This window comes from Marmota monax, unplaced genomic scaffold (genome assembly GCF_021218885.2).
Source record: "Marmota monax isolate L192 unplaced genomic scaffold, Marmota_monax_Labrador192_F-V1.1 WCK01_AAM20220418_F8-fsc00021, whole genome shotgun sequence".
NCBI lineage: Eukaryota > Metazoa > Chordata > Mammalia > Rodentia > Sciuridae > Marmota > Marmota monax.
In genome coordinates, this window is record NW_026695228.1 from 18,111,477 (window position 1) to 18,244,467 (window position 132,991).

The 132,991-nt window shown below is 46.7% G+C and overlaps 6 protein-coding genes and 1 long non-coding RNA gene across 12 annotated transcripts; 2 read left to right on the forward strand and 5 right to left on the reverse strand.

Annotated features, from left to right (window-relative positions):
* Positions 1–1,341: 1,341 nt before the first annotated feature.
* Positions 1,342–23,879, forward strand: Fam240a (family with sequence similarity 240 member A). The gene is made up of 3 exons (XM_046437349.2): positions 1,342–1,491; positions 8,908–9,056; positions 23,120–23,879. The coding sequence occupies exons 2-3, from the start codon at positions 8,911–8,913 to the stop codon at positions 23,208–23,210; spliced, it is 237 nt and encodes a 78-aa protein (XP_046293305.1). The 5' UTR covers positions 1,342–1,491; positions 8,908–8,910; the 3' UTR covers positions 23,211–23,879.
* Positions 9,429–11,904, reverse strand: LOC131423906 (uncharacterized). Its single transcript, XR_009226047.1, has 2 exons — positions 11,022–11,904; positions 9,429–10,673 (listed from the first exon to the last, which is right to left on the reverse strand). It is a non-coding gene; the product is annotated as an uncharacterized LOC131423906 (long non-coding RNA).
* A 16,845-nt stretch (positions 23,880–40,724) lies between the features above and the next one.
* On the reverse strand, positions 40,725–60,545 carry Als2cl (ALS2 C-terminal like). Of its 6 annotated transcripts, none has more exons than XM_046436844.2 (27): positions 60,358–60,545; positions 59,812–60,048; positions 56,895–57,023; positions 55,860–56,058; positions 55,477–55,542; positions 54,866–55,031; positions 54,242–54,373; positions 53,492–53,611; positions 52,076–52,134; positions 51,878–51,944; positions 51,435–51,631; positions 50,283–50,348; positions 49,805–49,903; positions 49,545–49,706; positions 48,747–48,858; positions 47,882–47,959; positions 46,964–47,094; positions 45,668–45,841; positions 45,465–45,561; positions 45,084–45,241; positions 44,494–44,559; positions 44,005–44,178; positions 42,955–42,997; positions 42,225–42,286; positions 41,968–42,117; positions 41,576–41,672; positions 40,725–41,214 (listed from the first exon to the last, which is right to left on the reverse strand). In XM_046436844.2, exons 3-27 carry the CDS (start codon positions 56,995–56,997, stop codon positions 41,134–41,136), a joined length of 2,859 nt encoding a protein of 952 aa, XP_046292800.1. In that variant the 5' UTR covers positions 56,998–57,023; positions 59,812–60,048; positions 60,358–60,545; the 3' UTR covers positions 40,725–41,133. The 6 variants fall into 6 exon arrangements, with proteins under 6 accessions (XP_046292800.1, XP_046292799.1, XP_046292797.1 ...); XM_046436843.2 differs by having other exon boundaries at positions 59,812–60,061; XM_046436841.2 differs by having other exon boundaries at positions 59,812–60,545.
* A 5,574-nt stretch (positions 60,546–66,119) lies between these two features.
* Positions 66,120–75,491, forward strand: Tmie (transmembrane inner ear). Its single transcript, XM_046437195.2, has 4 exons — positions 66,120–66,557; positions 70,467–70,584; positions 73,828–73,977; positions 74,271–75,491. The coding sequence occupies exons 1-4, from the start codon at positions 66,459–66,461 to the stop codon at positions 74,369–74,371; spliced, it is 468 nt and encodes a 155-aa protein (XP_046293151.1). The 5' UTR covers positions 66,120–66,458; the 3' UTR covers positions 74,372–75,491.
* A 1,295-nt stretch (positions 75,492–76,786) lies between these two features.
* Positions 76,787–81,266, reverse strand: Prss50 (serine protease 50). Its single transcript, XM_046436605.1, has 6 exons — positions 81,164–81,266; positions 80,926–81,087; positions 79,413–79,575; positions 78,153–78,433; positions 77,462–77,628; positions 76,787–77,023 (listed from the first exon to the last, which is right to left on the reverse strand). The coding sequence occupies exons 1-6, from the start codon at positions 81,264–81,266 to the stop codon at positions 76,787–76,789; spliced, it is 1,113 nt and encodes a 370-aa protein (XP_046292561.1).
* A 1,925-nt stretch (positions 81,267–83,191) lies between these two features.
* On the reverse strand, positions 83,192–98,788 carry LOC124087599 (putative serine protease 46). Its single transcript, XM_046436549.1, has 5 exons — positions 98,704–98,788; positions 94,987–95,164; positions 94,623–94,882; positions 93,645–93,808; positions 83,192–83,455 (listed from the first exon to the last, which is right to left on the reverse strand). Exons 1-5 carry the CDS (start codon positions 98,786–98,788, stop codon positions 83,192–83,194), a joined length of 951 nt encoding a protein of 316 aa, XP_046292505.1.
* A 4,671-nt stretch (positions 98,789–103,459) lies between these two features.
* LOC124087632 (putative serine protease 45) lies at positions 103,460–110,927 on the reverse strand. The gene is made up of 6 exons (XM_046436606.2): positions 110,843–110,927; positions 109,019–109,045; positions 106,030–106,186; positions 105,255–105,529; positions 104,163–104,326; positions 103,460–103,872 (listed from the first exon to the last, which is right to left on the reverse strand). The coding sequence occupies exons 1-6, from the start codon at positions 110,925–110,927 to the stop codon at positions 103,639–103,641; spliced, it is 942 nt and encodes a 313-aa protein (XP_046292562.1). The 3' UTR covers positions 103,460–103,638.
* Between the last annotated feature and the right edge of the window lie 22,064 nt (positions 110,928–132,991).

Consider the following 132,991-nt stretch of genomic DNA (forward strand, 5'->3'; position numbering starts at 1 on the left):
ACACACACACACATACACACACACACACACACAATCAATCAATCAAAAAGATTTCCTAGAGTTTGGTGTCAGTCTAACAATAACACCAACACCAACACTTCAAGCTAATCTTCTGCCTATTAAATCCTCAGTATGCTGTGGATTTTTAAAAAGAGAAAATAAATATTTAAAATCTTAACTGGGCACCGTGGTACATGCCTACAGTCCCAGCCACTCGAGAGGCTGAGGCTAGGAGGATCACTTAAGCCCAGGAGCTGGAGACCAGCCTGGCAACATAGGAGGACCCCATCTCAAAAACAAATAAAAAGTTGTGGCTCAGTGGTGGAGCGCTTGCCTAGCATGTGTGAGGCACTGAGTTTGATTTTGAGCACCACATATAAATAAATGAATAAAAGGCCCATCAACATCTAAAAATAATTTTAAAAAACAACAAGAAATAAAAAACAAAAACCTCACGATCTTACATTAGAAATGTTTTACTGCCATTTTATCATATTCTCTCTGTTTGTATATAACATGTTATTAGCAGAAAAACATTAAGTCAAAATGGATTTGGGGGGAACAATGGGGACAGAACCTAGAGCCTCGAGCATGCTAAGCATTCACTCTACCACTGAGCAATACCCCATCCCATGGGGATACTCTTCACCTCCAGTGATATCAGTGTCACCCTTGGCATGGATTCTGTGACTCTTGGAACCTGTCATAAGAATGCCCATCAGAGTGCAAAAGGGTTTGATTACAACTTGACCCATGTCTACTCTCAGGAGCAGAGACTACCCCACATGTTCCATTCAAGAATACAGCTTGGGGGCTGGGATTGTAACCCAGTGGTAGAGCACATGCCTAGCACATGTGAGGCACTGGGTTCAATCCTCAGCTCCACATAAAATAAAGGTATTGTGTTCACCTATAACTAAAAAAAAAAAAAATTAAAGAATACAGCATGTTCACTGAAAGGGTGTGAAGGGCACTTTGGATGGAGAAGCCCTTCTTGGTTTGATGCCTTTTGCTGGAAACCAGTCTGTCACCACCCAGCTCTATCCATGGATTAACAGCTCCAAAGAACAACACGCTTCTCTAAGTCATCCTGCAAGGTGACCCCAAAGTGTGACTTATCACATCAACCAGGGCTCCTTAGCCTCCAAAGTTGGAGGGCAGCTTTGCCTGCTGCTCTAAGGATTCCTGCTCACACATAATCCTGAGCATGCTCTAAACTTGAGCTCTGCCTCTGGCCAAGTCATGGCCCCCCGCAGAGCCTGCCAGACCCGAGGCTTGCCTGTCCTGGGGTGGGCAGTGGGAGCAGGGATGGGGACTATTTTCCACCTGGAAGGAGATCTCTGTGATTCTGCTACTAATTCGGGCCTGTAACCTTGACCGGCTTGGGCGTTCCTGTAACTCTCCACGCCTGGTATAAAAGGTGGAGACCCTGAGGTTTCAGGACCCCTGTGAGCCCCGGAGCTGAGGAGACAGAGCAGATTCATCTCAAAGGTAAAGCTGTGGAACCTGAGTGTGCCTGGGATGAGGTGCATTTTACATTTCTACAGGGAAGAGAAATGGACCTACTCCTTGTAAACCTGGCTTTTTTCAGCTGCTGGGATTCATCTTTCCCTTTGAAACGCCTTCCTTGTGTCTTCTTGGGAATGACTTAGAAATCTTAATAAGGTTTTTCCATATTTAACTTACACAATTAAATGATGCATTCAAAACAACTTAAACTTCTAGAAAGCCAGAAGTGAGTACCAGCATTCACATGAGACTCAGATAAGATGAGATATGGTAAACAAAAACAGAACATTTTGACTGAGAGATGCCAAAACCAGAGAAGGGACCCCCTCCCAAATGCTCCCATGGAGCCATTCCTCGGCCTTCTCCCAAGACCAGTGCATGGGAGGGTGCACTTCAGGTTTGGTCTTAATAACTCTGAAGCTGAACTTCCTAAACTGTAACAATCACATGAATCATCTGGGGATCAGGCTGAAATGCTTTGTGTGTGTGTGTGTGTGTTGCCTTGAGCATCCAGGCAAGCCCTCTAGCTACATCCCAACCCAAAATGCATATTTTTATTCAGACTTTGAGCTTGGTAAATTCCACACTCCTACCTACTCCTGGGTGATCCTGTTGCTGCTGGTTCATGGGACAGTAAGTAATAAGGTTTGGTAGTTTTCGATGACAGTAAATCATCTTTGATACTTCAGTGACTGAATCTCATTGAATTGGTAAAAAGTCAAAATAAATACATTTGACTAAAAGCTTTTTCTGTTCTACGTTTTAAATTTTTTTGTTTTTATATCAACACATAGTTTTTAAAAATGGCCTGTGTGTCCTCATTTCAGTGGATTTTAACACACATGCAGTTTGTGGGCTTAACTACAAGCTCAATCAGAATACAGAATGGTTGATTTCCTCATCTCCCCTGCCCCAGGCTGCATGCCAGTATTCCACCACTGAGTCACATCCCAGCCCCAATACTGTGTTTAAAGGTCAGTTTCTGAATGCTCCTTGCTACCACATGTTAAGTTTTTGTGTCTTTATTTCATATCCTGCATCCTTGCTAAATTAGCTCACTAGCTCCAGGAAAGTTTTGTATGGTTTGTTCAGTGTGCACTTGAATCCAAATTGTGCTTTCATTGGGTGAGCATTCTGTACATCACACTTGGCTCTAGGTAGTTAATGGTGGTTTTGGGTTTTGTTTTTTCCAGTATGGGGAATTGAACCCAAGGCACTTTACCACTGAGCCACATCCCCAGCACCCCTCCCCCTTTTTTTCATGTTTTATGTAGATACAGGGTCTCCCTGAGTTGCTTAGGGATTCACTAAGTTGCTGAGGCTGGCTTTGAACTCATGATCTTCCTGCCTCAGCCTCCCAAGCAGCTGGGATTAAAGCGCCACAATGCCCAGCTGTTCAGTTTTTTTGTTTTGTTTTTTTAATCTGTGATTTCCCCTCGACTATGTTCTCTCTAATAGCTCTTTTGATTATCAAGAGAGGAGAAAAGAAGTCTCCAACAGTAACTGTGTATTTGTATTTCTCCTTCCAGTTCCATTCATTTTTGTTCATGCATTTTGAAGGTTGAGCTGTTTTCAATGCTTGGGGTTTTTTTTCCCTCAATTTTCAGGAGTTTGACTATGATATGTCTGGATATGGATTTTCTTTCTACTGATTCTATTTGGAATTGGCTCAACTTGTTGACTCTACAGATCAATGATTTTTGTTTTTTTGCCAAATTTGGGAAGTTTTGACTATTATTTCTTCAAACATAAGTTCCTACACCCCTCGATCCTTCTCCTTTCCAATTTTCTGCACGCCCCTTTTTCAGTCCTTTGGCTGGGACTCTGGTGACCCAGTTCCAGCGTGTGCTTGCTGTGGCCGCCACACTCACTTGGGACCCTTGAAGCTTCTAAGGTGAGGAGAGTCGGGAGGTTCGCTGTCCTCTGTTAGGACGCAGCGCCCCCTAGCGGAGAGCAAGTGTTTCTGCCCTCAGGCTTTGGTCTGCGGATCTGACTCGTATTCGATTTTTTTCACTGTTGCAACAAATGATTTCCCCCATTCTCTAAGCATTAAAAGTCTACTCTCCCCAGAACCAGACAGCTGCTTGAAGCTCCCTTTGCCCACGTTCCATTTCTGGGTTCGGGTTGCCTTGAGTCTTTTTAAAAAATATCTTATTTTTAAAATTTTTATTGGTGCATTACAGTTAGACAGAATAGCTCAATTGTTCCATATTCATACATGCACATGATATAATTTGGTTAATTTAATTCCAAATTATCTTCCCTTTCCCTTCCTTCCTCCCTCTCCCCACCTCTGTTCCCCTTCCTCTACTGCTCTCCCTTCTATTTGCATGTGACCCCTCCCCATTTTATTTATTTTTTATTGATAGCTTCCACATAGAGAAAACACACGACCCTTGACCTTCTCAGTTTGGCTTATTTTGCTTAACATAATGATCTTAAGTTCCTTCCATTTTCCAGCAAATAACATCATTTCATTCTTCTTTATGGCTGAATAAAATTCCATGTGTATATATTCCATATTTTCTTTATCTATGTTGACAGACACTTAGGCTGGTTTTGTAGTTTGGCTATTGTGAATTGTGCTGCTGTAAACTTGGGTATTCATGTCTGACTATTAAAACCAAGGAGTGGAATAGCTGGGTCATAAGGTGGTTCCATTCCCAATATTTTGAGGAACCTCCATACTGATTTCCAGAGTGTTCTAATTTAAAATCCCACCAACAATGCATAAGTGTGCCTTTCCTCCATATTATCATCAGCACTTACTATTTATTTTTGAAAATATTTTTTAGTCATTAAAGGGACCTTTATTTTATTTATTTATATGCGGTGCTGAGAATCAAACCCAGTGCTTCATCCATGGTAGGCAATTGCTCTACCACTGCACTACAACCCCATCCCTTACTATTTATATTCTTTTTTTTTTTTTTTTTTTGCACCAGGGATTGAATTCAGGGGCATTCAACCACTGAGCCACATCCCAGCCCTATTTTGTATTTTATTTAGAGACAGGGTCTCACTGAGTTGCTTAGCACCTCACTTTTGCTGAGGCTGGCTTTGAACTCATGATCCTCTTGCCTCAGCCTTCGGAGCCATTGAGATTACAGTCATGTTCCACTGGGCTAGGCCCTTACTATTTATATTCTTGATGCTATCATCAAATTTCATCATCCACTGGAGTGAGATGAAATTTCAGTGTAGTTTTTTGTCGTTGTTGTTTGTTTTTTTTGGAGGGGTACCAGGGATTGAACTCAGGGGCACTCAACCACTGAGCCACATCCCCAGCCCAATTTTGTATTTTATTAGAGACAGGGTCTCACTGAGTTGCTTAGCGCCTTGCTATTGCTGAAGCTGGCTTTGAACTTCAGAACCTCCTGCCTCAGTCTCCCCAGCCGGCTGGGATTACAGGCATGGGCTACCACGCCCAGGCTTCAGGGTAGTTTTGATAGTTTTGATTCATGTTCCCCTGAGTGCTAAGGACATTGACAATATTTTCATGTATTTGTTGGCCATTTTGAGTATTGTCTGTTTAGTTCATTAGCCTGTTTATTGATCAGGGTACCAGGTTGCCTTGAGACTCAGCTAGGGATAACAGAGAAAAAAAAATGGAAAGCTCAGCATCACTCAATAGTGATTAAGACTCTGATCCTCTTCCCCAGTCCACCTCCTACTGTCCCTATTAGTGCCCTCACAGGGCTGCAGCATGTGCTCTGTGCAGACTTGGGAGCTGCCGTGTGTTTTCCTTACACCTAACCCAGAAATGGAACTCTTCCCTTCAACTTAAGTTATGATCATAAAGAAAAATTCAAAAAGTGATTAAACTTTTAAACTTTTTTTAAAATCCTGAAAAATAGTCAGGCACAAGCCTGTAATCCCAGTGACTCAGGAGGCTGATGCAAGAGGATCCTGAGTTCAAGGCCAGCCTCAGCAACTTAATGAGGTCCTAAGCAACTAACGAGACCCTGTCTCAAAATAAAAAATAAAAAAAGGGCTGAGGATGCGACTCAATGGTTAAGCGCCCCTGGGTTCAATCCCCAGTGCCAAAAAAATAAATAAATAAAAATTGGGGAAAATAATCACAAAATAGTTGCTTTCATGAGGTGCTGTCTATGCATGGAGCACGTTGGCAGCTATGCACCTTTTGCTGGTCTCAAAGGAGCCACTCTGGCCAAAAAGTCTGAGAATGATCAGTGTAAGCCAAAACTCTTAAAAAAAAATATCCAATTCCTTAATTTGACTTTAATGCTCTATGTAACCTTAGACTTGAGAAATTAAACTGCTGGCACAGCATTGGGCCTCAAGAGGGACAAACGTTCCTTTGTCTTGTTTGGATCACTAAACTTTAGTGGGACCCTGTGCGTCATAGATGCCTCACAGATGGTCAAAGTCCAACAAGTTTTGTTGAGCTGAATTAATGTGACTGTGTAATCATTAATTGATTTTGGGACATGAAGTTCATAATTGTCATTGAGGTTAACGCTGATTCTCCTGATATAGCTGCCGTCTGGTAGATGGTGTTCTTGGCTAAAGAGGTCCAAGGGGTTAGAACTATTTATCTAGGATAATCCCCCGTTTCCAAAGGGCTTTCCAATGACAGTCTCCTCATCACTTCTGCAAGGTGGAGCAGTGGTCCCCATCCTAGAGACCCTTCTCACAGAAACACACGTTCCCTGTGGAGGAATGAATGGGCTGAACCCTCATGAGGAGATGCTGACAGAATCTCCCAGGACGTGAGATAGAGTCGGGGATCTTGGATGAATCTCTAGTCCAAAGACAGAAGAATTTTTTTTTCTACCTTTATGGAGGCATAGTTTAAGGGTAATAAAACTCCCTCTTTTTAAGTGCACAGTCTGAGAATTTTTAGAGAAGGCAGACATGTATGTAATCATCATTAAAAACAAGATCCAGGACATGTCCATCACCTTAAGAAGTGCCCCAGGCCGCACTGTGGTCAGTCTCTTCCCCCATCCCTACCCTAAATGAGCCCATGTCTGCTTCTGTGTCTGGCCCAGCAGGTCCCTCAGGCCTCGCCCAGGCCATTCCGGCTCCTGGTTACTCTACTCCCTTGGTCCACTTGTCCTTCCCCTAAAAAGTCCTGAAACCTCTCAGACCAAGTCAGGGACTTTCCTCATCCTCCCAGGCCCCAGCAGCTGTCCCACGAAGTTCCAGTGCCTGTGACAAGTCTGTATCCACTTCGTTCTCCATTATACCTGAAGTCACTGGAGGGGAGACCCTGCCTACTCCCAGAGTCAGCCCTTGAGGATGCGGAGGAGAGGGGCTCTAGATATCTTTAGTGTTTTCTTTCTGCCTTCTTTTTTTATGATTTTCCAAAAGTGAATTTCTAAAGTTGGCATTACTTTTGTTTCCTGGAAGCTATAAAATTGATAACAGCAGCTGCTACAGTTCTGCTCATAATGAGGACTATGGGGGAGAGGAGAAAGGAAGACAAGGTATTTGTCTAAAAATGAAATGTGCATTTTCTTGGACAAGATCTCACTTATTTTCACCATCGTGTCACCAGAATTTTGTAGCAAAACAACTGGTTAGGTGGTAACGTGACCTAGTAGAGGGAGGTAGAGAGGGATGTCAATCTTCAGCCCAGGGAGAACCCTGCTATTCCTTGGAAAGACACACTTCTTCCTTCTTCTACACATGGGACACATCCCAATGTCCTGGCATAGCGGGGCTCACCTTGTAAAGGACACAGGGATAAAAGCTCTTACCAAATGCTCTTTCTGGGCATGGACCCGTGGCAGGATTGTTAAACCTAGATTTCTGCCCTGTCATCTAAGGATTACTAAGTGGTGACCAACAGGCCAGGGATAGAGATAAATGACTCTTGGTCACGTACCCAAGAAGATGAACACTCACTATTATGGATGAATAGGGAAAATTCTTGCTAATTTGCGGCGTCAGTGTTTTCAATTCACTTTGGCTGGTGATGTCCCTAAGCCAGACAATGGTCTGAGATAATCAAAGGGCCAGGACCAAGTTCTTTAATCATAGGTTGAGCAACCCTGATTTAAAATCCCAGCTCCAAAATGCTCCAAAATCCAAACCTTTTTGAGTGCTTCCAGGATACCACAAGTGGAAGATTCCATACCTTGAAATTTTGTTTCATGCACAAATTTATTTAAAATATTATATAAAATTACCTTCAAGCTATGTGTATAAAGTATATATGAAACATAAGTGAACATCACATTTTGACTCGGGTCTTAGTCCCCCAAATATTCTATTATATATTTGTAAAGATTCCCAAATCCACCCCCCCAAAAAAAAATCCCAAATCCAAAACACTTCTGGTTCCAAACATTTTGGATGAGGGATAGTCAACCCCTCTATTTATTCAGAATTTTACAAATTGCAAACTTTTCACATTTGTGATCAAATATGAATTTGAGAGAAATTTTAAAGATGAGTAATTTGGTGCCCAAAGAATTTTTGTAATGAGTACAAGGTACAAGGTCAGTGGGGACACAGGACTGGAGTAGCCATCTGGCTTCAAACCCATCTCTTCTCCTCCCCTGTTCCACTGTCCTGGTCACTCAGAAAACCATGCTTCACCACTGAGCTGCATTCCCAGGTCTTTTATCTTATTTATTTATTTATCTATTTATTTACTTTTGAGACCAGGCTTGCCAAGATGCCAAGGCCGACCTTGAACTTGCAACCTTCCTGCCTCAGCCCCTTGAATCATTGGTATTACATGCATGCACCACCATGCCTGGCTTCAGTCCCTGGTTTTTGATCTGTCTGCTGAACTCACTGAGTCCTGGTACTTGGGCAAAGTTTCTTCATGTCGAATAGAGAGCATTTTGATCATTTGACATATATAATTCCACATGCAAGCACTAGCACGTGTACAAATGGTCACACGTGTGTGCATGCAGGTGCAGCTCAAAGCAGCTTGCTCTGGGTGTGTTAGACATTGGGGTCCCTGTTATAAAGGGCTTGAAAACTTTCAAATGTATATACTTTCATGCAGTTTCTGTAATTCCTCAAATGTCCCCCATCGTGAGGAAGGTCCCACCCATCTCACCAGAATGCTGCCATGGCTGAGGGGGTCCAAGGTGCACAAATTAGTGGTACACACACCTGCCAGTAAACAGCTGAGGAATGATTCTTCCTGAAGGAGGAAGGAAGGACAGGGGGTTTGCCAATGACCGTTCCTGGCCCACCTGTTCAGGTATGGGCCACCTTCCACTTGCATCAACGTCTCAGGTATCCTGACAACAAGAACTGGGAGTGGTGAGCTGAGCCTTATCATAGAGGTCCTGTGGCTGGCCAGGGTCTCCCTGGTGGAAATAGTGGGTCTGAATTATCACGGACTCTGTACCCAGGAGAGCCGAGGGCTCCTGTTTTACAGGGTTTGGCTGCTCTTTTCTTTTCCAGGGGATGAACAATCAGTACGCCCGCCGCCGGGAGGTCTTCTGCGGGAACACCTGCCACGATCTCAAGCGCTTTTGGGAAAGAGAGATTGGCAAACAAACCTACTACAGGGAGTCGGAGGAATATCGTCTGGGAAGGAGCGCACTGAGAAAGTAGGTGGCCTGGTTGTCTTTTTTCTTTTTGGTACAAGGGAGTGAATCCAGGGGTGCTTAACCACTCAGCCACATCCCCAGCCCTATTTTTTTTTGTATTTTATTTAGAGACAGAGTCTCACTGAGTTGCCTAGGGCTTCACTAAGTTGCTGAGATTGGCTTTGAACTCCTGATCCTCCTGCCTCAGCCTCCCGATCGGCTGGGATTACAGGCGAATGCCACCACACCTGACTGTTTGTCTATTTTTTAAAAATTAATTTGTCTTTCTTAAAATAGGCTTTCTTTTTAGATCAATTTTACACTCTCAGCCAAATTAAGCAAAAAATACTGCCGCAGTCTGGCTGGGCACACAATCACGAGCCACCACACAGCTTGTAGATTCAAACAGCAACTCTTTATTCCCGAACTCACACCAGCCGTCTACAATCACGTTCTGGGGAAATCCACGTTCTCTTCCCAAATCCACGTTCTCTGCCCAAATCCACCTCCACTGGGCTTCTATCTCCAAAATATACTGTCTGAATCCCGTGAGAACTCAAGGGGAACTCAGGCAGCAGGATACGCCCTATTCCCAGCAGGAATAATCTTAAACCTTAAACCTGGAACCTAAACTGGGAACGCCCTAAACAAGATTATCTTAAAACCGGGAACACCCTAATCTGCCTTGGTCCTTGAGCAAGGTTAAGTACATTCAATGTCACTGCAACATGTCAGCAACATGGGGTACGCTGGCAAGGAAATTGTCATACCTACTTGGCTAATGGCTCCCAGCATCTCCCCCCTTCTGATTAATTAAACAACAAGCAATGTGGCTTAAGGACCGTGCCTGGTAGGTTGTCCAATTCAACATATGGTTCTTACCCGTCATCGGAAAACTGACCTTTAGGCGTCAGCCTCCTGTCTTAGGTTGATACCACTGCAATTGAATCATACCCGTCACTGACTACCGGTCCAGCATACAGCCATACTTGTGGATAGGTCTATGCACCAGTGGGGGGGTGAGGTTCTTTGCCTCACCTCTGTTGGCCCCCAAATTTGGCCTTGGTGCCAGTGGGGGAGTGAGGTTAATGTGGCTTATGGACCGTGCCTGGTAGGTTGTCCAATTCAACATATGGTTCTTACCCGTCATCGGAAAACTGACCTTTAGGCGTCAGCCTCCTGTCTTAGGTTGATACCACTGCAATTGGATCATACCCGTCACTGACTACCGGTCCAGCATAAGCCATTGGCCCCCAAATTTTAGACCATCACTAGCAGAAGGGAGGAGGATACAGAAATGCCACGACACCAAGCCAATTGACGGCTCCTTGGGAAAAATTGCATCACTGGTGACACCATCAGCAAAGATATGTCAGCACTACCACAATTAACATGGGGTGCGCTGGCAAGGAAATAAAAATTGCATCACTAGTGACACCATCAAACGATAGTTACATAGTCCAGGCAAGTTCTGCAAGCAGTTCAAAGCAGAGGAATCTATCAATATGTCCATTTCCTCCCAAAATCCGTTTCCTCCCAAAGTAAGTTGACTCTTTGATTGAGCATTACTTGTTGAGTTCTTCACCAGCACTGAGATGGAGATAGGAATTCTGGCAATGATGCTAAAGAGACATTATCCTGAAAAGAATTATTAAATATAATGAAAAGGAAAGGTGAAAGTAAACAAACAGATCTGTTAACCTACTTTAAAAACAATCCTTAACAGCTTTTTACCTAATTTAAATTAGTAAACAAACATCTGTTAACCACCTTTAAAAACAATCCTTAACAGCTGTTTACATAATTTAAATTAAACGATTTAAATCACGTGAATAAAAAAATAATAATAATTCGGATCCATTTTTTCATGAGCGCTCCTCATACAAGAAATATGGACATACGCACATACAGACATACAACACAAAACACAAGAGTGTACACAAACGTACAACACATAAGAAAATAGTAAAGGCCTTGTAGCTTTACCTGGGTGAAATCTCCATTGCAATGTTTAAAAACTCCACAGTCAAAAAATAAAACTGATCAGAAAAACATTAACCTAGGTTTGTATGAGCTCAAAAAATAAAAATAGAACCTTATGATGTGGAAAAATGCAATAATAAAATAGCTATTGAAAAAAGCATCCTGGTTAATCACTGTCGCAGATGTAAGAATGGCCAAGCTGGAGTTCTGGATATCAGCTGTTATGGATTTGAGTCAAATCATCTTCTTTTCGATCTGTAGAAACTGTTTTAGTTAATCTCTCTGGAATCCAAATGGGCTGCTGTTCTCCCTGTGGAAAAACACAAACAGACCCCCGACTCCAGACAATCACTGGGTCAGGACCTTTCCATTGTCCTGTTAGAATATCTTTCCAAAGTACTTTAGGCTTATGTACATTTTTTGGATACATATGTCTTTCCGCAGCACTAAGTCCTTATGAATCCAAATTTTAAAAGTTTAGAGTAAAAAGGGTTATTTTAAGTTTATCTATGGGGGATATATACCCCTTTCCAATTCCCTCTTTTTGCTTTAATAAGTATGTCTGTATCTAATAGTTGTCTTAGCTTTTTGCATTTTCTATCTGTGTAATACCTTACTTGACATTTTCAACCATTTTTTATCTTGTTTCTATCTTCTAGTTTTTTTTTTTTTTTTTCCTAAGGTTTGTATTTTTACCCTTAGTTGCTTATTTTCTCTCCTAGTTTTCTTGTTTCCTATTTTGTGGGTTTAAAATTCTTGTCTTTCTACATCTTTTTAATCTTCCTATATCTTTTTTATCTTTCTACATCTTCTCTCTTTTTTTTTACCTTTCTGTACTTCTGTTTTTAAAGTTTTTCACTTTAAATTTTTAATCTTCTTTATCTAAATATCTTTTCTTATTATCTTCCCATTTTTTTTAAAGTAATGCCTTTAAGATTAACTAGGCTTCGAATGATGCAATAAAGCAATCTTTTTTCCGCCATGAAGGTATCTCAACCACCTTCAATTTAACCTTTTAAAGCCTTTTAATTATCATCTATACTGTACTTTTAAATGTACTTTTTCACCACCTACAACTTCACTCTTTTAAACGAGGCTTAGATTCTGTTTAAATCGCTTTAATGTTAGTTTACATGGCTGCCCTTCAACCAAAGGCTTTTTTTTTTAACTCCATTGAGAAGCTTTGTCTCAATCTGCCATGTACAAATACCTTTTTCTTCTTTCTTCCTTTCTCAAGCTTTTAAATTAAGTCTAGTTTCCTCAAAATCTTTTTAAATGGCATTTTACAACTTTTTACTTTACCACACAGATTATATCATCTAGAATCATTTCTTTTTCCTTTAACCTTTTATATTAAAATATATTCCCACATCTTGAATCTTTTTATATCTCTTTTTTAACTGTTAACCCTTTTTATAAATTTACATTCTGAAACAACTCTTATAAAATTTCTGATTTAGACAAATTACTCCACTTTAATAAGATGAAAGACTTTCATGTTTTTTATGATACTATAATACTATAATTGAAACCCAACTGAAACTTCTTATACTCTTTGTATATAAATTACACATGATAGAATCTTAACACTTAGTAACCTTGTTTTAGCAAAGACACAGACCAAAGCAATATTAAACATTTTTTCCATTCACCAATTTATGAAAACACACATGCTTAAATATATTACCTTATGTAACTTAATAAGTAAAGAGTGGTTGATGTTTCAACATTTTAGCTTTGTAAATTAATCAGATGTCTGTAAAAACCAAGATCTTAGACAAATGTAGTAAACAGAACTAGTCATCTCTTTCTTGAAGAAAAATCCTTCTACAGGATACCATGATGGTCCCATTGATATACTTAATAACTTGTCTTTAAAAAGCCATTTGCTACATTTTTGTATTTTATCAACATATGCCTTAACTGTTCTTGGTCTTACTGGGGTGCCTCCTTTCTCTAACAATTTCTCTTCCTCGGAGGCGAACAACTTCAAACCTTGAGTCAACCATTTTCCCCAGTTTGCCTGAGAAAGTTCTAGGAACAGGCAACTTGAAATAAAAACAAAATAAATCAAAACAATAGCATATTGTTTTTTGAATTGGTCACCCATTCTTTCTCTCTTCCTCAAGGGTGAGAAATTTCACTTACCTCTAAGCTTTAGAAGTTCCCCGTACAAGCCGCCAAATGCCGCAGTCTGGCTGGGCACACAATCACGAGCCACCACACAGCTTGTAGATTCAAACAGCAACTCTTTATTCCCGAACTCACACCAGCCGTCTACAATCACGTTCTGGGGAAATCCACGTTCTCTTCCCAAATCCACGTTCTCTGCCCAAATCCACCTCCACTGGGCTTCTATCTCCAAAATATACTGTCTGAATCCCGTGAGAACTCAAGGGGAACTCAGGCAGCAGGATACGCCCTATTCCCAGCAGGAATAATCTTAAACCTTAAACCTGGAACCTAAACTGGGAACGCCCTAAACAAGATTATCTTAAAACCGGGAACACCCTAATCTGCCTTGGTCCTTGAGCAAGGTTAAGTACATTCAATGTCACTGCAACATGTCAGCAACATGGGGTACGCTGGCAAGGAAATTGTCATACCTACTTGGCTAATGGCTCCCAGCAAAATACAAAGGGTTTCCATGTAGCCCTTGCTGCCCCCAACACACAACTGCCCTACTATCAACATCTGCAGCATCTGCAAGGGACCACCCGAGTGACAATCTTCAACTCTTCGTTGACTCCTCATTATCACCATATTAGTTTGTAAAAGCAAAAATCGATTTCTCCAGAATGCCAGATGGGCATTCCAGAGAATGTAATTATTTACGTTTTCCATACATGTGGTCCTTTGATACTGAAAATTAAAGAAACTCTCTCCTTTGTCGCTATTACACTGTGGGAACTGAGATGACACATGTGTCTATGAAAAACAGTCCCACAAAGGAAATGGAGCCTGATTCCCACTTATCCGAGTGGTGACACTGGAGGGTGCAGTTCCTAGAATACGGCTGGCAGGGGCTAGGGGTCCCCTGTGACATGCAGACCAGGGCAGATCACCGTGAATCTGCAGGCTCACTGCCCTCAGGCATGTTATGGGAAGCCCCCCAGGCTGCAGAGGGGAACCGGGTTCTCTGTCTCCTCAAAGGGAAACAGCTCCACCAACTGTATTTGCTGAGGCTCTTGCTTGCTGGTAGTATAGGTGGTGGGACCTTGTGCTGTCCATGTGGCCGGGCCCTTGGCTGCACAGTTGCTAGGCTGGGAACATGCACAAATTCACGTGTTAACCTCACTGTTGCTCTCCAGCCCCAGCCCTCCAGAGGAATCCGCTTTCTCCTCCGAGACACCTGCTCAGCCTTAACCCCTGACACCATCCTATCTGCTCTAGTGCAGGTCAGGGCATCTCACCCCTAGACTCTTGGAGAAACTGAGTTGGTGTCAATCATTCCTCCATCTCTGTCATCTTTCCCCCAGGCCAGGCCACTCAGTGAGGCTTCAATGAGTCCTACAGCTTGAGTGTGCCCTCAAATGAAGTGAGACTGGCCAGAGGACAATGCAGAAACCAAAGGCTCAAACTTGGGGTGAACAAAATTGGCAGTTTGTTACAGCATTAAAAATAATGCAGCAGTCGGGCACCATGGCACATGCCTATAATCCCAGCGACTCAGGAGGCTGAGGCAGAAGGATCATGAGTTCAAAGCCAGCCTCAGCAACTTAGCGAAGCACCTAGCAACTTAGTGAGACTCTGACTCTAAATAAATTACAAAACAGGTCTGAGGGTGGCCCAGTGGTTAAGCACCCCTGGGTTCAATCCCTGGTACCAAAAAGAAAACAAAAACAAAAATAATGCAGCATCTCTCTATGCATGTAAGAAATAACTGTAAGGTAATTGTATGTGACAGAAAACTAACCTATTTATCCTCCACTCTTCCAATTTGAATCCTGTAGCTTGGCTCCACAGGGGTCCCAGTTCCACCTCCACTCTATGTTGTCCCTTCTCAAAATGGCAAGATAGTCCCAGATCATTAGGCTTTGGGAGGCTCCACCATGAAAAGGTTCATAAGGGACAGAGCATGGGGCTGGTCTAGGTCAGGGCTCAGGGGTGTTAATTCTCCTCTCTCCACTGCACTCCCGCTTAATCCAGGGTCAAATCTAGCAGCAGCAGGACGTGAAAAGATGACATCCTTGGAGGAGAAAATCACAACGAAAGTGAAAAGAGCGAGTGAGGGCGAGAGCAGGCGCAGAACAGGGGTTAAGAGCAAGACCCTCTGCAGCAGGCTGCCTGGGTCACCCCCAAGGTCTCTACCAGATCTCCCTGTGTCCCTGTTTCCTCGCTTTTTTTTTTTTTTTTTTTTTGGTACTGGGGATTGAACTCAGGGGCACTCAACCACTGAGCCACATCCCCAGCCCTATTTTGTATTTTATTTAGAGACAGAGTCTCACTGAGTTGCTTAGGGCCTCGTCATTGCTGAGGTTGGCTTGGAACTCCCACTCCTCCTGCCTCAGCCTCCCGAGCTGCTGGGATTACAGGCGTGCACCACCGCGCCCGGCTCCTCACTGTTTTTCATAGAGAAACAGACACTAGTAGTGGAGGAACGCTGAGGAGTTACTTTCTTTTATTACTGTGGGGTAAAGGAGTGTGCCCTGGAGCTTCCTTCCTTAGTAGATGAAGCATTCCAGCTACTCACATGCACAGGTGTAGCGCACGAACAGTCCCCATTTTGGAACTGGTCTGGGAGTCAACACAGATGCCACCAATGCAGAATCTGAGTGTTCCTTTCTGCAGTTCCAGAAAGGAACTGGTTCTGTCATCCTCGAGGTACAGCTGCTTGTAGAGCTGGCACGCAGACGTGTAGGCTTGCTGGAATTGCCAGCCTGTACTCCGAAATCTGGCTCTTCAGGTACCTAGCAATGTACCCACCACCTGACCTCTTTCAGGCTAAGGAGAACTGGGCAAAGAGAGAGGAATGGAGAAGAGCATCCTAGGCTGAAGACATGGCATGTGAAAATGACCTGAGGCAGTGAAGGAATTTGCTACATAAGTGGAACAGAAAAACAGTCATTTTGATAATTTTCTCTGTATTCCCCAAAGTCTCTGCTGCAATGCTGAACATATAGTATATGCTCAAGAATTATGTGATTGATTGGATTCAAGAGAACTACAAAATCATCTCTCTTATGGGTCTTTGCTGCTTACTCTGTGCCCAGGACTCTTTACCCCAACCTTGACCTTCCCTGTAGGACTGGAAACTAGGCTACCACCCCCATCAGTTTTCCCTCAGCTGACCACTCCTCCTAGGTGATCCTTGATCCCTTTGTCCTGTGTCCTCTGGCTAGGTTCTGTCAACAGGAGGTGAGAGGACGGGAGGGAAATTCCACCCATTTCCTCCCAATGTCCTTCCTGCTCTGGGTCCTGTTTCCTGGAGGTGACTTCATCCTTTCTGTAACACAGCTCCTGCCAGAGGCCCTACCTCCATGGCTCCAGGCTCCAGGCTCCAGAGCATAAATGAGAAAGGATTGAGAAATAAATGATTAATACTTGGCAACATCTAGTGAACATAAATCACATATAAACCATGATCAAAGTCTGCTAACATCAAAATAGAGATAAAATAAGATGGTTGTCCATCATATCACCCATGAACTAGTCTTGCCAAAAAGAAGGAGGAGGAGGAGGAGGAGGAGGAGGAGAACCTGTATCTAACCAAGCCTCTAGTTCTACCACCAACTGACAGGATATGCAGGAGATGAGTGATTCTGATCACCACAGGTATACAGTCAACAAGATCCAGCCTCTGCAAGCTCTAAAGAACAATTTGATTTCAGAACAATTGGCAGGGAAGGGGAAGAAGGATGTGGAGAACCAACATATTAAAAGAAACTTAACAGATAGAGCAACAACCAGGAATATATGTTCTTTATTTGGATCTTGATGGAACCAACCAAACTGTTAAAAATTGTAAGAAGCTGGGCTCAGTGGCACATGCCTATAATCTCAACGGCTGGGGAGGCTGAGGCAGGAAGATCAGAAGTTCAAAGCCAGCTTCAGCAATGGGAGGCACTGAGCAACTCAGTGAGACTCTGTCTCTAAATAAAATACAAAATAGGGCTGGGGATGTGGCTCAGTGGTTGAGTGCCCCTGAGTTCAATCCCAAGTACCAAAAAATAAATGAAAATAAAATTATAATATAATCAAGGGTTTCAACTGACTTGATACTTAATGAAATCAAGTACTTCTGATTAATTTTGCAAGAGTGATGATGGCAAGGTAGTTTCCTTTTTAAAGAGTTCTTGTAAGGACAAACTACTGAATATAATTACCATACCAAATTATTTACAGCATGTGTGTGTGTGTGTGTTTGTGTGTACACGCGCACATGTGCAGATGAGTATTTCTTGCTGAGTTATTTCCAGATGAAATTAAATGATGTCTGGGTTTGTGTTTAAAATGCAGGGTAAGGAAGATATGGGAAATAAGATCATCCATGAGCTATTAAAGCTGGGAGTGGGAGTGGGGGTGGATACAAAGGAATTCACTATTACTAGCCTCTACTTTTTTATGTGCTTGAAATATTGTGTAATAAAGGATAGTTTAAAAATGTTATCTTGGGGGAAAAAGAGTACCATTTCCCTTCCTCCTCACTACCTCTGTACAATCCAAGTTCCATCCATTTCTTCTTCATATATTTTAAAGCTATATTATGAGGTATATGAGGTTTAGAATGGTAATATCTTTTTGCTGAAGCAAACCTTTTCATTAGGCAATGAGTCTCTTTATCTCTGACAATGTTCTTTTGTTCAAAAGCTTTTTTACCAACTATTAATATTATCACATTTACTTTATTTTTATGAATATTTTCCTTACATATTTTTTTTTTGGTACCAGAACTTGAACCCAGGGGCATTTAACCCCTGAACAATATCCCCATCTCTTTTAATTTCTCTCTCTTTCTCTCTCTCTCTCTTTCTTTTGTCAGGGTTTTGCTAAGTTGCTTAGGGCCTTCCTAAGTTGCTGAGGCTGGCCTCGAACTTGCCATCCTAGTCAAATTTATCCCTCCTGAGTCGCTGGGATGACCGACTTGCGCCACCAGCTCTACCTGTTTTAAACAGCATGTACTTGCATTTGAGTTTTTCCAATTGGACATTTTTAGACATTAATTGCCAGATTTAGTCCTTTTATATTTATTTTAAATGATGTTTTTACCATCTTAAGAGTATTTAGTTTCATTTTCTTCTTTCTCTATTTTTTATTCTTATTTTTTCCTTCAATATCCGTATCTCCCTAACAAGATGAGAACTATTCCAGAATTTTTTTTTCTCTTATGTTTATTATTTTATCTTTTCTATTTTCTTTGAGTTTATTCTTCTACAAAGAAGCTCCCAATTTTTATCAAGTCTGGTTTATCCAAAACATTTTTTTTCTTTAATGGATTTTGTTTCGGGGGTTGTATCTAAGAAGTCTTTTCCTATCTTAAGGTCACAAAGATTATCTTCTATGTTGTATTTCTAGAATATTTAAGGTTGTTAAGTCTTACATTTGGGTTAATAATTCATTTTGATTTTTTCCCCATTGCTGGAGCTCAAATCCAGGCCTTGCAAGCACTCTACCCCTGAGCTACATCCAGCCCCTTGACTTTTTAATATAACATGAGGTGTGGATTGAAGTTCACTTTTTGCATATGGATATCCAGTGGTTCCAACATCATTCATTGAAAAAATTATCCTTTCTCCACTGCATTTTCCTTGCTCGTTTGTTGAAAATCAATTACTCAAGTACATATGGGTCTATTTTTGATCATTTGTGTGACCATTGTGTTAATTATTTGAATTTACAATAATAGTCAGGTAATATAAATCTTAACACTTTTTCTTTTTAAAGTTGTTTTTGCTATTCTAGGTTCTTTGCACATCCATATTAATTTTAGAAGGAGCCTGTCAATTTCTATTATTTAAATAAATCTGCTAGGTTTAATTTGGATGGAGTTGAACCTATAGATCAACTTGAGAAAAATTGATGTTTTAATAATATATAGTTTTTGAGAGATGAACATGATATATTTTTCCCTTTATTCTGGTCTACTGTAATTGGTTTACAGTTTTCAGAATAAAGATCTTATACATCTTTTGTCAAATTTGTCCCTATTTCATATTTTTGTCATTATTTGATTTACTAAAATTTCAATTTTTGATCATTTCTTTGAATGGTAGGCTATTTAGAGTTGTGTTCTTTATTTTCAAATATTAGGGGATTTTCCAGATAGCTTTCTCTTACTGATTCTAACTTAATTATTGTGGTCAAAGAACATACATTGTATGAATTGAATTATTTTAACTTTATTAAGACTTGTTATATGGCCCAGAATATTTTATACTCATAAATATTCCACGTCCATTTGAAGAGAAAATGTCTGTTCTGCTGCTATTGGGTTCTGTTCTATAAATGTCAATCATGTCAAGTTGGTTGATAACAGTGTTTGAATGTTCTGTATCCTTATTGGGTTCTTTGCTATTTTTTTATTGACTGTTGAAACATGAATATTCAAATTTCTGACTATAATTGTGGATGGGCCTATTCTTGAAGTTCTGTCACATTTTGCTTCATTTATTTTGAATCCCTGTTATTGGGCACTCTCGCCCATGACCAACGCAGATAAGACGACTGGGTTTAAAAGAGTTGGCTGCAACATTAAACTAAGAAAGTGGAGAAAAATCATGCAACACAGACATAAGTTTTTCAGATGGAGGGAGAGATGGCTCTGTGGCCTTAGGGGTCAGCTTCCATACTGGAAAGAACACTGGAAATAAAGAGTGTGAGCCCAGAATCCCTTTATTTTATAGCGGGGAGCATCAGAGGGTGATATGGTTTTAAGGGTGGAGTCTTGCTTCATAATGTCTGGTGGGCAGCAGATTGATTGACATCTTGGTGAGTCACACCCATCTCAGGTGCTGTGCGGGATCTTAGGTAGAGCTGGAGGGGGAGGCATACCTACATCATGCCATCAATCCCTTGACAGGGAGTTCGCAGTGCCAGGCCTGTCCCCTCCAGAGGCTACTATGTGCAACACAATCCACACACAGCCCATGGACGACTCATGACAGGGTACATAAAAGTTGAGGACATTTATGTTCTCTTGGCAAATTAACCCCTTTATTAGGAAACAAACTTCTCTCTAGTATTATTCTTTGCTTAAAATCTACTCTGTCTGATATTAATATAACCACTACAGATTTCTTGCATTAGGGTTGACATGATATTTTTCCATCCTTTATCTTAAAACTTACCAGTCTTTAAAGTGGATGTCTTTTTTTCAAGTATGATTCATTTTTATTTTATTTTTATTTGTTCTAATTAGTTCTACATGATAGCAGAATGCATTTCAATTTGTTGTACACAAATGGAGCACAACTTTTCATTTCTCCAGTTGTACATGATGTAGAGTCGCACCACATGTGCAGTCACATATGTACCTAGGGTACATTACCTAGGGTAATGATGTTCATCTCATTCCACCATCGTTCCTGCCCCCATGTCCCCTCCCCTTCCCTCTCTCCCCTTTGCCCAATCAAAGTTCCTCCATTCACACCCTCCATCCCCTATGGATCTGCATCCACTTATCAGAGAGAACATTCGGCCTTTGGTTTTTTGGGATTGGCTAACTTCATTTAGCATGATATTCTCCAAGTCCATCCATTTACCTGTAAATGCCATAATTCTATTCTCTTTTAATGCTGAGTAATATTCCATTGTGTATATGTACCATGGTTTTTTTATCCATTCATCTGTTGAAGGGCATCTAGGTTGGTTTCACAGTTTAGCTATTGTGAACTGAGCTGCTATGAACATTGTTGTGGCGGTGTCACTATAGTATGCTGATTTTAAGTCCTTTGGGTAAAGACAGAGGAGTGGGATAGCTGGGTCAAATGGTGGTTCCATTCCAAATTTTCTGGGGAATCTCCATAGTGCTTTCCATAGTGGTTGCACCAATTTGCAGTACCACCAGCAATGTATGAGTGTACCTTTTTCTCCACATCCTTGCCAACATTATTATTGCTTGAATTCCTTGATAATTGTCATTCTGACTGGAGTAAGATGAAATCTTAGGGTAGTTTTGGTTTGCATTTCTCTAATTACTAGAGAAGTTGAACATTTAAAGTGGGTTTCTTGTAGGCAACACAGATTTGGATATGACTTTTTTAATATCCAATTTGGCAATCTTTACATTTTAATTGGATTGCTTACACCATTAACATTAATTGGAATGATTTGGTTTAAATCTACCATCTTGCTATTTATCTTCTATTTTATTTCTCTCATCTGTTCTTTATCTCGTCTCTCTCTCTTTAGGCCTTCTTTTGAATTAACTGGATACTTTTTGTGATTTTATTTTTGCAACGCCCCCCCCCCCCCCACACACACACACAGGGTCTCACTATGCTGCCAAGCTGGTTTTAAATACCTGTGTGGACAGCCATTCTCACATGTGACCTGGCAACTCTTGGTTTGGGTCTGAGGCGTTCTGGCTGTGTCGGAGCTTTCCCGGTCCTCTCCTGATGAGAGAACCCGTGCGTGTGGGGGTGTGAGTGACCACTGACCTCGGGGGCCAATCACTGACCCTGAGCTTGGAGTTCGGCCCCCCTCAACCTTCATTGGATGGAATTCTCCCCTGAATTTCTTGTTCCCCAATAAAAGGCCACTCCCTGGCGTGCTCCCTCTCTCTCTCCTGCTAGCCCTGAGTAATCCTTGCTGCCCTACCGGGCGGTTCGAGGTAGGAACCAGAGAGGGGAGCTGTCTCGGACCTGGTCATAGAAAAAGGTAACTGAGTCTGTGTGTTTTATTTCGATCTCGCTAGCTAACTTTTATGCCAAGAACCTCATTAATGAAACCAGTGCGCTGGCCACATGGTGGATACCTGGTTCAAGTGGTCCTCTGACCTCAGCCTCCCAAGTGCTGTACAACAGAGGTGTGCCACCACACCCAGCTAATCTGTTAAGCTTTTTAGTTATAGCTATTTGTTATTTTGGTGGTTGCTTTAGCATTTACAGTATCTACCTTTCCCTTATCATGTCTACCTTCAGGAGATACTTCATCGGGCCCCAGGTAGTATATAAAACCTTACTCTGGAAAATTCCCATTTCTCCCCTCCTGGTCTTTGGGCTATTGTACAAAGTACAGTTTTGCCTTCATAAATATTATAAGCCCCACATTACATCACTAACAGTTTTTTCTCAACAGTCAATGAGCTTTTCAAGAGATTTAAACAGTAAGGAAAGGGTCATTGGCCTGTCCCAGGGAGCTGCTTTTCAGGTGCGCATCGTTCCACTGTGTAGCCCCAGATTTCTGTTTGGTGGCATTTTCCTTCTGTTTGAAGGACCTTCCTTTCCTTCTGTCCAAAGGACTTCACTGCATGACCACCGTGGCATGTAGACAGTCTACTACTGAAGTTGTCTTCAGTGGTATGGCCTCACTCAGTTGCCAGGACTTGGCCTTAAACTTTTGATCCTCCTTCCCCAGCCTCCCAAGTCGCTGGGATTACAGGTGTGTGCCACCACACCGGGCTCTCAGTCTGTTTTTGAAGAATAGCTTTGCTGTGCCAAGAATTCTAGATGGACAGAGCTTCTTGCTCCTGTACGTTGTATTTTCAAAGGAAAATTTCAGAGGATCTAGATTAAAATCCTGGGAACAGAAAGTCCGTTCACTTTCACTTGTGTACTAGATGTATCCAAGCACATATTTAATTAAATCTTCAGGTCTGAGTTCATGGCGGTGGTGCACACCTGTCATCCCAGCAACTCGGGAGGCTGAGGCAGGAGGATGGCAAGTTCAAGGCCAGTCTCAGCAACTCAGTAAGGCCCTAAACGACTTAGCAAGATCCTGTCTCAAAAGATAAAAAGGACTGGGGAGGTAGTTCAGTGGTAAAGTGCCTCTAGGTTCAAACCCGAGGGCCTAAATAAATAAATAACTCTGCAGGTCCTCTGCATGCCCTTTGAACTCCCAACCACACACACCATTGCAGGGGGTACAGGGAAGGCAGCAACCCCCGATCGACAGCCATGGAGATGAATGCCGGGCTGTGTGTGTTTTGTTTCTATTTTCAGGCTTAGAGAAGAATGGAAGCAGAGGCTGGAAACAAAGCTAAGGCTACGGAACAATCCAGACGAGACTGAAAGGCGGGCAAATGTTGGCTGAGAGCTTCCTGCTCCACTGACCACAGAGGACACAAAGCACTGAGGTCACGCTGCTGGAAGTCAACTCAAATCCCCAAGTCCCTTTGCCTTGCGGTTGGATCCCTGCAAAGGGGGTTCCCTGCCAATCCTCTCCCAATGCGCATGCGCCTCATTTGCCGAGTCAGTCTTCTTCGTGTCGGGGGCAAGTTTTTATTCCAAGTGGCTCTGAAGATGAGCTTATTTATAATCAAGGCTCCAGGCAGCATTCTTAACTTTTACATAATTATCTTCTAATTTTTTAAAAAGCCCCACCTATTTCAACTTCTTAGCATCCCAGAAGGGGTTCCCAACCTTCATGGTCAGAGTATAAACATGGTCCAGGGGCTGGGGAGATAGCTCAGTTGGTAGAGTGCTTGCCTCACAAACCAAAAATAAATAAATGAATAATAAATAGAAATGGCACAGGAGTTTCACTCCACCATCCCGCCTAGGAAACAATTATTTCAGGTAATCCTTTCTCTTGTTCTCTTTCGATGCAAAGAGAAATCGCACCTCTCTGCAGAAATAAAGATAATTTCAATAGTCATAAATAAGGTTTGAAAATACATTGATCTTTGTATGAATTTGTTTTCAAAAAAATTGTCTCTCAATACTATCAGGATCCTTTTAATACAATTCAGTGTCTTGGTGTCCCCAGTGTATGCATTTCATCCACGGCTTTAATTAAATGCATGTGTTTGCAGTGGTGAGCTCTCTATCAGCTCAGACAAACAAATGTGTAGCCATCCCAATAGAGGGCGTACCACACAGCTTCTGGACTGTCACTCCCTAGCCATCTCTCAGGTCTAGAAGCATCAGTGCCAATGGCAGCTGGGTCTGGGAAACAATCTCTACCAAAGGGAAGGGGACAGAGAGAGGCATGGTGGGCACTTCTGGATATTGCCAGTTGTGAGTGGTCCCTCAGGCTTTATGAACACAGGGGCAATGTGACTAGTGCTACCAGGAGCTCCTCTGGTTTGCTTCACATAGAAATTCCAACTTAATCCTCACCGAAACACATACGCAAGCATTGTTATCATTACACATTTTTTTAGTAGGTGATTATAACGATGCTTTAAAAAGTTTTGTAAGATAACCACAGAATGAATTAGTGAAAGAGCCGGGATTCAAAGTCAATTCTAACTACAAAGCCAGTTCCCATCAAATCATGATACCACCCATAAGTCCTTGTTTCAAAAGATTTGTGCTCAGCAGTAGTGTTTTCTCATTAAATATAAAAAAATCTACATGTGCTGGGTGAGGTGGCCCACACCTATAGTCCCAGCAGCTCGGAAGGCTGAGACAGGAGGATTGTGAGTTGAAAGCCAGCCTCAGCAACTTAGTGAGGCCCTAAGCAACTCAGCGAGACTCTGTCTCTAAACAAAATATAACAAAGGGCTGGGGATGTGGCTCAGTGGTTAAAAGTACATGGGTTCAACCCCCAGTACCCCCAAAAAAAATCTACATGCAAGATACATGTTTATACACTGAGAACATATTAATTTCTGTAAATTTTGAGCTGAAGAGTCACAGAATTGCTAGTTGCTCATTCTGAAGGTCTATATCCATGCTATAGGAGATGTCATTAGGTCTCAACTGAACAAAGAATGGGGCACAGTAAAATGTTAGCAAGTATAAGCCCTTTTTCAAATCAAAGAATCCTGGCTCCCTACTCATCTCCCTCATGTCCCGCCTCTCACTTTCTATTTCTCACTTACACTGGATTATTTGTAGAAGGTGGTGTACCTAGATGGTGTAAACGGGATTGAAAATAACTGAATAGATTGCTAAGCTTCTAAGAATGACAAATTTTTGGAGTTAAACAAAGGGAATTCAAATAAGGACACTTTGAAAGCTGATCCTACACTTTATCAAGATCAGAGTGTTTTTTTTCCCCTCTAAAAATGCTTTACTAGAAGTTTCTACACCCAGCCCCAACTTCTTCCAACCCCTAATCTCATTATCTCAATAAAAAAAAGTACACTCATCTAGTTACTCAGGTGAAAATCTAGTCACCCCAAACTCTTCTCTCTCTCTCCTGAACCTCTCACAAATACTCACAAATACTTCTGCCAGTTTCAAAATGTCAACGATGCCTTCTCAACATTATAAGGTTTGCAATCTAAACCTCTGTGCCCTGGTTCAAGGGTGACAGTGATTCAAACACAATTAAATTCATCATCCTTAGTATAAATACTGTTTATAACTCAGTGTCTGCTATCTTCTGGAAGGTCACTTCCTCTGCCCCCAGGAGTTAGGTAGCTTACTCAGAAGAGGTGTAATAACTGGGGACTAGGAAGGGCCACTCAGGAGACCTCAAGGAAGTGGTGCTTTTTAAATGGAGAGCATCATGGAGAAGGAGTTCTGTTCCCAGGTCATTGCATGAACATTCTAGAACTATACTCCCACAGGACACTGTTTAGATATTATGGAAATGGATGTGTCAGCGCCTGTCTGATCTTCTAGGTGGGAGGACACTTGGCAGAACCCTTCTGGTTTCCAGAGCAAAGTACATGACTCCACCAGGTCAGCCTCAGAGAGAAAGATGAACGCATGGCCAAGGGCATGGGGTGTGGGGAGGAGAGGCTTTGGATTAAAAAGCCCATTTCCAGGGGGGGAAGGTTTTATTATGGATGTGCTGACAGGTGAGACAATTCATTAGTGTAAAAGGCAGCTAGCTTTTGAAATATTCAAGCAGGCTCTATTCTGCTTCCAGGCAGAATCTGCATTGAAAATACTTTTATTTGTTGGTGGGCTGGGGATGTGGCTCAAGCGGTAGCGCGCTCGCCTGGCATGCGTTCGGCCCGGGTTCAATCCTCAGCACCACATACAAACAAAGATGTTGTGCCCGCCGATAACTAAAAAATAAATATTAAAAGTTAAAAAAAAAAGTTTAAAAAAAAGAAAATACTTTTATTTGTTGGTATATTTGGTAACAAATGTTTTAGATGTTTTTATTTTATTTCAATTCCCTTTTTGTGTGTGTGGCATTGTGGATTGAAACCAGTCGTATTCTACCACTGAGCCATATTCCCCACCCTTTTGTATTTTTCTTTTGAGACAGGGCCTCACTAAGTTGCTGAGGCTGGCCTTGAACTTGTGATCCTCCTGCCTCAGCCTCCTGAGTACCTGGAATTACTAGTGGACATCACCATGCGCAGTCATTTTCGGTGTTTTTGTATCGTACATAAACACTAGAACAGTGAAATTACTCTTTGGGACTGATAACCTCAAGTTAAATTTTCACATCCATCTAGGTGCATGCATGACTTTAAACCTCCAGTTCTATTCTTTTCTAGGAATTTCGCAGGTACATAACAGAGGATTGGCTTGTTCAGGTCTAAAAAGAGCCTCAGCGGATGAATGAGGCCTGGAAGCCCAGCTCTCAGTCCATCCTGTCTCATTGACTTGGTGTCCTCTTGGGGATCTGAGTGGTCCCAGCTGTTGCCCCAGGAAACCTGGCTGCCCTGGAGAGGAACCAACACTGCTTCCTTTTGTCTCATCAGATAAAGCACCTAGTGGGGGTAGCAGTTAGCTTCGGGAGATCTTGTACGATGCACTGGCCATGAAATCAGGGCTTCAGCTACATGGTGAGGCCGAGGGAAAGGGCCGACAACTTAGGACAGGGCTGCAAGGGCCAGGAAGGTTGCATCTCAGGGGCTCAGAGGATGAATGTGGGAGCGAGAAACATTGGCTGCCTTGGCATCCGGTCCAGCCCTAGGGACTGGAACAACACTCACGTGCTAGAACACAAAACTTCTCTGTTGGGCAGATGAATAGAGAGAGGGCTTGCCTACAGCACACGCCCACTGCTTCCTGAGCAGTTCCCAGGAACTCCATTCAAAGCAGGCCAAGGAGACAGAGCCACACGGCTCTAGGCATGTTTCCTCCTCCCTGAGCAGAGAGCCAGTTTAGCTTTCTGAATTAGTCAACATGAAACAGGGGGGGCAGTGGCTGAGCTTTAGAGGTCCTTTTACAAGGCCACATCCCAAGAGGAAACTCCCACCATATCATAACAGCCTGAATGAAGGGCGTTACAGGGCCGGGTGCTTCTGGAACCCTAAACAAGACTGCCCATCCTGCTGTGCCTTGAGCTGCAGACGCACTGCCACATCTCTGTCTGTAGTTTCCCCCGACAAATATAACTTATGCCCTGAGGTGGCTGGGATGATGGCTGGTCCATGCCCCATCTTCACAGTTGGCTCCATTCAAACCTTCCCTGGACCCAGAAACTATTTTGAGGACAGCTCCTGAGGCCACAGGGAACGTAAAGCAGGAAGACAGTTGGCTACAAAGAAGGCAGAGAGGAAACTGAGGAAAGGCGAGCCACAGAGAGGACAGATAGAGAACTTTCTGGAAAGAGCTGCACCAGGTTTAGAAGAATTCACGTGTGTGTGTGTGTGTGTGTGTGTGGTGCTGGGGATCGAACTCAGGGCCTCACGCATGCCAGATAAGCAAGCACTCTACCACTGAGCGACATCCCCAGCCTAGAAGGGTTCACTCTTGATCATGGTTGTCTCTGTCAGGGGCCAGTCAGGTGTAGAAGAAAGAGAAGGTAGGGTGTACCGTCTTCCAAGTCTGTAAGTAAACCTGCCCTTTCTAGGAACTGAGATTCTATCTCTTTCGAGGTTGTTCCTCTCATGCCAACATCCTTGGAAACATAGTCTGGAACATAGGTAGTCAGTGTCTCTGCTCACAGGAGGCACAGAAATGCTGGAGACCCAAGAAAATGTCTCCCAACAGCATCCACCCCTTGTTTCTGCACTGTCTTGGCTTCTGGTGAATTTCCCCTGAGGCCACTCAGATGTATCTGGCTGGCAGGCCGAGATCACATTCATTTAGTTTGACTGGTAAGTCAACTATGAGCAGGATCTCAAGCAGAAGGATCAAGCCAACCTGCCTGTAGCTATGTTCTCCTGGGTCCTTGATCAGGGTCACTGCTCTGACTACCAACAAACCCCATCCACTATCAGCGTCAGCTTCAGAAAGCCATCTGGATTAAGTATCTGGATGACTTTTCCTCTTGGCCAGGCTTGGCAGGGTGTACTAAAATTGCACAGGCTCCATCTTGGCCTACAAGGAGGAAGTTTAGGGAGATCCTGTCACCCATGACCATGCTGGCCAGAGAGCAGAGGCTGCACCAGAGTTAAAGTGGTGTCATTGACCACTTCTACTAAAACCAGGGGCAGATTTCATACCACTTTCTCTTTTTAAAATTTTTTGGGGGAGAGGGACTGTTACTGGGGATTGAGCCCAGGAACATTCTACCACTGAGCTACATCCCCAGCCCTTTTCCTTTATTATTTTGAGACAGCATCTCACTAAGCTGCCCAGGCTGGCCTTGAACTTGCAACCCTCCTTCCTCAGCCTCCCGAGTCACTAGGATTACAGGTATGCACTACTGTACCTGGCTAGTGTCAACTTTTGTCTGAAACATTTCCTTATTGCCTAGAAATCCCACACACGACCGTGCATGATGTTTATCCTATTCTTGAATTGTTTCCTAGACTTTGTACCTCATTTCAACAATATATCTCTCTTTTTAGTACTGGTAAATGCCATTTTATTCTCTTATTACTTTTTGTAATTCAGGCATTTGCCCAGATAAAGGTAAGTCCTTCCATGGTGCACATTTACAATAATTACCCAGCTATTTTAGCACATTTGTTCTCCTGTCTACTTTTGATTTAATTTAATTCCATGTTGAAAAAAAGTTCCCAGAAAAAATCTGATTGGAAAGTCTTTATGTGTTATGGTTGGTTTTAGGTTCACCAGACTTAGTGACCTCATGGAGTCTTTGCATCCAACATAGTGGATTGTATTTCCAAGTGTTGAGACTTCTTTTATATCTATCAGAAAAAAAATAGAAATTTCTGTCCCGTATTTCTTGCATACTTTGATAAGCTTAAAATGAAGACATTTCAGATATATAGGTAGTGTACCAGCATCAGTAGGCAGTTATTTATTAGTGAATAGTTAACTGAATGCTGCCATTAATTCTAATCATTTTTCTCATTTTTGCCTTAATATCTGCAAGAGTAATATTTTTTCTCCATCACATTTTTATTATGTCATTTCAGATTCAATCATTGTTAAAAGGTGGCATGGTGGTGCACACCTGTCATCTCAGCTGCTTGGGAGGCTGAAGCAGGAGGATCACGAGTTCAAAGCCAGTCTCAGCAATTTAGCAAGACACTAAACAACTCAGTGAGATCCTATCTCTAAATAAGATTCAAAAAAAGGATTGGGGATGTGGCTCAGTGGTTAAGTGCCCCTGGGTTCAATCCTCAGTTCCAAAAAAAAAAAAAAAATCAGTGTTGTGTAATGGGGATGAAAATAGACTAGCCTGTCTCATTCCCTGTTCTGATGGACAGCCTCTAGTGCAGAGCTCTTAAACTTTGTCAGCTTCAAACATTTGGAGGGGATTAAGCAGAACTGACTTTTTATGGTATCTGAAAATAAACAGAAGGATTTTTATTACATGAACATGAATAAAAATCTGTCACTTGTCCAATATTTATTCCAAAGCAAGGAAAGCATTGTTACACAGAGGGCCCTTAAAGGAGCTGGGGGAAAATAGAGGTCGTTTCAGTTTTACATAAATGAGTCTGTTTTATTCAATAAACTAGTTTTCTACTTTCACAGTAGAATGATATGAGTTGCCAAAAGGCTATGAGAATCATCCTGGAAAAAAGGAACTTGATTTTGAACTCTTAGCTCCTTGACCACAAGTTAAATAAACTCAGTTCTTCTAAGTGGACTCTTGTTCACACAAGGATAATATTAGGGCGCCGTGTTAGGGTGTCGTGAGGATTCAATTCAGTGAGACAATTTCCATAAACTGCTAAATTCAGTCCCCGACGCTTGGTGAGCTTGTGCTGAAGCACTAGCCTTCTGTTTTTGTGGTCATTACTCTCCTCACTGTCATCTTTGTTATAGTAACAAGAATATGCATCTCTCAAAACCACTGGGGACATCTTACGTGGCAGAAGAATTGGCTGAAGTTTTTCTGTAAAACAAAACCCCTTTGATTTGAGTGGCCATTTAAATGTCTTCTTTGTCCAGGGTTTTCTAGCCTTTCTCATTGAATAATGAAATCACTAATTTATTTATTTATTTTTAAGTTTTAATTTTATTTTGTGGTGCTGGAGATTGAATCCAGGGCCTGGTACTTTCTAGGCAAGTGCTCTTCCACTGAGCTACATCCTCAGCCCTATCAGTAATTCTAATTCGTGACTTTCCCACTGGCTTTAGCTTGCTTTTTACATACCTGCCACCAACTTCTTGCCAATATTTCAGCCATTCCACAATCTACAATCTAAAAATCAATCTTAGCAATTTTAATAAAGCAACTTAGAATGCTTTGACATGCTGAGATTAAAAGACCCCTCATTAAACCCAGACCAGCTGTGATAAACATTGCGTTTATTTTTAATCTGAACACAGCAAACAAACTTGGAGACTGGGCATGGTGGCACACACCTGTAATCCCAGCGACTCAGGAGGCTGGGCAGGAGGATCACGAGTTTAAGGCCAGCCTCAGCAACTTAGCCAGACCCTATCCCTAAATAAAAAATAAAAAGTGCTAGGATGTAGCTCAGTGGTTCAGCACCACTGGGCTCATGGATGATGTCATCCATGTAAGGAATTTAATGTGATGATCAGCCAGATACCCAGACAGTCTAGGTTTTTTTGTACCATATCATGACAGAAGGCAGAGAGTTAACATAGCTGTGAGACAAAACCATAAGTGAATATCATTGGCTAGTCTATGGGCATGCAAACTGTTGGACCCTTTTTCCTAATTGGAATGGAAAAGAACAAATTCACCAGATTAATGCCACATGCCATTGTGCATGAGGCCTTATGAATCTTCTCTAGCTATGCTCTGAGAGCCACAGGTGAGTCGGAATGGCCCCTGGCATTTTGCCAGAAGTAATGGTTGACAGGCAAGCCATTAAGATAATGCTGGATTGATTCAATTATATATTAGACCTTTACACCAGTAATAGGGCTGCTCTTGCTGTCTCGGGTGCCCGCTACTTTGGAGTTCCCATTGAGTTCTCGCGGGGTTCTGAGAGTGAATGCAGGCACAGCCCAGTGGAGGGAGTTCTGGTTGGTGGTGTGCCGGAGAGGAGCCGCGCGTGTGGCATTCGGGAGAGTTCCCGGGGAGTGTGCATGGAGTGCTGTTGGAGTTCAGGCAATAAAGTTTCCTGTTTGAAGATACAAGTGCTTTGTGGAGGCTCGGTGATTTGTGCCCAGCCAGACTGCGGCAGCTATGATATCACATCTGGCGTGCAGCTGTGATCATGCTACCATTTGATTGAGTTTGTAGTAGTGTAAGTTTTCAGGATCCACTCAGTTTCTGCAGGATCCAGTCTGGTGAGTTAAATGGAGCTATGATACCATCCAGCAAGCCTCAGGTCTTTAATGATGGCACTAATCACCATCACCCTCAAGATGCAATAATGTGTGTGTGTGTGTGTGTTTGTGTGTGTGAGAGAGAGTTTTCAGTTTCGGAGGTTTCCATTCAGCCTTTTCCACTAGGGGCTCTGTTTTAATCAGCTTTTTCGCTGCTGTGACTAAAGGATCTGACCAGCACAACTGTAAGGGAGGAAAAGTTTATTTCATGGTTTCAGAGGTCTTAGTCCATAGAAGGGCGGGCTCCATTCCTCGGAGCTCAAGGTGAGGCTGAACATCATGTTGGGAGAGTGTGGGCAGAGGGATGCAGCTCACATCAGAAAGCAGAGAGAGATTCCAGCACCAGATACAAAATATATACCCGTAGCCTCGCCCCATAGCCACTAAGCACTTCCTCCAGCCACACCCCACCTGCCTCTAGTTACCACCCAGTTAATCCTATCAGGGAGTCATTCACTGATCAGGTTAAGACTCTCTGAACCTTCTGAATCATTTCTCTCTGAACCTTCCTGCATCGTGTCACATGTGAGCTTTTAGAAGACACCTCATATCCAAACCATAACAGGCTCTTATTCCACACACCAAGAACCTGGTATAATCATTACTCCAACAATGAAGTCAACCAATTGCAACGATACACTCAGTAACTGTAGAAATGAGCTTTGGCTGGGTCTCCAGTCCCAACAGATCCATTGTAAACTGGACTTCATTTACTAAAGCCAGAACTTCATTTATTACCTGGATCTCACAAGTCTCTACTCTAACAGAAAGACTACAACAATATTTTGGATGTGAAGTATTAAGATCAACTGATATCTTGTGTCAAATAGCCCTTTCCCCAGTTTATGGACTCCAAAGAAAATGGTCACATGTCACTTTGAGAAGAACTGGGACAGTCATGACAGTATAGACCTGTGGCATTACACAAGACCCTTCCTTCTAGGGACTCACCCGCCTTTTCAGTCAATGGGGTCTGGATCTGAAAATTAGTGATTGTTTCTACAGGCTTCCAAAACACATTAGTCATGAGTTTGATCTTCTCTTGGGATCTTTTCCAAGATATTAAATCTCATATTTCAAGAGAATGCCTCCAAATCAATTAATTCTTTCTCATTCAATTCGTATCCATTCATGGGTGAACTCTCTTGATCAGACACATTTAAAATCAAAATTGGGCTAGGGCTAGCTCATTGGCAGAGGACCTGCCTAACATGTGTGAGGCACTGGGTTTGATCCTCAGCACCACATAAAAATAAATAAAGATATTGTGTCCAACTACAACTAAAAAAATGTTTAAAAAAATAAAATAAAATCCAAAATTCTTGTTGTGAGTTTTGTTAGGTTGTGTCTTTCAAGAAATTGGCCCATTTCATCCAGACTATCAAATTTGTAGGTACAGGATCTTAATGTTCACTCATACATGAGATGTCCATTCTTCCATTCCTGATTTTTAAAATTTAAATATATATATATATTTATTTATTTTTATGTGGTGCTGAGGATCGAACCCAGTGCCTCACCCGGGCGAGGCAAGACTCTATCACTGAACCACAGCCCCAGTCCCATTCCTGATATTAACAATGTGTGTCTTCTCTTTTTCTTTGTCCTGGCTTTGGCTGAGCAATCAAACACATATGGACTTCCATGGATTCTATTAGAATCAGCTCACCTGCTTGGCTCACCTGGTGTTTCCCTGCAGGAGATAAGGCCTCTCTGCTAGCTACTAAAAATGCCCCCTAACTAAGACACTTAGCCTTTAACTTCTAGCTAAGAGCACCCATTTTCTCAATATCCCTCTACAGAGCATCAGTGTAACTCAGCAGGAACCAACTTCTTCCATCTTTGGAAGCATTATCTCTCCCTACATTTGCCCACCTGAAAGACTCTTCAGTATTTCTTCTAGGGCAGGTCTACTAGGACAAGTTCTTTCAGCTTTTGTTTCTTTAGAAATGTCTTAATTTCTCCTTTATCCTTTTGCAAGAGCAGTTTGGGCAGATACAGATTCCTGGCTGATAAGTTATTGTTATTTTTTTTTCATTTGGCTTGTTGATTATTTGTTTGATGTACAGACGTGTTTTTTAAATTTTTTTAATATTTATTTTTTAGTTTTAAGTGGACACAATATCTTTATTTGATATATGTGGTGCTGAGAATCAAACCCAGTGCTTCAGGCATGCTAGGCAAGCACTCTACCACTGAGCCACAGCCTCAGCCCTGTACAGACGTTTTTAAGTTTGATGTACAGTAGACTAATTTGCCTGTTTTTGCTCTTGTTGCCTGTGCTTTTGGTGTCCCACTTAAGAAATCTTTGCTAAATCTAAAGCCATTTTCTTCTGGGAGTTTTACAGCCTCAGGTCTTGCCTTTATATTTTCACTCCATCTTGAGTTAATCACATATAATAGTAAGGGTCCAACTGCATTCTTTTGCAGGTGGAGATCCAGGTTTCCTGACACTATTTGTTAAAGAGACTGTCCTTTCCCCATTGTATTCTTAGCATCCTTGCCAAAAATCATTTGGCAGTTTATGCAGGGGTTTATTTGTGAGCTTTCTGTTCTGTTCCATTGGTCTGTATATCCATCTTTAGCCACACCAACCATCTCACCATCTTTTTTTTTTTTTTTTTTTTTTTGGTATTGGGGATTGAACCCAGGGGGTTCAACCACTATATATCCCCAGCTCCTTTTTATTTTTTATTTTGAGACAGAGTTTCACTAAGTTGCTGATACTGGCTTTGAATCTGCAATTCCTCTTGCATCCCGAGTTGCTGGATTATAGCTGTGCACCTCCATACCTGACTATACCACACCATCTTAAGCAAGATTTTTAGAGCAGTGAAAATATTTTGGTATGATGCTTTTAATGATGGCTATATGTTACTATACATTTGTCAAAACTCCAGAATGTATAAGACCAGGAGCAATAATAATGGCACGTTAATATAAGTTCATCAATTTTAACAAATGTACCACCCTGGAGCTGGATGCCAACAGTGGGGAGGATTGTGCATGTGTAGGAGCAGGGTGATATGGGAACTCTGTACTTCCTATTCAATTTTGTTGTGAGCCTAAAACCATCCTAAAAAATCAAGCCTATTTTTACAAAGTCTAATCAAAAGTTGATATGCCAAGAATACAAAAGATGCCAGTGAATCACCTTGTAGCCCACAAAAATTAATTCAGAATAACTTATCATCGTTTGTCTAAACAGTGCATCTTGTATCAAATGCCTGTTGAGTGGCACTGCCAGGATTTGACTCTTAGAAGACATGGTTCCACCTTCCCTGCTAGCTCAATGGCACTGGAATGGCAACGAGATTTCATGAAGAAAGTGAATGTGAGTAAAGGACATCCTTTCACTCTGGAGCAAAAGGCTCCAGGAGAGGGATGTGGGAGGATTCATCAAAGGACATAAACTTGACAGCGTCAGCTGGTCCTAGGGCAATTCCCAAAGGAGCTGAGGGATGAGCTGAGAGCTTCTTTTATAGCCCTGTCTGTAACTAGGCTCTGTCAATCTCTGGCTCCCAAGTGGGCGCAGCTTCTTCAAGTGCAGGAGCTGTGGCATCTCCAAGAGTCAGAACCACCTGCTTATCCACCAGAGCTTATGGCCTCTGCAGGGGCTCCTCTTAGACCCTCCTGGCCACACTTGCTTCTACCAAAGTGCTCAGCAAGGCTGGACTCTCCCACTATTACATCCCCAGGGTGATTTAGCTCCTTATCAGTTTCTCTAAACACAATGTACATATTAGGAAAGTGGCCCTCTGGTGAAATCTGCTTCATCCTCCTTCAAGTGTGCCCTCTATTTCCTGCTCTGAACTTGACCACAAACCAACATTACAATCAGAAGAAAGAATACAGGTGAAAGCATCAAGGAGCAAATGAGCATTGAGAATTTGGGTGATATCCAGAAAATTCATATGGCAGGATCGCAAATTATGAGGCTTGATAAATGGCAGAAATGAGGTTGGGAAACAGAAGTAAATTGCTAATGGTGCCTTTTCTTTGAAGCCAAACGGTGAGCCTTTAACTGTGATGCTGGAAAGTCACTCTGTGATTGAGCTGTGTGGACTGATCACACCTACAACAGGGAACAGCCCAGGAATCATTTGTAGGAAGAAGGAAGGAGAAACTGAACAAAAGAAGGAGGTGCATAGTGAGACTACATCCATGGTTGAACCAAAGGAGTTAAGGACCACTGCATTTTTTTTCTTTTGAATTTTCTTTTAATATTTATTCTTTAGTTTTCGGCGGACACAACATCTTTGTTTGTATGTGGTGCTGAGGATCGAACCCGGGCCGCACGCATGCCAGGAGAGCGTGCTACCGCTTGAGCCACATCCTCAGCCCTGGACCACTGCATTTTTATGTGCCTAAACCTTAGTGAAGTGCCTGCCCACAGCCTGTGCACAATGGCTAGTGCTTGCTGAATTGACCACACCCTGAGATCTGACTCATAGGTCAGAGTACTTAACTGTACTCAACATTTCATTAAAAAGTGCTCTGCATAGCTGGGTGTGGTGGTGCACACCTATAATCCCAGTTAGTGGGGAGGCTGAGGCAGAAGGATTGCAAATTTGAGGCCAGCGTAGGAACTCAGCAAGATCCTGTCTCAAAATTTAAAAGTAAAATTAAAAATAGGGCTAGGATATATCTTGGTGGCACAATGCTCCTTTGTTCAATCCCAAGTAGTCCAAAAAGAGTTGTGTGTGTGTGAGAGAGAGAGACCCTGGGTTTGGTCTCCAGCCCAGCCTAAATATATCAATGACCTGCATGCCTGCCTCTAATCAGAAATGACAAATATTCATTGCTGAGTTACTTTTATTGATCAGAAATCATTCATTTGCTTGATATTGCTCTCCACAAGGGGATTTCTTTCATTTCACCTTTGCAAAAAACTGATTCCACATGGATCCTTGGGATCAAGAACCTCTCGGTCTGCTCTGCATGACCCCTGCCTCTGTCCTCTGGCCACTCGTTCCACCTGTTTCAATGTTCCTGGAGTCCCTGCAGCCTCTCCTACCTCATGGCCTCTACACCATGTCCTTCACCTGGCCCCGACTCTGCCCAGACCAGAACATTCTCATCCTGTGGGTTTCCAGCCTCCACATTGCTCCCACAAGAGGCTTCTCTGGCTACAGCCTACTGCACCTTCCTGGTCCTGCATCCTGTCATTGTGTGTGTGTTTTGTCCTTACTGACACTATTTCCTAACTCAATTTCCTGCTTCTCACAAGCCTGGGAGCTCCAGGAGGACAGGGAGAGATCTGCACCTCCCCTGCTCCTTCTAGCAGGTCATCCATCTGTCTCTTTCCTCATTGAGCCACCAACCAATGAAATGTGATGAATCAAACAGCAAGGGCCTTCAGGGCAGTGGGACTCCACAGCATGGCACTTGCCTGGCACCAGAGGGAGGGTTTCAGTTCCAGGCCAGAATGGGACTCAAGCAACTAAGACCACTACTGATGATCCTCCTGAGGCCAGGAGTGACATCTCTTCCTCTCAAGGACCTCACTCCCAGTGATATGAGGCCAAATGAGGGAGGGCAGGAACAGAGAATGACAAGGATTCAGAAGCACCTCACAGGAGAATTTCCAATGGAAAATCCTTGCTTCCTATGTACTGGGGGTGAGGCGGGAGCAGATCCTCCAGAGACTCTGGGATCTGTTTTCACGCTTTCTACCCTAGACTCCTTATGGATCAGCTAAGTTAAAGGCCCCACTGGACAATCACAGGAAAAAAAAATAAAAATAAAAACCTGTTTAAGCCTAGTGCAGTGGTACGCCTGTAATTCTAGCAGCTCGGGAGGCTGAGGCAGGAGGATTTCAAGTTCAAAGCCAGCCTCAGCAACAGTGAGACTGTAAGCAACTCAGTGAGACCTTGTCTCTAAATAAAATACAAACTAGGGATGGGGGTGTGGCTCAGTGGTAGAGTGCCCCTGAATTCAATCCCCAGTACCACCTCCCCCTCCCAAAATCTGTTTATTACTATGTATGAAGAAAAATCTCTGCTCCATGAGCAGAGGGGCAGACTGTGATATACTGTTGGAATAACTTTCGGTTTACAGCTAGCAGCTATGAGCAGCTCGGAGTGCTTGAAGAATCTACACTCATTCAGGCCTGTTAGGAACGCCTGCAGGATGGGGTGCTCTGCTCTAGTGAGCCGTTAGCGAAACCACATCCTTAGCACTTGTGGTAAGCGTTGCCAAGCTGTCGGGCTAGGAAACTGATAGCCAGGAGCTTCAGGCATGGAACTTCTAACTTAGAAACCCCCTCCCCTAGGGACCAAGACCCTTCCTGATGACAGCAATATTTAGAGCATCCTCATAGTGCGGTTACGTTAGGTATAAGATGATTGGCTTATGGATACTATCTTGCTTGTGTATGATTGATGGGCACGCCCCACTCAAACCCTATAACAATTGTATGCATTCCAAAAATAAACTGAGCTACTGGACGAAGACCTGAGTTCTCTCACCAGCTCCTGGAGTCTGTGTGTTGATTCTGCGTCTCTACCCCCCCGCGACAAGGTAGCCGAGCAACTAACTGACCAGAACCGCAGCAATGTACCATGTTACATTTTTGCCTACTGGTAGCGAGTGGCCACCTAACAGTAGAACAACTGGATGTTCTAGCTCCAACCCCCTGTAAGGACACACCTTATGGCAGGAGGTTACACAGGTCCATGCCCTCTACCCGTGGCATATATGGATGTCCATGGAAAAGGACCCTTTGGGAATAAAACATCAGTGGAACCGTAAGCTGATCAATTCTGCAAAGCCCAGTGATTCCATCCAGTGAGGCCCAGGAAGCCCAGCAAACATGCCTGAGGGCAAGCTCCATAGTCATGTGACAAAGGGACTCCAGGATGCATAGTCCAACACACTGGGCCTGCCCACTGCTGGCAAGAAGATTTTATAAATCCTTCCTGGCCTCCCAGGAGTGCCACTGTGTGGGGACCACAGTACATGCGTTTTCTAGGAATCTCACAGAAGTTCCTTTTGCAGAGTGGATGTGGGCTCTGTGCACCTGAGTCAACTCCCTGAACACAGCAGGCCGGCCGGGGTACCCTCCCAGCCACAGTACCAGCAGGAGCAGCTACCTGGGCCTCTGTGGTACATTTTACCTCCTCTGTCACTCACAGGCAGCAGGTACCATTAAAAGATGAAATGGACCTTTTAAAACCTGAAGAAATAAGTGGACTCTAATTGTGATCATTCCCCCAGAAAAGTACCACTGGAATAAAATGTTTAATTTTGAGGCAGGGAGGTGGACTGAGGGCAGGCGGCAGCTGTGAGAGACCACACCGTAAGTTCTCTCTCCCCTCCCGGCCTTCCTTTGGGGAACCAGGCTGCTGGAACCTGCTGTGACAAGGTAGGACAAAAGCTGGGAGGGCTGGCCCGCTGCTTCTCTCACCTCCACACCTGCTGGGCTGGGCAGTCATGGATGTTGATCACGATATGTACGTGACAACTCCTGAGACGGTTCTGTTGACATGGCCCAGTCATCAGAGAGTGGGAGACATTCTAGGATGGTACATAGTCATCACCTGCAGAAGAATCCAGCTGGAAGAGGCCATCACTGAGGTGTGACTGACCTGCCTGTAGGTGACCCCTCTGCAGCAGCTCCCGAGGCACACATGCAGGTGGTCACCTGGCTTCTGTAACGAAGCACTCCCCTTGCCGTCAATCTCCCTACTCTCTAATGCAAAGGCCCCTATTGCCCTATGGGTTTTGCTGTAAGGGTCTGCTATACCCTTGGTGGCCCTTGGAACTTTCCAGGACCCTTTTAATATGGCCTGCAAGGCCATGTCAAGAGGCTTCTGTTCAGTTGGCTGTGGGTGAGGCCAGAGGGAGGATGGGCAGCAGGGTCTTGTTACCTCTGAACACTGCAGCAAGGGCTCACGGATCCCAGAGGAGGCCACAAGGTTTTTGAGGTCTCTGTGGGAATTTGGGGCTGCCTTTGAGGCATGGGGTCAGGAAGTTCTTACTTGTCAAAGGGCAGGAACAAGCTAGTAAGAGTTGAAGACGACTGAAGTACTGGTGAGTCACGAGTCCCCAGGGGTAGGTGTCTTCCTGGGGACTTTCTTGGGGACACCACAGGTTCCCAGCAGAACCAGAACTCCAGGCCCTTTGTTCAGGCTGGTGCATTCAGTGGAACCAGCCAGAGAAAGCCTCTCTTGCTCCTCTGGAGGCGGCAGTGAGAGGGCCAGCTGGGTCTCCCCACCCGCTGCCCTGTCCTATCTCTGAGGTTCCTTGGGTTCCCCTGCCCTGGGGCCCTGGGGCTCAGCCTTGCCCTCAGGGGTAAGTGGCTTTCTCGGTGGCTTCCAGCCCTTCCCTCACAGGCTGAGGTCAGTGGGAGGCACACCTGGAGTCAGGATCAGAGATCAACCCTGGTTATGACCCAGGGCTCAGCATCAGGCCCTGCTCACCCTCTGGCCATGCTTCACCCCTTCTGGCCACTTCAGAGCACCGTCACACTGCCCACTGTCACTCAACTGTTAGCGCAGCAGGAAAGCCTGCAGGTCACCTGGCCCAAGCCCCTTAATGGAAGAGAAACTGAGGCCAGGAAGGGATGAGGCTGCCCCAAGGTCCAGCTCCTGCACTTGGGGATTCCACATGAGAAACTAAGTAAAACCTAAGCTCCCCAACTCCAGAGAGTCCTGGCTCCAGGTGCTTGTCAGCCAGGGCACAGATTGGGCTCAGGTCCCCCCCGTTGTTCCTTCCAGACATACCAACAGAGGCCTCGGGCATGTAACTCAGGGGCCACTTGGGGTCTGCCGACAGGACCATCCTTTATCGCCATTTACATCACAGACAAGCAAGGGCAGTTCAGGGACTCCAAGTCCACCCTCTCCACTGCACACTTAGAAGGGCAAGCACCTGCCAGAGCCCACCTAGCAGGCTGGCGAGGAGCTACAGCGTTTCTGCCACCCACCCTGGGAGGCCAGCTAGCCCTGGGAAGAGCTGGGAAAGAGGCAGGTCACCAGAAGAATACTTAGAGGAGTAAAAACCCAATAAACAGCCTTCGAACAGCTCCACAAACTAACGGCTGGCTTCAGGAAGGACTCCAGAATTCAGCGAGTGGCTGGAAGGACCTTTATGGGCCATCTACCCTTCCCCCACATTTGACAGGCAGCAGCGTGAGGCCCAGAGAGGCTCAGCAACTCCGAAGCAAGACTCAGTCTGAAAAGCCAGCAACTCCTCACCCCAGACTAGGAGCTGCTGCTGATTAAGGGGGTCATTGGAGGCTGGCCTAGTGACCAACGGAAACCCATGCGCTCTGGGGCCGCACTTGTCGCCCCTCACCTCACCCTGGGAGGACAGCAGCAGCATCTCTCCTTGAAAAACAAAATGCCCATCTCCTCCAAGAGCTGCCTCCGAGGGCCCGTCCTGCCCTTGGCCCTGGGTGATGGGGAGCAGATGGCGCTGCCTGCTCCTGCGGGGAGTCTGCGTGGCCTTCTCAGTGCTGATGTTGTCCCGGAAAGACGGGGCTACCGGAGCTCCCTGGAGTCCCAGTGGCCAGGCAGGTGCCGCAGCCTCATGTCTTCCTTCTGGATGTGCTCGTAGCAGGACTGGGGAGAGAGAGGAGAGGCTGGGCCCCCAGCCTGCCTGCTCCTAGCCACATGCACAGGCTCTGGGGCCCAAAGCCCAGGGCACCCACCTCCCAGGTCTAGACTAAGTGGCTCCTACTCAGCCCTCGGTCATATTCTTCAAGGAAAATGGGACCTTTCCTCTCCCACTGGGCTTGGGGATGTGGCCTGGAGGTCTTGGTCCCTTATTAACAAGGACAGAACCTGCGAGGACCCTTTCCACAGAAGTACAACACATGAGCTGCAAATCTGAGCTCATCCCCTTGAGGGGGTCTGGGGCAGGGAAGAGGTCTGTCCCTGTGGCCAGCACTTTTCTACCTCAGCCTATAGTCCTGTCCCTCACCTCCAAGGCTGTGAGCAGGAAGTCATACAGGCCTCCTATGTGGACAGGGTTCATCATGTCCCGGATCAGGTGGATCTCGGCTCCCAGGTGCTGAATTCTGGAGAACACCCACCCCAAGACAGTGAGGGAGAGAAGACGGCAGCATCCTGGAGAGGCACTGCACAGCTGAGCAAGGACGGGGCCTTGGCCTAGAGGGCTGGACACCTCATATGTGGTCCCCACTATCTCTGATGCCCACAGGACCCTCCCCTTTCTGGGCCTCTGTCTCTACCAAGAAACCTGCATCAGTAACCGTGATGTCCACAGACTTCAGACCATCTGGGCAGGGTGCAAGGGGGCTGCTGCACCTGTACCCCCACCCCAACCATGAACCTGGCTTGGCTGGGACTCACCGGGCCCGTGACACTACGTAGACGAGCAAGGGCAGCAGGTCATCCATGGGCAGCTTGTGCTCCTGGCCGAGCACCCGCGTCACCGTGGTCTCGATTTCCCCATATGTCTTCTCTAGTACCTCCAGCTTCTCCCGAGGGTCCACTGTGGTCCTGCGGCAAGGTGGCTGGCTCCAGGTCAAGATCCCTGGGTTCAGCCCCAGCTGGGGACCCCCAACACTCCCAGGTCCCCTGCCCACCTCCTCAGGGCAGGGACTCACATGATCTTCTGCAGGCACTCGGTGGCAGACAGGAAGCACTTGTCCCTGACCAGCGAGTACCTCTGTGTGGGGAGTAGACTAAAATGAGGCTGAAGTCCCTGCTGACATGCCCTCATTCCCAGGGCTCAGGCTGCCCCAAGTCCCTTCCCCATCACTGACTTTAGCACAGCCCCATCCAGAGGGCTGAGTGACCCAGGGTAAGTCACAACTCCATGTGGGCCTTACTTATGCAACTATCAAATGCGGTAACAGCTCCAGGGGGTTGGGAGGATAGAGGTGGGTAGCCGGTAGTCACCAGATGCCCCCCGACCCCAAAGGTCCATGTCAGTGGTTCCCAAACCCAACGGCCTGTTGCAACACAGGTTCCTGGGTGACTCCCTCAGTTTCTGACTCAACAAATGTGGGGTGGTCCAAGAATCTGGTTCCAGATGGTCCTGCTGCTGCTGGTCAGGAACACGCTTTGGGAACAAATGTCTCACGTGCCTTCACCCTACACCCACCCTGTGAGATGGGCCTGGAAGTGGCTCCCTTTACATGGGAGCAAATTGAGACTCAGGGTTCAAGCATCTGGCTGAGGGTCACACAGTAGAAAAGGGGCAGAGCCTGTGTTGGAGCCTGGTCATCGCGGGAGGTGGAATGAGGCAGGAAGCCTGGCATGTCCTCTCTCATCTTTCTCCACCTCCCACAGCCCACAGCCATCCTGAGGCAGGCGATGGGCCCACCCTCTCACCTGATTGGTCGTCAGCTTGAGGTCCTTGAGGGGCCACAGGTGCCTGAAATTGCAAAAAAAAAAAAGGCATATGACAGGAGGCTTTGCCAGGATGAGGGGCAGGGGCTGAGCTCAGGGGGCAAGGCTGCTGTCACCCAGGAAGGCTGAGGATAGCCTGGGAGAAGGGAACCAGTCCCCAAGAGCAGGCTGAAACAGGGGGATGGGCAAAGCCAGCCTCAGCAAAAATGAGGCCCTAAGCAGTTCAGTGAGACCCTGTCTCTAAATAAAAAATACAAAAGTGGGCTGGGGATGAGGCTCATGGTAGAGTGCCCCTGAGTTCAATCCCCTGTACCAAAAAAAAAAAAAAATGTCCCTAGGCACATGTGTGGAACTCAAGGCCAGGGGAGGACAGCAGGATTCCTGGAGGCAGAAGCCCTTGCTGTGTGACAAAGGAGACCATGTGTAGGAGGAGGGACCGTGGCCAAGCACCCCAATGGGGACTACGGGTTAATTATTCATGGTGTCAATGTTTTAGAGAGGTGCTGAGGAAAAAGGACAAGGATAGGGTAGAAGGGAGGTCCCCAGGTATGGCAAACACCTGTCTGACCTGCTACCAGGGACTTCCCCTCCCCGACTCTCCAAGTGTCCAGAGCACTCAACCTTGCCCAGCCTTCATGGTGGCTACTGATGCGGGCCTGGTCATTGAGACCTGCTTTTCATGGTGGGCTCAAGACCCAAGCTAAGCCAGTGAGGGACTCCAAGTGCTCTGCTGGAGCTGTTGGGAAGGAAATGCCTATGTGGACAGTGAGGAGACTGAGCTGGGAGGGTATAACCCTCAAGAGGCTACTGCCATGTTTGTCACCACGAAGGAGAGTCAGAGAAAAAACAGAGAAAGAAAAGGGGGCTTCTCTTTGAGCACCTAGATCCAGCCACACCTGAATGCATAACCTTAGAACTCTGTAGTATGTGAGCCAATTAACCTAGCCCTGCTTTTGGTTGAGGACCGTGTGAGTCGAGTATGTATGGTCTGTTTCACTGGAGCACTGGCTAAGGTGGCATAGGGAGGCTTACTTCTGCACATCGAGGAACTCCAGCAGCTTGGTGTCGGGAAACAGGCTCAGGTGGGTTATGCCCTGGCTGTAGAGACCGTCCTCCCTCTCGTGAAGAAGTAAGTAGAGCGTGAAGAGCTCTGAGTAGAAGCTGGGCAGCACGAGCGGCAGCATCAATCCATGCACCTGGAGATCCCTGGGAGAAACCAGAACAGGTTGGGTCAGTGGGAGGTTGAGGCCTGGCAGGTGGGAATATCTGTGCTTGAGCTCCTCACCCCACCATGCAGCCCCTGCCTCTAGCCTCGCCATTCCCTAGAAAACCTCCCCAAGATTTTCTCAGTCGACTCATTTGAATCTGTGAGATCCTCCTTCCCTCACTTCTTTTCCCACATTCCACTGTGATTCACAAAGAATCACTACACAATGCTTGCTTGGTCAATAGCATGGATGCCCAACATTTCCCCCCTATCCCCCGAGGGAGGCCCCAGGAGCAGTGGCCAGGGCTGGTCACCTTGTCTCTTCATCTTCGTCCTCTAGGGCCTGGCCCTTGCGCTGTAAGGCAACCTGCAGCAGACCCCTGCAAACCAACGAGAGGGCATGGCATGGCTGCCACCGCCACAGAACCGAAGCTCCACCCTCTCAGCCACCAAGGTGAAAGCAGGTGGCTCTATATCCCAGAACCAGGGACACTGAGCCTGCAGTGTCACCCTCTCCAAGCCCGGCAGTCATCAGGCTGCAATTAGAGGATGTCACCAGAGTCCTGCGCCCCAGTAACAGAGGAACTGCAGCATCCAAGGCCTCTTTGTGAAATGTTTGATGGGGCCGCAGCTTAGCCTGCGACCAGAGATGGTGCCGAGTTTCCGGATCAGGCTGGGCCTGCAGTGGGGTTGGAGCTACCCAGGGCCACGTGGGGCTTGGACTCTAGCTGAGGGTTGCAGTGGGGCCCTTGTCATCTCTAATCCCTTGGCTCTTTGCTGGATCAGACCTGAGGTAAAGGCACCATTGCTATCAGGGTATCAGGAAGAGCTACTGCAGGGACGAGCAGGCCCGGGGCTACAGGGGAGGCAGTGGCTGGCCCCGTGTGCCACGGAGCTCACCTACCTGTAGGCAGCCCAGAGTTCCCGGGCATGCTGCTTCACCTCCTCCTGGGCCAGAAACTGTAGGTGTTTGTTGGCCCCAACACCCGCGTAGGTGGCCTGGAAGGTCAGCATCAGGGTCCGGAGCATCTTTCCCAGGGGGTGCAGCGAATTGCTCAGAGCCTAGGCCAGTGCAGAGATAGCGGGCACTCAACACCCTGAGCAGCAGTGCCACAGGCCCAGCTGCTCCCATTTCACAGACAGAAAGCTGTGGCCCTCCGAGGACAAAGGGCCCACAGGCCTGTCCCCTCTGGTCGGTACCCTGCCATGAGAAACGGAAACCTTCCCCAGCAGGACCCAGTGAGAGCAAGGCCTCCCCGTGGGCCGCCCATCCCAGGGCCCTCACCTTCCTGAGGTACTGCTGCAGGGCCTTGGGCTCCCGGTGCTGCAGTAACTCCTCTAGGATGTCTTCCACATTGCCCGCACTGTCCTTGGGGTGGCTCCTGGGCAGCACCATGCACAGCGTCCCTCACCCACACCCAGCCCCCAGGGAGCCTTCCCCGGCCCTCTGCCCCATGGGCACGCGCATGTGGGCACCGCGGGCCTCACCTCTCACAGCACAGGTACTCCTGGGACTTGCGCAGCTCCCTCGGGCTCTGCATATGGAAGCCCAGCAGGGCCTCCTGCAGGTCTCCAGGGCAGTCGGCAAGCACAAAGTGCCAGAAGGGGCTGTAGACTCCCTGCCAGCGGCTCTCCACGGGGAAGGCACCCAGACCCAGCTGCCTGTGATGTGGCGAGACAGGGGAGAGGTGGAGCTGAAGTGGGCAGGACCCTGTCCAGGCCCTGAGAGGGGCAGTGCCAACCTCCGGTGCTGCTCCGAGAGACAGACAGACAGACAGACAGACAGAAGGACAAGAGAATGGACTCTGCCATGGAGAAGTGACAGGATTCAGAATCCCGGGAGGATCGAGACCAGGATTAAGGCCAAGCTCAGAAAGGGGGTGTTGACCCAGGATAGACCAGTGCTCAAAGCCCAGGATTCCCCTCCCATGACCCCTGCTCTGTCCTCCTCTGCAGCCTGTTCCTTCCTGCAGTTGATCCTGCTTTGGCCAACAGTCTGAGGCCTGGCTGTGTGTGCATCTAATGGACTGTGACTAACGGAGTCCTGTCCTCTGGTATTACACAGATTATCCCCTGTCTGTACCCCACCAGCTGGGGCATGCCCCTAGGGGTTGCTGTCTACCCCAGCTCCTGCGGTCAGAGAGGCAGCATGCAGGGATGGTGAGTCCACGAGTCAGCTGTACCCCTCTCTACATCTCACTGCTGCTTGGGACCACGGCTCATTAAAACCTCCATCCACACCGATTCTCGCACATGCCCAAGTGTTTCTCAGCAGACTTGGCAATTCAGTTTTCTAAGGAAGAACTCTGTCTGTATAGGGGAAAAAAAAAAGTCTCTTCCCCTCCAAAAATATCGCTTGACAGTGACAATTAATCCATGTAGCAAATCTCCTTCTTCACCTTGGCTGCGAGGGAACTCTGAGCCAGGCTAGAGCTCAACTAACTGTTGTAGTACCTATCTGTCTATCCCTGTCTTTTAAGAGCAACTCATCATTTTTTCTTTCTTTCTTTTTTATTGAGTTTGGTTTGTAAACTGTCTGTACTCTTTTTAGAAAAAAAGATCAGGATCAAAGCGAATTCTACAATTAACATTTTTCTCCTGTTTTATGGTGTATGGAGTTATCTCCACACAGCTCTTGATTCCAAGAGTTTCTGACTGGAGGGTTGTTTGCCTTCGGCTCTCTGGAGGATTAAGCTCATCTACTGAGACCTGAACCTTGGGGGTGAAAACAGACACATATAGACAGGCCCTAGTGGGCCGGGGCCAGGCGGGCCAGGCTCTTACCTCTTGCAGATATTGCTTGGGTCTGGTGGGAGGGCAGCCGTGTCCAGCACTCCCTGTGTATACAGTCCTTTCCCTGACCCGCTGCTAAATGAGCCCTCCAGGGTGAAGCCGTTGGGGAAGGTCACCTTGCCCTGGGAGCCAGGAGAGGGAGGCAGGGATATCTGTATGCCCAGCTTCTACCCCATGATGACAGGCCTCATGCCGGTCCATCTGGGTCAGACAGGCTGCAGACTGAGGGGGCCTTCCCAGCACCCATTCAATCTGCTCCTTCCCTGAGGGCTTGAATGCTCTCAGGAGCCCCTACCAACAGCTGCATCCCCCTCTCAAAGCAGGAAGGGGTGAAAGGCGGAGAAGGGACTCACAGAGGAGAATAGGGAGGACCGGCACTGAGGGGCTGGGGAGGGCCAACTCCTGGCTGCATGGGGCTGTCCCACGGAGCACCCCAATGTCCACCCATTATACACCAGGGGTGCCCTCCTGTCCTTGTCCTAAAGGGCCTACACTTCCACGGCCCCAGCAGGGCACCGCTGCCTTCTGCTGAGGCAGCCTGGGCAGGAACATACAAAGGACAATGTCTCCAGGGTGTGCAGCCCAGGGCACTGGTGATGGTAGAAGCCAGGTGTTCTGAACTAGGGGTCATTGAGGGGACACAGCCAGAGACCACCAGCATCCTCTGGACATGAGGCAAGTTCTCCAGTCCCCTCTTAGGTTGCTCCAGAATCAAACTGTGACTCCATGGCAGGGTCATTGCACCCCACCCCCACCCCTACTCCCACCGCCCCCGTGGAGGCAAAGGAAGGGCCCTCCATTCCTGCTCCACCCTTTGCCTGAACTCTCAGCTCTGGGCTCTAGGACAGAGGTAGGAGATGCCACTCAGGGCCTTGGCAGGGTGTGGAGCAAGGTCCCAGGGGCCCTCACCTTGCCCATGAGCGTCAGGTCCCTGGTGAAGGTGCCCTCATACAGGGAGTCGTCTTCAGAGAGGAGGATGCCTGGGCCCTTGGAAGGAGGGCATGGGGAACAGGGAGGGTGAGTAAGATGGGCGGGGACACGGGGAGGGGGAGGGGGAGGGATGGTAAAGATGGGAGGTGGACATTGACACCAGGAGAGAGGGGCTCTAAGCCCTGTCGCCCTCTCCCAGGACTGTGCCTAAGTGGGATACTGACCCTTGGCCGGTTGTGCACCAGCCTCATGGACTTCATCCTGGGGTTCCCCTAAACAGACCTGGCTGCTCACCCCCTCTGCAGGAAGCCCCTGGGAGCTCAGGAAGAGCAGCACATCCCTGCTTCCCTGCCACAGCAGCGGTCAGGAAGCTCAGAGCCAAACAGGACAGTCTGTGTTCAACTTGGTTGTAAATCTATTTTTTGTACCTATTCTTGCCTTTTCTTCTTTTTATCTGCAGGCTTTCCTTAACACATTTCAGAACAAAGTGGAATATAAACAAAGAAGTCATAATAACAAGGACAGCCATAGGCCACAGCCTACCACACATCAATCACCTGTCGAGTTCAGGCAAGGCAGAGGGGAAAGCTGAGAGACCAAGCTCTAGGGACTTGGATTCGAGCCTCAGCTCTGCTGCTCAGTAGGATGTGACATGGGCAGGTCCTCTGACTGCTCTAGCCTCATTCCTATGCTAGGATAATGACATCAACATGCAGGGTTCCCTTGAGGATCCTACAAAGCAGCGGGGCAGGTAGCCTGGAGCTAGGAGTCCAGTGAGGAGCCTGCAGATGTAGGTTACTGAGGCTACCGGGAGCTCGGGACACAAGCAGGTCACCCCACTCACCACCATCTTGTCTGCTTGGAAGGTGCCCTGGTAGCAGACACCCGCCTGAGTGACCACAACCCCTGGGCCATGGCGCTGGTCAGCCCGCCACATGCCAATGTAGCGCTCACCCCTGGGGGAAGAGAGGGTATGGCCAAAGTTGGATCAGAATCTTACTGAGTACCTCTGTGTGCTGGGCCAGCAGAGGGCGGGGTGGGGGGACAGTTTAGGAGCAGTGACATATCGGAATCTACTCAACTCCGACTTAGGGGCAGGCGAGGTCAGAACCCCCAAGAGGAACAGAGGGTGAAGGGGGGGAGGAAGCCTGCCTGGGGAGGGCATCCTAGGGGACTTCTTGGTGGAGGTGGCAGGAAGGAAGATGGAGTGGGGGTGCAGCCTATGTGCAGACAAAATCAGGGAGGGAGGAGCTCACAACAGATCTGTGGGGACGGTCATTGGTCCCGAGAGGCTGGGGGTGCATGGGAGGCCTAGCAGGGGTCAGATCAGAAGGTTAGGTGTGGTCTCAATGCCAGGCCAAGGACCTGCAGCTCTGTCCCACCCAGAGATCCTGGAAGACTTTCAGTTCCTCAATGGGACCAGGTTAGAGGTTCCTCTCTAACAGAGAGGACGCCAGAATTGGCGGACCCTGCAGTCGGGATGGTCAGTCTCCCTCGGCCTGAGCCTCAGCAGCAGCCAAGGGAATGTGGCAGAGGTGGCGGATGCCGAAGGAACGCGGGGAGCACACAGGGAGCCTGAGACCATTTGGCCTGTGAGGATCCTCTCTGCCCCTCACCCTGGGTGGTGGCTGTGAGCACTCACCTGTCACTGTCCTCCTGGACACCATAGCCACTCCTCTGGCCTTTCTCCCAGTGGCCTGTGTACTTGAAGGGCTGGGGCGCCTGTGGTGCACTGTCGAGCACCCCAAATCCATGCCGCAGGCCCTCCTGGAAGTAGCCCTTGTACACCTCGTCAGTGCCGTACCTGGAGAGCAGCACCAACAGCTGGCCCTGCCTCACAGCTGGGCCCAGGACTTGCCCTCCCACAAGCCCACCCCACCCCCACCAGCCAGGGCCACTTACTCACAGATGCCGTAGCCACACATGCTGCCCTCCTGCCAGTGGCACTTGTAGCAGTCAAACTTGTCCTCAGCGGCCTGGGGCACCAGGTGGATGCCAAAGCTGAGGGTGTGGGGGGAGGGGAGTCAGCCCCAAGGGCCACCTCCGGGCACAGCCACACCATGCCACTCAGGGTGTCCCTGTCCCCAAGGAACCGCCTCAGATAACAGGGAGAACAGCCCCCCTCTTCTTCCAAGGCATCAGGACACCTCTCTCTCTGTCATGCCACCATGAAGCCTGGGAAGCCTGGCCCTGAATCACTCCTCTGCGAGCCCCTGCTGAGACGCCCCTGTCAGGAGCCTGGTACCAAGGCTTCCCTTTGGTACAATGACAGGACCTGGGCCATATGGTCCCTACACTCCTGCTGGAGGTTTGGGCACAGAGACTGAAGCCCCTTCCCTATGCATACACACACTGCAGCCTCAGTCTCCATCAGCCTTACCCCTGCTCCAGGCCCTTGAAGAAATCCCCCACGTGATTCCGTCCATCCGGCCACTTCAGGGTTCCCCTGGAACACAGTGGAGGTCCATGACATCGGGCCCACCAGATCCATCCTCAACAGCCTCAGCCAGAGACTCTGTAAGAGGCCGACCCTCCCCACAGCCCCCGGATCTCCCTTCGCCTAGACTCCACCTCCTCCCAGCCCTATTGTCTCTGCTTTAAGACACCCCCCATGCCCTCCACCTTGGTGGAGGTAGATGGAAGGAAGATGGAGCGGGGGTACAGCCTATGTGCAGACAAAACCAGAGAGGGAGGATCAGTGGGGATGGTCAGTAGTCCCCCATCCCCACCCCCACCGCCCAGAACACCCCTTCCGCTCTCTCCACTCCTGTTCAACGGCACCAGCAGCCTCATGGGCACCTCCCACGACACTCCTGGAAACATCTAGCTCCCTCTGCCCTGACCAACAGGAAGCTCTGAGCTAAACTTCAACTTCAAGCTAAACATTATTAGTCAGTGGGGCATTGGCCCCCCTCCTCCCTTCTTCGGATAGAGTACTGATTGTGTTTTTGTATTTTTTGGTGGGGGGGTCTCTTTGTTCATAAGCCCCTCAGCTCTTTCTAGAAGGAGGTAGTGTATTAGAAACTATGGCTATGCTTGAGAGAATAATTTTATGAGTCTTTTCTCCTCTCTGGGTCCCTTCTTCAACCCCAGATGGAAAGTCTCCCCAGCTGTGGCAAAGCCAGGGACCATAGGCCTCAGTTTCTGCACCTATAAAATGAGTGAAAACTCTTGCCCAGAGGGTCCTCAAAAGGACCTGTGGAGCAAGAAGGTGGTCAGGCCTCTTGGTCACCACCAGACAGAGCTGTGTAGACAGGAGAATTACTCGCCCACCCTCCTAAGAAGCAGTGGCAACTGCAGCCCCTGCAGGCCAGGCCCCTGGCGGCAGGCCCTTGCTCTCCAATGTCACCATTGAGATTTTATTTGGCACAGACTTACTGCAGGCCAGGACCTACTCAAGAGGACTTAAGAGAAACTCTGAGGGGCAAATAGAACAGACTCATGGACACACAGCCCGGAGGCTGCGAGGTCCACCAGGGTCCCGTTGGCCCTCAGGCCCCTGCCAGGTCCAGCCCAGAGTGCGGTCACTCACTTGCCGTGGGGCCTGCCCCAGCGCCACTCGCCCTCGTAGGTCGCCTGGCAGAGCCGGCCCTCAGCGCGGAAGGTGTAGGCTCCGCAGCGGCAGACAGGAGGCTCTGATGGCTCCAGGCCCGCCCCCAGCACCGGGAAGTCTTTCTTCCCACGTAGGGCCTGGCACACGGCCTGGGTCACCTTCCACTGCCAGACCACCTGGTGGGGACAGGGAAGCAAGGACAGGCCACTGCTGCGGGTGCTTCTGGGGCAGCTCCAGGCTGCACCCCCCACCTCCACCTGCTGCTCCTCGCTGTCGCCTGCAGCCCTCCCAGACCAAGATCCCTGTCTGCTCCCTCAGGGGTGCCCAGGAGACTAGAAGAGATGAGGGCAGGGATCACCTCGGGTCCCTGTTCTAAGGGTCCTCCCTTTCCCAGCCCCCAGGTCGCAGCTCTCCCCACTCACCTGGCTCTGGGGGTCCCTGGCACAAAAGGAGAACTCTTCTTCTGGTGTGAGGAGGTGGAACGTGTACCTAGACAGAGAGAGGTGATGAATAGGCCCCAGTTCCGTCCAGGAGGACATGGGGGAGGTCCTAAGGTGTGGACATATGTCAGGGAGTGGAGGGAAGGAAGATCAGGGGTGTCAGCAGAGGGGAGTGCTCACCTGTCCTGCCCAGGATCCACCCACAGCAGCTTCAGATCAAAGGTATGGACATTGTGGCCCTGGAAGAAGATGGACAGGTGCTCACCTGCCCTCTGCTCAGGTTGCCCTATGCATGAATACCTGGGTGGCTCCAGGCTGCTTGGTGCAGCATGCCCAGCACTGAATCTCTCTCTGTGCAGTCTGTTCCTCTTCTCAGGGTAGCTCCTCCATTTATTTTCCTGCCTCAGGGCCTGGCCAGATACCCAGGACCAGCCTCCCTCTCCCCTGTGGCTATCAGAGTGGTCTGTAAATACAGCCTGGACCTTGTCAGCCCCTGCTGGAAGGGTCTCTGAGTTCTCCTGCCTGGGAGTTGGAGACCCACGGTTGAGCCTAACGTGGAAGTTCCCAGAGACCACTCCAGGTTCTTGTGGCCCTAGCCCTCACCCTCTCCAAACCTAGCATCATACCATGCCACCATCACACGGCCCTTAGTTGGCCCCAAACTCTCCTCACTCTTGAACTTTGCTCATGCTGTTCCTTCTACCTGGAAGGCCTTCTTGCTCTGAATTAGAAAGTCCCTTCCTTTGGGAAGAGTCTGTCCTGTGACCTCCCAGTTGGTCTAGGAAGGCCACTCACGGCTCCATGGCCAGAAAGAGGAGGAGCAGGAGTCCAGGGATGAGGGCTAAAAGGAGTATGCAGGCACATGCCAAGGAAAAGAGAAGGTCCAGCAGCAACAATGAATGACATATGCAAAGGCTCAGGGGAGGAAAAGTCTGGCTCAGTTAGGGGCAACATCTCTGGCACACAGAAGTCAGGGGCAACGCATACACAAACTAAGTCCGAAACCAGGCTTCAGGAGACAGGGCTGGGGTTGGGCAAGTAGCATCCCTCCCAGGCCTCGGCTTCCCTGTCTGCAAGGGGAGCTCCATGCTGACATTCTGAGGACAAAGGGGACAGTGCCATGGATATCACAAAGGCAATATGAGTTGGGTCAAGGTTACTGCCATGTAACAATTACCAAAACCCAGGTCTAGCTCCCTCCTGACTTTTGCAATGTCGAGAGCCCCAGAGCTGCTTCTGCAGGGTTCTTCCCTGGGAGCCTCCTCACCCAGTCTTTCCCCTGGGGATCTTCTCTTGAGTATGAAGGGAACTAAGTAGACACTTACTCTCAACAATGCCCACTTTCCCTACGGGGAAGCCAAAGTGAAAGCTTCAACCAAGGCATCAGAGGGGCGGCTGAAGCCGGACGCACCTTGGCAGCGTTCCGGTGAGCCCCTCCATCAGCGATGGCTCTGGCCAAGCGCCCCTCCTCAGCCCTTGGCCTTTCTGTCTCTCTCCCCTTCCCAAGTCCATGCCCTCAGTCTCAGCTGCTTGTCCCTTTCCCACTCCTTTTTCAACCAGACTCCAGCACCCCACTGGGGTCAGCCCCACCCCAACCTGCAACAGGACGAGGGCATCATCGAAGAGCAGCACACGCTCAGCCCGCAGAGGGGTGACCACCACAGGGACGTCCTGGCTGTCTTGCAGGAGTCGGTGGGTAGGGGTGCAGAGCACATCCTGGAGAGGCGAGGAAGGAGGAGCAAGGATGAAGCACCCCTGCCCTGCTGCTGCTGCCCAGACTCCTTCCAGAGGCCTCCCGTAGTGGACTGGAGTGACCCTGGGTTCAGTGACCAGTGCTGGGGCTCTGCGATCGTGGTCATTCCTGGGCTCTCCCAGCAGCGCAGCAGGGCCTCTCTCCTGAAGCTTCACTGTGTCCTCTCCCACACCCCACCCCTGGGCCACAGGTCACTCTACCCTCAAGCCCTGACTCCCTGCAGTAGCTCTTGTCCCCTATTATAATGCTCCATACTGGGCCCCCGTCTGCCACTCCCTCAGGGCACAGGGTCTCTCCTTCTAGCAGAGGCAGCCCATGACATAGTGGCAGGGGCACAGAGGTGTGATTGGTGACACACTGGAGAGAGTCCATTCTGCTGACCACCTTTCCCCAGAGCCAGGCAGGGCCAGCCCAGGAGCTGCTTAGCAGATGGATGAAGATGGTTTATAGCACCTTGTTCCCCCACCAACCCAGCTTCTAGACTGGGAAATAGGCAAGGAGCATGCAGCAAGCAGCTCAAGCCACCCAGCGGCCCTGTCCCTATGTCCAATGCAGAAACCCCTTCGCTGCCACCCCTCAGGCCCCAAACTCACCCTCAGCTGGCTACTCAGGGTGTGCCAGAGAGCCTGTGTGGCCACAGCCTGGTCCAATGCCTGACCCATGAAAGATTGCAGGTTCCTGAAGACGGTGACTGCATGCATCACCAGCTCCTGGGCAGGGTGACGCTGCAGTGGGACAGAGCAGACAATGAGGGTATAGGAGGCTTGTTGGAACTGTCCTCCACCTGTGATGGTCATACTGGCCCCGTCCTGACCGAGGCTGGTCAGAGACCTGAACCCAGGCCAAGGACTGTCCTTTTCTCTCTGACAATTCAGTTTTCTACTGGGGAGAGGGTATGAAGGTGCTTCCAGAGGAGTCAGGACCAGAGTGGCCCTAGGGCCATGTGTCCTCATACCAGCCCACAATTCTCTCTGGTTCCCCCAGGGCAGGGTCACATGCCTCAGACACCCCAGGGCTGGCTTGTGACCCATTAAAAATCCCTACAGCAGAGCCACGTTCTCAAACCCCTTCCCCAGGGCAGGGCTAAGTTCCCTCCAAACCCTAAGCTTGCCTGGGTCTTTCTTAAACTCAGGTCCCTGAGTGTCATCGGGGTCCCCTGAGCCTGGGCCCTGCTTCTCGCCTCCCTCAGCTTCCCCACAGTATCCCCTGATACCCACCTCCCCGATGGTGTCCCTGAGGCTCAGCAGGAAGAGCACGTACTGCTGCACGTGCTGGGTAAGGGGCTGGCGGAGGGCCTGGGCCAGTGTGGTGCCCAAGGAGCCCTCACAACCCATGCCTGTCAGGATCTGCCGTAGTACCTTCTGTCGTCCACGCCAGTACATACTGTGTGTAGAGAGAGTCACACACCACCTTCACCCAACCCTCCATTCCCACACCCACCTCCATCACCTCCCTGCCAGGACTACTCCCCCAGATACCAGGGCCAGCCCCAGACTCCAAACCTCTACTCTATCAGACCAACACGGTGCCTGAGGTGCCTCTCCTGGGTTTAGTAGTAGCAGCTCAGCTTGGGAAAGGATCCCAATTACAATCATCCACTCTGAGTAGGAACACCCTCCTTTCCTGCCCCAGAGCTACCCTCAAAAGTGGGTGTCTGGATTCTGCTCCTGGCCTCACCAGCCCTCTCTCTCTCTCCCATTGTACATTGGGTAGGTTTGTTAGAGCAGGAGTCCTTCAGGATGAGGGGTGGGCTGTGCTACCTGCTGCTATGGCAATGGGGACACCCCACCCACCCCAGGGTCCTCTGCAGTAGCAGCCCTATGCTCACCTCTTGCTCTTTGCCACCTTGTGAAAGGCCTGTACCACCAAACAGCTCGTGTAGGACTCGATGTACCTGCAGACAGCACAGGGGCACACCCTGAAAGCTCAGCCTCCACCTCCAAACCCAAGCCACCACCCTGTGGGGTCCACAAATGCCACCCTTGGAGTAGCTATGCCTTTAGGGTCTGGCTCTGGGCACGGGTGACCTCCAGTCCTCACCCACAAGACAGCTGACTCACAGTTTTGTTCCCAGTGAGGCCCCAGGGCTCATTTCTCGAGTGTCCAAGCCTGTCACCATCAGGCAAACATCCAAGCCCAGGTAAGCCCCACCCCAGGTGAGCCTTAATGCCAGGGGGTACTCTGACACCAAGGCCGTCTTGGTGGTCTTACTCCATGTGGACCTGCACGACGAGGTCAGCACTGCGCAGCAGCAGCAGGGACTCCAAGCCAAAGGAGCGCGGGTGGCGCTGCCTCTCCCACAGGGAGTACAGACTCTCCTCAGTCACCTCCCCCAGTTGCTGGGAGCTCTTGTGCAGCTGTTGAAGGAGCCGCAGGCATTCTCTGTCCTGGGGATCTGAAGACTCTGGATCTGGGGAGGGAGCACAGTCACTCTGTGAGCAGTGGACAGAGCCCTGTGCTGTAGAAGAGTCCTGCATGTCTGGGGTCCTGGGACAGGATTAGTGCCCTCTAGAGCTCATCAGGGGAAGGGCAGGCTGGAGCAGCCCAGAGCACCCTCAAGGAGTGGATATGTCTATCTCCTCACTAATCAAGATAACCCTGAGAATCCAGGAAACTGAATATGCTAATTCTCCCTGAGTCTCTGAATTCCCCAGGACTTCTCACATCCATAATGTGGAGTCTATAGGGTCAGCAGTCACTCCTGGGCCATTTCATAAAGAGAGCCCCAAGAGGAAGGTACCTGCCCAAGGTCACTTAGCAAGTAAGACTCAAGATGGAAGTAAAACCCAGGCATCTGGGAGCTGGGGCTGGGGCTCAGTGGTAGTGCACTTTCCTGGCATGTGTGAGGCACTGAGTTCAATTCTCAGCACTACATATAAATAAATAAAGGTCCATAAACAACAACAAACAGGCATCTGCCTTCTCATCAGGGCAGGCACCCTTGGGTGGGAACAAGATGAAAACCGGGGCAGAGGGTCATCTCCAGGCCTATGCCCTGGGAGAAAAGGAATTTGATCTCTATGCACAGAAAGATGTAGGCTTCAACCTAGGGTCATGGTCTGGCCTCTTAGGACTCCTGTAGGAATTAGGAGCAAGGACTCCAGTTCTTTCAAAAGATACCAAGAGTCACTACTCCATTTCATACTGAGAAAACTACGGTTGGTTCAGAGGGTGCAACAAGGTTGACCTCTTGTCCCTGGGGCCATCCTATGTCCCTTGCCCTTCCCACAGAGTGCCTAGACTCACCGGTGGAGAGCAGAGGCTGGAGAATAAGGTTGTTGATGCGGGCAAGAGTGGCTGAGAAGACCTCCTCCAGCCGCAGCAGGGCCGCCTCCTCAGGGCCGCACATGACCAGGGTGCTGGTTTCAGGGTCTCCTAGGTAGAGCACAGATAAGAGCCAGACAGGATTAGCAGGACTGCCAGGAGCACAGGTCATCTCAAGGGCTTTCTGAACTGGCCACTGATGTCTGCCCTATTCTAGGACTGGGCAAGCTTAGGGGGATGGAAGGAGTGGGAGAGAGGGCTCAGCTGCCCAAGGAAGCATCCCTTTCTACCCAAAAGGGCACGTCCTCTTCAAGCTCATTTCCCTGCTCAGACACCAGCCATGGATCCCAAGTGCCCAGGGTCCTATGTAGTGGTGCTCTGACCTAGCCACCTTTCTACTGAGGGATGCTGCCATCTCTAAAAACAGGGACATGTTGTCAAAGGAGCCAAATCTTATCCTTGAGGCCATGGCTCTGGGCTCCCTGTCACCCAACAGTGTTACATAAGCCAGGAAAGGTCTGATAGAACAAGGGAGCCATGGCAGATGGGTAAGAAATGAAGAAGATAGAACACAACACATAGATTGAAGAACATGAGAGTGCAATCCAGCTTCCGAAGGTGGCCCACCAAGCAGCACCCTAACTGACCAACAGAGGAACCTCACTTTACCTCTGTAAACTGCAGAGAGCCACAGAGAACTCAGAACAATGTAGTGGTAGGACCAAAGTCACACTTTGGGAGATGAACTTGGTGATAGTTGCAGAGATGGTGCTCAGCAATGAGAAAGGTCAGCATGGAGAAGAGCCCAGACCCTCTTTGCCCCCCCAAACAGGTTGAGCCTCCTGGGTAGGTCCCACTCAAGAGGTGGGAGCTGCTGGAGTAGACAAATAGGTAGGCTTCAGCCTTAAGGCTCCCTGCATGGAGGGAGGGCCTCCAAGCAAGCAGGGGTCACCTGTGAATGCAGTGTCTTGGCTGGAGGGAGAGGCCGTGGGAGGTCCTGGCCTTAACCAATCCCCACAGCCACACTGTGGCCTCTAAGCCTTCCCCCACCAAACACTGATGCCCTCACCCAGCAAAGAAGTTCATCTGCCCAAACAACCTGGTCCAGTACGTCAGGGTAGAAAGGGAGAGGGCCTTTTGGCCCAAGGCCTCAGACTGCCTCTCTCCCTGGTCCTGACCCTTTGAGGCTTTGGAATTGGCAGACCTGGGGTAAGAGACATCATCCGAGGAGTCAATGATGGGCAGACCCAAAAGGGCAAATGGGAAGGGGTCTTACCTTCCCCAACCAACCCCAAGGATGCCATGAGGTGTCACAGGCCCTGGTAGAGCCTAGGACTCCGGCAGATTTGGCTCTGGAGCAGAGTTGTGTGGGTGCTTCAGAACTCTGGCCCAGGGCCTGGCCTAGGCATTCCTGCCCCACCTTTCCTGCTGCTGCTGCTTTGGGAGGGTGAGGCTTCGGGAGGGAGAGGCAGGAAGAGGAAGCAACTAGACAGCCAGCTGCAGCCACTTCTGCCGGTCTCTGTGGCAGCCCCAGTCCCAGGGACATAGGGGGCTCCAGGCAGACCAGGAGAGCCCAGTCAGGGATTTCAGGATTGGCAAATGTGTCCTGGGCCCACATGACCCTCATCCATGTTCCCAGAAAAAAATGGAATGGATAGTCTATCCCCCTGGCCTTGAACTACTCTGATGCAAGACACAGACCTCAGTTGCTCCCCCAGGACAGGCTTCTCTACCCAGTCCAAACTAGTCACCCCTCAAAATTACAAAGTGTGGAGCAAAGTTTCACTGAGTGTGGGGAGCCTGTCCTCAGCTCCTCACTCCCCAAAGTAGCCAAAAATCACTATAGACTCAAATTGATAGCCACTAACTCTGGACACCCTTCTAGGCCCATGGCCACAAATGGATCTCTAACTCTGGGAAAGCGAGTCATACAGCAGAGGAAAGGGCAGAAGTTAAGCACGGTCATGAGGTGGTGGGTGGAGGAGGGCTGCATTGGGGGCTGGGAGCCTGGTGTGGTGGCTCCTAGGGGAGAGGCCCTACTCTCAGGCCAGGGAGTTTTGAGATTCATCCTGGAAGTTATGATAAGGATGTGAGGGTAAGGGTGAGGCCAGGCATGAATGTGCATGAGTGTGTGCATCCGCAGGGGAGGAGGGGCTAAAACTTAACTTGAGGGGGGTGAAACAGGAGAGTTCCCCTCCCCAGCCCCAGCCCTACCACCCATTCCACACCTTTCTGCTCAAGAGCATGACCTCCTCACCTTCTCCCTCCCTCCAGTTCAAAGGTTCTTCAGCTGCAGGCTATGCAGGATTTCTAGATGGGAAAACTGAGGCCCAAGAAAGATGGGAGGGTCCAGAGATACCCTGTAGAGCACTTACAAGGCTCAGACCCAGGCCTCTGATTCCCTACCCCACCAAGCTCACCTAAGCTAAGTGGCTCAGAGAGGCTGGGTGACTCACCCAAGGCACACAGTGAGTTCCTGGCAGGCCCAGCCTGGTGTTTTGTCCCCAGAAGACTTGATGGGGTGGGGTCAGGACAAAACTGGCCAGTCCTGGCATGCACAGGTGAATCAACTACTGCCCCTGTGGCTCGCTGGCTCTCCGCATTCCTGGCCTCTGTCCACACCAACCTGCTTCCAAGCAGGGTCCCTGGGCTGCCCTGCCTTCTCCCAGGTCTGGCTCCTCAGGCCCCTTAGCCGCACCCTGTCATGGCACTCACTCTGGTATTTCCTGGTCTGGATAGGCAGGCTGTTCTGCCTGCTGTGCAGGCCTTTTCCTGGGTTGGCCTGGAGGCCCCTTAATCAACCAGCAACCCCAGTACAGAAAGCGACTGCCCAAGGGAAGTGCAGGGAACTGTCACACCTGCCACTCACAATCTCCACCCCCTCCTCTCCCAGCAGCACCTGTCCTCCGCCCTCGGTGCTCCAAGCTTCTTGCTCTGGAAGTCTCTTGGCTCTGCAGTCCAGCTCTCCTTCCTCTGCCTGTCCGGGCACACTCAGGTCACTGGAGTTTCACGATTCTGTTCCAGCCGTCGTGCATTTGTCCACACGGTTCCCAGGCGGGCAACACCACCATCTCAGCTTCTCTGTTAGGCCCTTCAGCCCGGGGGCCAGCCAGTATCACCTCCTTCTGGCAGCCTCCTGCAAAACAGTCCTGGCCAGGGCCCTGGACACTGTGCTTGTGCTGTGCTCGGCCCCGTGGGGCTGTCCCCGCCCTGTCCCTAATCCGGAGCCGGGTGGCCACGAGGCAGGTATTACATCTCCAGAAACCTCGCTGGGGCGGAGATTGGGGGGATCTTCAGACAAACTTGGATGGACTGCCCGGGTGTGAACGCAGCAGGAGTCAGAGTCGCGCAGGGACCGCGACCTAGCGGCCAGGGGATTCGAGGGCACCCACCCCGACAAGCAGAGGCTCCGAAGCGGACCCCGCCCCCAGACCCGCGCCCTTACCTGGCGGGGCGGGCGCCTCAGGAGAACCGGCGCAGCTCCTCGCAGCCCGCACGCCGCAGCCGGCCCCGCCCCTCCAGGGGAGGGGCTCGGGGTGGGGCTCGCGGGGAGGCGGGGCCGGTGTCCCAACTACCTGCGCCAGGGGTCTCTCGCCTGGTCTTCGGCGACTGCTGGGCTCGGAAGGTGTCAGGCGGCGCCGACGGAGGTGGCGCCCCGCTCTGGCCTTGCGCCCGCCCCTCTCGCACCCCACGTGCCCACCCTGGCCCGCCTCTCCCGCCTCTCCTGGCCTCCTCCAAAGACTCCGAGGACGGCCGGCAGAGTTCCGGAGGCGGTTACGGTTTCCTCGCCCACGGATTCTGGCTCTCTGCAGCCCGGTTTACAGCCCAGTGACACTGTTGACCCGCTCTGAGTCCCCAAGGTCGCCCCAAGCGGAGCACTGGGTGGATTCGTGAAACTTTGAGCCTAGAGAGGATGCAAGCGAGCCACTGAGCTAGGCGTCCTCCCGCCACTACTCCTGTCTGGGCGACCTTGGGGAAGGTCCCCTGCCCCCACTTCCCGTACAGCGGTGAGCTAGCCCGCAGTTTTTGAAGCCAAGGCCTATGACCTTGAAAAATGTGAGGGAAGACTAGTCACGACAGATCTTCCTGGAGGAGGAGGGCTGTGGTTCAAACCTGTAACAGAAATCTTCCGTCTGCTGCCTGGTTCCCCTCTGTCTTCAGTGGCTGAGCTCCACGGGCTGACCAGCCTTGTTGAGCTACCTCTGCCCTTTCGGAGAGCCATGAACACAGCAAAGAGGCCTAGAGTCTACAGGTGGGCTGTGGGAGGGCAGAAAGGATGACTCACCAGCCCCCTACTCAAGTCTGAGACAGTAAGTGGCAGGATCTCCTATCCAGCCAGGCTGAAGAGAGACCCTACTGGAGGTAATTTGGGGCATGGAGCCTGCCAACCCCAGCTACCCTGGCTTCCTTGGGTTGTTTCTAGATGAGACCTAAAGTTCTGCCAAGCTATAATACTCTCAGGCTTGGAGGGATCCCTGCCTTGGGTGACCCACAAGCTTCCAGGGACCCTACCCTCTGCTCCCATATTGCTGTCCTGGGTCCTCATCCTCAAGAGCCCTCCCCAAACAAGGAGGCCCTGCCTAGGCTGCTCACCTATCTCAGGGAATTAGTCAGGTGTGCCTCAGGGTGTTGCCAGTGGTTGGCAGGGGCCTGCCCCAGGGTCTCCCTGAGTCTACAGCATGGCCAGGTGGAACAGCAGCCCAGCAGGTGGAAATAAACTGAGGCTTCAAGTTCTAAACAGGCCTCCAAGGCCTTATCTGTGGGCCCCCATGTGGGAGACAGGAGTGTTCTGGAAAGAGGCTTGGTGTGGGAAAACTTGCATTACTTTCTTCTTGCTGTATGGCCATGGGCTACTCTGTTACAGGGTTATGTGGGACTCTGCCAGAAGGCATGTCAGATTCTAGATGAGTAAGATTTTTAGTGGGTCTACAAGTCCCCTAGGACATGGGTACAGGCAGGCAGGGGTCTCTGGGGCTTGTAGGAGAGGGCAAGGACTAGAGAGTGGCTATAACCTCATGAGGAGTGAGTGACCTGATGATCTGTGAAAAAGGGGTGGATGGGGCAGGGCCCTGAGCAGGACCTGGTGTGTGCCAGGTGTCTCTGGGTCAGCCCCTCCCCTCTCTGGGCCTTAGTTTCCTTGCCTATACATGTATTGAGGGAGGGCATTGCTTCCTGGTCTCCAGTAGAAGAGCTCTCTCAGCTTCCTCCTCAGAGTGTAGACTTCCTGTTCAGCCACATAGGGAGATTGGAAGGCTGAGCCCTGGACTGGAGACCAGTCTTCCTCAACTTCCTGGGCAATCTCACAGGCATTGCAAACCCACTGTTATCATCTGCCAAGAGGGGCAAGACTTAACCAGTCTCTCCAAGTTCATCCTTGGCTTGGGGCCAGACAAGGCCTGTGAGCCCCAAGACAGGCTCCACTGGGTCTACCTGCCTGTGGCCCCTTTCAACACAGTGCCTCTGCCTATCCCCTCACAGATGTTCACACACACACAATTCCACAGTCAGGGGATGTGGTGCCATGTGGACCCATCCACTGCTAAATCCACTGGCAAACTGCTGTGCTGCCCAACTCTGTAGTGGCAGCTCCATTTATGGGCACACGTGTACAAATCATGTGTTCATCTACAATGACACAGACTGAAACTGACTGCTTTAGAGGACACACATGCATGTATCAGTGGTGCCTATGATTCTGGAGACACAGAGACTAACACCCCAAAACAGGCAGAGCTATGTGCACTATGCAGGCACTCTCCTGTATGTTAGGTTCTTGACACACAAGCATAAGCTCATGAGCATGCAGGTTTGATCCAGACCTGGCCCAGTTCAGCCTCAGAGCTATTCTGGGCCAGGCCCTGGGCCAACAAGTACAGAGGCAGCCACCTCTCAGCAGGCCCCAGCCCCTATGTCACAGGCCTAGGCCATCCATCTCCAACCCCTATCCCAGGCTGAGTCCATGATGCCCTGGATCCCAGCATGCCTCTGTGACTACCCACATCTTCCCTAGAAATCAACCTCCATCCCAGGGGTTTCAGGCTCCAGGAGAGAACTATTTACTTGGGTTCCCTGGTCACTACCCACTGCCTTGCCCAGAGCTTCCAAATCAGAGGCCCTGGAGGCTGGAATGGGTCACTGCAGGAAACCCACATGAGCTAAAAATAGTACAGGAAGGCCGCGCATATCATGCAGGCCAATATTCATATCACCATGTATGGAGGGGACACTGTGTTCTAGGGAGGGGACACTGTCTTCTGGGAACCAGGCTGGGGAATCTGGGATCCAGAGCTTTCCCTCCCTAGACTTGATGGACTCAACTAGGGGTTGGGTTCTGGGGCATTTTTTAAAAAGAACAAAAAAAAAAAAAAAAAAAAGAACAGAACAGAACAGCCCAGGGAAGTAGGCAGAGCTTTGTGTTAGAGGCAGAAGACTGAGATGAAGGCCCAATCTCCTGTTGAACTCAGACAGGGCCCAGCTCCTCTCTGGGCTTAATTCTTCATAAGAAAACAGAGGACACTAATAATCACATCAAATGCTGAAAATCCCTCAAAGACTTTAGCTTTAAACTTTAGGAAGTTTATTCAACATATTTAATATTGGAGAATTGGAAACAACCAAAATATCCAAGCATTGGTTAAACCAGGAATTGTTTGGTTTTTATATGGTACACCATATAAGTGATAGCAATAATCATAACACTAGCATCCTCCAAAGGCTTATGATATGCAGGTGCCAAGGTGCTGTAATTATACCTATGTTATATATAAGGGTTGACGCTCAGAGGGCTCAGAGCAGAGGCCTCGTTCCAGGTTAAGCTTCACTGAGAGTTCACAGCTGTGTAATCTTTCCCAGAAATCTTGGTGCAGTTTTAAAGTTAATACCTTCAGAAATTGTGAAGAATAAAGCCATGAATTTGCAAGAAACGTAATTTGGAATTATTTAAATTTTCATTATGTTAATTAGATTTTGTGAACTCTGAATAACTTTTACAATTTTTTTTGACAACTTTTGCCTTCTTGGGGCAAAAAGAAAAAGGAAATTTAAATAATTAAACTTTCAAATGGTTTCTTATAAATTCTTAGCTTTATGTCTAAGGTTATTAAAGCTTAAAACCATAACAAGGCTTTCAGAAGTCAGTTTGACTTTGAAGCCTATGCGATAATATTATATTTGATTCTGTGTGCATGCGCATACGCTGGGACAAGCGATCCGGGGTGCTTGTGTTGGGTAAAAAGCTTCAAATACAGCCACGCACAGTAGCGCATGCCTGTAATCCCAGTGATGCAGGAAGTTGAGGCAGGAAGATCACAAGTTCAAAGCCAGACAGACTCAAGTAATTTTGCAAGGTCCTGTCTCAAAATTTAAAAAAGAAAGAATGGGGCTGGAGTTGTGGCTCAGTGGTAGAGCACTTGCCTGGATTTGATCCTCAGCACCACATATAAATAATAATAATAAAAAGATCCATTTACAATTAAAAAAAAATTTTTTAAAGAAATTTAAAAAAAGAGCTGAGGATGTGACTTAATGATCGAGTGTTACTGGGTTCAATTCCCAGTACAACCCCTGCCCCCTCCCAAAAGCTTTGGAACAAAGGCTTATGAGATAACACACTGTGATAACACAGGTTCCAGACCCTGCAGAGAAGTGGAATCTACAAGGAACAGTGACATCTCTGGGAACAGCAGGATCACACATGATTGTATTCCTGTTCAGATTTCTTTACTGGCTTGCCCTACTTCCTGATGGACAGAGAAAACTGTTAACACCTCTCCCTGAACTGCAAATGCAAATGGGAACCCTGTAAACTGCAGAGAGCTGTGTGTCCCACCAAGGAGAGTGAATTCAGGAGTTCATGTCATCCTCACATGAGTCCTGCGATGGGTCTTGTCCTCCATATTTCACAGATGAGGAAACAGAGGCAGAGAAGAGTAATGGTTTGCCCAGTGCCACAGACAGGCTCACTTAATCCTGACCCAATTCAGCCTCTCTGAACCTATGCCCCAAGGGTGACCTCCTTGGCTGACTTTCCCTAGCCTGGCCTGTGGCTGATGGCCTGAAGAAGTGGGGGCCAGAGAGCTGTCACCAGTAATTTGGGCTTCAGAGGAATTCCTGTTTGTTTTGGCCAGGGTTTGCCTGATTTGGGTGGAGTAGCCCAGCCCACTCTGTCCCCCAGACTTTTCACCCATTGTTAAGGGTCTCCTCAATAGGTCCCCTGGGCCAGCTGTCCATTTTCCTGCCTGTCCTTTCATCTACAAGTCCTGACATACAGATGTCTGCTGTTGACCCTCTGCTCCCTGTTGAAACTTGTGTTGGAGAATTGGAAACAACCAAAACATCCAAGCATTGGTTGAACCAGGAATTGTTTGGTTTTTATATGGTACACCATATAAGTGACAGCAATAACTCTAACACTAGCATCCTCCATCTATGGCACTCCTAGAGTGAAGCCCCAAGAGACTCTGGGTGCACATAGTCCCCAGTTGTGAGGGCAGGCCTTGCTGAGGGGAACCAGCCCCCTCTCTCCCCTGGCCTAGGCAGGTCTGCACTGGTGTCCTTGATGATAAGAGACCTGAGCTGCTTCTCCTAGAACCAAGTAGGCAGGAGATAAATAGTAATGGAAAGAAAAAGGAGGAAGGGTGAGGAGGAGTCTCCCCACTCCAGGACTCCCTACTCCTCTCCCCCAGGACTCCACAGCTCCTCAGAACCTCCCTCTACCACTGAGTTGTCAGGGCCCAGTGTGGGATCAGAACCAGAGTGCAGTGTGGGCTAACTTCAGTGGGGGGTCAGGGTCAAGGTTTAAAGTCAGAGTCAAGGATCTAGCTGGGGCAGAAGCTGTAAGTCAACCATGGTTAGACAATGGCCCTCCAGCCCTTCCAGGGGTAGCCCACCCTAATCTGTGGGATATAAGGTACTGATTCCTTCCAGAACCTTCCACTGCACCAGCAGCTGGTGGCTCTGACCATGCCATCCCCTGCTCTCCATTCTCTCCTCCAGCTCTGGTGTCCAGGGTGACCAGAGCTGCCTCTGGGCAGGAAGCCAGCCCAGAAAGCCCAGGACATCCCTGAGTGCCTGTCACCATGGCAACATGCCCGCTTTGCCCCCCCCAACCCAAGTCCAGTATGTTTTTTTTTCAAATCAAGAACGTCAGAATGGGAAGGGCCTAGTAGATCAGCAGATTCCTGTCCCTCCCCCTGACCAGATGGAGAAACTGAGGCCAAATGGGAAAGGGCCGGAACACCTGTTGATTAAGGATGGGCTCTCAGCCTGTTCTCCTCCCTCTCCCCGCTTCCCCTACACCCCCACTTCAGGGTCGGGTTGTGGGGTCTGGAGTCTGGTCTCCCCCCCACTCCTCTCCCCTCCCCTTCACAATGACGGTGCGGGCTGCCGCCCAGGAACCTGACGCCAACGATGAATAAATGATGCCCGGGGTGGCCAGAGCTCGCCGCCAAGGTCCCCAAGCGCCGGCTGTCCGGGGGGCGGTCACCGGGCATCTCCGCGCTGCCACTCGCTCCCGGATCTGCAGCGGAGCTCGCGCGGCGGGAGGAGATGGCGGGGCGGCGGCGGCGAGGCGCGGGGCCCCTCTGGGCGATGGGCGGCGCCGCGCTGGGCTTTTGCCTCTCGGGGGTCGCCGGGCAGCTGGTGGAGGTGAGGCACAGCATCGCGGAGGGCACGGGGGGCCGTCACCGTGCAGGGATGGGGTGCGGGGTGGTGATTTTATCCATCTCTCTTGCCCTAGGAGACCTGGCCTAATGGGTGGATCGCCCCACCCCGATGGCTGCCAGACTTTGAGGGAGACTCAGCCCTCACTTGGGGGCCCTCACTCGGGAGGTCACTGGCCTCTGAATTCCTGAACATCAGTCTGATAGGGGAGTCTCACCCTAATCTGAGGGATTCCTAATCCAGCTGGGGACACAGCCCTGCCCAGTGTCACAGGGAACACAGCCCTATCTTCCCATCTGTGAACTCCTGGTGGGGGGGGGTGCATACACCTGGCCCTAGGTTTCCTTGACCTCTAGTTTGGTGGGGCGATTCAGACCCTGAATTTAGGGTATTCTAAAGGAAACAGCCTCTGCTTTAGAAATCCTCCAGGGACTCTTGGGGGAGGCATAGGCTTGGGAAGGAGATGAAGGCATTCCAAGCTGGAGGGTGGTGGCAGCAGGATGAGGAGACCCTCTGTGAGCAGCCATGTACAACACTAAGCTCAGGAGGGAAGGGGCAGGTAGTGCCTAGGAACTCGGGGATCAGACTGGGTCCTGGTGATAATGGGGAGCTACAGAAGGTTTCTGAGGGAGAGCAGGTCATGATGAATTCTGGTTTGGAAATAAATTAGAAGGGGGCACATTATGGGAGAGCTGAGAGCACTTGCTGAGATAGCCCAGGAAGAGGAAAGGGGATGGCTGGGGGTGGTTGGTTTAGGAGTCTGGCTGGAGTCTGCAGCCTCTCTGGTCTCCTCTGTACCCCATTCCTGCAGAGCTTGGAAGGGGAGCCAGAAAGGGAGATGGCAAAGCAGACCTAGAATTCTGGAGCTTGAGGCCAGATAGAGAAGACCCAAGATTAGGGAGAGCTAACTCACAGCCAGGGAGGAGCTAGGGATGGAGCCTGTGCGCACAGGGCAGCCTGGAGGGGACAGAAAGACCAAACATCGGAGGGTGAGAGAGGCCCCCCGGGGAAGGACCTGAGGGAGGTGTTAGGGGACAGGATGGGATAGGAAGGACAGGATAGGGATCTGAAAGGACCCGACCTGAACTGGATGATGGGGGGGGGGCATGGGGACAGAGATATCACCCAGAGCAGCCGTACCTGCTGCTGATTAGGAGGTATGACCAAGAAGCCTGCTAGAGTCGGGTGTCAGCTCCAGTGTCTCTGTAAGAGGAGCCAGGCTGGCTTGAGCCCCATTAAGCACACCATGGCCCCTTATCAGCTACCCTAAAGCCCCAGTATCGAAATTGAGCTGGCCAGGGTGCAGTCAGAAGGCTGGGGCAGGGATCAAGTCAGTTCTGAAACAAGGACTCTTCTTCCCCACCTCTAGGAACTCTTCTTCCCGCTCATCAAAGGAAATTGCATTTGGAATCCATCTGCCTACAACCCAAGCAAAGCCTAGCCTATCCCTCCAGGGAAGCACTTGAGAGATGTGCAGGGCTGAAGTCTATGTCACCACCCACCCCATTCCTGCAGGCATCATCTCATCAGGCTGGGAGGTTCTGAGGGAGGCAGGGCCTTCAGGCTTCAATTCAGACCCTCAGTAGGGCTTGCCATGTGGCGATGCCTGGCTATTACCTGCTACCCTCTGCCCAAGACCCCAGTGCAGAGAGTGTAAGCCCAGATCCACCCACATCAAGGCTGGGGTGAGGATATGTGGGAGTTGAGCTCTTCGCTGCCTTGACTCAGAATCTGGGAACTTGACTCTGTCCTTCTGGGTCCTCCAGTCATACAGCTCAGCCAAGTCAACACATCAGACCTTAGATATTGGGAACACTGCCATTGCCAAGACCCTGACCCTGATGCCACAGAGATGAGCCTGACCATACCCACATGTGCTCCAGCCACACACGTGCCCTGTACCCACACATGGTCTCCAATTCAAGCATTTGTCTGACCTCATACCTACATCCAGGGGATGATGTGGAGGAGTGGAATCTTCTTGTTATCTTTACCATCAGGTTAGGTAGAGAGAGTTCCCCCAGAGACTTCTGGAACTACCCCACACCAATTACAGGTAGAGAAACTGAGGGCCAGAGGAAAGACAGCCCCCACCTCAGTTCAACCTGGCAAGGGCAAAAAAAAAAAAAAAAAACAGGGATCAGGTACAATCTCAGGCCCACAACCTCTGGGTTACCAGAGGATCACAGCCTGCTGATCCTCTCCAAGTGGCTCCCACCCATGCCAAAGGGTGGTGTTCATTAGGTGAGGGAGTGCTTGGCTAATGGTAGGTGCCCAATCCACATTTGTGGTTGGGGTTGGGGGAAGAGTCAATGGGTGGTTGAGTGATAGATTGTCTTTCCTTCCCAGAGAGCCCAAAGGGAGTCCTCAAGTCTGTCTTTATTGGGTTAATCAGGGGACAGTATATCACACAGATGCCCCAGAGTCCTCTCTCCCTCTAAGCCATGATCCTTACTCTTGCCCCTCAGCCAAACTGTTGGCAGAGATATGGTCATATATATCCCTTTCTAGTCGGGACAGGTTTTGCTCAGATTGCACAGGGCAGGGCTGTGTCCCCTGGTCACCCAGGACAGAGTCCTATCCCTTCAAGATGCCTAGAGCAGGGTCATCATTAGACACACTGGACAAAGTCATGTCCCCTCAAGACACCCAGAGCAAGGTTATGTTCTCTAGACATCCAGGAGAACATCACATCCCTCAAGACACCCAGGGCAGGGTCATATCCTCTAAACACACTGGACAAATTCATATTCCTCAAGACACCCAGGACAGATCCATGTACCCTAGACACAAAGGATAAGGTCACATCCCTCAAGACGTTCAGGGCAGGGCCATGTCCCCCTAGACATACAGAACAACATCATACCCCTCAAGACACCCAGGGCAGGGCCATGTCTTCTAGATATCAAGGACAAAGTCATAGCCCTTTAAGACACCCAAGAGAGAGCCATGTCCCCTAGACACCCAGGACAAGGTCATGTACCCTCACGACACCCAGGTGAGGGCCATATCCCCTAGACACACAGGACAAGGTCACGTCCCTTTAAGTCACCTAGGGCAGGGCCATGTCCCCTAGATACCCAGGACAAGATCATGTACCCTCAAGATACCCAGGGTAGGGTCACGTTCCTTAGACACCTGGAAAAGGATCATGTCCACCTGTACTCTGGGATAAGACTGTGTCCTCTAGAAACCCAGGATAGGGTAGTGTCCCCTAGACCGTAGGGCAGTCATGTCCCCAGACCCTCCGTGCAGGGTGCTGTCACACTGAGAAGATGGGAGGTGACTGGCTGTATTCTGCTAAGCTGTGCTTACATCTTTTGGCCTCCAGGTGTCACTACTGCATTACAGACAATTTACATATCTAGTCCTCTCTGGTGAGCCTTCTGGTTAGTGACTCCCAGTAGCACAGGCAACTGTATGGGGACACCTAGTGGGGATCCTGGTGAGGTGGCAGAGCAGTAGAGCCCTGATTCAGCTCCACTGGAAAGACAGGAGAAGGAAGCCAATTCAAAGTGAAATACAGGCCTGGTCTAGGCTCTGGCCTTGGTCCTGAGACCCCAGCTGCCTGTGGGAGGCCTCCAACTGGATAGTAGGAGGTGCCTGAAGAGGCCTTGAACCTGGCAAGGACAGGCTGGCTGCATTTGTTCCTTTAGGCCTTGGTTTCCCCAAGCATCAACCACCCTCCCACTCCAAGACCCAGGCACCATAGCCTGGGACTCTGTTGTGTTGTTCTAAGTATGGAATTTCCCACGGTCTAAGGTATTGATGGTGAATATCTAAGACACCTGATTTTAGGGGCTTCTGATATGCATGGCTGACACCTGGGCCTCTCTTGGCCCCATACAGTCTATGACTTCTGCCTGGCTCACTCCTCTCTCTCCTGACCCGCAGCCTAGCACGGCACCCCCCAAGCCCAAACCACCCCCACTGACCAAGGAGACGGTGGTGTTCTGGGACATGCGCCTGTGGCACGTGGTGGGCATCTTTTCACTCTTCGTACTGTGCATCAGTGAGTAACTGCTCCCTGCCCTCTCTACCACACCACAGTAGGAGCACAGCTTCCCCTGCCCCAGCACCCCAGCCCCTCCAGCACCACCCCTCAGGCTCAGAGCAGCAATTCCGGGCAGTGCAAGCAAGCCAGGCACCCACAGGAGGCCCGCTGTGGTTTCTGGCACCTCCTGATCCACACAAAGTCCCCATGGAGGGCTGACGGGCCAGTGGTGACCCAAAGATTTCTGCTGGACCCAGGGAGGCAGCCACACAGCAATTACAATAATTACAGGGAGCTCCAGTGAATCGAGGACGTGTCATTTTCCCCTATGGCTGGCCTCCTGATGCTTTTCCTGCAGTTTGGCCAGCTTAAAGGGCCCACACCCAGGGGCCCCAGCAAGGCCAACCTCCACCAGAGGTTCCCCAGACGCCTAGCAGATGTGGATCCCAAACTTCAAATCCTGCCTGGTCAAATACCATTTCCCGGAATGACTCACACCCTCCCATCTCTAGTCAAAGCAGGAGGCCCTTTCCTCTCCTGGGGTCTGGGCACTTCTTGATGCAAAGTCACAGCCAGAGAGGCTTGGCATGCTCCCTTCAGTCCTCCTCCTGGAATGAGGGTCTGGAACTTGGGAGGGTGGGCAGCAAATTGCATGAAATGCAGGCCAGGTGGGAGAGTGTGCCAGGCACAAAGCAGAATCTGACGGAGGTTCCCACAGAGCCAATGCATGGGGTAGCGGGTATTTGCAAACAGTAAAGGGAGAGGAGGCCCACTCCCCCTGCAGACTCATAGAGGAGGGTCCTCTGAGCTGCAGACCAGAGGGAGGCCTGGTGGGCATTTGCCAGGTGGGACAGCTGGAAAGGCATTCCATGCAGAGGAGATGGTATGAGCAGAGGCTTGTGGAAGTATGGACCCATGCTGGGTCTCAGATAACCCCTATGGGACATCTACTGAGTGAACCCTGGGTGAAGAGGCTAAAGCTGCATTTAAGTTCTAGTCAGAGCTTTCCCCAAAGGAGGTCTCTGGAGGGCAGGAGACCATGGAGAGCCCATCCAGATGTGAAGGGCTCCAAGGAAGGCATGACATCTGATTTGCATCTGCTTCTCCTGGCACCAAAATTACCCTCCAGATAGCAAATATTCTCTCCTCCCTGATCTGAGTAAGTGGCTGCATGTTGCTCCCAGCTGGGCTGAGGATCAGTCAGGCAGCTTAGTAGAGACCCCATAGACCAATAGGTGTGCCTGCAGCCTGAGCCCAGGTATCCAGAGAGGGAGACCAAACTTAGCACAAAGAGGCATCTGCCTTGAGGAGGCCCAGGAGCAGTAGATGCAGGTGGAGGGAGCCGCTCTGGGATGCCCCAGAGGGCAGGATAAGGGAACTGTGGAGCCTGGTGGAAAGAAAATTGTGCAACATCACACTCAAAGAGACACTAGGACATCAACCACACAGATATCCCTTCCCCCAAGCCCAGGTCCTAGAAAGGGTGAGGGAGAGTCCTGAAGGCCCCTGAGCAGAAGATCAGCACATGTTACCCTCTGCTGTACAGCTCTCGTGAGTGGGGAGGAAATATCTTCCCTGCTTTCTAGTCTCCTTAGGCCCAGGCAGCTGATAATGGAGCATGACCTCTAGAACCCCAGAGGGAGAGAAGGTTCTCCCTAGCCCCTGAAATTGTATCCCAAATCCCTGCCTGGGCCCTGGAACTCAACCCAAACTACTTTGTTTCTCCTCTTTTAAGAGAAGCACCAGACCAAGCTGGGTGGGGCAGGCCTGGAGAGAAGAGCAGGGTGTGAGGTCCACTTGTCTGCCAGCAACTGGCTGCCAAGTTCCCTCTGAAGCCCCGGCTCCCAGAGCCTGGAACCAGCCTCCATGGAGCCAGAGTGGGGTTGGTCCTGAGGGGTGCCTGGTGGGGTAGCTAGGAAAGGTAACCCAAGCCAGTAGAGTTAAGATGGGGAACCAACAGAGCATGCCCAAAGGGGTCTGGAGAAGACAAGAGCATGGCTCTTTGAGTAGCTCTTTGGGTAAAAAAGTTCTGCTGTCTGCTCAGGTCTACCCATGGAGACCCACTGCGGAGGCCCTCATGCCACAGTTCCTCACCTCCAGTGTATGCCTGGATATTATTGAGCCCCCAATCCATTCATTCAGGAGCCCAGTCCTGTCCCCAGAAACAGACTTTAGGACCATCCCATTTGTTCATCCATTTTGTTTTTTTCCTCTCTCATTCTGTGAGGCTGGATGATACCAGCGAGACCATAATAGTTGGCTGAAGGGACACTGCCTTGGTTGCACAAGATGACCCCAGAAGGTTTTCCAGCCCAGGTTACATAGGTCTGATCCATTTCTCCAAAATGGGCCTGGCTTGTCCTGCCTGGGCCCTTCTATCCCCCCCCCCCCCACACACACACCCAGTAGTCTGCCAGGAAGTTCTGTCTGGTCAACTGATTTATAATAGGAACCATTTCCATCCCCTCCCCTGGGGCTGGGGCCAAGGTGGTCAGACTGTGGGGGCCTTACAAAAATAAACTCAGTCCAGCTAGGTCCTGGCAGCCCTCGCCTGCCCTGCCCATCACTAGACAGGCCAGCTCCATGCCCTGACCCAACTAGCGTGGGTGCAGCTGCCCTCAGCCGGAAAACCACTCCTGGATTAACTTGGTCTAAGGTGAACGCCCTGGGCAGGGTCTGGGCCCTCTTACCAGTTCCCTTTCCAGCCAGCAGGGGCCCCACTTCTCCTCAGCGTGGCTGAGGAGGATGCAGCCATGTCCTCAGTGTCTGAGGGAATTCTGGCTCCGCTCTCAGAAGCCTGGGGAGGAAAACCTAGTAGGCACAGGAGGCAGCCTCAAGGCCTGGGATGCAGAGGCAGGATGGGCCATGGCTTGAGTCTCCATGTAGCCCTGACTTCTCTTCAGTACTCTGTCTAGCCAGAAAGACCCTCAGAACAGACCAACTACGTAATTTATGGGATCAGTACAAAATGAAGTACCCAAAGCTCCTTATTCAAAAGTTAAGAATTTGCCGATAGAGCATTAAGCCAAGCATGGGCATTTCTAAGCGTGGGCCTCATGTAACTGCATGAAGTCAGCTCTGCTCGGGAGGCCACCTGGGAACCCTGGGCTCCACTGGGCTTTTATCATGACGCTGAGCCTCCTGCTGGAGTCTCCTGGGTTAAGACACGCAAAGGTAGATGGAGGCTGGCCAAAGTCTGGGTACCCCTCCTTGGATGTCTGAGGCTCCGCCCCCACCAGGCCTGTTCTCTCCTCCCTACAGTTATCACCTTGTGCTGTGTCTTCAATTGCCGCGTACCACGGACCCGGAAGGAGATTGAAGCCAGGTACCTGCAGCGAAAGGCAGCCAAGATGTACACGGACAAGCTGGAGACTGTGCCACCCCTCAATGAGCTCACAGAAATCCCTGGAGGTGAGTAGGCCCCAGCCCAGGCCCAGTTGCTACCCTATCTCCTCAGTGCTCCTGCCTGGAGTCACCCTGACTTCCCTCCACCCACATTAGGCTCAGGGAGGGGGACCTGCCCTCTCCCAGAGCACAGAAATTGTTCAGATTGAGATGACTAAAACAAAGAGACCATTTCACAAAGGAGAGGTTCCAAAGGAAGAAGGAAGGACAGGGTGGGGGGAAGGAGGCCCTGGGCCCTTCTTCTCAAAGGCGCCCCGGGCCTGGCCACCCACTGCCACCCCACCTGTTCCCACCTACAGAGGAGAAGAAAAAGAAGAAGAAGGACAGTGTGGACACAGTGGCCATCAAGGTCGAGGAGGACGAGAAGAAAGAGGCCAAGAAGAAGAAAGGAGAGAAATGAGGAGGGTATCCTGGCAGGCCCTGGAGCGCATGCCCAAGTCAGGACCCATGCATCTTAAAACGCGGAGCTCATACATGGACCACAGAGTCTGTAATCAGATGGGGAAGCCGAGGTCATGGCCACATTCTCATGGCCCAACAGGAGCAGGGACGAGACTACACAGGTGTGGGGTCTCCCATCCTGCAGTCCCCTCCTTTTTCCCCATGCACACGGGCACTCTCAGTGGGCTACTGTCCTGCAGATGCAGAGTGGCCTCACTGTTCTCTTTACCTAGATTGGCCTTTGTCCCACCCTTTCTGCCAGGGGTAGCTGTGGCTATGAAGAAGTAAAGGGACATGAGGTATATTTCCAGGAGGGGATAGCTGAACTGAATGGGTTGGGGAGTGGCTGACTGAGGACAGGGGGTGGCACTACTGGGGGAGGTGCAGAGCCAGGCAGCAGCCTCGGGGCAAGCAAACTGCCCCAAGCCTGGTAGGGTTCTGACCTGGGGGACTTAGGTGGCCCGGAAGCAGAACCACCCCAGCCCAGCAGATACCAAGCTCAGGACCATGGGATCCACTGGTTTTCCACGTGATGGAAATGAGGCTGTTAAGAGGCTCCGTGAAGCCCAGGGGTTCAGCCCCCTCCAGGCTGGGGACTGCAGGGTGGGACAGAGATGCAGGGGGCTGAGGCCAATGGGCCAGAGATCAGGGAAGAAAGCTGGGGCCTCAGCCTAGGGAACCAGGGAACATGGGAGAAGACAAAGTGGACACTAAGCTATTGTGGGACCTCTTCTTTGCCTATCCATGGTAGGAGGTTTTGGGGCCCCAGGCAATCACAAGAGGGTTACAACCAGTATTCCACCTGCTGAGTAGAACAGCACCCAGCCTCTTCTTTGACCTCGCCCCACCACTAGAGGAAACATCTCTGACCAGAACACAAGGACCCAAACACCACCTGAGGACTAACTCCTTGGGAAGAGGAGGCATAGATGGCAGCAAACATCAGACTGAGGCTCTCAGAGCTGACCTTGGAAACTAAGGAGACACCCGAGGAGGTTTTGGAGCTGGGCAGCCTGCTGAAAAAGCAGACAGCAACAATCTGTAAATAAAGCTAAGCGCCTTCTCAGGTGCAGGCATGGCACACTGCTCCTTCGACGGCCCCTCAGGAGGCCCCTTCCCTGGGGCACCTGTGCAGAGGGTGGAAATAATAGATGGCTCAGGCCAGGCTGAAGTTCCTCCCTAACCCTTCTCCCAGACTGAATCAAGGTGAGATAAAGATGGCCCAGAGGCCAAGGGGGAAGCTGCAGCCACCCAAGCCCACCCCCTTGGGACTGGCGAGGGGAGGTGTTTGCTTCACCAGGTGCTGGGTTGACAAGGATGCCCCAGTGTTGCTCCACTACATCCCCAGGGCTTTCAATAGGCCTCTGATGGTCTGAGCTTATGCTGGAGAGTCACAGGTCCACGCTCCTGGTCTGGACCAGGTCATCATCCTACAAGGAGGAGAGCAATCCAGGCCGATACAAGTAAGGTGCATGGGGTCTCAGGAGCAGTGAGGGGACAGAGATGGCAGAAGGCTCCCGGGAAGCTGAGCACTCTGCCACCAGATGGCTACATTTAGCTAGCCTCTGCCTTCAGGGCTCAGCCTACGGGCTTTTCATACAGGAGGGCTAGCAATGGTCATTCTCCTCATATGGGCCAGGCTGCCCCTGTATGGCAAGGCAATGGAAATCCAGAGGCAGGCATCACTCAAAGTCTGGTGAAGCCTGGGGGTTGTGCATTAGCCCTACCTCTGAGCTGGGCCTTCTGCCAATCTTTTATAAAAAGGCATGGCATGCTGAAGGGGATAACATCTGATCCCATGGGCACTGGCCTCTATCTCAAGGCAGGGGACAGGGCTGGAGGGTCAATGCACTATGGGTCTTTAGAACAATGTAAGGGTGTGTTTGGCCAGAAAACAGCCAAAGCCAAGCAGAGCCTGACTCCCACTGCTGTATCACAGGATGAACACCTTCACCTCCAGCCCAGGCAGAGAGGCACCCTCACACTAGAGGGGGTTCCTAAGCCCAGTTTTAGCCTGGGCAATGCATTTTTAGGCTTTCCATTGTTTAACCCCAATATCACTGCTCCTGCCCACTTTCTTCAGAGGCCACCCTCAAACCTTGGAAGGCAGATTCCTGTGGGCTCTGCACTTGTCAGTACCAATTTCCCAGAGTCTTCAACCCCATACCATCTAGCCCACCTGTGTCCCACTAGAGCAGGCACAAGATAAGGCCCTCAGAGGCCAGGGAAGATGAGATATGGAAACGTGTTTAATAGAGCACCTGTCTCTACTCCACCTTGGGGACTGACAGCTGCACCTGTCCAGTACATTCTGGACATGGAGGGGAGGAAGGGGGCTGGGTGAGGGGGGTGCACCCAGGGGAGCCACGGAGTGTCACAGAGTGGCAAGGAGGCTGAGGGGCAGTGGCAGAACCAGCAGCAGGGCTCTGGATGGGGTGGGCAGGGCCAGGGACTTCCCCATGAGGCTGTCCCAGATCCAGGCCTGGTAGGCGGAGACTTTCAGGAAGATGGGTGGGGCCTCGCTCTTATTGCAGCCCGGGCCCCAGCTCGTCATTCCCACCAGGTACCACGTGCCCTCCAAAGAGCAGACCAAGGGTTCGCCAGTTGTCTCCTGCAGGGAGGAGTAGAAGGGGGGAAGTAAAAAAGGGTCAGGGAGGCCAGGCAATGATTGAGGGAGACAGGACCCAGCTCAGGGTCCCGCATACCAGGTCCTCTCCTCAGCACCCCCAGTGCAACACAGCTGAGAAGTGTTCCAGACTGAGGAACCCTCCTCAAAGGTTTTCATCCCTCACCTCTTAAACACCTGCTATCCACCTCCCCACTCCCCACCCCCTTCTCTCATCTCCATCCGCACTCGACCAGGTCCTCCATCTCCATCCTCCACCTGTCCTCCATCCCCCTCCCCCCTACCATCTTCTCATACCCCTTCCCTTCTCCCTGCTCACCCTTCCCCTCCTCTCTCTTCTCTGTGCCCCTCAGGTCCTGCCCCCCACCCCAAGCCTCCTGCCAGTGCCCCTGGGGAGGTTGAGCAAGGGGCAGAGGTGCTCACATAGCAGAAATTCTCTCTGCTGCCATCCTTGACACAAATCATCTGGGAGTTGATGATTTGAACCAGAGAGGGGATTCTGGAGAAGCTGTGGTAGAAGGCATCGCACTCCTTGCTGTTCAGAATGACAACTTCCTTCTCCTGAATTATCTGGAACTGGGGCCCCGAGCCTGTGGGACAGGCCGCTTTCAGGCTGGGTTGCTTTGCTGCTGCCCACTACAACCAGCTCTGTCTCCATCCTCTCTTGGCTCCTTCCCATCCCTTCCCCCTAGACTTTTCTGTTTGGCACACAGTAGGCACTGAGATTTCCCTGGGCACAGCCCAGCTGCCCCTCTAGCTAGCATTTCCCAAGAGTAGCCAGACCCAGAGACCCTGGAACAGGCTGATCCCCCAATCTGGCCTTGATCCCTGCAGAGTCCAACCCAAGTCCATTAAGAAAGTTCTGTTTACTTTCTGAAATAGAAAAGAACTAGGCCTGAGGGTTCAAAGGAAAACCGCATCCATTGAGGCCCAAGTGGCAGTGATAAATTCACTGCCTAGACTCTCAAAGGGGAAGGACACATCAGAAATGAGAACCCAAAGGAAAGTCCCTGGGGCAGTGGGCTCCTTTGAGAAGGTGCCCCAGAAATGTTCATCTGTGGTCTGTACCCAGGTCCTCTCTCACACCCCACCATGGTCTAGGGAGCTGACTCACCATTAACCTGGGGAGAGCCCCAGCCCGTCACAGTGCAGAGGGAACTTTCCTCCAGCGCATAGTCCAGGCCAGGCAGGCAGACGGGCCTGACATACTTGTTGTACTTGAGCTTCTTCTGAAGCTTGAGGAGGCCAATGTTGTTAGCTTGGCCAATCCAGGACCAGTACCGCTTGGACCGGAACCTTCTGTGCACAATGACCTGGAGCACCAGGATGTTGGAGCTACTGGGCGTAATCTGGTCAATCCACGGACTCCCCACCATCACTGTATAGTTATCATGCCTATAGGAACCATGAAGGGAGCCTGCCATCAGCTCCAGGTACCAGCCCCAGCCTCTAGCCCTGCCACTCTTGCCTTCTGAGCAAATCCAGGCAGGATGCACACTTGATTTGAGCCCCCTGAGACCACTTCTCACAACAGATATGAGGAGGGTACTGGGAGCATTTTATGGAAGAGAAAACAGGCCCAGAGAAGCCCAGTGATTTGATCAAGGCTGCCCAGCCTAGAAGTGTTAGAGCTGGGATGTGGACCCCGTTTTCTCTGCTTCCAGACTCTGAGCTCTTTCCAATACAATACAGCCTGGCAGGTGACACAGACCCTGTGTAACTGGCTTGGCTTGGCTCCAGGCTGCCTTCTCTGGCACACCTCTTGGAGTCCCTATGATGGCCCTGAGACCTGGAGCACGGGTGTCCACTGGTCAGTCTTCACAGCCCAGATGGTACCCCCAGGCTGCTCTCCTGGTCCCAGGACCCCAACATACCCACTCTTTCGTCTCCATACCAGCCACACTCCCCTGTGAGTATCTATCCCCTTGCCTGTCTTCCCACTAACTGGGAGGAATGATTCATCCCCTCTCTGCCTCCAGTGCCTAGGCCAGGGCCTGGCTCAGAGGAGTGTCCACTGGTCGATGGAAGGGAGGATCGAACAAGTGGGAGCAAATTGTGGGGGTGCAAGACCTAGGACCTTCTTCCCAATGGAGGAGAGGTAGGAAGCCAGAAAAATGGCCCCTGAGCCTCTATTCCCTGAGGAATGACTGTACAGGAATAAGGGCCCAGGTGAGGGGACTCTCCAAAGACTGGCCCCTAGAAAAGATTCTGCAGGACTCAACCCTCACTTGATTGGAACCAGGGTGAGTGAGGGTGAGGCTGGAACTGTGGGTTCCACAAAGAACACTGTCCCCACTAACAAACAGACCAGGCAGATGACCAGGTCCCCAGCACTCCAGTGCCTCTCGACCCACCCGCCTGGGCCCCAACTCACTGAGTCAGGCAGTGGGCCACGGCCAGGACCCATCGGGAGGCAATGAGGGTGCCCGAACAGACATGTATACCATTGGCCCTCACACTGACCATCCATGGCCACCGCCGAGTCATGGCCTCTGGGTCCCTGAGGGTGGGGTCCTGTTCATAGGAGAAGCCACAGACTGAGGAGAAAGAGAGAGCCTGATGAGGAATAGACTTCCCAGCCCCAGCCCATGCACCTGCCCTCCCCACTACCTCCCCAGGCTCTGGCCCACAGTTCTCCTTTTCATTTCTCACCTTGGAATAAATGCTGTCCATGATGGACTGGGTCTCCAGCCTCAGTACTGCCCAGTTAACCTTCTTCCTGTTCCCATAGCCAGGCCTTAGAGCACCCCAGCCAACCAGCCTGTTGTACCCCTCAGCCCCAGGCAAATCCTTCAAAACTTGTTTGTGTTTCTGTCTCCACCTTCACCCTTCCTCTACTTTGGCCAAGATGAACTCTCTTCCCTTCTCTGGGGACCCCCTGCTGTGATGCATCCAAAGAAAGGTGAGTAATCCAACGGAAAAACAGGCAGTGTGCATGAAGAGGCACAGCCTGAGGAGCAAAGCCCAGGGGTACAGGAGCACAGGAGCTGCTCAGCCTCTTGATGCCCAAGGAAATGCAGACTGAAGGCACAATGAGGTTCTGCTCTCTGCACATGCGCCTGGCAAAAATCAGATATCTGTAACGTTGAGTGTCCCTCAGGATGATTTCCATAGAATGCTCCCGGACTGCAGGTGGGAGAGCCAATTGCTGCAGACACTTTGGAAACGTTGTTTTGTTTTAAATTGAAATGAACATATCCAGCATCCAGGAGTCCCACTCCACATAGATCAGTGGATTGTGAAATCAAGGTAAATGGGCCACGACCAGCATTTTTATTTAGTTATGATTTATTTGCAGCACTGGGGATGGAACCCAGGGCTTTGCACATGCTAGTCAAGGCTGCTCCACTGAGTTCCACCCCCCTAGTCCTGAACAGCATTCCTAAAGGATAACACAGGAAAGTGACTGTGGGCATGCACTGTACAGAATACAGCACGGTGTCTTTTGGGAGACTTTCTGAGGTGGTTGAAGTGAATGCTCTTAGCCCCAGTTTAATTGTTCTCAGCTAAAGACCACTGCTTAGAGGAACATCTACACATGTGTCCTGGGACTCCACGGGAAGGCTCACACAGTTCCCCCACCCAAGCTGTGCTTGCAGGCCACTGAGGTCCAGGCTGGGAGCCCAAGTCAGGGTCAGGCTGGGACAGGACTTGGAGCAAGGGTGGGCACCTGCCCCACAGCCAGCTGGTGGCATGGGGCCTGGGTGCCTTGCCCCACAGCACCAGCAGGGAGACCTGCGAGGACAGGACCAAAGGTTTGGCCACAGTACTTTCTCAACAAATACTTGCGGAGGAGGTCGTTCTGCTCCACTCCTCCGGGTCTCTTCCTCCCCTGTCCCTTCAGCCCCGTGGGCCAAAGTTGACCAGCGGGAGCGCACAGTACTCACTCGGCGGCAGCACCTGGGGTTGGGTGCTGGAAGCCGTCGTGCTCTGCGGTGGAAGTTGAGACCCGTTCGTGGGGTTGGGGGTGCTGGAGGTGCTGGGGGTGCCCGGGTCGCTCAAGGCACTGGAGAACGGCGCCCCTGGCGGCTCCTCTGCACGTGAGCAGCCTGCGGGGAGAGAGCGGGTGAGAGGCGGCGGGGCAGCCGGCGGCTGGCGAGCCGGGGGAGACCGAGGTCCCCTCACCCGCCAGTTGCGGGGACAGCAGCTGAAGCAGCAGGAGCAGGAGCAGCGCGCGGAGGTCCTGGGGTTCCTGCCAGCCCGCCGCCGTCCACCACCAGGGCTGCATCCCGGATGGCAGCGACGCTCCACGGGCTCCTCTTCCGATGGCGCCCCCAGTCGGCTCGGCAGACACCACCCCGGCGCCGCGACGCACCCCAGGGATCCCTGCCCTGGCTCCCAGTTTTCACCTCCGCCCTCCTCAGACCCTCGCCTGCCTTCCTTGCAGCGCTAGGCTAGAGTCGCTCCACCTGACTTCTTGGTGTCCATTGAGATAGAACGCACATCCCTGGGGGGGGGGGGGGTGGCGTCCAGGAGCTCCAAAAGCCTACTTTCCCTCCTGCCTGGTAATTAATTGCAGGGGGCCTTTGCCCTAGGGCAGCACGATTAAGCAGATCCGTATGGTTTAAATAGTGATTTTTAAAGTGCATCATTTTTAGCAACTCTTACCTCCTCAGCAAGACTCCTACTTCACAGATTCACCTGTAGAGGAAAGTGACCCAAGTAAAGAGTCCTTCCACAGAGGAGTGACGTTGGCCATTAGACCACAGTGGGAGCACGGTCACTTTGTTGGAATCTGGTAAAGGTTTGGTGGTTCAGTGATGCAGATGGGTAATACCTTTAAGTAATGTTGGGGATCCGAGGAGAAGCTTTGGTTCAAAGCTATTGGGAAACTCCAGACTAATAGAAGTCAAGGTAAAAGCTTAATCAAGCCAGGACTTTCTACGTGTGTCAGGGCCTGCAGACATGGGAGGCACCTGAGCAGCCCGTGCATTGTTCCTGAGGTAGGATAGAAGACCTAAGGACAAGTAGAAAGGGAAGGAAAGAGGGACTGTAGCTTTAAATCTAAAAGCCCCATGAACACCCACCTTCACTCCCCAGGCCTATGCCTCTATTCACATGTCCTGAAATTCCTTTCTATGCTATAAGTCAAGAACCTGTCAGGGCTGAGTGAGGTCCCCTTTTCCCTTCGGGAGACCTCCTCGGATCCCGCACTGGTGGGACTTCAATCTGAAAAGACAGCGAATGCCCTCTGGTTCCCTGAGGGGAAAGGTGGCTGGCTGTTCTGCATGTGAGGCCAGCAGGGTTTGAAGGGCCCCTGCTACCTCACAGAGCACAGGGCCCTCTCCTCTCCTGCTGGCTAGTTTGAGCCAGTTTCCTGCTATCTGGAGTCTGATGGAGGTTACTGAAGCAGCTCAGAAACTCACACAATCACTTAACACATTCATCCTACCACGCACTCTTCTGTCATCACCCACTCCTGCCAGGGAGGGAGGGAGGACCTGGTCAAGTTGTGCAGACCTGTAGGGGGACATAAGGAGTGGGAGAGGCCGGCGGGTTCCAGAGCACTGTCCACAAGCACAGGTCTGTGATCTGGCCACTTTTTCTGGGGAAGAAGCCAGCCTTCATAGGAAGGCCTAAGAGAAAATTCTTCTTATTGACCCAGGGGAGGGCCTCAGGATGGAGGGGTACTGGGGTGACTAAGCAGTGGTTCCAGCCCCTATGTGGCAGAGGAGAAAACTTCAGCCAAAAGAGGGGAACCGTCATGCCAAAGTCATTCAGCCAGCATAAGACAGACACGGGATGAGGCTTTCAGGAAAGGCACAGTTTGATAGAGGACAACCAGGCCTGCTACTGGTGAGGAAGGTTCTAGAGGACTCTGGTCAAAGGCAAGAAGAGGCAAACTCAGTGGCTCCAAGTTCAAGAGCATCTTCATTGAACAGCTTTTTTTTTTTTTTTTTTTTTTTTTTTTTTTTTTTATGTGGTGCTGAGGATAGAACCCAGTGCCTCATGCATGCTAGGCAAGCGCTTTACCACTGAGCCACCACCCCAGCCCATTCATTGAACAGCTTTAAAGGAATAGTAGGTCTAGGGTTCTCCCCCAAAGTCACTCAATGATGATGTCTTATTCAACTTTTGGTCTCCACTTCTTCCCCAGGGCAGAGTAGAGAGGAGGGAGGGCAGCCGCAGGAGTCTTTATCCTAGAAACACCACTCACAGGAGCCACAGGGAGCCCAAGGAGACCAGCAGGATACAGCCAGTGAGGAAGGGAAAGCTCAGGATGGTTGCGCCATCTCTGATGGTGCTGGTGAACCTCAGGCCAACAACCTGCTTATTGATCCAGTGGGTAAAGTGTGGGGTGCTGGTGTAGATGCCAGGGTAGCGATGGCGCCCACCACATCGATAGCTCCAGCTCACTATCCCCATCTGGATCCAGGTGTTGTTCAATTTGCAAACAAGGGAACTGCCGGAGTTCTCCTGCAGAGGAAAGAAAAAGAGGCCTGAGATGGTAGCAGGAGGCCCCCTGAGCATGAACTGGCGTAGGCTTGTGCTGTCCCCCAGGATGCAACTTGGCTATGAACCTGCTCTAGGACACATGAGCTCAGCACTGGCCTCTCCATAATCCTTTAGCTTTATCCTGCTAACTCTCTGATCATAACCCCCAGGAGTTTCCCCTTAAGCTCTGGTGGGCCTCCAAAGTGTCCTCATTGACCTTCTTTCCTACAATCCAGCTCACAGAATGAGCTCTCTGAAATGCAAACCTGCTCCCCTCTTTTGTGCAGAAATGGGTGCACAGCTAAGGATAATGTTACAAGGATGTATGTCAAAAGATAAGGCCTGTAATTTCTGGTAATGGTGGGTTTCCTAAGATTTTTTTAAACTTTCTTTACATTCTACTATAATGTTGAAAAAAAAAAAAAAAAGCTCTTTTTTTTTAATGTAATGCATACCAAGATTTACTGGACTTAATCTAAAGAAGACTGCATAAAACACTTAAGGAAAAAATAATAAAGATCTGCCTGAGAATATAACAGAAGACCTGCATTAGTGCACAGATATGCCACTCTTCACAGATGAGACAACTGAATGTAAAAAAATGTCAACTCAGAATTGATTTCTTGTAATATAGAGGACAAGATACCCTAATGGACTTTCTTGCTGGATATCACTAAAACAGTGAGATTTTTTTTAAATGATTATTTTATGCATGTGAGGCCAGCAGGGTTTGAAGGGCCCCTGCTACCTCACAGAGCACAGGGCTCTCTCCTCTCCTGCTGGCTAGTTTGATACATGAATGAGCTGACAAGAAAGTGAAGACTCTTCAGAGCCCCAAACCTACGTGGGAGCTGGAACCCAGAGGGGTCAGTAGAGCCCAGAAGATGGCTTTTGCCCCAAACCCAGTGAGCTGCACTTCAGTTTCATAGCCTTGTTCCTGGATGCAAGAAAGGCATAAAAGAGAGCCAGGAGGGGTACATAGGAGGAGAGCTCTTGCAAAAAGCTACACCTCTACAAAGGATTACAGCCTCAGAGGAAGCATGAACTGGAAACTGCTTCTCAGGTGAATGTGGAACTCAGGTTCACACCGTCTGAATGATTCAAAAAACCTAGCTGAGAGGGGATGTCACTAAAAGTCGTTCTGGGCTGGTCATACTCTCAGGCACCTGGCAGAAACAAACAGATTTTGTCGGGAGGAAACTACTTTTCAAGCCACCCCTCAAATAACAGCCTACAGAAGTTCCTGGCTCCTCCAAATACTGCCTAGCACACAAAGAAGCTGAGGCCCGGAGAGCCCTCACCAGCAAGCAGAAAAGCCCAGGCAGTGGGACCCTTCCAGTTGAGACCCAGGAACCGCCACACAGAAGCTGCACACGTCTCTAAGCTGCTGTTTCTTAGACAATGTGGTTGGTGAATAGATGGTGGTGGTTTTATTCTTTCTTCTCCACACATATTTTAGAAATATTCTTTTGTTTATATTCTATACAGAGTAACAACAATTAAAAATGATATGTCAATTCTTACGTTAATCCCTAAAAATTAAGCAATTTCAATTGAAATAAGAGCAGGAATTTTTTTTAGGAACTTGACAGTCTGATTCTAAAATGATATTGAAGGATAGTAGTCCATAAAGGACAAGATTTATTTATTTATTTATTTAAATGTGGTGCTGAGGATGGAACCCAGTGCCCCACACATGCAAGGCAAGTGCTCAACCACTGAGCCACAACCCCAGCTTCAGACAGTTTTTTTTTTCAAAGTTTCTCATTATAGAAACTGGGTAGGATTGTTGTGTAAACATAAAAATATACCCATGGGGCAATGGAGAGCCCACAACCTGATGCGCAGGCCTGAGGGGACTTGACGTGTGTTACAGAAGGTATCACGTCTACTGGAAAGAAGGACTCTGCCGTAGATGGCAGAGAAATTGGCTCACCAGATAGAGAAGGAAAATGAAGTTGGATCCTCCAAAACATGCTCTGGAGGAATTAAAACTCTAAATGTGAAAAATGAAATCGATGAAGCTGAAGCATGGGGCCAAGCATGGTGGCGCAGGCCTGTACTCCCAGGGACTCAGGAGACTGAGGCAGGAAGATAGAAAATTGGAGGCTAGACTTGGTATCTTAGCCAGGCCCTCAGCAACTTGGCAAGATCCTGTCTCAAAATAGAAAATAAAAGAGCTGGCAATGTGGCTCAGTGGTAAAGCTCCCCTGGCTTCAATCCCTAGTACCAAAAAACAAAGAAAAACCATATGGGGCCTTATCTTGAGGTGAATTATATATATATATATATATATATATATATATATATATATATATATATATATATATATATATATATAAATGAAGGCTATCTTTGGTGAAAGACACCAAATATCATGGAAGATAGATGATGGATTAAGATGGGGTATTTGCTTTCTGACAACCAGAGGTCGATATCTAGCGAATCTAAGGAACTGGTAAAAATGTCAAGTAGGGAAGAGAGCTACAGGAGAGACAGGGCTCTCGCTGCCAGGAGATACATTTCCCTGGCCTCTGGGTGAGGCAGGGTTCACATCAGAGGAAGGAGATGGGGGTACACAAAGAAGAAATCATTTCTTAAATCAATCAGGACTTTTAATAGGACAGGTATTTAGTAGCTGAGAGTAACTAAAAACTATGAACTCTGCTCAAAATGATGATTGGATGAGGAAGGAAGATTTGACTGTCACTGGGCATGTTGAGGGGGGACTATGATGATTTCAAAGAATAAAACCATTTTCAATGTGAATATCCTAACAAATTGAGATTCCTCAAGAAATTAGAAGAGGTGATATGTAGCACAATATCATTTGTGCAAATGATATTGAGCAACAGTATTGTTAAAAAATGCAGACGTCTTCAAGGATGTGTATTGAATATATCTGAGTAGAGAGCCTTTTGAGAGGAAGCTGAAGGAGAAAATCAAGCCTGTAATCATCAAGCCTCCAATTACAGTATGGGGGGTCCTTGCCTGACTGTATGATCCCCTGGACGCTAGGGGCCCAGAGAAAGAGTGAAACCCAGAGAGAAAAGTAGAGAGACAGACAGATGGGTGGACATTGTATGTGAACAACCTCCTACCATAGCAAAATAAAACCAGAACTCAGTTAACAAAATATGAACAACCCCACCAGAGAAAAATAAGTTTCAAAAGTATTAAATTACAAACAATTAAAATCTATAATTAGAATGTTGAAACACAAGAACACTACATATTGCAAAGCCACGGGCCTAAAGTGAGCAAAGTTTAGCTCTTGTCTAAAATGCATTTTTTAAATTAGAGCATTATCTTTATACAGAGTATTTAGGTTCCTTTTGCCTGGAATTTGATTTCAGTCCCCATTCCCCCTCCTCTTCCCTCTTCTCCTCCCTCCCCTAAAATACGTTTAACAAAACAACATATTACCTAAGAATGACTCCTCAAAGGAAAACATGTCTATGTGTTTGGTTTTTTTTTTTTTGTTTAATTATTGCGGTGCTAGTCCTAGAACCCAGAGCCTTGCATATGCTGGGCAAATGTTCTACCACTGAGTTATACCCCTATTCCTTTTCATTGCATGGTCAATAAGTTGGTGTCCAGGTTGGCCTTGAACTTGAGATCCTCCTGCCTCAGCCTCCTGAGTTGCTGGGTCTATGCAGTTTCCCAATCAACTTCTATCCAATATCCAAGGAGATATCCAATTTATTTCATTTCAAATGCTCCTGAACATGGGCAAATATTTTTCAAGTGAAGCTTACATAGCCCTGATACTTTAACTCAAAAAAAAAAAAGGAATAATTATTTCCTTTATCCACCTTAAAGAAGAGCCAGCCTCACTGGAGAAGGGAAAAAAAAGGTTCTGTAGATCATTTGGCATGGACTGATAGACTGTGTTACTCGGGGCTGCTTGTTTACTGAGGCCAGTACTTTTCCTGGGCCTGACATTATCTCAGGGTCCAGCACACAGTGTCTATTGGAAATAATAGCTATTAGGCTTTTTAGGATGTCAGAAACCTTAAATGGTCTTACCAAGTGCAATATTAGCTAAGTTAAAGCTGAAAACCTATGCTGTTGTTTCACTGAGACTTCTGGGAATATTTTAAATATTGCCTTAATGTAACAAGAATATGTTTATGCATTTGTTTCTTTATGCATTTTGTCAAATATTAAAACTCTATTTTTATAGCACATATTAGCATATAAGTTTTATTCCAGCCAGGAGAGGTGGCATAAGCCTGTAATCCCAGCAACCCAGGAGGCTGAGGCAGGAGGATTGCAAGTTTGAGGCCAAACTCAGCAACTTAGCAAGGTCCTAAGCAACTTACTGAAACCCTGTCTCAAAATAAAAAGTGCTGGGTATATAGCTCAGTGATTTAGCACCCCTGAGTTTAATACCCAGTACCAAAAAGAAAAAAAAAGCCTTTATTCCAAGAGGCATTTTTTTTTCACTTGTAAAAAAAAAATGTTTCCACATAAAGAACAGTATTAGAGGACTAGAGGACTTCCGTCTTTTATGTCCAGGATAATAAGGACTTCAAAGCCAAAAAGTTTAATTCTTAAAATATGTTCTAAAAATGACATTATGAATCTAAATTCAGCAGATGAATGAAACAAAAGTACATCATGACCAAGAAGGGGCCATCTTGGAACACAAGGTCAGTGGCGTGATGAATGTGCCCAGAACCTGGGGTTAGAGCAAACAGTCATCTTGAAGGCTGCAGAAAATATGTTGATAGAGCAGAACATTTACTCCTGAAATAAGCACCACAGCACAACAGAAAGGAACCGCCCTCTCCTCAACAGATTATATGTCAAATTAGACCATGAAATGCTTTTTGGTAAGGTGTGAGAACACTTCCGTGAAGGTCAGTGATGAGCAAAAGCAAATCTGTGATTCCAGGAGGTTTGGGGGAGAGGTACCCAAAGCAATGAAAAAAGTAAAAACCATAGAAACGTGAAATCACGACTAAATTGCAGGCCAGGAAAGCTCTAGAGGGTCCATTGAAAACTCAAATGTGATTAGAGTTCAGCCAGTTGGGCTCCAGAGTGTTTTTAACAAGGAGGTGTGGGAGCCAGGGTCTAGTAGATGGAAATGGCAGGATGGTTTTGGCTTCATTAAGAACCAGCTATGGACACTGATGTTAATTCACTTTTGAAGGTGCGTTTATGTGTCAAAATATAAGATGACGAATTAATCAGCTTTTTGTTGCCACAATGAAATACTTGACACAGATTACACATGAAGAAAATGTGCCTTTTTTTTTTTTAAGCTCACAGTTCTAGAGACTCAAAATCATCGCGCCTGCATTGACTTAGTTCTGATGAGGGCCATAGCCAATGGCAGATGGTAATGGTGGAAGTGTATGTCAGGCCAGTGATTACCTCTTAAGTCAGGAAGCAGAAACAGAACCAGGGCTGGTTTGTTCCTCTTTTAACAATCTCTTCAAAGGACTCAAGGGGTTGCATGAGAATTAACTTCCAAGAGAATGTGTCCAGTGACCTAAGATCCTGCCATTAGTCTCACCTCTCAAAGTTTTCACTATCTCCCAATAGCTCCACTCTGTGAACCAAGTCGTCCCCCGCCAACAGGATGGACCTTGGGAGAACAGAGACTATATCTAAACCACAGTAGGTGACCAGTAGCAGAACGAAATATACATATGTAACTTCTAAACCACTAAAGAAGTGGATCAAAGGGGGAAAAAATCAACCCAAAATTCAAGATGGGGACAAAACCATAAAACAATCTTCCTGATAAATAGATTAAAGGACAGTCCTCAGGTATTTTGGAAAAAAAAATAGCACCCACTTTTATAAATGCAAGCAACCTACTAAAAATTAAATGACAATGACTCATGGAAGACAACAAAGGTTCTGGAATAGAGTTCTGGACATTGCAATTAGGCAAGAAAAAGAATGAAGAGGCACACATATTGAAAAAAGGAGGTAAATTCAGCATTATTTGCAGATATGTCTCTGGGCCTACAAAATTAATGAAAATCAACTAGATCCAGGAAGGTTGTTCATTACCAAGTAAATACACAAAAAAATTAATATAAAAATGCAATGAAAAAACATATTGCTCACAATAAGGACATAATACATAATAACTAGAAATAAACTTAAGAAGCAGTTTGCAATAAGGATATGAAAAAAGCTATAAATTCTTGCTTTGGGGACATATAGAAAAAAAGTAAAATAAAAAGATAGTTTGCCCTCAATTGATCTATTAATTTCCACAAAAAGTTTCCAAGTGATTTTCTTTTTTATGTTATTCTAAGATTGTTTAATTAGAATGAATATCCAGGTAAGTTCTTTTTGTTTGTTTGTTTGTTTATCAGGGATTGAAAGCAGGGTAACTTAACCACTGAGCCACATTCTCAGGATTTTTTTGTATTTTATTTAGAGACAGGGTCTCATTGAGTCACTTAGAGCCTAAGTTGCTGAGACTGGCTTTGAACTCGTGATTCTCCTGTCTCAGCCTCCTGAGCCACTGGAATTACAGACATGCAACAGGGCACCCAACCCCAGGTAAATTCTTTAAATGAAGAATAATGAGGGAATCTCTGCCATACCGCAAACAAAAATAATTATAAAGCTACAGTATTTTTAAAAAATTGGTGGTGGAATATGGATGAGGCTATAAGGGAAAGAAATGACCAAAATGAGATGTGAATTTAGAATATAATAAAGGGAGCATTTCTAAATTATTACCTAAAAACACTAATGTTCAATGAAATATATTTATATAAACTGGCTATCCATTTGGAGAAAAATAAAGCTAGATTCCTTCTCTCAATCTTCCAGATAAATAAAAATTAAAGTATTTAAAGAGATAAATTAGAACATAATGAAAAAAATGATTACAAAAGGTATTTCTGAGCACAGAAAAAAAAACTCATCAAAGGAAAAAAATGATAAGTAAAAATAAAAATTTATATAATTCCATGGGGGGAAACCCACATTGAACAAAAAGAGTAAAACATTGTAGAGCATTTTACAAAGGTTGAAACTTCCAGTGCCCAGAGTTTTTTGGTAGCTTTTAATTTTGAAATAATTTGAGACTTACAGAAAAGTCACAAATACACTCTTTCTCCTCTGGTTCACTAATTGTCAATATTTTACCAATATTTGTTTTATAGTGTCTATTCATATGTACATATACATATTCACATAAATATAAATGTTTATGAAGCACTTGAAATTAAGTTGAAAAAAATGGCTCTTTTGCTATTAATTACTATAGAATATAATATCCAGAGTTTATATAACCCAATAGAAATAAAAGGAGTTCAACATGAGAACAGGGGGAAAAGTCAGGTAAAAGTGAAATGGTATGTTGCTGAGAGCCATAGCCAAGTAGGAATGATGCATGGCATTTTGGGTTGAAAGGTGACACCAGCAAGCCATTGAGATGATAATGATTATGTTAAGATGTGCATTTAATTAGAGATTAGACCCCTGCTGTCCGCCTGGGGCCTGCTACTTTGGAGCTCTCCCGGGACTCCCGGAGAGTTCCCATTGGTTGGGGAAGTGCGGTAGGAGGGAATTCCGGAGGAGGGATTTCCTGTTGGTGTAGTGTGTCCCGGAAGAAGGCCGCGTGCATGGCATTCGCAGGAGTTTTGGAAATAAAGTTTGTTCCTGTTTGAGTGGCTCGTGATTTTGTGCCCAGTCAGACTGCAGCAGTATGTTGGACAAAGTGATCATTTTATTTGAACTCCCTTTGTCCCTTTAAATTTTATTTAGAAGGAGAGTTTTTTTCCCTGATCCCAGGTGGGTAAAAACAGAAATGTTTGCTCATTTTGATTAATGTGATCCTAAGAGCTATGATTATATCATCACATAAACATCTCAATTCAGAAATCAGAACTTCCATTTCCATGTAATAATCACAATGTTGGACTCGATGTAAAGTAAAACTGCTATCTAGGGCTTTGGCCAGAGGGAGGGAGAAGTAAACACTGTGCTCTCCTTTCCCCACCTTCAGCTCCCCTCCTCCCATCCAGTCCTGCTAACCTTGTCTTCTGAACCTGCCAAGGTTAAAGCATCAGGAGAAAGACCTATCATAACCCAAGTCCAACCCTCCCACCCCCCCACCCATATGATGTAGCCATATAAGAGAAATACTATTCAGTAATTAAGGAGACAAGAATATATTTAAATATATGGACATGGAAAGAAATCCAAGATATATTGCAAGTGAAAATTTAAAAGTTGGGGAATAAAAACTATATACTTAGGTTTTGTTAAAAGTCAAATCCAGGGGCTGGGGTTGTGGCTCAGTGGTAGAGTTCAATCATCAGCACCACATAAAAATAAATAAATAAAATAAAGGTATTGTGTCCAACTACAACTAAAAAAAAAAGTCAAAACTAGAAAAAAAACTTATTTAGGATATTTGTACACAGAGAGTATTATTAGGGATATAAACTAAATAATCTTAATTAATAAGTTAATTTTATTTAAGTTAATTAATTAAAGTTAATTTTAAGTTAAATACTAGGTAGCTTGATTATAGGAGAGTCTAATTTACATTTATGTGTTTCTTTTTTTAGAAATAAAATGTATGCATTTCTTTCCAAATCACAAAACAAATTTTAAAATAAAAGTGGAGATGATGGAATCACAACAGTACAAAAATTAAGAGATACATTCAAAGTTCAAATCAAGGGTAATTTCACAATCATAATTACATCAAACACAGAACAAGAACAATTGAACTTTTTTGTTCAAGACGGTATAAAAAGACAACCAAATCACACCCAAGAAAAGCAGACAAATTAATAGAAATGGAAAATAATGAAATGAACATTAAAAAATATAAGCCAAGAAGTTTTGGTATGTTCTCCCTAACTGGTACTACTATAGAAATAATTTTATGACTACTAGGAATTTATGGAAATTGCCAACCCAAAAAAGGCTACATATCAAGATTCATAGCACAAAGCTAAAGCGGTGTTTAGAGGTAAATTTATAGCCTCAGATACTTGCATTAGAAAGGAATAAAGAAAGGCCAAAAGTAAATTTTCTAGATTAACTCACAAAGTTAGCCCTGGATCTATACAAGATTGATGAGAGAGCTTACAGTCAATGCAGGAAATGTTTTTTGGTTTTGTTTTGTTTTGTTTTAGTGACCGCCACTTGGATAATTGGAGGTCCATGTGAGGAAATAAATGAAAATAGTTTCCTACCTTCCACCATTCACAAATAATGCCACATGCATTCAAACTGTGGAAACTGAAATTTCCAAACTTTTTGGAACAAAAGATAGAATGGAACTCGGGAAAAGGAAGGATTTCTTTTTTTTTTTTTTTTTAAGAGAGAGAGAGAGAATTTTTTAATATTTATTTTTAGTTCTTGGCGGACACAACATCTTTGTTTGTATGTGGTGCTGAGGATTGAACCCAGGCCGCACGCATGCCAGGCGAGCGCGCTACCACTTGAGCCACATCCCCAGCCCAGGATTTCTTAAATAAGACACAAAAAACATAAGCCAGAAAGGAAAATATGAAATAGTTGACTATAATAGAATCTAAATGGCTTCTCAGCAAAGGACAGCATTAAAAGTGAAAAGCCAAATGGAAAGCTAGGCAAAGGTATTTGCTATACATAGAATTAGCATCCAGAATATAAAGCTAAAAAGACAAGAAGAAACATGTACAAAGTATATGGGTAAGCAATTATTAGAAGAGGAATCATGAAGAGTGAATACACAGAAAAATGTACAACCACACTGGAAATTGCAGACATGCACAATTGGGGAACCATTTCTCATCTATCATAATGGAAAACACTTTACAGTCTGACGATACCCAAAGCTGGCAAAGATATGGAGCAATGTGACTCAAACAATGCTGAAAGATTATGTATCATATTCTTTTCAAAGAACCGCTTTGGAAAATAATTTGGCAATCAGAATTAAGATGAAAGTTAATACAACCTATGACCTTCCATGCAAGAGGCAAGATGCATGTGGCTAATGTTCAGAAGCATTAAAATGACCTGAGAAGTACTACCATTATTGTCATCATTGTGGTCAGGACACCCCAATTTATGGATGGGAAACTGAGGCTCAGTGGAAAGAGGTTTCTATCGAGTCTCCCAGGGCCAGGTGGTGAGGAAGGCTTGACCCCAGAAAACCTCCTCCCTGCCCCATCCACACATTCCGCACCTGGCAAGTGTCTGAGCCCAATTCTGAGCTGGCACACAGCATGTCATCCCCGATGAACTGCTTCTGGTCCTTGGAAAGGAGGAACTGGTACCGTTGATTGCAGAAATTATTGTGTATGATCCTGACAGCCACCTCCTGAAGACTATAGGGGGACTTTTGGGCCACTGAGAAGAGAGAGAGAGAGATCTTGCCTTGTCATCGCCTCAGCTTTTTTGAATATTTCCAGCTCAGAGTTGTCCATATTCACTACTAAGAAGCAGGCCATTTCCTGGGTTGGCAATTTACAAAGGCCTCCGCTTAGAGCCTGATTATTGAAAAGGTCCCAGCTCATAAAGAGATGGGACATCATTAATGGACATCATTATCCTAGGTACATGTATGATTGCACAAATGGTGTCACTCTACTTTGGGTACAACCAGAAAAGTCAAAAATTGTGCTCCTTTTGTGTACAATGAATTGCAGAGCATTCTGCTGCTCTGTGGCCACCTGATAAGGTGGCACACCTTTGAGCTCAGGTGAGATGCTCCTGAAAGGCAGAACCCCATGAAGGCTCCCAGACATTCAACTTCAGATAGCACCAACAGGGGTCAGATCTCTGGGAATTTGGGGTGCCTCAAGGTAATCAGAGCACCTATGACTAAAAAGGCCTCCTCAAGGCCTCAAGACCTCCTGAAATCAGGGATCTGGAGACCTGTAGACACAGAACCCCATTCACAGCCAATAATTAACTTCCTGCCATGCTGCAGGGTCAGGACATTATATTGGATTTCGACTGAGGTTCACGCAGGCCTTGTCTTTTTTGCACTAGAATACTGTGTATGTCTATGTTTCGAGGAGTCAGTGACACTATGTGGCATAGTAGGTGCTCAGGAAATGTTAGCAGAAGGTAACTGAATAAAGAAATGAACAAATGAGCCTTTGATGGGGTTGTGCTCTGCAGGGACAAGTGTCTTGGGACTTCTCTCACCTGCACTCACCTTCATCCTTTAGGCGTCCCCACCCAATGGTCCAGCACATGGAGCCGATGATCAGCTTGAAATGGACAGAAGGGAGGCAGACGGGCTGGACAAGGGGGGACCAGTTGACAGCATCTTTGAGCTTCATGAGGGCAATGTCCTGGGACATAACATTGCTGTAATTTTCATGGATCACAATGCGAGAGACCAGTAACTGGGTGGTGGCATCTGGGCGTTGCTGGACTCCTACCTTCACAGAGTACTTTGTGGGGTCCTTAGATCTGCAGGGCCGGGGTAGGAGGCAGATGGCTGCAGCAAGGCCATGCAAGGTCAGCGAGACTGGGGCTAAGCACAAGGCCACCCAGCCAGACCCCCTGCGACTGACCTCTGCAGGCAGTGTGCAGCTGTGAGGACCCACTGTTGGTGGATGAGGGAGCCACTGCAGATGTACACTCCCAGGAACAGGATGCTCACTTGCCATGGCCACTTGCCCACCTCCACCAGCCTTCCTTTCTCCACCCTGCAGGAAATGTTGGTTTGACCGCAAGTCTGGAACCAGGCCCCTAAAGAAAGAGGTGGAGAGGGGGCAGCGAAGGGCAACCCTCACACCCCTGGACACAGCAGACTGGGAAAAAGAACAGCTACCGCCACATGCACATGTAGGGAGGGACCTTTCCCATCACCTCAACCAAAGACCAAAATGCTCCACATTATAAAGAAAACCCCCGAACAGTGGGAACTAGACAACGCTTTCAGGGCTTCTTATGAGCCATCACCCCAGGACTCATACATGTCCACATTTCATATGAACAGATGACTGGGGGACTTAAGGGGAGAAAGAGTCATCAGAGGGGTATGCTGTCAACCAGGGGGTAGGTGGTGGGGTAGCAGTGAGCAGGGTTGCCTGTCAGTTGTGGCCAAAAAGAAATGGATAGTTAATGTTGTATTGTAAAACTCCAGCTCACCTTGACCCGGACTACAACCTAGAGGTATGGTCCTTGGGACCATGTAAGAGAGTGAACAGAGACTCTGAACCAAGGGTTTTGAAACTGTCCTGTGACAGAGGTGAATCCCCTCTAGAGAACTCTCAGGGCAAAGGTGCCAATAGAGATAGCCCAGTTTCTATTGTTCAGTAGGAGGCTCTGTGCCAGCCACAGAGCTATTCAGTTCTTAACCTTGAGTTTCAGACACCAGCTATTCAGGACGGGGGAAGGGAGGCTAGAAAGATATGGGCTCAAGCTGATAATCATAAGCTGTTCATACTCATGACCTTGGCTCTATTTGCCTTGAAGAAACTTTTCCACAATAATCCTTTAAATAATAAAACTTATATAATAAACATGCTGAGCTTGCTTGTGGTTGGTCTTACTCCCTTCATAGGTTGGCTGAACCACCAATCCCCAGCTTTTTCTCTATTTATGTGTCTGTTTGTCTCTTCTCCATCCCCTCACTGCCTGGTCTGGTTATCTCCCTGGAATTAACGGGCCATGCCAGCAGCACTGGCCCATTCCCTTCTTGCTTCTCACTGGCCCCAAGGGCAGGGGAGGGGGAGAAGAGGCTGCACTGAACTAGAAATAAGATTGAGGTTTTAAACAGGACCTGCTAGGGCTAATGTTTTTATTTGTTTTTTTTTTTTTTTTAGGTATACGTGACAGTAGAGTGTATTTTGACATATCGTACATACGTGGAGCATAACTTCCCATCCTGATGTGGAGTTACACTGGCCGTGTATTCATATAGGAACACAGGAAAGTTATGTCCGATTCATTAATTCATTCATTCTACTGTCTTTCCTATTCCTGTCCCCCTAGACTGATTTTAAATAACTGAACTTTATAAAGGGTAAGAAAGGGAGAAGGGTTGGAGACCCAGATTACAGAAAAATGAAAAGGTTTCTTATTATAGGCTGCTGTCAAGTCTGGATTGGTCAACGAAATGTTACACGCCATCACGGATGTCTTATAGAGGCAGGGTGGGACACACTGCATACCACAAACTGTCGCGTGGCTACAGAAAGTCTGTTTCCCTGGCCGCATGGTATGCAGAGCTGAACAGAAGCACAGGATCCAGCAGCCTCTGCCGAAGCTTGGTTGGCCTCACCTGGAGGAGTCCCAGGTGTTGGAAGGGACAATAATAAACAGACTAGGCTAATAACAAAAGTGACCTGTGCATGTTAGTGGAAACATCTACTGGCCCTGCCCCACTGAAATCCCTCGGGGGGGGGGGGGTCACAAACTGCTATGCTTTGGTGTAATTTGAGTGTCCTCTCAATATGTAAAGACTTGGTCCTCGCAGTGCCATGATGGGAGGTACTGTGGGTCTTTAAGAGGTGGGGCCTTGTGGGAGGTCCTTTGGTCATTGGGGCGTGTCCTCAAAGGAGACTGAGAGACCCCCACCTGACTCTCTTCTCTCTTTCTCTGCTTCTTGGCTTGAGATGTGAGCACTCATTACTGGGACACCAGCTCCTGGAACATCATCTGTCACCTTTGCCAGAGAACAAAGCAATTCTTCCCATCCCACCCTGACAGATCTTGGATTTTGAACTTCCAAAACTGCAAGCTAATTCAACCTCTTCACTTCATAAGTAGGTCATCTCAGGTATTTCCCTGCAGTAACTTAAAGGTAACTAATACATAGGCCATTGATGTTTGGACTCCTTCATACGGTGTGTACCAGGCTCTTGTCACTAAGGTACATAGACAGTTCCCTTGCCACAGACTTCCACAGCTAGATGCTTTTACCCTTAACCTTCCATAGGAATCTACAGGCACTCCATGAGCCCTCAAGACCAATCCACAGAGTACTGTCTTATCTTACCTGCTTAATGCTCCATTCTTGTCCATGTCCCTTTCCACTGGCTGTCCTATTTTCTGTCTCCCACAGGAGAAGCCATGTTTCTGGTCCTTTTCCTACACTATGGTGGTTTATGACTATACCTATTTTGTCTCCAATTACAGCCTGCCCCAATCAAAAGACTGTTTCACATTGGGAGGAAGGTGAGGGCTTCCAGAAGCTTGCAGGTTTCTTTCTCATAAAGTTAAGGCCCCAGAGAGCCAGAGTTCTGCAGGAAGAACTTCACCACTTACACAGTGACAGCTCTAGGTAGCAGGGCTGGCCTTTTCCCCAATGCTCCCTGCCCTCAGTAGGCTCCTAGGTCTCAACGAACACCCCCTCCTTAGAACTCCTGTCCAGGACTGAGCTGACCTCAGCCTCCATCCCCAAATCCTTATGCAGAATTTGCAGGATCTGGCCTGGAGATGGATGCCAGCACCAAGGACAGAAGACAAATCTGATGGAGCCATGATGGATTATACTTGGGAGTATAAGATGTCACAAATCAAGTTGGTCCCAGGCACAAAACTGCCACTTACTCAAACAGATCCCATTGCAAACCTTGTCCTCCACCTCTCCTTGGAGACCCAGAGTCAGAAAGAGCAAGGTCACTTTTAAGCAGGACTATGTCATTTCTCACACTCACACTGGTCAACAGAGGGCACGTATTGGCCTTGTCACCTCCATCTCCATAAAGTCAGCCAGCAGACTAAAGTGGTAGTCTCTTAGGATAAGAGCCCAGAGGTCTTCTGTCACTTGTGGTCAAACTTTTCACTTCCAAAGAATCTTTTGAATTCTGGTGTCACCTGAATCCTGGTATTGAATCCTGGCTCCGCCACTCTCAAGCCACAAAGGTCTCTCTCTGGGCCTGGGTTCCCTTCTGTGGAATGGTGTCCCCAGGACACGGGTACTGCCTTATGAGCCATCTCACCAGTGCCGATCTAGAGTGAGTGGACACTCCCTTGGCACACTGCCATTGTCACAGGTCCTGGTCCTCCCAAACAAGCTCATCTGTTCCATGGGGATTAATCTCTTCCTCCATTTTTGTTCCCTCATGTGCTCATGGTCACCCTAAAAGTAGGAACTGGCCCAACATCATATCATATGGCAGGTCCCCATGAGGTCATAGCCCACACCCATCCTCTCAGTCTGCTGAGGATGTACACCTCAGGATATAAACCTAGCGAGGCCCTCCAGGCACGAGGACAACTGACGTAGGTGCCCAGGCAGACAGACCCCTTCAGCCTCCATCCACACCCTGAAGTCCTACCTTCCACAAAGGGCAGATTCTCAAGTCGGGCAGAGAACAATGCAGGTCTGATATAACCCCGGAGATTCCCTGGCCCACATGCCATGGCAAGCCGATGTTTGGCCCTTACTGTTTCTTTTGATGGAAAGTGGGGACAAGGAAGGCGGGGCATCTCCATTGTGTGAGGATTCTAGAATTCATGGTTTATTCAGGACAGCAGAACATGGGTTTCTGCCCCAGGGTTGGGCTTATCCAGCTGCAGTAGCAGCGAGACTCTGAGAAGGAGACTGGATGGTCACGGCAAGGCCCTACCAGGGCCATGAGGTGATGTTGCTGTCAGGAACCTTCCTGGAATGGTACTGCTGATGCCCAGCACTGAGCCCAGACAGAGCCCTAACTCAGCTCTCAGTATGACCCTCCTGCCCAGCCTTGGCCTTGACAATACCTGGGAAAGAGCTCTCTACCGGGGCCCAAGCTCAAGACCTTGCTGGCCTCTCTCTTTTCCTTTAGAATTATCCTGCAACTCTCTGACCATTACTCTCAGTAGCTTCCTACTTAAGCCCTGGTAGGCCTTCAAAGTGTCCTCATTGACCTTCTTTCCTACAATCCTGCTCACAGAGCGAGCTCTTTGAAATGCAAACCAACTCCCCTCTTTTTGTGCAAAACTGGTTGCATCAGAAAAGAATGATGTTACAAGGACATATGTCAGAAGATAAGGTCTATAATTTCTGGTAACGGTTGGTTTCCCGGGATTTTTTAAAAAAACTTTCTTTGCATTCTACTATAATGTTGGGGAAAATAGCTCATTTTTTTTAATATCATGCAAATTTTCTGGACATACTTAATCTAAAGACGAGTTGGGCAAAGAGGTGGGAAACCAGACTAAAGCAATAAAAATAAAAGAAAATTTAAAATAGTCAAAGTCAAAGATTGGTCACCTATGCAATCTGTCAGGGGGCTGGAGATATAGCTCAGTTGGTGGAGTGCTTGCCTCGCATGCACAAGGCCCTGGGTTCAATCCTCAGCACCACAAAAAAAAAAAAAAAAGATTCTAAGCAAAATGGCAACAAATTGTATGCCTAGGATTTTAGGCATTCAAATTTACCTAGGATTACCATTGACCTAGTAGTGTAATTCAGTATGTGAATAAATAAGAACCATAAAATCAAGTTAGTAGTCCACTGTTGCATCAGCAGGACCCAAGATAGTCTCTGGCACAAAGAAGATTCTTGAATAAATATCTGGGGGCTGGACGAACAAATGAAGTAAAGGCCATCCTATGTACTCCCACTATTATCACTGTTATTTTGTATTGTGCTGGAGTTTCAGGCAATAACATTACAAAAAAGAAATGAATGGTTTGATTTTCAGAAAGGACAAATGGAACCTGTTACCATTTGAGGTGATTTGATTACTCCCAAATAAGTGAAGAGAACTGCTGGGAGCCATCTTCGAGCTGTGGGTAAACCGAGCAATGTTGGAGCCATTAGGTAGGAAAGATTGGTATCAGGAGCTCCCAATAGGAAACAGCTGCCTTGAGAAAGCCTGGTTCCTGTGGCTTCCTACCAAGCTCACTGCTCAAGTTCTAATAGCTCCTGGAGATGGGTGTGGCTTGCCAAAATGCCAATCAACCTGTCTACTATAAGACCACACCGAGAAGCAAGCACCGAAACAGGACTCCTTCCACTGAAACCTTACCCCTCCCTTTGATGTGCTCCCCCTTAAATAATTGGAGCCTTTTTCAGTTGTTCACTTGCAGCTCCTACCAGGACTGGAAGACCCATCAGGCGCTCTGTTTTAAATCTAATTTCTACCTCTGTCTTTATTTCTTCCTGTTTATTTCAGATTTTTTATTTTCCCAGGCAGCTCACATCTCCTGGGCAGAAACCTCCTCTGTTGGGGTGCTGATCACCTGGATAGAGAGATACCAACTAAAAAAACTACTGAATTGAAAAGATAGTTTTAGGGGCTGGGATTGTGGCTCAGTGGTAGAGCACTCGCCTAGCACCTGCAAGGCCCCAGGTTCGATCCTCAGCACCACATAAAAATAATTAAAGATATTGTGTCCAACTACAACTAAAAAAATAAATTAAAAAAAATATATATATATAAAGAAAAGATAGTTTTAAGGATTGGGGATATAACTCAGCGGTAGACACATGCAGAGTTATCATGCGTGAGACCATTGCTTGCCCACCAGCACTGCAAAAAGATAAATAAACAAAACAGTTCTGCAAGTCAACCAGAAATCAAGATCACTATCTCTAAAAATCCATCAATAGCTTTATAATACCTGACATGTAGAATTGTGCAAAAGGTAATGAGAACAGATATCATTTACAATACAACCAAAATTTGCAATGTACTTAGAAGTAAACTTAATACTTACCCAGACATCCATGAATAAAACTATAAAACTGCTGAAAAGATAAAGAAGAGCTGAACTAATGGAGAAATATATCTCTGGTTAGAAATGATACATATATCTCTGTAGAAATGAGAGTTCTCCCCAAAATACTATGTATTTTTAATTCCAAACAAATACCAATAGCATATTTTTGAGAAGTGTTCTGCAATTTCATTTTTCTCCACCTTTTTAAAATTGGCACATTATGATTGTACATATTGATGGGATTTGTTGTTACATATTCATGCATGCACATGCTACAGTGATATAACTTGGCCAGTATTATCCCCCAGCACTTTCTCTGCTATATTCCCCACCTCCCACACCTTGGTCCCTTTGATTTTCATGACATCTCCCTATCTTTCTTTTCCTTTTTCCTAAGTATGTACATATGAGAGAAAACATGAACCTTGACCTTCTCAGTTTCATTTATTTTGCTTGTTGTAATGGTCTTTAGTGCTTGCAAATGACTTAATTTCATTTTTCTTTATGATTAAATAAAACTTCATTGTGTATATGTACCACATTTTCTTTATCCATTTATCTGTCGATGAACATCTAGTCTGGTTTCATAGTTTTATAGGATATTCTGAATTGTGCCACTATAAACATGGATATGCATGTGTCACTGTAGTATGATGACTTGAATTCTTTAGGATAAATACTGAGGAGTGGTTTAGCTGTGTCATAGGGTAGTTCAATGCCTACTCTTTTGAGGAGACTTCATACTGATTTCCATAGAGATTGTGCTAATTTATATAATCCCACCTACAATGTAAAAGTGTACCTTTTTCTCCACATCCTCTCTAGCATTTATTATTCGAATTCGTGGTGACTGCCATTCTGACTAGTGAGAGATGAAATGAAATCTCAGTGTAGTTTTGATTTGCATTTGCCTAATTTGAATGATGTCAAACACTTTTTCATATTTTTGTTGACCTTTTGTATTTCTTCCTTTGAGAAGTATCTAATTCATTTGTCCATTTATTAATTGGGTTGATTTTTTCATGTAAAGTTTTTTGAGTTCTTTATTTCATCTAGATATTAATATTCTATCAGAAGAATAGCTAGTGAAGATTTTCTCCCATTCTGTAGGTTCTTTCTTCCCAACTGTTAACATTGCTGTGGAGAAGCTTTTTAATTTGATGCCATCCCATTTATTAACTCTTGGTTAATAAATGTTTCCTGAGGTTTACGGGTTCTACTGAGAGAGTTGTTGCCTGTGCCTACATGCTGGAATATTGACCCTACATTTTCTTCTAGGAATTGCATAGTTTCTGACCTAATTTCTAGGTCTTTGATCCATTTTGAGTTGGATTTTTTTGTGTGTAGGGTGAGAGATAAGGGTCTATTTTCATTCTTCCACATATAATCAGTTTTCCCAGCCATTAATATTTTTAATGGATGTTGGCAAGCTGATTCTAGAGTTTATATGGGAAAAATAGGTAATATTTTATTTAAAAGAGGAGAATTGTTGCTACAATTTAAGAAAATATAACAAAGTGATGGAAACAGTACAGTATTAGTCCGGGGGCATAAAGGTCAGTGGGAAAATAATAAGAGTTCAAAAATGAATGCATAAATATATTGGGATTTCATTATAAGTGTGGAAATTCAAATCAGCAGGAAAAGGATGGACTATACAAAAAAAAAATGGTGACAACAAAATCAGTTCTTGGGTTAGAAACAGAGTTAGGTCCCTGCCTCACACCATATAGAAAAAGAAATTCTATGATTACTATGATTACTTCTGGGGACAGAAAACAGAACCAGTGGGGACCAGATGAGAAAAGAGGAATCTTTATATACAATCTCTGAATTTTAAAAATAAATCACAACAAGAATGTATTTATATATTGCTTGAAATGTTTTTTTTAATAAGAAAAGAACATAGAAGGAAATACATCAAAATGAGAAGAATGTGTATCTCTGTGTGGTGGGACTGGGGAAGGTTTCCTTTCTCTGGGCTTCACTGTATTTCCTAGCTTTCTATGATGAACATATAATACTTTTACAATTAGTTTAAAGAAAACAGGAAGCTATGTTCAGTGTACTCTCTGTGGATCATTCCTACTGTCAGCCTATAAGGCATGTTTTGACTCCTCCCTTACAGTAATATACCCACTGTACAGATGAAAGAACGGAGTCTGCAGGTCCAGGTCCTTTTCCTATGCTCCAACACTGGAGAGAGAGAGCTTCCCATTTGGGAGCTCCCTGGCAGAATTAATTCCAGGAGGCCCTGACCTCCCACCTACTCCCAACCCCCAGGGATGCTCCAGAGAACGGAAAAAAGAACCAGCTCACTTTGCATTAAATTTAAACCCTACTATCTTTGTCCCAGATTCCAGAACCCTCTGGATCATACTCCCCCTTTTTCTCACCCAGGGCTTAGTCATTCACCACACCCCTCCCTGCTGGGATGCCAAAGCAGGACCCAGTTTCCCAGGGGCCACTCTTTCCCTACCCTTGAATATGGACATGTGACCTTGGTCCAACCCCCCATCTGTTGCCATCCAGCAGAGGCAAAGCAGGCAGAGGAAGGGGTGAAGTCAGGGGCCCATCAGAGGCCACAGCAGCCAGGACAGGAGTAGGAGCCAGGAGGAGCTGCAAGGACCAGTCAGAGTTCCATGGCTCAGTTGCTTCTTGATCCATTGGCTATATTTGGTGATGCGAGCGAACACTCCTGGATTCCGTGTTTGGGTGCAGGCCTTCTCCCAGGACAACACCCCAGCCAGGACCCATCGGCCGTCGACTTCGCAAGCCAATGGTCCTCCAGAATCTCCCTGTAGAGAAGAGAGGAGTGAAGGAGGCTCCTGAGCCCCAGGAGACCCCGAGTACCTGCCCTCTGAGTTCTATTTGAGAGCCGTTCTTGCTAATTGGGGCCTCCTTGGGCTCCTCAGTTAGAGACCCAACTCAGAATAGCAGCCAATGTCAAAGTTCCAGGTGAAGGAAGGTGAGAATAGATCCTGTTAGTAACTGAGAGGGAGCTAAGCAAGCCCTGCCCCAGGGAACTGGCCCCCACCCAGGAGTTACTAGCAGGAGAGCTGCCAGAATCTGCACCTCCCAAACTCACAGAGCACAAGTTATCTCCATAGTTGGTGGCACAGACCAGATCTCCCTGGACAAGGCGGGTAATTCGGGGGATAACTGAGAGCTTGCGATAAATCTTGTTACATCTCTTGTTGTCCATGATGAACACCTCGGCCTCCTGCAGTTCTGAGGTCAGCGTGGAGTTGGCTGTGGAGGAGCTCAGTTGGGTGAGCAACAACCCTTCACATCACTCAACCTTGACCTCTGCCCAAGATGTTGTCACCTCCAATCTTGAGGCTCAGTCAAACCATGCCCTGTCACATATCCATCCCTTCCTTCACTTGGTCACCCCCCTTGCAGTGTCTACCCTAAGTATAGACCCCTTACCTTCTCAGACTTTGGTTAGGGATCCTCTTCTCTGGGGAGCTTTAGCTGCTGAACCAAGCCAGTACTCATCAAGTTCCAGGGTGGCCCCTTATCAGTTGAGACCCCAACCATGTGCCATTTCTCTCCAGGCTGATAGGTTTGTACCGGCTATTCCCTCTGTCCCCTGACTAACACTTGCTCCTCCTTCAGACGTCTCAAGCAGTCCCTCTGCCCAGAGCTCAGCCCAGATCTCCCCAGGTTTTTGTCAGCCTGCTCTCCCCGATTCCATCGCCACACGCCATGCACACCACATACTGCTGTGACTCCCTTCCGGGCAGGGCATGCATTTTCAATGGCAGGGGCTGGGTGTGTGTCAGATGCCCAAAGTGTGCCAAGTGAGTGAACGAGGGAGGGAGTGAACTTATGAACCCCTGACCCTGAGTTTCTGTAAGAGGCAGATGATTACACCCAGTCTAGAGAGTGTAACTGGAATGAAGTGGCCGTGGAAACCATGACAATGGTCACCATGGGAGACATAGTCCTAACCCATTTAAAGAACTAAAGACCAGGGGCTGGGGCTGTGGCTCAGTGGTAGAGCACTTGCCTAGCATGTGTGAGGCTCTGGGTTCGATTCTCAGCACCACATACAAACAAATAAATAAAGGTCCATTAATAACTAATAAAAATATTTAAAAAAAAAAAAAGAACTAAAGACCAGAGTTGACAGTCACTTTGACCTCATGCCCCCACCCCACTCCATCCCGCTCACCTAAAAAGTGCTGTTTGACCTGGCCCCAGCCAGTCACCCAGCACTGTGTGCCAATCTTCAGGTTAAAGTTGGGTTCTGGGAGACAGATGGGCTGAACATACTTGCTGAAGGTGACAGGAGTGAGGAGTTGGAGAAGGGCGATATCACCCACGACAAATGTTCGACCCCAGAACTTGGGGTGCATAATGATGTCCCTCACAGGGATCCAGATGACCTTTTCGTATCTCATTGGGTTCAGCTTGGAAGTACCAAGTACCACTGTGTAGTTTTTGGAGCTGCAGGAGATACAGAGCCCCGCCTGGCAGATATCAGTTTCCCAGACAAGTATGCCCCTACCTCTTCCAAGGACCCTCTCCCTTATCAGAAGTCCTGCCTGATTTGCTGTGCTCACTCCACCTTGCCTAATCTACCCTGGAGGTCTCAGAGAGAGAGGGATCTGCCTGCCTCGTCCTTCTTTATTCAAGTTGACTGAAGATGGCCTGTTCTCTGTGGCATGCTGCAGGTTTGTGGGTATAGATGCACATAAATGTATTCCTGTGGGAGGGGGGTTCTGGGTTTTCCTACTTCCCAGCTAAGAATACAATCTTTGTTGCTTGAGATTCCTGCCCCAGTCAGTCCCTGGCTGCCTCTCAGATCCTGAGTATGACACATTCCTGTGCTGGCCACCACTTCCCACTCTTCCCCACCCGTCTCCTTCCACAAAGAAATAAGGAAACTGGGCTGGGTCCATTGTAGCTCTGAAGCTCCAGGCCCTGGACCCATAGACAACACTCACCCTTTGATGCAATGGGCGGCAGTCACCACCCATTTGGAGTCAATGAGGGACCCTCCACACACATGCTCACTGTCTATCCGGAGGCTCACCTCCCAGGGCCAATGGCGGGGCTGGTCCGAATCCTGTGTCCACCAGGGCTCACCACAAAGTTCAGAAACTAGCATATCAGAGAGACACAGTGACCACATAGAGGAGGATAAGAATGACCAGAACCAAGAAGCTCTCCAAGGCCAATTTGCATAATGCTGTAAAGTCAGGGGCTTCTTCCCATTTCAGAGAGGGATATTGAGGGTGAGAGGCAAGTGGCCTGCCCAAAGGCAGTAAGCTAGACAAAGTGACAATGACAGCTACGAGCATCAAGAAAGGGACATAGAGAGTTCACAGCAGGAGAGACATACTGAGATTCATGAGAGCAACCAGCGCAGGACTTCAAAACAAGGGAGAAGCAGAGAAGGAATCCTAAGCAGAGACATGCATATCCTGAAAATCTACAATGTTTGCTGCAGTCTTTACACCAAGCAGCCTGGAGCCCACCGAGGTCCCCACTCACAGTTCACACACTAGTTTAATCAGCCGAGATGTACAACTGTGTGAATGAATGTTTGAACGAACACAGATGCAGGAATGCTAAATAAAATATTAGCCAACATCATATTTTGAAAAACAACACTCCTTGATCACATAGGGATTGTCCCAGGAGTGCAAGGGTGGTCCCACCCTTGGAAGAGTTCCAATGCTTTCTCCACATGAACAATTCTAATGATCTGGAGGGAGAGAGAATTTGTGCTTTTCTCAAGAGACAAAAAAAAAAGGGGGGTGTTTAAACATTCAATGTGTACTTATGACTTGGAAAAAAAAAAAAGAAAAACAAAGGAAATTTGTAACTTTTGATATGTCAAATACCTACAGGAAACATCAACATCGTATACTGTTGAAGAACAGACCAAAAAAAAAAAAATCTACATTATCAGGATAAGGAGACTCTGTGAGAAGGGGCAGAGGAAGTAATTTTTGAGAGCCTAAAGGGGATGTCCTGTTCTACCTTTTAACTTGGCTGGTTGAGGTCACAGGTGTGTTCATGGTGATAATTCCTAGATCCAGTCACACTTTGTGCATTTTATTGTATGTACATAATACCTTGCATGAAATCATTTACTTTTAAAATCACTACTATTTCTTTACGCCAGCACCACCACCAAGAAAATACACTCAAAACACATTTTCAGTAGCAAAAAAAATTACAAGTACATAGAAATTAACCTAATACCACATAAGACTTGTGCAGTGATAAATTAAAAACTCTAATAAAGGACACAGAAAATAATCAACATAAATGGAGAGATGGTCCTTTCTGTGAAAGAGAATGACTAAGTATTTTAGATATAATTTTCCCAGAATTAATCTATAATTCATTTTCCAAGTTAGAATTGTTAAGACACTTGATAAACTTGTTCTAAAATTGACATAGAAAAACAAAGGTCTGGAAAGAGTTCGATCATTGAAAAATCCCAGTAAAGAAGGGCCTCTGTGCTGGCAGATATTAAGACCCACATGAAAGCCAAAATAACAGGAATGGTATAGCGCTGACACATGGACAGACAGGTGGACCAACTCAGGAACTTGATGTAAATGAACAGGTCACCATAATCAATGCATAAAGAACCACTGAGTAGGTGGTGTGAAAACTAGCTTTCTATGAATGAACTAAGAAAAGATTCCTCATTAATAGTGCTTGAAGATCTAAAGGTAAAACTGTGAAATTAACAGACTGTGTGCCATGGGTGGGAAAGAGTCCTTAAAGCCCCAAAATACAAACCATGCTGGGCTACTGGTGCACACCTGTCTCCCTGCTAACTGGGAGGCTGAGCAAGAGGATTGCAAGTTCAAAGCCAGCCTGGGCAATTTAGCAATATTCCGTTTCAAAATAAAAATAAAATAAAAAGAAGTAGGGATGTAGCTTCATGGTAAAGCACCCCTGGGTTCAATCCCTGGTTACCCCCCCACACACACACACACACACCACAAACCATAAAACATAAAACTAACTTGATTACATCAAAATCAAGAAGTTTGAGGGCTGGGGTTGTGGCTCAATGGTAGAGTGCTTGCCTAGCAGGTGTGAGGCACTGGGTTTGATCCTCAGCACCACATGAAAATAAGTAAATAAAATAAAAATATTGTGTCTATCTACAACGAAAAATATATTTTTAAAAAAGAGTGGTAGGTCTGGGGCAATACATTGCTTATTTCCAAATGAAGACATTTTTAAATGAAAACAGGAGGAAACATGGGGCCGGGGTTGTAGCTCAGGGGTGGAGCACTTGCCTAGAATGCCTGAGGCACTGGATTCGATCCCCGATACCACATAAAAATAAACGAATAATAAACAAAAAATACACATGACAGCGATATGTATTGTTATAAGAACACACAAAGAGCACATGGAACGTATCAGAAAAAAGTTGGAGAAGGTGGGGAGAAAGGGAATAGGAGTGGCGAATGGGCAAAGCAATTCAATCAATTTAATTTAATCAATCAACCAAACAATCAATAATGAATCAGAGTAGAGCCTGGCAAGACCTGAGACAATAGAGGTTCGTGAATCCAAAGGACAGGGGAAACCCAAGCCTTTGCCCCTGATATATAAGGAAAAAGATAGGAAACCCAAGAGCCAGGCTCTGCAGACAATGCCCCAGGGCCCCAGGGCCCAGGAGGCTCCAGCTGCAACTGCACAGTTTAGAACCCCAAAACACATGGAAAAGTATAGCCTCCTGGACATGTCCCCAGAGAGGATGCAGCCTGGTCTGAATTCAAAGACAGTCTGCATTCCCATGGAGTCCCTGTAGATTTTTCCCCTGGATTTTTAAGTCCATATATCCTGGTAGTCTCAGGTTGTTCTTTGAAAAGTAGCCCTGCTAGAACGCTATCAATGTGACACATCCCCCAAAGACCTGAAGCTTTTCCTATGGCAGGGGCCCACTGAACTCACCTGGTGTAGTTCTGTCATCTGTGAAACCTGAAGGAGAAAAGATGGCCAGAGATGAAGCAAAGGCTGGTGGCATGATGACAGCCAAGATGTGCATGTTTTCATTAATTAGTTCACTCATGTATTCTCCAAATATTCCCTCATCTCCTGTATGAGCCTAGCTTGGAGGTAGACGGTGGGGAACCCATGTGTCACATAGAGCCGGCCCTCCAGGAACACAATGCCCAGCACAGGAGGCAGACCTAAGTACACAATCACTCATGTGAGATCAGAGTGACAGACCCCAGGTGTCAGGTGAGCCCCTGAAGAGGCGGTGGACAAAAGAGACTTCTGAGAGGAGGGGTTACTGGGGCTGGTCTTAAAGATGACAAGGCACAGCAGAAATGAAAAAGAGATGACATTCCTGGCAGAAGAAACATTGTGGTGTATGCTGCAGACGCCAGAGGATGAAAACAAGACCTGTGATAGCTAGAGACAGATGATACCAGGAAAGGAGCACAGGAGCCAACCACAGAGGTCCTTAAGCACCTGGCCAAGAAGCTGGTTAAGACCCTCTGGGACGCCAATAAAGGTGTGGCAGTGCCAGGCTCATAATATAGCCAGGAAGGTAAAGGACTGAAAGCTCTGAGATCCCACTGGAGATACTGCAGAACCAGACAAGAGAGGAGCAGCTCTGGACGAGGAAGTTGGTGTGAGACCAGACATGGAGAGCTGGATGGGAGATTTGGAACTACAGAGTAAGAGAAGCCAGTTTGTAAGGTGAGGCTGCTTTGAACCCCAAGAGTCGAGATGTTTCTAGGTCATTTGAGTGGAGACTTCAGCAAGTGGCACATTGTTTTAGAAAGCATTATCACATAAAATGTCAGCTTAGAGCCCAGGGTGAGTTAGTTCACCCAGTGAGCAGTAAACAGGGGAGGAGCAGGGAACTAGAGAGAGCTTTAGGGGATACCCCTATGTCAGGGGTGAGCAGAGCTGGAGGGGGCCTGGGGCAGAGGCTGAGGAGGTAGAGGGTTAGTCCTGAGGTAGAGGAGAATCAGGAAGCCAAAATAAATAAAGAAAATGAAGGGAGCAGTAAAAAGGTCAGGTCAATAAAGACAAAGCAATGGGCTAAGGATTAGGTGGGATGGAAGCATGAAGCCTAACAGCCAGAGGGGCTGGGGATGGAGGAAGAAACACAGCAAAGAGAAGGGGAGAGGAGGATGGGCCACAGGAGGCGGATGGAGGGAGCCCAAGGCAAAGAGGGAACCTGACGGTCTATTTTCTGAGAAAATGAAGCAGCTGCTGGTAAGGCACACTGGGTTGGAACACGAGATCTGGGAAGAAAGTGAATTTTAGAATACTCCTTTGAGCTGTTCAGGAACATGCCTGAGCCAAACCAGCAGAATCGGTGGAGTCTTCAGTTGGACTAGCTACTGGGGAAGAGCAGAGGATGGGGAGCAGGAGGAGAGTGTGAGGCTCCAAAGGTGCTGGGGAGAGGGCGCCAGGGAGGTCAGGACATTAGCCACAGAGTCCAGACTGGCAGGGGCGGGGCGGGGGGGGGGGCGGAAGCGGCAGGATGCGGAGGAGTCACAAGACAGGGGTGCTCCGCACTGGCGGTCCCGGGAGGCTGGAGGGCAGGTGCGGACCCAGGGAGGAGGCCAGAGAGGACAGGGGTTTCAGGTCACTGGGAGCCCCTGCAGAGATCCTGGGAGGGCTAATAGAGCAGAAGTGGCCACTGGGGTGGTATGGGGACAGAGAGTCCCAGATGCCAGAATAGACAGCCACCCTGGCAGGACAGGGGCGAGAGGGGCGGAGGGGCGGAGGATGGCCCAGAAGGCGTTGCCTTACCTGAGTTTGGCGGTAGCAGAAGCAGCAGCAGCAGCAGGTGGCAACTCAGGAACCGGGACCTCAAGGATCCTCGCCCGGCGGCCATGAGTCCCGGGGCCACCTGACGCCTGCGGGGTTGGCTCGGGCGGGCTGGCTCAGGACAGCGTCTCTGGCGCGTGCTGTGATGCGTCTCTGACTTGTGGTGGCGCTTCAGCACGCGCGCAGCCAATGGCTCCAAAGACAACCTCGGATCCCAGGGTGGCCGGGCCCATGCAAGCATCCCAAGTGGCTCTGAGGGTATGACAGTGCCCACAGAACCTGTCTGCTGAAGGCCCCGACCAGATCCTTGGCACCTCTGCCTACACTAGAGAGTTCCACAATCACTATTGATGTGAGCATCTGGAAAGATGTTAAAAGTACAAGATGGGAGAAAAAATAGTATGACTAGGGAATTAGGGACCATCCTTTTAAGAAAGTGATACATAAGGTGGTCCTAAATCAAGGAGTCCTGGGAGAAACCTGAGAAAAGAAAGGCATTTTTCCTCCTTTACACACCACCAATAAGATCAGTGTCACTGAAAGAGGTGGTGGTTTTGCCAGACCTTATAATAGGGCTTTTTGCAGAAATATGATGTCTTTTGGTCTGCTAGACATGGCAGGGATTGGGAGATAACCACCAAGACTGTTCTTTCCCCATAACCCCGCCTGGCACCTAAGTGTGTCCACACAGGTGAGGTGATATATGCTATTTCCATATCAACAACCAAGAGAAAGTTGCCTTTTCTCACTCTTGTTACCCCAGAGCATTGATTCTCAAAGGTCTCTAGAGCCACAGCGCTTGCCACCTGAGAACATGTTCCAAATGTACATTCTCAGGTGTGGGCTCTACCTACAAAATTGAAAACATGCAGAGAGGAAACAGAAATCAATATTTTAACAAGCCTTTGGGGTTAAAATTCACACAGATTCACACATTGCTGAATCCATAGTGTTTTTGATAAGATTGCTTTATATAGATGTTTAGGTTTCTGCCAATATATATAGAGACAGTAGTACATCAGTGTCATTATTTTACCAGTTCAAGTGAGCTACAGAAAACTTATTTGCCTTTTATATCTCTTTATACTTCTCTGTTTGTAAAGTCATTATTTTAAACACTTCCTTTACATCAATGTAGAACCATGTCAAACAGTGTATGAGTTTTCTTAAACCACCAAACGTAATTTAGAGAACTCAAGAGAAGGAAATGTTATTTTGATTATTCCCCCCTTTCTTTCTGATGTCTCAAATTTCCTTTTATTCTTTCCTTTCTGTTTAGAGAGCTCCTGAGTTTATGGTATTCTTTTATGGTAGAATTGTAGGTGACAAGTTCCCTTGGGTTTCCTCAATCTGAGACTCTTCTGATTTCTGTTTAATTGCTACAAGCTGCTTGTCGCTGTGGAGGAACGTGGCTTGACCCTTGTTTCTCTGGTACTTGAAACACTGTGCCACTTAATTCTGTCTCCGTGTTTTCCGATGAGAACTCCACTGTCATCTGAATTAGTTCACCCTGTAGGTAATTTGTTATCCTTCTTTGTAGGTAGTTTCTTTAATTTTTAAAAGTTGGATTGCCATGTATCTTGTCATAAAATTCTTTAAGTTTTTTTAAATTCCGTTTGTGTTTGTCCAACATCTCAAACCTGTACGTTTCTGTTTCTTGCCAAATTGGTCATTTATTTGTTTGGCTATTGATTCAGTGTTATCCTCTTTCTTTCTTTCACACTTTGGTAACATGAACGTTAGACCTTTTTACATTCTTTCATAGGTCCTCAAGACTCTGTGCATTATTCTCCTCCAATCTATTTTTCAGCTTTTAGATTATACAATTTCTCTTCTCCATCTTACTGTTTACTGATAGTTTTTCCTTTTGAGCTATTCTGAACTTGGGACTCTTCATTGGATTTTTTTTACTTTTGTTACAGTATTTTTCAATTATCAATGGTTCTCCTTTTTATCTTGTATTCCTTAGCTAAGATACCAGGGATTGAACGAGGGGCACTTAACCACCAAGTCACATCACCAGCCACTTTTTATATTTTTATTTTGAGACAGGGTCTCAGTTGCTTAGGGACTCACTAAGTTGCTGAGGCTGCCTCAGCCTTCTGAGCTGCTAGGATTGTAGGCTCATGCCACTATGCTTAGCCAGTATTTCTATTTTTTAATTAGAAAAAATCCCAGAACCCCTCAGAAACCAACTCCAAGATTTTATGCTTTCAAGTAGTGTTCAAAAATATCAGTTTGAGCCAGACAGAGTGGCACACAGGGAGCCCAAGGCAGGAGAGAACAGCCTCAACAACCCTGTCTCAAAATAAAAAAATATAAAGGACTGAGGATGTAGCTCAGTGGTAAGAGCACACTTGCATACAATTGCCAGTACTGAAAACATACACAATTGGATTTATTCCATACATTGCATTAGGGAAGAAAGACTTCAGCTTGGAACCAAGTTCAATACCAAATACAGAATGATCTGCTGAAAAATTTTTAGCCAAGAGGCAGCTCTAAGGAGTCAGTAGATGGGAAATTACCAAAAGAAACTTGCTTAGATATGAAGAGTAGAGAATTCTTGCTAAACAGGCTCAGCAGGATTCTTTGCTAAAACTAGAGGAGGGCTCAGAGGAAACTGATTAAAGTTTGGTCAAGGAGGGAGTCTTTGTCAACTCTATATTGAAGGATCTATGAATAAATGTTGACCAACTAGATAAGAAAAGCAACTGGGCATAATGGCACACCCCTATAATCACAGAGACTTGTGAGACTGAGGCAGGAGGATTGCAAGTTTGAGGCTAGCCTCATCAACATAGACCCTGTCCCAAAATAAAAAAAAATACCTTGGGGGTGTGGCTAAGTGGTAGAGCACCTGTGGGTTCAATACTCAATGGGGGGTGGGGGGTGAGAGCAAAGACTATTTATTCTAATCTTGCTGTAGGAAAGGAGTCATCTAGATACCTTGCATTTTGGCAGAGAGTTGAAAACAGAAGAGCAGGAAGGCTATATTGCAGGGGGAAAAAAAGAGTCTTCAAATGTGCCCTGGTTAGAGGTTGTAAGCATGGAAGCTGTAGGCAGGCTAACTAGAAGTGGTGCATCTTGCGTGATTCCTTAAAGATATTGCACTTTCTCTGATTGGTCTTAAGTTGGAAGCAGATACAAAAATTGGTGAAATAGCTTAGATTCTCCCCACAAAGTTATTTTGGGGGTGGAGGGTTGAGTGTGTTTGTTAATCTGTTCTTCTACCAGGCAAAGATACAGCAGTTGGTCCCCCTTTGCCCCAATCCTATTTGGCATGTAAGGACGTCTAGATATGTCATCTATAAGAAAAGAGCCTTTACTAGATACCAAACCTGCTTGTAACTTGATCCTGAACTGCCCAGCCTCCAGAACTGTGAAAAGTAAATTCCTGTTGTTTGTAAATTAATTCCATCTGTGGTTTTCTGTAGTATAGCAGTATTAGTCAATTTTCAGTCTTCTCTGTTCCTATGACAAAATACCTGAAATAAATCAACTTAAAGTAAAAAAAAAAAAAATCACACAGATAAAAAATGAACCATAACACTCAGAGTGGGACCATACAATGGAGAAAAGCTACCTGCTGACCAAGAAAACTGGATTGTTCTGGTAAAAAGAAGTTAAATTTATTTTGCTAACCCACGAATATCCAGTGGTTTGTTGGGAATTGGTACTGTAATCATTAAGAGACAGTGTTTGATGTTTAAGCCTGATCTCCCAGTCCCATCCTTCCTCTGGCAACAATTGGAACTGCCACAGACTGCCCATTGAAATCTAGGGGTGAGACATGGACCCCTGGAAGGACAAAAGGCAGAAGATCAGGACAAAGCTGGTCAGCAGATCAACAGAGAAAATGGGAGACACCAGACCTTATATGAGGTCACCAAACCTGGGTACAATGTTTTGAATCTCTCACCCTACTTCATGTGGGAAATCATTTTTCTGGAAACAAACTCGGATGAGCAGCAAGGGGAAGAACGGAAAAAGGAGGAATATTTGTTATGCTCCGACTTCACTCGGGCTCCCTGTTCCATTCTCTCCTGATCACCTGCCCCTAGCAGAATCTGTGTGACTCAATTCTAGAGGTTACTGCAGAGATGCTGGAAATGACATAAGGGACCAGGATCTGCTCAGCAAAATCACCCATAAGATGCACATCAGAGCAGGTACTGCCTTACATCTTCTATGGTTAAGAAAAAGAACTTCCTTAGCTACATGGGGGCACAGCTCTCCACAGAGGAGGTTATATATAACCAAACAACCCAAGTGAGCGGAGCTTCAGAACACACAGGACACTATCCAAACATTTATTCAGTTCACATTTAAAATCTCCACACTCAAAACTGTCTCAACACAATTCAGGATGCCCCTAATGCAGCCACTAGGGCACAGAGGAAGGAGTGCCGTATTAGGATACCCAACGAAAGGCCAGTTCCACAGGCTACTCAGTCATAGATGGATCCACACCAGAGCCGGCCAGCCACAGGCAATTGAGCCAGATGTGGAAGTCCCAGGCCTGACCCTCTTCAGGGACCAGGCAACACCTCTTGCATGCCATCTGACAATGACCGCTCTAGCTGGCGTAGCAAGGAACGTGGGATTGGGTTCTTTGTCTCATGAATTCGAAGAATAAAACCCACAGACACAGGGTGAGAGTAAAGTAACAGGCTTTATTAGAGTAATAGAAAAGAAAAAGTAGAGTTCCCAAAGAGAGAGGAATCCCAAAGAGGGATAACAAAGGGTGGCTATTGTCTAGGGGTTTATATAGATATGTAGTTTTAAGGAAGTTAGCCTCCTGCCCAATCCTGGATAAGACATTCGTGTCCACAAGGTATTTATACAGGCTTTAGTCCAATCAAAATATCAATCAGGCATTTTTCCTTCTTTGGAGGGGCACGGACCCCTGTCACGTAGGTCCTGATTTAAAAACAGCTTTTTTGTAAGTTAATTAGCAAATACATACAAGTGCTCTTTGTGCTCTGCTACTTAGGAGCATCTCCCTATCCCCCCCAACTGCCTCTCTTCCTCCTGACATCTCTGATGAGACACAGTCTCAAGAAGACCCTGAAACCAGGGTTTCACCGTGATGACTTCTATCCTTTGGCACATATTCTCCAAAGTGTCCCAAGTCATCATGCTACCCATGACAGGACTGCAGGCACTCGAGCCTTCCTTTCCAACAGGGAGAGCATGGCCTAGGCATGTTAAACTGTGGGTCTCTCGAGGGTCAAAGAGTCTCGCCAGATTTGAAGAAAGGACATTGAGAAGGAAAGGGAGGTTAGAGGAGAGGCCTAGTGGGAGACCCCACAAATAGGAGGGGAGTGGGCCCGGGTGATCATATGGTCACCAGGATTGCCTTGGAAAGCAGAAGACATATGAGCAGCATACAGCCTCCCATGGAATATATACCAGAAGCCTGATTTAAAATATCATTGATCCACTTCTTAAACTGGATGATCTCTGTATAAACAGAAGGAAGGACACTGCATTTGTAGCCCCAGCTCACGACACCTATCTGGATCCATGTGTTGTTAACTTCACAGGCAAGAGGGCCCCCAGAATCTCCCTGGAGAAAGAAAAACAAACAAACTGCAGGGATAGAAGAGGGTCCTCATCCGACCAGGCAGCACGCCACCCGAGGTTCTGGGGAGACAGACATGCACTGGGCTTCCTTCCCCAGGATCCCCAAAGGCACTGCCAGGCTCAGGTTCTCATATTCTCAGGGGAATATGAGATCTGACAGAAGGAGGTTGATGTGGGAAGTTGAACATCCTCTGAGAAGTGCTACTCTTTCCTGGTGACCAGGGAAGAGGACACGAGACACAAAGCCAGCAGGGCCTACTACACCTGCAGTAAACTGACTCACTTTGGGTGCCCTACTCTTCCACTGCTGCTGACCCCTTCCTCATGACCCTTGCCAAAACCACCCATGAGCTTGCAGCTACAGGAGAATCCCTGACGGAGAAGATAGCAGGCAGAGCCCACTACAGCTTCTGGCCAATATCGTTGCCTATCAGTCAGTCCTTAAAGGAACCTTAAATATTTTGAGGATCACCTCTGCATAAAAAGAACCAAAATTCTCATCTCTTACCCCCCCCCCCCATTTTTCCCTGATCAAACTCACCTGTCCAACCCCCTCTGTTCATCAGCTCCACTACCTTCCAGACTGGGAAATATCCAGACCCTGATCTTCAAGTGAAACTCGGCATGTACTTTCCCAAACCTGCTCCACTAGCCCCACCACCAGTCACCTCCAGGAGAAACCCAGGGTCTTCCTCAGCCCCTCCCTCAACACCAGGGCCCTATGATCTTCACCATTCCACCTCAAACACATGTTCTATGGCTCCTTGCTTCCCCATGCCCTGCTTAGAATCCAATGGTGATCCCTACATGATGAAAACTGCTCTTAGATTTCAGTCTAGGCACCATATAACCAAGAAAGTCATTGACTTAAAAGGAAAATCTGATCACACTCACCCAGGCGCCCTCCCAGTCCTGCCTGAGCCAGACTAGAACTTGGCCCTGCACCCAGCCTCACTCTACCTCCCCACCCCACCCACTCACCTCTCTGGCCACATCTGCTACCCCATTGCTCTACATGTTTAAATCATCCTTCAACTGAAGATCTGCCCCCAGACCTCTGGGACACTGTACATGCTGAGCCCTCTCCCTACATGAAGACTCTGGGCCTCTCACAGAAGTGACTGGTAGTGGGGACAGTGGAGTAGGTTTGGGAAAAGACATGTGAACTTTTACTTGAAGGGGCAGTTTGGGATGTTTCAGAGTCTTGAAGATAGCAGAGCTGGATGGATGGGGTTGGATACATGGGTTCACAGCAGGGAGAAGTCATCCAGAAAAGGTAAAGACTTTGGCTCTCTCTCTGCACAGGTGATAATGAAATTATTCAGGGTTCTTGGAACTGCTTCTTTATTCATTCCAACAATAAAGCTCTTTCCAATACATGCAAATATGCATCTGATAAGACTAGGCCCAAAAGCCCTCTCCTCAGGAACAAAGTTTGGTGGAGAGGGAAGAACATGGGCCTGGGAATCATAGAGGTACTCTCAGGACAACCTTGAATTGATGTCCTTGGATCTCCCCTTCCCCATGTGGATAGTAGGCACTGAGTCTGTATTGCTGGGTCGTGATGTGGGTTAACTGGGATCATTTGGACTAGGCTCACATTGGCAGGGTTAGTGCTGCATAGGAGAGCTCAACTAGTGAAACACAATGTGAACATCACCCAGCCCACCTTCAGCACCCTAGCAGTGCCCCAGACAGTCAGGGCTGCTCCCTTTTGAAGGAACAGGCCATACCAGCTAAGGGAATCTAGGGAGTCACTCCATGTGCACCTCCTTATCTTTCAAGGGACACTCAAAAACAGGCAGAAAGGGGCCACATACTGACCCAGCAAGGACTACGCTGCACGTCATAATAGCCACAGATCATGCCTTGTCGCACCATGGTGACTGATGTTCTGAAATATCTCTGATACTTCTCATTACAAATCTTCTGGGAAAGAATCTTTTGTTCAGCTCCACGAAGCTTTTTTGGCCGCTCTAAAGAAACACAATATAGGAGCAAGTGGATCAGCATGACTGGGATAGGACAGGAGCCTTTGGTATACACTCTGGGTGCTCATCAGTTACCCTTCAAAAAAAAGAGCAGAAATAATGTGCCCTTGGACATAGTAGGGAACTTGGGCCCAGTTTGAGCACTGAGAGGAAGAGGGAAGAGGCCAAACTGAGATAGAAAAGCAAAGATGAGTCAAGGAAATAGAGAGGCAAGGCTTTATCAGCCTGAGAAATGACAACCATGGCTCCATCACTCTGAGTATCAGTGGTAATGGTGACAGGTGTCCTGTACCACTACTTTACCTTCTAGGGCAGGATCTAAGACTCTCAGACAAGCAGTTCAGAAAGATAACAAGTCCAGTCTCATCCTAAAGATAGGATATCCTGTACCCTCATTGATGGGGTTGCTCTGGCTTGGCCTATCTCCCTGGGAACAAGAAGCTCAACCCACTAGGTAAAGTCCTTTAAAAACTGCTCAAATTGCCTAGGGAGCTCTTGACTCTAAACTCAAATGTACCCTCGAAAGAACCCACCATACCTGTCACCCATGCCCCCAGGTCTTGACATACCAATCAAAATTCCTAAAACAGTTGTAAAGTATTCACTGTCTGTCTATTCTTCACCCTCCTCCCTAATCCACCCATAGAGAATCACTTCCCTAACCCTCCCAGGAGCTTGCATACCAACCCCAAACCACCAGGCTCTGCATCCTGGTGAAAGGCTCACCATTCATTTCCATGCGGCCCCATCCAGTCACCCAGCACAATGTCTCAGCATTCACTGTGAAAGGCCTCTCAGGCAGGCATATAGGCTGGATGTACGAGGAATAATTCACAGGAACATCCAACAGAGCAATGGCAATGTCATTAGTCAGTAGTCGAACATTATAATATTGATGAAGAACAATGTCTTTAACTGGAATCACAACTGCGTTGTCATCAAACTCAAACAAATTATTGTGTCCCAGCATCACCGTGTATTCCCTTTGTCTGTGGGGAGAGGACATTGTCTTCACAGAGATCCAGAGGGTCTACACTCCCCATCTACACATTCCAGGTAGTTCCCAGCCTGAACCCAACTCCCTCGGCAAGCTGTCAACCACTCCCTCTCTACAAACCTTATCCCCTCCCACACCCAACCACTGTGGCCAGAGATTCTCCAAGAGTGGTTCCCCAGGCCAGTATCACCTGGAAAATTGATAAAAAAAATTAAAAGTTCATATTTATCACTAATTCTAAAACAAAATTTTAAATAAACCAGCTAATTGCTATTAGAAGGCATTTCATCTAAAGTTATTTTAATATGTATCATAAAAATAATTTCAAACTGAAATATTGCTTTACCAACAGTTAACAATGGAATATGTCTTCTCTGTAATGTCTGGAAATAGGAGCAATTTATTATGAGCTTTTACAGATTTTTTTAAATAGAGCAAACATGTTAAACTAAAAACATGAACAACCCCAATACTTTTCAGTTGATTTTTGTTGTTGTTGTTGTTGTTATTTTATTTTTTTTTTTTGGTGGAACTTGGTGTTTGTTTATCACCCATCACTTATTTCTGAGAGTGTTTATTCTATGTGAATATTGTTTCATGTTTGTATGGAAAATTATAGCTAAACATTTCATTGTCCTCAGTCTGCAAAAGAACCACAGTTCTGCTTTGTCTTGCTTATAGTCATTAAATCATTTCTTTTACATATATCACTGTTACTTCTAATTTCCTTAAAGATTCAGTAAATGATGTTTTATGAAGCCACGAAATATATATATTTTTATTTTGACCTAAATTTGTACAGTCCCACAGAGTGTCATTTTTAATTATAGATATAAAAAGAAATTTCATTGATAACCGGGAAAACCCAAAAAAATATATTCATTTGGAAAATAGCTAAGATCTTTAATTAAAAATTTGATATGAAAAGCACAAGGTGCAGAAGTTTTGGAAACCCTGTAATGGATTACAACAGGTAAAAGTTAAAGAGAATACATTGATATCTTATAGTGGTGTTGCTAAGTAAGATGTACACTCTTTGTTGTATATTGTTTGACAGCCCAGATGTATCTGTTTATTTACTATACAAACTTTGAAGTAAAAGTTACCAATGTTTGAGAAAAAATCAAATGACCAGGTCTCATCCCAGATTAAATAAAAACCCTGAGGCTGTCATCCTCATTTTCTGATGAGGAGGAAACCTCAGAGATGGGGACAGGACACAGCCTGATCAGGGGCCAAAACCCAAAGACCCAAATACTCACCTACCAAAGACACAGTGGGCAGCAGTGAGCACTAACCGGTTGGTGATGAGGGAGCCTCCACATACATGTCTATTATAGGACTGCAGGCTCACCTGCCAGGGCCACTTCCTCCGTGGGGCTTCACTTCCACCAAATATCCTCATACTTCTTTGCCCACATACTGGATGATTCAGGAAAGAAGGTACTAGAAGTGAAGCCATTGTCCCCCAACCCCATGACCACGACACACAGGTTGCCTAGGTGGATCCACCTGTCACACAAGGCAGGTGGATGTCCTTTCCCTCCCATTTTCTTTTCATTTCTTTTTTTTTTTTTTTTCTGGTGGTGGTGCTGGGGATTGAACCCAGGGCCTTGTGCATGCGAGGCAAGTACTCTATTAACTGAGCTATATCCCAGCCCCCACTCCCATTTTCAAGACAAGATCTGGCTCCATCCTCCCTAGTCTGGTTGTGTTCCCTTTCAACTCCCAGGCAGGCCTGTATAACCCTGGCACCAGAAGCTACCTGAAGGAAGCACAACTGGAAATGGATTAGAATCCCCATTGGATTGTAAGAATGGTGACACTGTGGGCTCTGAAGTAGCCCCAGATCTTGGAGCCCCTGCTGGGGCTGGAGCTACAGCAGGATGTGGAATCTTTGGGATTTTCAGGTGTCTGGGAGGAGCTGGGGCCTCTGAGCCTGCCAGGGTCACTGGGGACTCTTCCTGGGGTCTGTAACCCCTACCTGAGGAAGAAGAGAGCAGCAAGACAGTGCTGGCCAGTCCCCCATCACCCAACCACCACCGGCACCCACCGGGACATCACGGCCTGGCCGCACCCACTGAGGCCTCACTGAGCAGAGGCCCCAGGAGCTGAAGCCAAAACAGGAGGCCGGAGAAGGCGTTGCCGCTACTGCGGTTGCTCAGGAACGCCATGGACCTGTCAGCCCTCTGTTGTGCCCCCGCGCGGTGTCGCACTCATTCCCATGCGCGGACGGCGTGCGCAGACCCCTGGGTCCCAAGGCCAGGCCAGGCTCGGCTCACTGGCCCCGCAACCCTGCAACATCCTTCACATGGGAGTGAATCTCAGCGAGTAAATCATTATTGTTTGATTAAAAACACAGCTGCAATCTTTTACATCTCTGCCCACCTACAAATGGAATTCTCTTCCCCACCCTCAATGAATCTGAGCTGGCTTTGTGACTTGCTTTGGACAACAGAATGTGATAGAAGGGAAGCTGGGCACCTCCTGAACTCAGGTGCTAAACATCCTGGTAGCTTCTGCTTTCCCCTACCTGGACACTGTCCTGAGGGCACCTGCTCAGCCTAGGGAAGGATGAGAGGCCTTTGGAAGAAAACTGAGGCACCCCTACCCATATACCAGGTAACCCCTCATGTTGGAAGGCCATCTGGGACATCCTGGGCCCTAATGAAGCTGCCTCATGGATGTAGCCTTAGGAATGAGCTCAGACTAGACAGGCAGAATGGCCTAACCAACCTATGATACTGTGAGAAGTACTGTTGAATCCTGCTACTCACAGGAGTGAAGTTCTACAAAGCCATCATGACACTGGATGAGCGAATACTGATCCGTTGCTGCCAGCAGCAACACAGGCCTTGGGTTACTCTGAGCCTCTGCTCAAAATGTTCTCATTGACTAGCCTTGTATCACGGGTTCCTCTGTGAAGACACCCCCATTGCTCAAATGCACAATACAGAGGACAGAGATACACACACAGAGGGAGACCAGGAATGTTCTCATCCTCCCAATTCAGTTCTTCCCAATTTCTCTCTTTCACAGGGAAGTTGCACCCAGGCATCCATCCCCTTAACTCAGTGTTCTTGTTCTTGTAATGACCACCTCTATTCCCACCTGTGATTTACATGTTATGTGTGACCCAACGTCATTGCTTAATTATAGAGTAATCCACATTTTTGTAGGAAAGAGTAAAAATGTTAATGATTGTCATCGCAAAACACAACTGAACCAATCAGGGTCACTCTAAGTGAATCTGGGGAATAAATAAAGACACAGCACAGAAAGTACCTTTTCTTTGGGTTCAGTAACTGCTCCTCAGGAGCAGCTCCCACAAGGCGGGCAAGATAGGCAAGAAAGAGTGAGGAGCACACGCTGAACCCTTTTATTGGGGAGAAGCCATTCAGATGAGGTAAGGGGTCAGGGTTACAAAGGAACAGGTGAGTGTAACTCAACCCCCACGGGTGACACCTACACCTGGAGCCACTCTTCATTGTCTGAGCAGGTAACACCCAAGTTACCAGGACCTGGCTCTGCCATGCCAGACTGAAGGCAATAATTGGTCAGAACCCAGTGTATCAGGACTTCAAGGCTTCTGCATCCAGGGCAGCTCCTGACAAATGATAACTTCACACTTGGCATTCTGTTCATCCAAGGACCATGCCTGTCTTTTTCTTGGTAACAAATATGCTTATACAAAATTCCTGTCCCCTACATCAAGAAACCCCTTATATTTGCAGACACAGTGTACCCCACATGGAGACATAAACTTTCCAGAGTCAGGGACTTTATTCTGTGGCAGGGGATGTTACACTTGCCTACATACTTGTGCTTTTCCCCCTCCAGTGAAGTAACGTTGATAGGAAAAGGGGGTCAGAGCAATGAGGTGAGAGGGCAGAGAGAAAGGAGTAGGGTGGCAGAGGGAGGTAAGCAGGGATCACAAAATGGCAGAGTAGGGGAAAGAGTCACCTCCCACTTGCTCTGCTGTTAGGAATTTGAACAACAGGAATATGGCTTCATAACAAGGTAGGTGTCTAAACAAACCCATTTTCAACCATTATTTATCCATCAGAAATTTGGAGAAGCCCAGAGACTCTGGTATAATGAATGCAGAATATAAGGAAATGCAATGGAACCTGGCAGACAAAAGGGTGCTGTGTCACCCCAAAGGGGCAACACAAAGAGAACATGGACAAATTTGGCACACAAAATATGCTCCGTGTTCCTCAGCTTCTAAGCAAAGACCTGAGGTGGAGATTCAGCTCAAAGAGATTTTATGCTAAATCTTGTTCCTAGAGGAACCTTAGCAAATATTTTCACTTGGTCTCAGTCGGTGCTTACTGTGTGACCTAAAGTGCATCTGGCAAATCAGGATCACCAAACAGTTTTTAAAAAAAAAAAAAAAAGTGGATCAGGTGGATTCATTAAAGGAAGCAGAGGGGAGTGTAATCTGCTCTCCCTCCGAGCCCTGTGGTGTGCATAAATCGATAGGGGAAACTGGCCAGGTGGGTGTGAATACCCTGGAGACAGGAGAGTGCAACCAATTTCTTTTTTGTGGTAACACAAATGACCAGCTGAAAAGGATCAGGGGAAACTCATCAGGTGGGTAATTACATTCAGAGTCGGACACTTGAATATTCATATTTGGGTGGTGAGCAGGCTTCAGGAAATCTGCTGTGCACCACCCACCCAAAGAGGTCTGTCATGATGCCCTATGATTAGAACTCTGGGGAGACACTAGAAACCCAGATGCCCAGCTGAGATCAACATCTACTCAGCCCTAGGCATGCAATAATTTAATCCCTCCAGACTACATCCCCAAAGGTCCAAAATGTCATTTAGAGCTTGACCCCAGCAGCCAGAACTTCCAAATAGATCTTTGCACCACTTCTAACCAGCAAGAGCAGTGATCTAAGACATTTGCACAAAATCCCTACAAAAGGTACCTCGGACTTCCATCCCCCTGTACTTGTGAGTAGAGAAATTGACTCTTCCTAGCTACATCAGCAGGCAGAGTGGTAAAAAGAAAAATCCCAAAAGGGAGTTGGGTTTAATATCACTCAGCTCCAAGAGACACAGCCTAAGAACTAAAGGAAAAAAGAACAGTTGGGGATAGGATGTAAATATTCAACTTCATCTAGATCCATGTAAAAATCTAAGTATTTTTAACACAGTTTCTTTTTAATTATTATTATTAATGTTTTAGTTCTTTAATTAAAAATAATTGCTATATTTGATGATTGGCTCATGTACAAATATATACACGTTTCTGAGTTTTTTCCCTCCATTTAATAATTTCTGTTAGTATTTTGTTTTGTTTTTTTTCTAAGAGACAGTCACTATTTTTTTTTGTTTATTTGTTTCTTTTTGGTATTTTTCTTTTGGTGTTTTTTGGGGGAGACTGTTTATTTTTAATTTTTTTGTTTTGTTGTTTGATGAGGGTTGATGTAGCTGAGATGTTTAATTACTCTTATCCTCACCTCCCCCTAATCTCTCTCTCTCTTTTCTACTTCTTCACTTCCTCCTCTGGAGGACCTTCATGCAGGATCTTGCTTTCACTTTATCTCCTCTCACCTTTTTTATTTTTAATAGTTTTTAGTTGTAAATAATACCTTTATTTATTTTTATTTTTTTATTTTTATGTGGTGCTAAGGATCGAACCTAGTGCCTCGAAAGTGCTAGGCAAGCTCTCTACCACTGAGCTACAACCCCATTCCCTCTCCTCACCTTTTGAATATTTCAAACTTCCTTATGCCCTCATACCCCAACTTCTTTACTATTAGTTTCTCCTCTGATTGACCTTTTCTTTAGTGTAGGTCTTCCCTTTGCTGGTTTTTTTTTTTTTCATTTTCCTCCTCATGGAATATTTTGCTGAGAATGTTCTGTAATGCAGGCTTTCTAATTGTGAATTATTTTAACTTGTGGTTATCATGGAAGGTTTTTATTTCATCTTGTAAAGACATTTACCCAACCCAGCACAAAGTAAAGAAAATGCAGCCCCATTAAAATTCCCTTATGTCAATGCAGAAGAAATAATTATCCCAGAAAATGGGTAGAAATACCAACCATGTGAAAAATCAAGGGAATGAGCCACCCCAAATAGCTCACAACACAACTGACCCCACTGATATCAAGAGAAGGATATGCCAGTAAAAGAATTTAGAATAGTTAATTAAGATAGATAAACTGCCCACGGAAATATAAGGTGGTCTAAGGAATAAACTAGAACTATATAAGAAGTAAAAGAACAATTCAATAAAGAGATGGAGATTATGAAGTAAAACCAAACAAATCCTGAAGTGATTCAATAAATCAAATTAAAAGTTCAGTTGAAAGTATCACCAATAGATTAGACCACTCTGAAGAGATATTCTCAGGCCTTGAAGACAAACTATATCATCTTGAAAAAGAAGTCAATAATATGGAAAAGATGTTTAGTGATCATGGCCAGAGTATTCAAGAAATCAAGGATACCATTAAGAGACCAAATATAAGAATCATTGGCATAGATGAAAGCACTCAAATACAAACTAAAGGAATACACAAGATACTCCATGAAATGATGTCAGAATATATTCCAAACTTCAGCAATAAGATAGAAATCCAAACACAAGAGATATTTAGAACTCCAAGTGGACAATATTTTTAAAAGATCCTCTAGAAGACCCATTATAATTAAAATGCCTAATATGCAGAACAAGGATAGAATTCCAAAGCCATAAGAGAAAAATGACAGGTCACATTTAGAGGTAAGCAATTAGAATTTCTACTGATTTCTAACCCCAGACCCCCAAAGCCAGGAGGGCTTGAAATAATATATACCAAACCCTTAAAGACAACAGGTTCCAACCAGGGTTGTTATAACAATAACAACAGAAAAAAAAACTATCCTTCCAAATTGAATATGAAAATAAAAACTTTCCATGATAAGCAGAAACTAAAAGAATCATAACTACTAAACCAGCACTATCAATGTTATTCAATGAGTTATTTCACACAGAAGAAATTAAATATAAAAATCGTAGCTAGTGTATTGATGACTCTTACTAGAATAGCCAATGGAAGGATAATGAAGTCTGAATGAAGCATCAGAAACAAATCAAAATTACAGGAAATTTAAAAAAATCTCTCTACACTAACAATGAATGTAAATGGTCTAACCCCTTCAATCAAAAGATATCAATTGTAGAAGAATACCTCAGATACAGTAGATTGTCAGTAAATCTTTGTTGAATGAAAATATCATTATCTGCCTAGTGTTTTTGTATTATATTGACCGACTACTGCATTTGGATGTCTGAATGTGTTTCTGAAATTTGAACTATTTATGCACAGATTTAAACACGTTCTCCAATAACGATTTATTTGAACTTCATTGAATATAAGAGTCCTATTTTAAGGTATACAATATAATGCAAAAGTATTTTTTTCATCTTTCATAAAACAACTTTAATAAACACAATCCTTCTTTTATACCCTGTGAAGAAAATGATAACATTTTTGCTGAAAAAGTAAAACTCAAACCAAAATAGAATATCTAAAAAAAAAAAGATATATGTTTACAGAATGGATCCAACAACAATACACAATTATATGTTTACAAGTGATTCACCTTACAGACAAAGATAGCCACAGGCTGAAAGTGAAACGATGAGAAAAGGTATGGCATGCAAATGGAGACCAAAAGCAAGCAGGAGTTGCTACTCTCATAGCTGAAAAATAGATTCCAAGACAAAATTAATCTGAAGAAACAAAGAAAGTCACTTCAAACTAATTATAAATATTTATGCACCCAACAATGGTGTACTTACTACATGAAACAAATCTTACTCAATATAAAGAATTAAAATGACCCAACACAAAAATACTCAAAGATTTCAACACATCTCTCTTACCAATACATAGGTCATGCGGACATAAACTAAGTGAAACCACCTCAAAACTAAAAACTGGGGCTGGGGTTGTGGCTCAGCGGTAGAGTGCTCCCCTAGCACACGCGAGGCTCTGAGTTCAATCTTCAGCACCACATAAAAATAAATAAAGTTATTTTGTCCATCTACAACTAAAAAATAAATATTTTTTAAAAGACTAAAAACTGCTATTAGTCAAATGGATCTAACAGACATCTACAGAATATTTCATCCATAACAAGTGAATTCACTTTGTTCTCAGTGGCACAAGGAACATTCTCTAAAACAGACCACTTTTTAGGACACAAAGCAAGTCTTAGCAAGTACCAAAAAATAGACATAATTCCTTGAATCCTATCAGATCAGAATTGAATGAAACTAGAAATCAATAACAAGATAAAAAGCAGAATTATTTTCACACCTGGAGATTAAATAATATACTTTTGAATGAGAAATGGGTCATTGAAGATATCAAGGAGGAATTAAAAAATTCTGAAGAAATTAAATTAAAAGAACAAATGTGAACAGATATACAACATGTTAAAATCTTTGGGACAGTATGAAGATGATTCCAAGAGGGAAGTTTATAGCACTGAGTACCTACATTAAAATAAATAGGAAAATCTGAAATAAATAATATAGTGTTACACTCCAAGGCCCTAGCAAAGAAAGAATAAACTAATTCCAAAATCAGGAAAAGATGGGAAATAGTTTATATCAGAGGTGAAATTAATAAAATTTAGGATAAGGAAAAAATAGTAGAAAGATCAATGCAGCAAATGAAAAATTGGCTCATTGAAAAGATAAACAAGATTGAAAACCCCTTAGCCAAAGTAACCAGAAGAAAGAGAAAAGAACCAAATCAACAAAATTCAAGATGAAAGATCAACACAAACATTTCTGAAATCCAAAGAATCATCAGAAACTATTTTGAAAATTTATATTCCAATAAATAGGAAAACCTAGAAGATATTGACAAATTTCTAGACTGACATACATAACCTGCCCATATGGAACCACGAGGATACAGAAAACCTTAATAGAACAATACCAAACTATGACGATTTAAACCGAAATTAAAACCTTTCAACAAAGAAAAAATCTAGGCCAGATAAATTCTCAGCCCAGTTCTCCCAAACTTTTAATGCCAATCATCCACAAATTGTCTCATGAAATAGAAATGGAAGGAACACTCCCAAATTTATTCTATGAAGCCAGAATCATTCTGATACCAAAATAAGACAAAGATACATCAAGGAATCACAACCATGGACCAATATCCCTGAGGAACATAGATGTAAAAATCTTTAATGAAATATTAGCAAAAAAATCCTTAATGAAATATTAGCAAACCACATTAAAGACCACATCAAGAAGATAGTATACTATCAACTGGGTTTTATATCAGGAATGCAAGGTTGGTTCAACATACACAAATCAATAGATATAATTCATCACATAAATAAATTATGGACAAGAATCACATGATCAGGCTGGGGTCATAGCTCAGTGGTAAAGTGCTTGCCTAGCATGGGTGAGGCCCTGGGCTCCATCCTCAGTACCACATAAAAAGAAAAAACAAATAAATAAAATAAAGGTTAAATTCTTCAAAAAATCACATGGTTATCTCAATAGATGCAGAAAAATTCTTTGACAAAATCTAGCACTCATTCATGTATAAATAAAATAAAAGGAACTTACCTGGGCTGGGATTGTGGCTCAGAGATAGAACACTCACCTAGCATGTGTAAGGCACTACGTTCGATCCTCAACACCACATAAAAAAATAAATCAACAAAATAAAGGTATTGTGTCCATCTACAACTAAAAAAATTTTTTTTAAAAAGGAACTTACCTCAACATTATTAAGGCTCTCTCTGACAAACCCAAAGCCAAAATTATACTGAATAAAGAAAAATTAAAAGCTTTTTCTTTAAAACTGAAACAAGGCAAGGATATCCACTCTTACTACTCTTAGTCAATATAGTTTTTGAAACCCTAGCCAGAGCAATCAGGCAAGAGAAGGAGATTAAAGTGATACAAATAGAAAATGAAGAAGTCAAATAATCTCTGTTTGCTGATGACATGATCCTATATCTAGATGACCCAAAAAAAACTCCATCACTTTACAGAAGACTTTTAGACTAATAAATTTAGCAAAGTAGCAGGATACAAGACCAACAGACAAAAATCAATAGCTTTCCTATATTCTAATAATGAATCTGCTGAGAAAGAAATCAGGAAAACTATCCCATGCACAATAACCTCAACAAACTACTTGGGAATAAATCTGAGAAGGTGAAAGACCTCTATAGTGAAAACTATAGATCACTGAGGAAAGAAATTAAAGACATTAGAAAATGGAAAGAACTTCCAGGTTCTTAGATAGGCAGAATCAATATTGCCAAAATGACTGCATTACCAAAAGCTTTATACAGGTTCAATGCAATCCCCATCAATATACTAATGACATTCTTCACAGAACTAGAAAATACAGTCCTAAAATTTATGTGAACGAATAAAAGACCCAGAGTAGCCAAAGCAATATTGAGTAATGCAGGAGGCATCACAATATGTGGTGTAAAGTTATCCTACAGAGTTATAATACCAAAAATAGCATGGTATTAGCATCAAAACAGACATGAATCCTGATAGAATAGAATAGAAGACAGAGAAAAACCCACATAGATACAGTCCTCTGATACTTGACAAAGGTATAAAACATATGTTAGCTCAGGGGTAAGACAGTCTTTAAACAAATGGTGCTGGGAAAGCTGGGTATCCAATATGTAGAAGAATTAAACTAGATCCTTGTCTTTTAACCTGAACAAAAGTCACCTCAAAGTGGATCAGACAACTAGTACATAGACCAGAACTTTCCTACTGCTAGAAGAAAACATGAGTTAACACTCCAACATATTGGCATAGATACCAACTTCCTTAACAAAATGCCTAAAGCTCAAGAAATAAAGTGGGATGGAATAAAATTTAAAAGTTTAATTTTTAAAGAAAATCTTTGCTAGCTACTCTTCTGTCAGAGTATTAATATTTAGAATATATAAAGGGCTCAAAAATCTTTACAGCAAAGGAAACAAGTAAGACTGTAAAGAGACAGCCTACAGAATGGGAGAGAATCTTTGCCAGCTACTATTCCAACGATGTATAAGGAATTTAAAAAACCTAACTCCCATAAAACCCAAATGACCCAATCAAGAAATGGGCCAAAGAACTAAACAAAAATTTCTCGAAAGAAGAAATGCAAATAGCCAAAAAATATGTTCAACATCTCTAGCTCAGAAAAATGAAAATTACAACTATATTGAGATTCCATCTCTCTCCATTTAGAATGGCAATCAAGAATACAAATAATATATGCAGGTGATGATGTGAGAAAAATAGTATACTCACATATTGTTGGTCAACCTCAATTAATACAACCACTTTGGAAAGCAGTATACAGATTCCTCAAAGGTCTAGGAATGGAACCACTGTATGACCCAACTATCCCACTCCTTGGTATTTATCCAAAATAACTAAAATCATCATTCTATAGTGATACAGGCACATCAATGTTTTTAGCACTGCAATTCACAATATCCAAATTGTTATGGAACCAATGCAGGTGTCTATCAACTAATGAATGGATAAAGAAAATGTGGCATATATACACAATGGAGTTTACTCAGCCATAAATTTTAAAAATGAAATTATGGCATTTGCTGGTAAATGGATGAAACCAGAGAACATGAAGCTAAGGGAAATAAACCAGATTTACAAAGTTAAGGGTTGAAATACCTAGGAATAAATCTAATCAAGGAGGTGAAAGACTTCTACAATGAAAACTATAAAAATTGAACGAAGAAATTGAAGATCTCAGAAGATGAAAAGACCTTCCATATTCATGGATAAGCAGAATTAATATTGTTAAATATTGCAATATATAAATACAGTGCAATCCCCATTGAAATACCAATGATATTCTTTACATAACTAGAAAAATAATCCTAAAATTCATTTGGAAGAATAAAAGACCCAGCATAGCCAATGTAATTTTAAGCCAAAAGAGGCATCACAACACCTGACTTCAAACTATACTACAGAGATATAATAACCAAAAACTGGTTGGTATTGGCATAAAAATGGACACATAGACCAAAGGAACAGAATAGAAGACACAGAGGCAAACCCATACAAATACAGTTATCTGATCCTTGATGAAGGTGCCAAACACATACACTGGAGAAAACAACAGCCTTTTAAACCAATGGAGCTGGGACAAGTGATCATTTATATTTAGAAGAATGAAACTAGACCCTTATCTCTCACCCTGCACAAAAATCAACTCCAAGTGGATCAATGACCTTGGAATTGGACCAGAAAGTATGCAACTCCTAGAAGAAAATGTAGGGTCAACACTCCAGCTTTGAGGCACAGGCAATGACTTTCTCAAAAGGACCCCTAAAGCTCAGAAAATAATATCAATAGTTAATAAATGGGGCTGGGAATGTGGCTCAAGCGGTAGCGCGCTCGCCTGGCCTGTGTGTGGCCCGGGTTCGATCCTCAGCACCAAATACAAACAAAGATGTTGTGTCCACCAAAAACTAAAAAATAAATATTAAAATTCTCAAAAAAAGAGTTAATAAATGGGTCAGCATTAAATTAAAAAGTTTAGAATGGGAGAAAATCTTTGCTAGCTACTTTTCTGACAGAGGATTAATATCTAGAATATATATAAAGGGCTCAAAAATCTTTACATCAAAAAATCAAGTAACCCAATTAATAATGGGCAAATAAAATAAAGAGACACTTCTCAAAAAAAAAAAAAAAGAAATTCAAAAGGCCAACAAATGCATGAAAAAATGTTCAATATCATTAGCAATTAGGGAAATGCAAATCAAAACTACACTGAGATTTCATCTCACATCAGTCACAATGGTAGCCTTCAAGAATACAAATAATAATAAATGCTGGAAAGGATGTAGAGAAAAAGGAATACTTTTACATTATTGGTGGGACTATAAATTAGTACAACCGCTATGGAAATTAGTATGGAGGCTCTTCAAAAACTAGGCATGGAACCTCTATATGACCCAGGTACAACACTTCTCAGTATTTACCCTGAAAAAATAAAATCATCTTTCTATAGTGACACATGCATACCTATGTTTATAGCTGCACAATTCACAATAGACAAACTATGGGACCAACCTAGGTGTCCATCAATAGATGAGTGGATAAATAAAATATGGTATATATACACATGGAATTTTACTCAGCCATAAAGAATGAAATTATGTCATTTGCAGGAAAATGGATGGAAATAGCAACAATCATGTTATATGAAATAAGTCAAACTCAAAAAGTTTAGGATCAAAAGTTTTCTCTCATATGTGGAGCCTAGAGAGAAGAAAGGAAAACAATGGTGGAGGTGGATTTCCTAAAAATCAAGGGAAGATCAACAGAGAAAAAGGACCAAGGAGTGGGAGGCAGCGGGGGGAGGGGAATGCTAAAGAGTGATATTGACCAAAAAATAAATAAGTAAAAATAAAGAAATTTCTTTTTATTATAAATTTTTAAAAGAGTGATATTGGCAAAAATTACATTGTTATATTATGTGCATGAACAAATATGTGATAATTCTATCAATATT

Coding starts and splice junctions, on each gene's coding strand:
- Als2cl (XM_058576515.1), bottom strand. CDS start 58,216: ATGGCATCCTTGGGGTTGGTTGGGGAAG. Junction 56,059..56,894: donor CCAGCCTCTGCTCTCCACCG/GTGAGTCTAGGC, acceptor CTCCCTCCCCAG/ATCCAGAGTCTTCAGATCCC. Junction 41,673..41,967: donor TACGTAGTGTCACGGGCCCG/GTGAGTCCCAGC, acceptor GGTGTTCTCCAG/AATTCAGCACCTGGGAGCCG.
- LOC124087632 (XM_046436606.2), bottom strand. CDS start 110,927: ATGGCCGCCGGGCGAGGATCCTTGAGGTCCCGGTTCCTGAGTTGCCAC. Junction 109,046..110,842: donor TCTGCTACCGCCAAACTCAG/GTAAGGCAACGC, acceptor TTTCTCCTTCAG/GTTTCACAGATGACAGAACT. Junction 104,327..105,254: donor GGTCAAACAGCACTTTTTAG/GTGAGCGGGATG, acceptor GCTCCTCCACAG/CCAACTCCACGCTGACCTCA.
- Tmie (XM_046437195.2), top strand. CDS start 66,459: ATGGCGGGGCGGCGGCGGCGAGGCGCGGGGCCCCTCTGGGCGATGGGC. Junction 66,558..70,466: donor TCGCCGGGCAGCTGGTGGAG/GTGAGGCACAGC, acceptor CCTGACCCGCAG/CCTAGCACGGCACCCCCCAA. Junction 73,978..74,270: donor GCTCACAGAAATCCCTGGAG/GTGAGTAGGCCC, acceptor TCCCACCTACAG/AGGAGAAGAAAAAGAAGAAG.
- LOC124087599 (XM_046436549.1), bottom strand. CDS start 98,788: ATGGCATGTGGGCCAGGGAATCTCCGGGGTTATATCAGACCTGCATTG. Junction 95,165..98,703: donor GAATCTGCCCTTTGTGGAAG/GTAGGACTTCAG, acceptor CTCTTTCTTTAG/GGGCCTGGTTCCAGACTTGC. Junction 93,809..94,622: donor GGGACGCCTAAAGGATGAAG/GTGAGTGCAGGT, acceptor CTCTCTTCTCAG/TGGCCCAAAAGTCCCCCTAT.
- Fam240a (XM_046437349.2), top strand. CDS start 8,911: ATGAACAATCAGTACGCCCGCCGCCGGGAGGTCTTCTGCGGGAACACC. Junction 9,057..23,119: donor GGAAGGAGCGCACTGAGAAA/GTAGGTGGCCTG, acceptor TTCTATTTTCAG/GCTTAGAGAAGAATGGAAGC.
- Prss50 (XM_046436605.1), bottom strand. CDS start 81,266: ATGCAGCCCTGGTGGTGGACGGCGGCGGGCTGGCAGGAACCCCAGGAC. Junction 81,088..81,163: donor GCTGTCCCCGCAACTGGCGG/GTGAGGGGACCT, acceptor CTCTCCCCGCAG/GCTGCTCACGTGCAGAGGAG. Junction 78,434..79,412: donor GTGGCCCACTGCCTGACTCA/GTGAGTTGGGGC, acceptor TGGTTCCTATAG/GCATGATAACTATACAGTGA.